Source organism: Scyliorhinus canicula, chromosome 16, assembly GCF_902713615.1.
Source record: "Scyliorhinus canicula chromosome 16, sScyCan1.1, whole genome shotgun sequence".
Taxonomy (NCBI): domain Eukaryota; kingdom Metazoa; phylum Chordata; class Chondrichthyes; order Carcharhiniformes; family Scyliorhinidae; genus Scyliorhinus; species Scyliorhinus canicula.
The window spans coordinates 34463401-34607579 of record NC_052161.1 but is presented as its reverse complement, the minus strand read 5'-3'; the positions used below and the strand labels follow the sequence as shown (position 1 = coordinate 34607579).

General features: G+C 44.5%; 3 protein-coding genes across 4 annotated transcripts; all 3 read right to left on the bottom strand.

The window, feature by feature from the left end:
- Window positions 1–62240: 62240 nt before the first annotated feature.
- On the bottom strand, window positions 62241–110834 carry bub3 (BUB3 mitotic checkpoint protein). The gene is made up of 7 exons (XM_038773958.1): window positions 110679–110834; window positions 104280–104474; window positions 100904–100973; window positions 99151–99302; window positions 81616–81774; window positions 71570–71747; window positions 62241–63177 (listed from the first exon to the last, which is right to left on the bottom strand). Exons 2-7 carry the CDS (start codon window positions 104472–104474, stop codon window positions 62957–62959), a joined length of 975 nt encoding a protein of 324 aa, XP_038629886.1. The 5' UTR covers window positions 110679–110834; the 3' UTR covers window positions 62241–62956.
- A 3074-nt stretch (window positions 110835–113908) lies between these two features.
- LOC119950891 (homeobox protein HMX2-like) lies at window positions 113909–122499 on the bottom strand. 2 transcript variants are annotated; one of them, XM_038773796.1, is made up of 3 exons: window positions 122313–122499; window positions 115689–115954; window positions 113909–114617 (listed from the first exon to the last, which is right to left on the bottom strand). In XM_038773796.1, the coding sequence occupies exons 2-3, from the start codon at window positions 115951–115953 to the stop codon at window positions 114076–114078; spliced, it is 807 nt and encodes a 268-aa protein (XP_038629724.1). In that variant the 5' UTR covers window position 115954; window positions 122313–122499; the 3' UTR covers window positions 113909–114075. The 2 variants fall into 2 exon arrangements, with proteins under 2 accessions (XP_038629724.1, XP_038629723.1); XM_038773795.1 differs by having other exon boundaries at window positions 115689–116142; window positions 122313–122473.
- A 3025-nt stretch (window positions 122500–125524) lies between these two features.
- Window positions 125525–127646, bottom strand: LOC119950834 (homeobox protein HMX3-A-like). The gene is made up of 2 exons (XM_038773672.1): window positions 127036–127646; window positions 125525–126931 (listed from the first exon to the last, which is right to left on the bottom strand). The coding sequence occupies exons 1-2, from the start codon at window positions 127328–127330 to the stop codon at window positions 126330–126332; spliced, it is 897 nt and encodes a 298-aa protein (XP_038629600.1). The 5' UTR covers window positions 127331–127646; the 3' UTR covers window positions 125525–126329.
- Window positions 127647–144179: the final 16533 nt, after the last annotated feature.

Here is a 144179-nt window from a genome sequence, read left to right as displayed (position 1 = left end):
TGAATTGTCATGTCACCTTACAAATTTTATGGATAAAGTATATTTTTGAAAAGATTATTCCCAACTACTCTGCCTGTCCTCCAAACAAAAGAGCATGCTCAGGCTTCTTTTCATATTGTTTTATATTGCAACTCAAAACGAATGGTTAAAACAAAACTGCAGATCAGAAAAATGCACATTCTGAAATTTAGAAGTCAGTTACAATAGATCGGGGGCCGGTTCAGCTCACTTGGCAAGTACGGGTTCAATTCCTGTACTGCAGGAGGTTATTCATGAAGGCCCCGCCTCCTCATCCTTGCCTCTCGCCTGAAGTGTGGTGATCCTCAGGTTAAATCACCACCAGCCAGCTCTACCCTTCAAAGGGGAAAGCAGCCTGTAGTCATCTGGGACTATGGTGACTTTACCTTACCTTACAATAGATCTACTGCAGTTTCATTGAACATATGAAATTCTCAGTGACAAAGTGAGCCATCCAGGTCAGGAAGGTTTCACCATTCCATCTCTGCTCTGTGCTGAATTAACCCATCTCAATCAGGGTGGTTGTGGAGGAAAGAATTTGGGTGTTATCAGGCTATGGAAGGGACAAATGTAAAAAGTACATGCCTGGTGACCCCTCTGGAGGTACACATGTATGATATCAGACAAGAATAAAACTCAGCTGTAATGTTCCTGTGATCCAGCAAGGGTTTGCCTTTTTCTCCCCACCTGTCAGTGACACCACCTTGCAGTATTAAGTCAGTTCTCCAAAGAGCTGTGTCAACCAGAGGTACATTTTGTAGCATAAATAGGATAACAAATAGCATTAATGCTCATTAACAGTACTTACAGTAGCCAGAAGAATGCACTATTGTGATAGTAGGTTCTTTTTGTAGCTTTCCTATATGAAATTTCACATTTTATTATAAGCTCTGATATGGCAACATGTGTTGGTCTCTGAATCATATTGCAACAAGTGCCCATTTTTGGAAGCATGATCAAATGGCCTGACTTTGGAGCAGCTCATCTTGCTGTACACTGTATTGAAGAGGCAATGTACTGGCAAATGAGAATAAAATGATCTCACTACTAGCATAAGGGAAGAGCGGAAGGAGGAATTGAGCACTTGCCGTCTTGTTTCTTTGACCACCACTGTTGTGTTATGCCAGGATACATTCGCTGGACTGAGGTAAATCATTAAATTAAGCAGTCTCCTGGCACCATGTTATGTTATGTACTCTGGGATAACACAGGCTGCAACTGGATGCAGCTTTAACCAAAAGATACTCCAGACCTTGAAGTTAGTTCAATCTGATTTATTGAACCAGTAGCACAGTTAGCACAGTTCTCTTTGAGTTCGACTCTCTGCTAACCTAAGTGTAGTTACTCTGTCTGACAGAACCAGACTAGCTCTTTGCCATGTGCTGGAGGTGTGATACTCTACATACAACCTGACTTACTCTGTAGATGTTCATCAGTGGAAAGAGGCGGAGTGTGAATGCTTTGTGCCTTTTGTGAGATACCACCTCTGAGTGTCCTGCCTGCTCATTGGTCATGTCCTATTCTCTGTGTTCATTAGCTGCCTGCCTGTGCCTGTCTGTGTATCATTATCTGCATGTCTGCATATCATGACAACCGCTTTTGTCTTCCTTTTGGTAATCTCTCCACTGTGAAGGTAGTTTTATCAGATGAACAAAACAACCGAAACATACACATTTTGAAAGTAGCTTTGTGCTTTAACATCATGCACTCGGATATATGGTTTATAAACTGACAGTGGACCAGGGTGAGAAAGGGGTCAGCTGGTAAGGAGATAACATTTTACAGAACAATATATATTCATTTTATCGAGGTACAATAATCTATAAATATTATAAATTTTCCAGTGTGACAAATTAATGAAATGCCTTTTATATTTAATGAAAAATTAACAACATTATTTTTCATAAATAAATCGACAAAATGCATGCAACTAAAATATACTGAAAGCACCACCTAGCTAAGTATATAATTAAAATAATATACTGTGCATCATCCATAATGATTTAGCCTACATTTCTGCTTTAAAGTAACTGAATGAACTATAATTATTTGCTACAACTGGTAAAAAATCTTTTCTTCCCTGCATAACAGTCTTTGTAATCCCACAAGACATCACTGCTCTGATAAAGGTTCATCCTCCTCTAAAATGAGCTAGTGGGTTGTACTAATACTCCACTGAAATAAACCTCATTTTAAAATTTATGGACAGTCAAAATGGCAGGAAATAATGTAATTTGCCATATTCTACACAACAAACCCTGCTTTCCTATGAAAGGTAATTATCCCTAAAAAGAACGACATCTTATATTATGCTAAAGTCCCATCAAGAAGAGAAAGAGTGCCTCATTACATGTAATTACCAGGGAATTAGAAACATCATTTAACTTAATGAGCGAATAATGCTCAGGATATTGAAGAAACTTGCCTGCACTTCTCCAGAACACTCTAAGACCCATTACAAAAATTGCACCTCTTTAATGGAATAATTTCAGGCTTGTCTGCCTCACTAGAAAATAAAGGGTTTCCAAGATGGAAAAAGGGACACAAAATACTGTAAACAACTGTTGAAAAGAGCGAGAAAGATAGAGCAGTCTGCACTGAATACAAAAAGCAGGAATGACTCATAATGTAACATAATGATAACAATACAGCTAGTGGGTTGTTAAAAAAGTGCAGCAGCTTTTCCAGGCTTCACCAGATGTACTTACTGAGTCTTTACTATTGACTGATTATATTGAGTGCAAGGATCAGCAATTGTATGTGCATTATAGCTTCATGCAGTAAGAAAGCAAAGTTTTCTCTTGTGAAGTAGTGATTTTATGTTATTATACAGAGAGGAAGACGTGCTTTTCTCTATCATTTTAATTTCTCAGACTACTCGGGCGCAATTTAGCAGCGGGCGCAAATCCCATAATGGCCGCAAAATATTGTGAGAGGCCAGTAACAGGATGTGCACTGGCGAGATTTCGGAAGGTGATGTTCCCGGGCTCTCTCCGATGACGCGATCAGGCTCACGCATGCGCAGGAAGGACGAAGACCCGATTTGAATAAATTTAAATCCATTTTCATAAAAACCAGTGAGTTTAAAGTAGAGTGTTCACACCTCATTGAATTACTGCTGTTTTTTTAAAAACAGGAACCAGGGACTATGACATCCGAGAGAGAAGAAGGAAGTGAGCCCCCCTCTCCACCTTGTACTAGGTATACAAGAGGACTGTTACCGCTGGTCAGCTCCGGCGGGGAGTGGGGATGGGGTGTGCGGAGGGAGGGGTGGTTTAAGGTGTTTGCAGGTGCGGAGGGGGGGGGGAGCGGAGGTTGGAGCCTCCTCTGGGATGGGGGTCAGTTTATAGAATCATAGAATTTGCAGTGCAGAAGGAGGCTATTCGGCCCATCGGGTCTGCATCCGCCCTTTTGGAAAGAGCACCCTACTTAAGCCCCACACCTCCACCCTATCCCCTTTATCCCGTAGCCCAGTAACCCCACCAACCTTTTTGAACACTAAGGGCAATTTAGAATGGCCAATCCACCTAACCTGAACACCTTTGGACCGTGTTGGAAACCGGAGCACCCGGAGAAAACCCACGCACACACGGGGAGAACATACAGACTCCGCACAGACAGTGACCCAAGCGAGGAATCGAACCTGGGACCCTTTATCTGTGAAGCAACTGTGCTAACCACGATGCTACCGTGCTGCCCTTGTCATGGTGTTAGTTGTCCTGAAATCTGTAGGCTGTGTATTTTACAATATTCGCAGTGCTGCGTCAGTTTGCATGCTGTGTTGTTAGGAAATGAAAATGAGCACTGAGTCACTCAGTTCTTAGTGGCATGGGGGATGGGGTGACTATGGGTGCAGGACTCCTGAGGTACAGGGAAGGGTGTGATGAGACAGAGGCAATCCAGCCTAAGGAGCCGGTTGGATGAGACCCAGAAACAGGTGCGGGTGGGCAAGCACAAGCATTTAGAATTTATGGAGTGGCTGTCCAGGAGTCTTAAGTGTAAAGGCCTCACAGCAATGAGATCTCAGGATGATCCAGTCTGAGTAAGAATGGTGCCCAGATTCAGAGGGTAATTGTGCCCTCTAACATTCCAGAGAATCATGCTCGTCAAATTATTGGCCATCATGAGTTAACCCTTAATAATGTCAGCTATTATTAAGCTTCCTCACGGCGCCAAGAACACAGGATCGATCCCGGCTCCGGGTTACTGTCCACGTGGAGTTTGCACATTCTCTCCGTATATGCGTGGGTCTCACCCCCACAATCCAAAGATGTGCAAGGTAGGTGGATTGGCCACAATAAATTGCCCCTTAATTGGAAAAAATAATTTGGTACTCTAAATTTATTAAAAAGAAAACAATGTCAGTTGTCCACATTCTCAACCCTAGGATATGGGTGAAAACTCATGTTTCAAGGATAAAAGGTTAATTATAGGGGATCTAGAGGGAAGCATTTCTAGCTTCTCTAGCCAGACCCCAGCGCCTGCCATGTAGGATACATTAGCCCTCAAGTTATACATAAACGTCCAGTTGACCCTTCCCATAAGGGATGGTGACCTTGAAACAGCCTGGCAGAACCCCAGTGATGCGTCTATTAAGGGAGGGGACACCCAGACGGGAGGCCACATACGATTCCGAAGAAGCGAGGGCATAGTCCGGGGCTGGCCAAACGATGAAATGGGAAGGGCACCTGACATGTGAGTGAGCACTAGCCGCCAGATAAAGATGTAGGTATGGCTGCTTCCTGACTCAGGAGAACAAAGGGTGAGGGGAGGGTCTGACGTAAACCAGCTGGGCCACCTCTCTCTCTCTCCCCCTCTCTTTGACTCTCATCCCTCGCAGCTTCCCAAGAGATCTCGGAATGGAGCCAGAGTAGCGAGAAATTCTGCTCCATTGGAGAAGCACAGACTCCAGCAGGAACCAATGGCTGTACCCAGGGAGAACCAAATACCAGAAGGCTGGTTGGCCACAGAGCAGAGTCAAAGGTCAAAGACGCAGCACCAGCAGACCAGGGGTCTCGCAGGCGAAGAAGACAAAGAATGTACAGGGCCCAGGTGTCCTTTCTTGAGCTGTTAGTCAACATGTGCCGCAGGATACTCCGCCTCAACAGGAAGACAGTGCAGCACCTGTGTGACATTATATCTAACTTGGCACCACATGGAAGATGAGGCACCCACTCCCTTCGTCCATGAAGGTGATAACAGCTGTTATGGGCCAGGGTTTAGAGAACCCCAACGTGTATCATGAAGTTCACCTGACCCACAACTTTTAATAGATTGTGGTATGGGGAGCACACTGCACATTCTACAGGTGTGGTAGAACAGAACTGGAAAATTATTTTTTAAAGCAAAACAATGTTTATTCTGTGAACTCAAGTTAACCTTTTTAAAACAGACAGTGAACATCTTAGCAACCATCAATTCAAATACAACCCCCAAAGAATAGAACACTAAGTAATCCTTGAACTTTTCTTTTAACATCCATAAGACTTAAAACAAAACCTTTAACAGAAGCACCTCAGGTTTACTTCACTACTGAGAACAGTTACCACGTTGAAATCAGCAAATGAACATTCATAAGCTTGCAGAGATTCACACACATCCTGCTGTGATTGCAGCTTCTCTAAAACTAAAATGAAACCAAACCCACCCTGCAGCAAAAAGCCTAAAGCAAAAGTAAAAATCTGACAGACAGTCCAGCTCCACCAACTCTCTGACATCACTGCAGTAGTAAACACCCATTTCTTAAAGGTGCTCTCACTACACATATTTATATACATACCCATTTATAAACACCCATTTCTTAAAGGTACTCTCACATGACACAGCCCTAAACATCTATGCCACAGGATCATTCCAGGGCACAACGGGTGAATTGTGTGTCATCTCGCAGTCATCCGCCCAGAAATGCATTTGTGAGATTACGGGTGCAATCTATGCTGGGACATCGGACTATATAAATTTTGACCTGGACCAGGCCCATCAAGACCAAGGCCTGCGAGATTCGGGACCATATCTGGAAAGCCACAGATGCAGGTGGCCGTCGATGATACTCATGTGGCTGTACATGCCTAGTAGCATCAGGGAGTTCCCTTTATTAACAGGAAGGAGTGCCACTCCCTTAATGTCCAGATGTCCTATGACCACCAGAGGATAATGCACGTGTCTGCACATTTTCCAGGGAGAGTGCATGATAACTTCATCCATAGATACTCTAAAATTCCCAGGATATTCGCGGTTCAACCCAGGTTGCAGGAATGACTCGTTGAGGAGAATGCATACCCTCTGAGGTCTTGGCTAATGATGCCAGTGCGGAGGCCTGAGACCGATGCAGAGGCCCTCTCATGGTGGTACCCGGCCTGTGATTGAGTTGTTCAATGGGCTGCTGAAGATGCGCTTCCGTTGACTTGACAGGTTCAGTAAGGCCCTGCAGTATAGTCCCAAGAGGGTCTCCTGCATCGTCCTGTTCAGCTGTACCCTACATAACTTAGGACAGCAGCAGGGAAAGCTCCTTGATAATGATCAGGAGGAGCAGAACATCTCCTCTGATGAGGAGGGTGTCCTCTGAAGGACTAGGATCTGAAGGACCTTGGCCAACTTTTCGGTGACATTGATGTTTGCACTTCTCCCCATGTCTGTGTGAATCTCACAACCCAAAGATGTGCAGGGTAGGTGGATTAGCCATGCTAAATTGCCCCTTAATTGGAAGAAAAAGGAATTGGGTACTTGAAAAAAAAATGTTTTTTTAAGAAATAGCCTGGACCAGTCAGTCAAGAGAGCTTCTAAAAGGTAATGGTCCATAATATTGAATGTAAACAATGCAGTTCAGAGCTTTTAGGCTTCTCAGTAAGCTCAGGGGCTTGAAAAAGTTCAAGGGGAATGAAATTGAATGTGAAAAAAGCACTTCAAAGGTTTCCAACGCATCAAAGCAAAGACGTTTACCTTCACCTGACAGATCATCGAAATTGACATGCTGAAAGAGAGTTTAAAAGTTTTCACAGCTGCAGAGGGAAGACTTGCCACATGACCCCCCACTCCGGGAAAAACTCCCAACCTGAGCCCCTCCAGCCTAGCCCAAGTTTCCCCCCCCTCCCCCCCCCCCGTCCCCTGAAGGACACCCTTCCACCCTTCAGCACCCTGGAGGTAAGTGTAGAGACAGTACTCAGCGCTTTGCTCCCCTTCGGTTACCGTGGCCCCACGATCAGGGATCGGTAGTGATTCGCACCCAGGTGACTTCCTGCTGGGCGGAGGGGGGTGAATACCGGGAGGCTGCTGAATTTACACCTGGCTCAGTACAGACAGAGAGCATCCCCCCATATCTTAAATACTATGTGCAGGTTTGGTCACCTTATTTAAGGATGGATGTAAATGCGTAGTGGCGGTAAAGTGAGGTTTACTAGATGTACTAGATAGAATGATCGAGTTGTCTTATGAGGAAAGATTGGACAGGCTGAGTTTGTTTTCACTGGAGTTTAGAAGAGTGATGGGTGACTTAATTGATGAATCCCAGGCCCTGAATGATTTTTAACAATGTGGATGTGGAAAAGATATTTCCTCTTGTGGGGGAGGGTCCAGAACTAGGGTGTATTGTTGTAAAATTAGAGGCCACTTTTTTAAGACAGAGATGAGGAGAATTATTTTCTCTCAGATGTTTGTGCGGCTTGTGCAAGTCTCTGGCTGGAATCTTCCATTCTCACCGATGTGAACGGAGATTTCAACGACTCTCCGGCCCTGACCCACCACGGAGAGGTGCAAAGTTCCAGTCTCTATCTCAAAAGGTAGTGAAAGTAGGATCACTCAGTATTTTTAAGACAGAGGTAGATTGAGCCTTGATAGGCTAGGGAATCAAAGGTTCTCGGGGGTAGATGGAAATGTGGAACTCAAAAGGCAAACAGATCAGCTGTGATCTTATTGAATGGCAGAGGAGGTCTACTTCTGCTCCTATTTCATATGTTTGTCAAATACAAATCAATAAAAAGTTAATTTACCCCAAATAGCTCACTTTGGGACATCAAGCAACTATTTACTTCCACAGAAATGTTTTGTTTTGTTGCAGCCTGCTATTGTGTGGTGCTACAGCAAAAATATGTATTAATTAATATAATACTTGATCATAGCTACACTAACCTTCAGGTTAACTAGAAATGTTTGAAATTTGTTTTCTTATTCATAACCCGTTAAAAGCATTGAAGTCTGATATCCAAGTATTCTAAACCTCAAAATAAAAATCGAACCCCGGGGGGTGCCCCCACGGAGGCCTGGCCTGCGATCGGGCCCCCCCCCCCTCAGAGTCCGGGCCAGTGCCCTGGCTGCACTAGTTTCTTCCGCGTCCGCCACGGCCTCCACCATGGCAGACGCGGAAGAGAACCCCACATCGCGCATGCGCCGGCAGTGACGTCAGCGGCCAGCTGGCCGCTGACGTCACTGCCGGCGCATGCGCGGACCGGCGAAAGCCTTTCTGCCAGCCCCGCTGCCGGGGGCGCCGGTTTTTTGCGCCAGTCTTCTGGTGGTAACCGCTCCAGCGCGGGGCTGGCCCCCAAAGGTGGGGAGAATTCCCCACCTTTGGGGAGGCGCGACCCCTGAGTGGTTGGCACCACTCCCCTACTCCGGGACCCTCCGTCACGCCGGGTAGGGGAGAATGCCGCCCCAGTTTTCTACCTGGTGTGAAAATAACGTCTGTTAAAAATGTACCTGCTATATTTCTTTGTTGCCGCAAAGAGAAAAGGTATTTTTTCAATCATGCTGAGAGGTTTTCTAAGAGGTGTTGCTCATACAATCTAAGATGAAGCACTCTGCAAAGCCCGCGCCAGCACTCTGCTGACATCACGTGACACTTTACCAGCAGGAATGTATTCTCTGGGCAGCACGGTGGCACAGTGGGTTAGCCCTGCAGCCTCACGGCGCCGAGGTCTCAGGTTCAATCCCAGCTCTGGGTCACTGTCTGTGTGGAGTTTGCACATTCTCCCCGTGTTTACATGGGTTTCAGCCCCACAACCCAAAAGATGTGCAAGGTAGGTGGATTGGGCACGCTAAAATTGCCCCTTAATTGGAAAAAATGAATTGGGTACTCTAAATCTTTTTAAAAAGGAATGTATTCTCTGATACATAACATGGGCAGCACGGTAGCACAAGTGGCTTCACAGCTCCAGGGTCCCAGGTTCAATTCCCTGCTGGGTCACTGTCTGTGCAGAGTCTGCACGTTCTCCCTGTGTCTGCGTGGGTTTCCTCCGGGTGCTCCAGTTTCCTACCACAGTCTAAAGACGTGTAGGTTAGGTGGATTGGCCATGCTAAATTGCCCTCCGTGACCAAAAAGGTTAGGAGGGGTTATTGGGCTACGGGGATAGGGTGGCGGAGAGGGCTTAAGTGGGTCGGTGCAGACTCGATGGGCCGAATGGCCTCCTGCACTGTATGTTCTGTGTTCTATAACAGTGCCCTAAAACTATCATAATAGGTGAATATTAATTTCCCATTGTATAGTGCCAGAAAACATGAATTTGTGACCAGTGACAAGCAGCAGGGGAAATCTTGACAATAGTGGTAAATTCACAGATAAATTGCTATCTTTGTAATGTTATTCTTTGATCAAATACCTTCACAAACATTATCATACCCTGTCCTGACTGCTCTATTTTAACTCCAAGCAATTTTATTCTGAAACAATGTACAAAGGCTTTTCATTCTGGCAAAATAACAGGCTATGCCCAGTCTATTATGGGATTTCATAATGATACCAAGTAAAATGATATCCCCTCCCATTAAAATAAATAAAACAGTCTTTCGGATGAGCCTTCCTGTACTGCACATGGTGACTTGGCATGAACAAAGCATCTCATGTCTGACCACAAATAAATTAACTCCTTCAGCAGATAATTGTCAGGCTGACCCACTTCCGGCATCATTTCCGATATTCTGACCATTTCACAAATGTCTGTTTGATTTTTATCAGGAGTTCTGGTCAAAAGGGCAAGTACAATAGACTTCAAATAAAAGGTTCAAAAGAAATGCACTCAGATTATCCACCTTCAGACAGTCTGACTAGACAACTGGTTTGGTAAAATAAGTGATAATGAACAGTACTGAGAAGCTCTACATTTTAAGGATGATCAAAGCAGCCCCTTGCTGGATATACTATAGATCAAATTCACTTTTGATTCAAAGTGTATTAATGTACACAATACTTTCTTCTATTTTTAAATGATTTTGCTTCCTCATTTTTAGGACTTTGGTTGGTAGGATGATCAAGAATGCTTTCCAAAAAAGCCAAACATATGTTCCATTTTTTATGTCCTCTCCATATGCAAGCACTTCTTCTTTTGTTTCGGCTTTAGCTATGTTAGTATCACAAGTTAATATTCGCACATCGCCAACACTAGCTAAAGCAGGTATAGCACATTGAAATGGTGTGCTGATAATGAAAACCTTTAGATGGAAATAATCTAAAGATGCGTCTTTAAGATTTCAAGTAATGGGGCTGTAAATAATTATTTTGCTAGCTTGTTCCATTGTTGATAAACTGTATTAGAACCAAATGGTTTTTGTAGTTTGTGAGAATGGCTATCTTCAGTTTTGTCATTGCCAGAGGACACAATATACTTATTTCTGGCAATTTCCATCAGTCCATTCCATACTTTATACAACATGGGTTGGTACAATGGGTTAACAGAATAGTTATGATAATGAATGATGCAGTCCTTGATGTAACAGTGACATCAGCAGTCACGTAGTAGACTCTCAGGAGGGAGGATGGAATAGCCCAGAGTTTTTCACGGGTGGGTCATGGGCAGGTGTCAGGAGGGTCGTGGAGCGATCAGCTTTTAGGTTGAGAATGCTGGCCAACCCCCGCCCCCCCAGGCAGTGCGCAGCCCTGGAGCCCAGCGAGGCAGACTACCTCCTCCTGACGTCTGCACACTGTCCCAGTGCTGTTTTCGTCTGACATCAGCGTGCTGTCCGAGGACCAAATTAAATTTTTTAAATGGCAGAGTCTTCCCGCGCCTGAAGCGGCAGCATAGAGCAGGTCATGCACCCGGCAGATACACAGGCATCACATGGTCCATGCTTTCGGCACAAAATCAGGGAGGAGAGCAACAGGACTCTGCGAAGAACTGAAGATGGATCATTTTTTAATGACGAAGAGAGGGCCAGAGATACAAACAGGCCAGGATCTCACAACTGAATCTGCTGGAGCGAGCTTCTCAGCAGAGCCCATGGCAGGACAAAGCAGTGCTGGTGTGAGCTCCAGGGCCTCAGATGAACAACCCATTAAGAAGCTGAAATCGGGAACAAACGAGTATAAAGGTGATTTATTGAGGAATGGCTTAATTAATTGTGACAATGCAAATCGGGATGCAAAGCCCATGTGCAGGGAAGTACTGAGAAATGAAAGTTTAAAATCCTCAAAACGTCAAAGGCATTTGAAGATGAAGCATGGCGAGTTCAAGGACAAACCTCTTGATGTTTTTCAAAGGATGCAGCGAGAACTTAAATCATCAGCTGAAGTCCTCAGCATAAATGTAACATTGAACGAGAAAGCAGGTGAGATCGCACGGACCAAGCAGGCTCACCTGTCGTATTAAAGGTGAGCAAAAATGGTGTGTCGTGAAGTTCAGGTGACGTGGGTTGCGAAGTTCGGCCGGAGTGGGTCCCGAAGGTCGGCCGGTTGGTAAAAGTGGATCCCAGGGAAAGAACTTTGAAAAATACTGGAAACGTCTGTACGCATGAGTGACATACCTACTCTGTAACCATAGTGTTACAACACAAGAATAAGATTACAGTCTCTCTAAATCAGATAGGCCATACATGTCAGAAGCCAGCAACCATGCTGTCAATATATGAAACACGTGTCAGTCTTTTTTGCCTCCGCCTTTGCTCTTTGTGGTTAATACCAGTCCCTGGTGGCATTGTTGGGATTGTAGGAAAAGCATTTGGGGAATCACAGTAGCATTGACATATTGACTCACCATCACATTTATTATTGATGCTACAGGGCAATCTAACAAAGAATACGGGCAGGAGGAAACAATACATTAATGATGTAAAATGGTGATGCACTATTAATTACGCAAAGACGAGAGTAGGATGTAATCAAGGCATTATTACACTAAGATGTGTGGCCTCCTACAACAGCTGACGAAATAGCTGCTGTATCGGGAGCACACATATTTATACTGATAAATGACCATACTGGGCGGAGCCAGCAGGCAGGGATCTACCCCCGTACCTATAGTACAGGGGCCTTACCGTAAAGCACCTATATATACAATATATACATCAGTGGTGACTACCACAAATGGTAAATTCTAGGGGAGAAAATTAACATATTGTTGTTCATTTGAAAATTAAGTACAGTTGCAAGAGGAGACTCACCCTTTGGATCAGAAACCATAATGCGTAAAATACAATGATATGAGTTAGAAGGCTCCCATGTTCATACTTTGGGCACGGTTCAGCAGCCTCGTCGCGTCTGACGTGGTGTCAGGACGAGGCCATTGAATCGAGAGAGAGAGGCCTTCATCGGGAATCACAACACTCAAAATGTCTCACGCGATTCAACGGAATCTTGCACGGTGCCACAATTTGGATTTTGCTCTCACTGGGTGAGATCCAGGCACGCATATTTAATGAATAATTTTAATATACACCTGCCCAATTCACACTGGGCGCAGGATTCACCGGCCACGCCAGCAAACCCTCAACCGGGCGCCATTTGGTACTGGTTCACAAAATCGGGAACCAGTCGTGGTGGTACTTTGGGTGGGTCTCACTGGGGATTTAAAGCCCCCTGATATTTGGGGCAGGGCAGGCTGGTGCCATAAGAAATGGGGTGAGGGAGGGCTTAGAGGACCAGAGAAGAGGTGCGTTGGGTGAAGTGGTGGGTGGGGTTCCCGAAACCACGGTGGGGGGGGGGGGGGGGGGGTCGGAGGATCGGGGCTGCCTTTAAAACGGCACCCAGTCCACGAGTAGCCTTCCTAATTACTTAAAACGTGGCGTCGATGGGAGATCCTCGCCAAGGCCAAAAAAAACAGAAAAGTGCCTCTGAATACCGGGTCTTTCCCGGCGCTGCAAGTGCAGAGAAACACCCGATAAACACACCATTCAGTAGACTTTAACTTGAGTCTGCTGAATCGCGCCCTTGATCTCCAGCTAGGGTGCCAGAGGGGGAAGTACAATTAGACTCAGATTTCTTCATTTTGTGGGGTGGGCAAGAAGAGTATCAGCAAAAACGATTTCACCGGATCAAGATCTAGTAGCTCCTGATGAGAAGTGAGTATGTGTAAGTATTTGCTGAAAACAAGATGAGGCTTGCCTACAATGCCTCCATTGTTAAATATTCAGACAAGAAGTATGTCTAGGCACATGAAGTAGTAGCTGTGGTACCGAGGCAACAATATTCTCATAGAAGTGGGGAACAAAATGATCAAAATATTGTAAAACAAAATGTTACATTCTAATTTTCGATATTTGCTTCAGTGTTTATCACATAATCGCATTATTACAGAATGGTAGCACCATGGTTAGCACTGTTACTTCACAGCTCCAGGGTCCGAGGTTCAAATCCCAGCTTGGGTCACTGTCTGTGTGGAGTCTGCACATTCTCCCCATGTCTGCATAGGTTTTCTCCGGGCGCTTCGGTTTCCTCCCATATGTCCCAAAAGATGTGCTGTTAGGTGAATTGAATATTCTGAATTCCCTCTCTGCGTATCCGAACAGGTGCCGGAATGTGGCAACGAGGGGCTTTTCACAGTAACTTCATTGCCGTGTTAATGTAAACCTACTTGTGACAATAAAGATTATTATTATTATTACAGACAGTGAAGTCTGCATAAAGAGTGTTGACGCATTTTCTACAACTACCTTATTTAAATGTTTAAATACAAATGTGTTTTTTAAAATAAATTTAGAGTACCCAATTCATTTTTTCCAATTAATGGGTAATTTAGTGTGCCAATCCATCTAGCCTGCACATCTTTGGGTTGTGGGGGCAAAACCCACGCAAGCACAGGGAGAATGTGCAAACTCCACATGGACAGTGATCCAGAGCCAGGATTGAATCTGGGACCTCGGCACTGTGAGGCAGCAATGTTAACCACTGCACCATCATGTTGCCCTCTAAATACAAATGTTAATAATAGGCACAAAAAAATGCATGGCTTATGGTTGTTGGGGGGGTGGGGGGGGGGGGGGGGGGGGGGGGAGGTTCCCTACAATTATTTTGCTTTCCATTTAAGTGTCAGTCTTGGCTCAGGAATAATACTCTCACATCCAAGGCAGGAAATCAGCCCCGCCTTGCGGAGTCTCCCCCTGGTGGATGTGGCAGGCCACTTAAATGTCTGTTCAGCTCAGCGGGACCGTAATATCCCACCAGGCAAATCCTGGTTGGTTCAGAGTCCTACCAAAGCTTAAAAACATAGCCCATGGTGATACTTTGAATGAGATATTGAACTTGATAGATGTAAAAGATCCCGTACATAATTCGAAGAGAGAGTCTTTCAATATTTATCCTTCAATAAATGACCAGATATCATTTTATTTGGCAGTGTTAAAATTGTCTGAAGACGTAAAAGACAGTATATAAAACCATATTTTATTGGAAAATATTTAGAAAGAACATACATCACAAATAAAGTTATTTTCGTAGAAAGTTCAAATGCTGGTGTCAGTCTGTTGAACATCTAGCTCAGGTAGTAGCTGTCATGATTCAGATAGTAGCTGTCATACTCTTCCTACCATGGAATTATTTTCTTTGTTAATGGTGGGCCTGAGGAAATAGCATGTGCAAAGATTCTTGTTAACCTGTATCTACATATAGCTCGAGTGTCAGTGTAAAGTTATTTTGATTCACATCAATTCAAGGAAGATTATGTATAAGTTCAGTGCAAGGGTCTAACTTGACTCCAGGATAATGACACTCCATCTTCTGGGAAGTCTCTCAATTCCGAGGTAATTAATATGAGCAGCCAGTGCCAGTTTATTGATTAATTTTATTGTGTGTGTAATGTTTTTTTGAAAGCTCAACACAGAGAAAGACATGCATTTATATTGCACTCCCAAAGTGCGTATGGCCATTGAAGTGGTTTCTGAAGTGTAGTCAGTGTTGTAATGTAGAAAACGCAACAGCCAATTTGCACACAGCAAAGTCTCACAAACAACAATGTGATGACCTGATAATCTGCTTCTGGACTTGAAATGTAATTGTTTCTTTCTCCACAGATGCCGCCAGGCCTGCTAAGTTTTTGCAGCACTTTCTGTTTCTATTTTATATTTGATACTGGGAGCACCCTACTACAGCCATCATTTTACTGGCAGCAGGGTGGCACAATGGTTAGCACTGCTGCCTCACAGGGACCCGGGTTCAATTCCGGTCTTTGGTGACTGTCTGTATGGAGTTTGCACTTTCTCTCTGTGTCTGTGTGGGTTTCCTCCGGGTTCTCCGGTTCCTCCCACAACCCAAAGATGTGCGGGTTAGGTGGATTGGTCATGCTAAATTGTTCCTTAGTGTCAAAAAGATTAGGTGGGGTCACTGGGTTGTAGGGATGAGGTGGAGGCGTGGGTATGGTGTTCTTTCCAAGGGCCGGTGCACACTCGATGGGTCTCATGGCCTCCTTCGGCACTGTAGATTCTATGATTCTATGATTCGAGGGATACAAACTTGAATGTACCTGGTATACTTATAGCTATTATTATGATCCCAGAGCAGACCCCACCAGTGGCTAGGATACTGGACCGAAACACCAATATTTTAGTTTATTTGAAAGGCTGTGCGGAAAGAATGTGCATGAAGAAATAGGGGATGATTATTTTTAAACCAGAATTTTATTATAACTACAATATTAAAATGTATAACTTCACACCCAAAAAGAACAGCTTACAATTTACACCTTAAACACTACTACTCAATTACCCATTAAACAACAAAAAAAAATACTGCTCTCAATCTATCTTACCGTTGGAGAATTATGGACTCGGCATCAGGCAGATCAGAATTCAACTCCTCTCTCCAAGGTTTCTCCACCAACTGCCTCTCTAATGCTTTCAAAATGTCTCTCTGCCTTTTTTGGCTCCACCTAGCAAGGACCTCATCTTCCCATGCTGAAAAATAAGTTTTCCCTACAGGCTGCAAAGCACTTTAACTCCCCAAGGACCTTCCCAGTCAAAGCACAGTCTATTAGCCTAGACTGAAAAACACATTCCTTTGTCAATGTCACCTTATGGCTGCTAAAAACACCCAGACCCTTCAAAAGAGAAACACACTCTAATCCCAGGCTTTTAACCCTTAAATTATCCGGTACTTAGAACCCAATATTCCTAACATCTTCCAGTCGTCACACCATCCACTGCTAAATCTGGCTGGTCCATATCCAACTCTACTGGACTGCGCTTTCCTCCATAACTCGAGAGGGAAAAGATAACCAAAGTGTGTTTCTACCACACTTTTCTCAAGCCCTCTCCATCCCCTTCTTTAACAGGTGAGAGGAGCTCATGGATTTATTTTTCAGCAAAACTGAATAGTCATTCTGTTGCTTTTGTTACTTCTCCCCTTCCTTCTCCTCAGCACCCTGTCCTCTTCGAGCCCATTTTGTTCATAAGAGCCTTGCTTTTATTTCCACTGGAATCCTGACTCCCAATCTTCTCTTCTTGGTTCCAATATAAGTGGTTCTCTTGCTCTGCAAACGTTTCCTTCTCTTTTAAACCCATTATCGCTCCTCAAAATAACATTCTCGACCCAATTGTGCGTGGACTTAACCACCCTATTCACTCCAGCCTCCATTCCTTTGCCAGGTCCTTGCCTGTGTTATTGCCTCCTGAATGTCTCTCATCAGGTTTCAGCCCTTCCCACAGCACCAAAGCATTATCAAAATGAAAAATTACATTCTATATACCACTGACCAGGGTGCATTAATTCTCCTCGGCCTCTGACAGTCAACCCACCATCCTCTTCAAATACTTCTTCTCCATTGCCACACTTTTCTGGAACAACAGAGTCCAACAACATTCTATTAAATCCTGCACTGAGCCCATCCAGGCCTTGTAGGAGGACAACAACCGGCTCCAGAGTTTCAATTCATGCTGCTCATTAGCTAGTCCCTCTGAGATGAACAAGTGCAACAAATGCAAGTTAAATTTCCCACAACACAGGTGGAACTTGAGTTTGGAATTTCACTGTCTGGGAGATCACAGTCACAAACGTGCTTCCTACAGCTTCATAATGAAGTAACTTCACAAACCAATATGCTTCTTTACTGGGACATCAGAATATAAACATTTAATAGACAACTGCAATAAGTGGCATGTTGATATGTATTTACAGCATTGAGATCGGGGTCTATTTCAGAGTCTCCTACCATACAATACAACCACAAAACTATATTCAATTGCAAATTGTAAATTGTTTGAATATATACAAATAAAACTCAAACAGAATCTGTGATTTCCTAAGCAACAAAACAAGCTGCTGCTGTCATGGGTACTGCCCTTCATGCTGATTTGGAACAAACGTTTACATTGAGATATGTTATTGCAGCCTGGATGTAGAATCGTACATAACAGGTTTAAGATACACATTTGGATAATGATGATGTTTACAGAATTGGCAGCAAGTGCCACCAAATCCCCCTTTGCTCAACTTTTAATGCTGCATTTCTGGAGATAACTAAGCAGCAGACTATGAACAAGAATGGACATTCACTTCAAATGAAGGCAACAGCAGAAACAGTTAAAAGCGAATTATCCATCAGTCGGAGGGGCTGGTTTAGCACAGGGCTAAATCACTGGCTTTGAAAGCAGACCAAGGCAGGCCAGCAGCACGGTTCGATTCCCGTAACAGCCTCCCCGAACAGGCACCGGAATGTGGCAACTAGGGACTTTTAACAGTAACTTCATTTGAAGCTGACTTGTGACAATAAGCGATTTTCAGTAGGTTCCTCTTCACTCTTTTTCAGACAGATAATGTGGAATCCAAAATGAAACAGACTGCAGACTGAAATCAGCACTGGGTCACTTCACTGCAACAGGGCATTATAAATTTCTTTTGTTTAGTCAAACAGGGATCTACAGCAAAAAAAGGGGTTCTTGTTACTTATATTTAGCACTTCACCAGATCCAGTAAAAAAACCAAAGCATTTTTTTCAATATGTTGCTCCCTGATTTGGCATTCTTGACAAGAGTGTTTTTAGGGCAATTACTATCCTGTCAGAACCAGGTTTAAATTTATGGATTCGCTCATAATCATCGGCCATAATTGCTGCCTGCCGAGCAGTCTTCTCCTCTGGTCTTCAACATGGGTTTTTATTATAGAAGGTAGGGAATTCTTCAATTCCTCTAAGAGAATAATCTCTCTCAGAGCCTCATGGGTAGTTTCAGCTCCCAGCTCTCGTACCCACCCATTAAAATGGTTCTGCTTAACTCTTTCGAATTCTGCATATGTCTATCCTGGCTGTCTCCTCAAATTCTAAAACTTTGGCCTTTCTGCTTCAGGAACCAATTCATATGCATCCAAAATAGTCTGTTTTACTGTCTCATAATCCTTAGACTTCTGCTCTGACAGGGAAGAATAAATTTCCTGTGCCAGCCCTGTCAATTTACTCTGCAGGGGTAGTGTCCATTTTGCTCTTGGCCACCCCATTTGAGGTCTTATATAATAACCTTAATAATAATCTTTATTATTGTCACAGGTAGGCATACATTAACACTGCAATGAAGTTACTGTGAAAAGCCCCGAGTCACCACATTCTGGTACCTGGTCGGATACGCAGAGGGAGAATTCCCTCTGAATGGCCAAATTACCTAACTTTTCTCAAAAGCCCCCAAACATGTTTCTACTTCCTTCTCTTCGAATTTTCGGAGGGCCTGTATAAATTTAAACATATCACCATCATGTTCCGTTCGAGGTTTAAGCACCCCTCTACTTCTGGCAGCTCCCTACTCATTTCAGTGCCTTAAGCTGGAAGCCCTTTCTCTGATTCCAACTTCCTCATTTCCATCTCCATTTCTTTTTCCTCTCTCCGTTTCTAACCTCCTCATTTCCATCTTAACTCCTTTTTGCTTCTGCTGCATTTCCATTTGTTTCATTTACAGCTGGAGTTTAGCTAATTCTATTGATTGTTGTCCTAAACCAGGCTGTGTTTCTAGCAATTCTTTTGAATTTAAATATTGAGCAATCACTTCAATTATTTCTGCCTTCCTAGCTCTAGCTGGTAGCTCTGTTTCTAATTCACCTGCCAGTTTGACTAGCATGTCTTTGCTAAGCTCTTTTAAATAAATCGTTGACCGTAAGAAAATGCTGCTCAGCTTCCAGAGCCATCCTGTTATATCATGATGAACCTGGGGCTGGATTCTCCGCCGTCGGGATGTTCCATTTTGCCAGCAGACCAGGGGTTTCACAACGGCGTGGGGCTGCCCCACAATGGGAAACCCCATTGACAAGGTGGCGAAACGGAGCATCCCGCCGGCGTGCTGAACCAGAAATATGGCACAGCAGGAAGGAGAATCCAGCCCCTGGTGTCTCTTTATAATTTACGCTTAACCCAAACTTCACCATCTACTGTTCACAGATCCTGGATGAGCCTCCAATGTATGTTACAACACCCTTGGCTAGTGCACGGTCAATTCCAGCCTCACAGGCCCCGGAGTACCAATACAAGTGAATTAACTAATAATTTGTATAACAATTTATGAAATCTTTGGCCCAGGCTACTCAATAGTTTAGTCACCAGTTTTGTAAGTTGAAACACAATTACTGTTTACGTGTAACATAAATAATAATGAAATATGCTGTCATTTCAGCTGGATACCAAGCTAACCTACTGCCCCCTTTAACTAGCCCACCCTCTACCCACACACAAGACAGACAAACACAGGGGTGGAAAGGGATAAAATATTAAGGAGTAAGGTGAAAAGGATAAGAGACATTGCTTTCAATAATGAGTTCTTTGCAGTAGGCTTTCCTGCCAGCATGCTGATTTACAGTTGGTGATGATCTCCACTTGCAGTGTCAATTCATTCAGTACTCACAAGCAGTAGGCTTTCTTCTGGAGAGACACTTTAGCTTTTTTTAAACAGGGCCTTTAACTCGAAGGTTTACCTTCAGGCCTGTTTGTTTCTTGAAACCATTTGTCTTATATCAAACCCAGCTTCCAGTCCATGGGTTGACTTCAATCCTTTGCAGTCTCAGGAATCATGCCCAGACTTGCTAAAGAGAGAAGAGCTCGTACCCTGGATTTCGAGAGTGAATTCATCAGATCTTTGAGAGAGAGAGAGAGTTAGAGCTCCTCCATCCAGCTTCAGAATCCAAAGTGAAATGAAAACCGGCTTCAGCACGGAAAAGCACCTCAGAGGAAAAATATCTAATCACCTCCTGTTGCCAGACAGAACACAGCCTTTTCAGATTATTCGTTGGCCACCAGCCAAGTCAATCAAATTGAGTCAGCACTGATGTCAGCCAACCTGTAATCACCATCCTAAAACAGCACAGCCTTCTGGAGTCTTCTTGTTTGAATTAAAGGCTGCATTGCCTTGAAGTCACAGGTCCATTCCATGGGTCAAAATTGTAATTGCAAAAACAAAAGAAAGGGAAAAATAAGAGAATAGACAGGATCAAACAGGAGGGCCCTTACAAAAAAGTTTCCTGATCTCAAACTTAAATTTACCTTTATTAGTCTGAACATTTTCACAATTTAATTCCAGATACACCAGGGTCGATTCACCGATATGGCGGGCAAGTGTTCGCTCCGTCGTGAACGCCGTCGCATTTCTCAATGGCGTGAACAGGGCCCGAGCACGACCTATTCTGGGGCCAGCATGGCAATGGAGCGGGTCATGCAGATCCAGCCTCCGTACTCGCCGCCAAATGGGTGCCACTCCAACCCGCGCATACACAGTTGGGCCAGCTCAATCCTGCGCATGCGCAGTTGGGACGTGCCATCCTGCGCATGCGCGGGGAACTTCTTATGCGTGCCGGCCCCGACCCAACATGGGGTTGATGTTCAGGGGCCGGCCGCGGTGCAAAGTAGTCCCAGGGGGGGAGAGGCCAGCCCGCCGATCGGTGGGCCCCGATCGAGGGTCAGACCCCTTTGGAGGCCCCCCCCTGCTGAAGGAGCACCCTCTCTCCCCCCCCCCCACAGGCCACCCCCTGAGCATTCCCGCAGAGTTCCCGCTGGCAGCGACCAGGGGTGAACAGCGCCGGCGGGACTCTGTCATGTCGGAGCGGCCGCTTGGCCCGACCGGGCCGGAGAATCGGCGCCCCTGCCGATTCCAGCGGCCCGCGGCCAGTGCTGCGCCAAACACGCCGGCGCAAATGGCGCCGATTCTCCGCAGCTCGGAGAATCGCGCACCGGCGTTGGGGCGTCGTGGCGCGGTTGCTCTGATTCTCCGGCCCAGCGCGGACTCGGAGAATCGCCCCCACCATTTCCATGCCCTTAATAATTTATTTATTTATTTATTTTTAAATAAATTTAGAGTGCCCAATTCATTTTTTCCAATTAAGGGGCAATTTAGAATGACCAATCCACCTAGCCTGCACATCTTTGGGTTGTGGGGGCGAAACCCACGCAAACACGGGGAGAACGTGCAAACTCCACACGGACAGTGACCCAGAGCTGGGATCGAACCTGGGACCTCGGCGCCGTGAGGCAGCAGGGCTAACCCACTGCGCCACCGTGCTGCCCTCTTAATTATTTTATATACCTCCAGAGGAATATTTCAGACATCCATTTTTCAGGCTAAAAAACTCCTTGTTTCTCTCATCTTTCGCCATAATTTAAACCTTTTACACACACAATTGGGATCATGCCTTTTCTCTGTACTGCCTCCAACACTTTAATTTCTCCCTTATTTATCAATGTTCCAATTAGAGTCTGACCAGTCCTGCTTAATTATGACCCACTCTGCCTTAGGTTTTGCTGTTGCAACTGGGTTAAAGAAGGAAAGTTCACATGGTTTGTTAAGGGCAAATCATGTTAGCTAACTAGCTGGAGATTTTTGATGACGAGGGTAACAATGTTGATGTGCTGTACATAGACTTCAAGAAGGCATTTGATAAAGTGCCTACAATAGGTTTGTGAGTTAAACTCAAACAATAAACGGGGCAGTAGCAACATGGATCCTAAATTGGCTGAATGACAGGAAACAGAGAGTAGTGATTAATTAATATTTTTCAAATCTTTTAAGAAGGCTTGCAGTGGAGTTCCCTGGGGATCGGTGCTAGGAAACTCGCCTTTCCTAATATAATTTATGGCCTCGACCTTGGTTTACAGGGCACAATTTCAAACTCTGTGAATAATATGACGCTTCAAAGCAGGGTGAACCATGAAGAACATAGTGCAGAACCTCAAAAGGACATAGACAGGTCAGTGGCAGACGGGGCAGATGAAATTTAATGCAGAGAAATGTTAAGTGATTCATTTGGTAGGAAGATCATGGACAGACAATATAAAACAAAGGGCATCATTCTGAAGAGGGTATAGGAGCAAAGGAACCTGGGTGTATGTGCATAAGGCATTGAAGGTGACAGGACAAGTTTAGCGAGCTGCTAATAAAGTATACAGCGTCTTAGGCTTCAGTAATAGGGACAGAGAGTACAAGTGCAAGGAGGCTACATTAAACTTGCATAAAAACTTGTATTTGTCCTAACTGGAATAGTATGTCCAGTTCTGGACACCACATATTCAGAAAGTTGTGTCGTGCTGAAAAGATTCATGAGAATGGTCCCAGGGATGGAGACTTCAGTTGCAGATAGATTGGGGAACAGAAGGTTGAAAGAAGATTTGACAGACGGATTCAAAACCATGAGGGATCTGGAGAGAGGAGATAAATTAAAACTATTCCCACTGGCACAAGGATCAACAACAAAAGGGCACGGATTAAAGGTAATCGGCAAAAGAAGCAATGGAGGCATGAGGAAAAACTTTTTCATGCAGCAACAGGTTTGGATTCGGAACGCAGTGGCTGAGAATCTTTGGTATTACAACAAAAATATCAGAGTTATCGCTTACAAACATTTGTTCAATCCTGGAGTGCACAAGTTGTGTGTGGGATACTATATAACAAGGGATATGAATAGGTTTGAAGCTGCAGGCTTCTACATGAATCAGGATAAGAAATACACCAGTGTCACATCCTTGATCGAAGATTTGGAATCTGAATCACTACAGCGAAGGAGAGAAAGAAATAAACTGACCATGTTCTGTAAAATATGGAGTGAACTGGTGGGAATGGGCAGAAGCAAGTATCTAGTGCCCTCCAGCAAAGCCCTCCACCCAATTTTGCACCCTGCGCACAATAAATGACATCTACTTTCTCTTGCCTAGCTAGATATTCTTCCAACTCATTCTGCAATTTCTGAACTGCTCGATTGTTATAATTGGTGCTATAATTGGGTATAATTGGTGGCCATGCCTTCAGTTGCTTCGACCCCAAACATCGAAATTCCTTTCCTACACCTCTGCTTCATTTTTCTCCTTTAGGACTAATTCTTTGACCAAGCTGTTGTCCATCTAACCTAATATCCCCTTATGTGGCTCAATGTCATTCTTAGTTTTATAATGCTCCTGTGAAGTGCCTTGGGGTGTTTTATTATGTTGAGTAAGATTGTGTGAGCTCAAAATGTGATTATTTTGAATTACATTTCTGAATTAAGTGATTTATTATAAAATAGGAACGGTTGTGGTTCCTACACTGAGTCCTGGGGCACCCCAATCAATACTGTCTGTCCGAACATAACTCCTCCCGCAATTTGTATTCTATACTTCAGACATGAGTAAACTTGATGCCATGTTTCTATATTGAAGTGCAAGAACACTTGATTAACTGAGAAACAATTTGGGCCACCCAGAGGTTGGAAAGGGTGGAATATAAATGTAAATTCTTTCACATGTGGTAGATGAAACTCTGCATCAGTGCCATCAAACATTAGGAAAGCTGACCACAATGTTTAGTTTGTATTTATGGAGCAACATTAGCAAAGTTCCATTCAAAATGCTTACTTCCAGGTTGCCTTCCGGTAGCTTTTTTATATTACTCGGGCAACAGAGAATTAAAAGATATTTTTTCCTTTATGGTATTCATGTTTAATGTGATGGTTTAGGCAAGATTCATACCTGTTTATTTTTTTTTAACGTTGCTGTAAAATGAAAGAGTAATGAGATGGACAAGTCCTACATTAAATAAATTAGATAAATCCAATCCTAGCCATGCTACAAATTCACTGTCCAAGAGGCCTCAGTAGAAATGAACCTAGTACAAACCCAACCAATTATTGCTCCTTCAGTCCCCACCCTCTCATCAGCAAAATGATGGAAATTATTGTTAACAGTGCCATCAAGTGGCACTTATTCACCAATAACTGCTTGCTGATTCTCAGTTTGGGTTCTGCCAGGACCACTTGGCAACGTACCTCATTACATCCTTGGTCCAAGCCCGAACGAAAGAGCCGAACTGCAGTTGTCAGGTGAGAATGATTGCCCTTGATATTGAGGCATCATTTGATAGAATGTGATATCAGGAAGCCCTAGAAATGGAAATCAGAAATTGACCACTGGTAGTCTTGCCTATCACAATGGAAGATGGTTGTGGTTGTTGAAGGCCAACAATTACAGCATCGGGCTATCACTACAGCATAATGTCCTGGGCACCACCATCTTTCACTACTTCACCAACATAAGGTCAGAAGTAAGGATGTCTGATGATATCACACTGTTCAGTTCCATTAGCAATTCTACAGATAATAAAGCAATCTGTACCCAGGTGCAGCAAGATCTGAATAACTTTCAGGTTTACTGAGAAGTAACATTTGCACCACATAAGTGCCCGGTAATGACCATCTCCAGCAACAGATTCTAACCTTCTTTTGACAGTCAATGGCATTACCGTCACTAAATCTCTCACCATCAACAGCTGGAGTCACCATTGACCAGAAACTTAAATTCAAGAGCAGATCAAAGGTTGGGTATTCAGAAAGCGGATAGAAAAGTTTTAAACAATGCACGGCTTAAATCTTTACATGGAGGCTGCATTTGATAGGCAGTAGATTTTTTGTGTTCCTCTTTAAAACTAGCTGCTTATGATCTATAAATGGAGAAGTACTCTGGTAGATAAGGGACTAGATGTCTGCTCTGACAGCTACTGGGTTGTCACTTTTTTTTTGTCACATAGAGCTATTTTTCCTGTTCTGATCTTACAATATAAATCATTTATTTTCTGTTACAAAGTCTTGAGGTGAATGCTTGCCCCAAAGTTATGTCCAAAGTAATTCCTTATTAATTTATACTTGAGTGGATATTACTGCAAGAAATTCAGTTTCATTGGTTTCATTGCCAATTCCAAAGATGGTGGTGGCTTCGAGCCTAAAATCCTCGCCTAAATGATCGCTACAAAATGCTGCCCAAGCTTCACGAGATTCGTATGGATATACTGAAACTGTCGAGTAAGGATATAATAATTGTGAGACTACAGGATATCAAGTTTCATAAGTCTGTACAGATAGCATTTGCATGGAGACAACATAAGCTGAGAGGAAGAATCCATTTGTATTGTCGGTGTTTTTATGTCTCTCGAGATCCAGCTATTTCAAGGCAGTTAATCTAACGCCAACTGGTCTGTGGTATGATACAGAGCCTGAAAGTATTACAAACATAAATTATTATAAATCATGCACTCATCATTCACAGCGATATTAAATTTACTTGCAGCAGAGATACATACGTCAACATGCATTAAGTAGCAACTGATGCCCAGGATCAAACAATATCCATAAAAAGCAAATCTCATCAACTTGATCCTTAAAAATGTCTCATCTGAGGACAATCAAAATAATCACATTATATGATCGTCGCAGAAAGAAGCAGATGTTAACTTCAGGTGTTTTTATATACAAAATAAATTGCTATACTGCAACCATGATTTGAATCGGCAAAAAAGAAATCCAAACTGAAATAAACTGAGTTAACAATAACAGCATGGACAATTTCCTGTTTCAGTATTCTGTAAAGTGCTATCTGAATTTCAAAGACCTGCAATCTCCGAGTGTAGGAATAGCCGCATGTATTGTTGCTGATATTGAGAAAATAATTTTCGAGAGGCTGTTTATCCTCCCCTTACAAGGAGAAGCAAAAAGGATTTCATGGAAGATTTCCTTTTAGATATATGCATCATGGTTTAGCTTTTTTATTTATGTTTACTGTCTCCATCAGAAAATATACACAAGTAGGGTAACATAAATATCTTTGGGCATATTTGTCTAGAATTATGTTGGGAAGAAACAAAAACCAAAGTGTCAAAAAAAGACAAAAAAGCAGAGAAATTATTTCTCTCAGAGTGTCGTCTTTGGAATTCCCGTCCTCAAAAGGTGATGGTAGAGAGCCTTTGAATATGTTTAAGGCTGGGGTGGATAGGCTCTTGATAAGCAAGGGGTTGGGGGAAAGATTATCCAGGGTAGGCGGGAATGTAGAGTTGAGGTTACAGCCAAATCGGCCATGACCTTACTCAACGGCATTGCAAGCCCAAGAGGCCTCCACCTTCTCAGACATCGCACGTTTGTGGAAAGCTGAATGGGGGCATTTGTCAATGCTGGTCTTAGGAGTTGTGCAGGTTGGCTCAAAAGAACAATGGTTACAACATATCCTTAGAAGTACCTAACATTGAAACAAGTTGAGATTTCATAGCGGTAAGATCACATTCATAAACATTTGCAAAACCACAGCGGAGATGTGATCCTGTTTAGTACCTTGAGTGCTCGTTGGGGAACATAAATCCTCCCTAATGAAAATCACTTATTGTCACAGGTAGGCTTCAATTAAGTTACTGTGAAAAGCCCCTAGTCGCCACATTCCGGTGCCTGTGCTTCTCTGGCTCCAAAGGTTCTGGCCTTCCATAGAATGTATCGATCTGTGTTTAACTTGTTTCCATTGTATCTGGGGATCGCCCGGTATCGCCTCATTAGTATGTTAACTGGTTTCTTATCACAGTGCTGTCTGGTTTCTGCAACAGTCAAAACGGGTTTCTGCAGTCGTCCCAATATACAATTGTTTTGCAAGCTGTTTGCTTTACAACATGTCCATTTTCCCTGCATTCCTTGCAATCTTCCATTTTGTGTTGGGCAGTGGCCACCCCAGGCTGGTACGGGAATTGAACCGTGCTGCTGGCCTGCCTTGGTCTGCTTTCAAAGTCAGCAATTTAGCCCTGTGCTAAACTGCCCCTGATATCCTATGCATCAAGATGGTGGGCGGAATAACCTGAGGACAGGTGTCAGAGAGAATTCTTCTGTTGCTCGTTCTGGGTGAGTGTGCTTAACACTCAATTTGGCTCTGTTTCTTGTTCTAAGCTCTGGAGTCGCCAGGTGCCGTTAAGACACCGCCACAAGCTTCAAGGTGAAGTTCAAAGCAATAAAACCGTACACCAATTAGTAAGTCCAAACAACTAGAGTTTATTATAATACAATTATAATAACTACCCATGCACATGCTAAAAGGATTAAACTTACTCCTACCGCTAAATAACTAATACTTATCTCGAAGGAACTGCTGGGTCAGGGAACAAGGCCTCTTGCTCTGCTCTGGTCTGCAGACTTCAGGTTGGTATCAATTAAAAAGGGAGTCAGGAGTGCCTATCTCTGGTAGCGGTCGTTGGGAGGCACTTACTTGTTGGTAGCTGCCGTCCGAAGGCTGGAGTAGGAGACAGGAGACTGAACCATGTGTGGGACCTTTCTTTTATAGGTCCCAGGGGGTCCGCGCCCCTTTGGGCAAACTCCCTTACCTGCTTGGAATCGATTGGGTCTCTTCCCAATCGATTATGTTTGAACCCCCCAATCATGGGGCAGTTCCTCGGTCGCTGGGGCGGTTCTTGGGACTTATTGTTTTGGGCTTCTCTGGCTCCAAAGAGTCTGGCCTTCCATAGAATGTATCGATCTGTGTTTAACTTGTTTCCATTGTATCTGGGGATCGCCCGGTATCGCCTCATTAGTATGTTAACTGGTTTCTTTTCACAGTGCTGTCTGGTTTCTGCAACAGTCAAAACGGGTTTCTGCAGTCATCCCAATATACAATTGTTTTGCAAGCTGTTTGCTTTACAACATGTCCATTTTCCCTGCATTCCTTGCAATCTTCCATTTTGTGTTGGGCAGTGGCCACCCCAGGCTGGTACGGGAATTGAATCGTGCTGCTGGCCTGCCTTGGTCTGCTTTCAAAGTCAGCAATTTAGCCCTGTGCTAAACTGCCCCTGATACCCTATGCATCAAGATGGTGGGCGGAATAACCTGAGGACAGGTGTCAGAGAGAATTCTTCTGTTGCTCGTTCTGGGTGAGTGTGCTTAACACTCAATTTGGCTCTGTTTCTTGTTCTAAGCTCTGGAGTCGCCAGGTGCCGTTAAGACACCGCCACAAGCTTCAAGGTGAAGTTCAAAGCAATAAAACCGTACACCAATTAGTAAGTCCAAACAACTAGAATTTATTATAATACAATTATAATAACTACCCATGCACACGCTAAAAGGATTAAACTTACCTCTACCGCTAAATAACTAATACTTATCTCGAAGGAACTGCTGGGTCAGGGAACAAGGCCTCTTGCTCTGCTCTGGTCTGCAGACTTCAGGTTGGTATCAATTAAAAAGGGAGTCAGGAGTGCCTATCTCTGGTAGCGGTCGTTGGGAGGCACTTACTTGTTGGTGGCTGCCGTCCGAAGGCTGGAGTAGGAGACAGGAGCCAGGAGACAGGAGACTGAACCATGTGTGGGACCTTTCTTTTATAGGTCCCAGGGGGTCCGCGCCCCTTTGGGCAAACTCCCTTACCTGCTTGGAATCGATTGGGTCTCTTCCCAATCGATTATGTTTGAACCCCCCAATCATGGGGGAGTTCCTCGGTCGCTGGGGCGGTTCTTGGGACTTATTGTTTTGGGCTTCTCTGGCTCCAAAGGGTCTGGCCTTCCATAGAATGTATCGATCTGTGTTTAACTTGTTTCCATTGTATCTGGGGATCGCCCGGTATCGCCTCATTAGTATGTTAACTGGTTTCTTTTCACAGTGCTGTCTGGTTTCTGCAACAGTCAAAACTGGTTTCTGCAGTCGTCCCAATATACAATTGTTTTGCAAGCTGTTTGCTTTACAACATGTCCATTTTCTCTGCATTCCTTGCAATCTTCCATTTTGTGTTGGGCAGTGGCCACCCCAGGCTGGTACGGGAATTGAACCGTGCTGCTGGCCTGCCTTGGTCTGCTTTCAAAGTCAGCAATTTAGCCCTGTGCTAAACTGCCCCTGATATCCTATGCATCAAGATGGTGGGCGGAATAACCTGAGGACAGGTGTCAGAGAGAATTCTTCTGTTGCTCGTTCTGGGTGAGTGTGCTTAACACTCAATTTGGCTCTGTTTCTTGTTCTAAGCTCTGGAGTCGCCAGGTGCCGTTAAGACACCGCCACAAGCTTCAAGGTGAAGTTCAAAGCAATAAAACCGTACACCAATTAGTAAGTCCAAACAACTAGAGTTTATTATAATACAATTATAATAACTACCCATGCACATGCTAAAAGGATTAAACTTACTCCTACCGCTAAATAACTAATACTTATCTCGAAGGAACTGCTGGGTCAGGGAACAAGGCCTCTTGCTCTGCTCTGGTCTGCAGACTTCAGGTTGGTATCAATTAAAAAGGGAGTCAGGAGTGCCTATCTCTGGTAGCGGTCGTTGGGAGGCACTTACTTGTTGGTGGCTGCCGTCCGAAGGCTGGAGTAGGAGACAGGAGCCAGGAGACAGGAGACTGAACCATGTGTGGGACCTTTCTTTTATAGGTCCCAGGGGGTCCGCGCCCCTTTGGGCAACTCCCTTACCTGCTTGGAATCGATTGGGTCTCTTCCCAATCGATTATGTTTGAACCCCCCAATCATGGGGCAGTTCCTCGGTCGCTGGGGCGGTTCTTGGGACTTATTGTTTTGGGCTTCTCTGGCTCCAAAGAGTCTGGCCTTCCATAGAATGTATCGATCTGTGTTTAACTTGTTTCCATTGTATCTGGGGATCGCCCGGTATCGCCTCATTAGTATGTTAACTGGTTTCTTTTCACAGTGCTGTCTGGTTTCTGCAACAGTCAAAACGGGTTTCTGCAGTCATCCCAATATACAATTGTTTTGCAAGCTGTTTGCTTTACAACATGTCCATTTTCCCTGCATTCCTTGCAATCTTCCATTTTGTGTTGGGCAGTGGCCACCCCAGGCTGGTACGGGAATTGAATCGTGCTGCTGGCCTGCCTTGGTCTGCTTTCAAAGTCAGCAATTTAGCCCTGTGCTAAACTGCCCCTGATACCCTATGCATCAAGATGGTGGGCGGAATAACCTGAGGACAGGTGTCAGAGAGAATTCTTCTGTTGCTCGTTCTGGGTGAGTGTGCTTAACACTCAATTTGGCTCTGTTTCTTGTTCTAAGCTCTGGAGTCGCCAGGTGCCGTTAAGACACCGCCACAAGCTTCAAGGTGAAGTTCAAAGCAATAAAACCGTACACCAATTAGTAAGTCCAAACAACTAGAATTTATTATAATACAATTATAATAACTACCCATGCACACGCTAAAAGGATTAAACTTACCTCTACCGCTAAATAACTAATACTTATCTCGAAGGAACTGCTGGGTCAGGGAACAAGGCCTCTTGCTCTGCTCTGGTCTGCAGACTTCAGGTTGGTATCAATTAAAAAGGGAGTCAGGAGTGCCTATCTCTGGTAGCGGTCGTTGGGAGGCACTTACTTGTTGGTGGCTGCCGTCCGAAGGCTGGAGTAGGAGACAGGAGCCAGGAGACAGGAGACTGAACCATGTGTGGGACCTTTCTTTTATAGGTCCCAGGGGGTCCGCGCCCCTTTGGGCAAACTCCCTTACCTGCTTGGAATCGATTGGGTCTCTTCCCAATCGATTATGTTTGAACCCCCCAATCATGGGGGAGTTCCTCGGTCGCTGGGGCGGTTCTTGGGACTTATTGTTTTGGGCTTCTCTGGCTCCAAAGGGTCTGGCCTTCCATAGAATGTATCGATCTGTGTTTAACTTGTTTCCATTGTATCTGGGGATCGCCCGGTATCGCCTCATTAGTATGTTAACTGGTTTCTTTTCACAGTGCTGTCTGGTTTCTGCAACAGTCAAAACTGGTTTCTGCAGTCGTCCCAATATACAATTGTTTTGCAAGCTGTTTGCTTTACAACATGTCCATTTTCTCTGCATTCCTTGCAATCTTCCATTTTGTGTTGGGCAGTGGCCACCCCAGGTGGCTACATTCCCTCCTTGTGATCCTCATGAGAAATCATGAAGGATCACCCAAGTTCGGTGTCTTTGTGTTCCCTGACCTCAGCGAGTTCCATGGCTTCTATTCTTTCCTCAACTATGGCAAAAAAATTTTAACTAACATTTTCTGATTGGCCCTATGTCAAAGGGGACATGCATTACCAATTCGAATCGGGAACCTCTAACTATCGCAATAAACTATTCTCATCTCACATTTAAAATATCCCATAACATTCTAAACCCTTACTCATTCATACAACAGCATCTTTACATTTCATTTTCTGACTCGGCAGTTGAGCGCAGAACATTATAATACATCCGCAATAATCTTTATTTACAGATCGTATTAAATTTAATCTTTTATTATACATCAAGGGGTTGGGGGGATTGGTGGAATCCGAAAATAGGGGATTGTACTCTGTAAATGGTTGAGGCGCAAGAGCGGGAGGCTCTCCTTCTCCATTTCCTCATCCTGAGGGTCTGCACTATGATGCAGAGAACTGCAATCACCAAAAGTGATTCAATGACATACGAAAGTGAGTACCAGTTCATGAATTTTGTGCACCAGGTCTGGTCCTTGCTGTTCATTACTGGGCTTTGAGAAGTTGGTGTGTGGGAAACATTAACGGCGGGGGTCATAGGGGAAAAATGGTTTGCCTCCGCGTGCAAAAATACAAAAACAGTAACTAAAAGCATGTGGTTTTTCATTGTGGTCTTCTTCCTTCTCTTCCTTCTGTATTGCTGATCTTGCTCTGATCCTTCCTTCGACCGTTCGAAAGCTATGGGATCAAGCACAGTATCTGTCAATAATTTGTTTAATACCTGTAATGTTAGTGTATCTGTCCTCTCATTCCAATTGTCCCTTAAATGAACGGCCAAGTCACACCCTGTGACTCCCCTCATTTTTTTTTCAAAAGCGAATTTAGGACCAGACATACACCTAACAACTTTGCCACTGCGAGCCGTCTCGCAGGTTTTGCGATTTACCATCCAAATGTTCCTGGATGTAAATAGCATATGGGATGGCTGCCGAAGGGCTACTTTAAACAAAAATGAAACCAAAGTTTAGAAATGAGATATCCGAATGGGTTGCGTGTGGGCCGCTACGGGTAAGATTTGTATGGGATCCCCGGGTAGGGCGTGCTGTGCTGTACCCGAGCTTAGCTGACCAAAGGGGGATCCTCAGACAGGGTGGGTCCTCAATGCCGTTTCTCCACTGCCTGAGCAACCTGAAATGAACAGGCAAGAATGTAGTCGTAGTGGAATTGCAGCCTTTATTCCCAGAATTGAGGGGCACCTAAAAAAAGGAGGAGCCAAGATGCTCCAGCATCTGTAAACAGAAGACAAGTCGTGAACATTGTTGGTTCACCAGAGGACATTTCAACTGAGTGAAGTTCTCAGAAATATCTGCGGATAAACTAACGTGCATGTGAGGTGGTCTCAAGCTTTTCAGCTGAAAAGTAAGTGGCCAATCTCCAATCAAACATTTAACATACAAACAAACAAACATCCATGCAGGTTCCATCAGAAAGGACATCGCTTCTCTCAAGCGGTTCCTCTTTTACATCATCTGGACACCTCACTTCTCCTCATTCTCTGCGAACAGGGTCGCAAAGGGGTTGCCGTGTCGGGAGTCAGACATCAAGTCCTCCTCTTCTCCCGGATCCCATACCCTTGTATGGATCAGGCATGCAATCTTTGCATTGTGTGACCGGGGGTCACTCTCGTCATTGCGGACAAGTCGCCAAGAATTGTCCCTGTGCCAAATCGTGGGGTCTAAAAGTGAAGGAGCATTGTCGGGGTCGTCAGTGTTGGGCGGTGGGTGTAGGTGTGGGTCCGGATTTTTAATGTAGGTGATCTCCATGGGGTCACTGGAGCCGGGGTCGTAGTCGCTGAAGTGGGGGCTGTAGGGTGGAGTTCTGTGGCTGTCCTCAGTTTCACAGTCACTGTCACTGTCTCGGCTGTGGCAGCTTGTGGGCGTTCCGGGGAATGGTCTGGAGTCAGTGGGCGGAGTCGAGGTCGAGTCCGACGAGGAACTGGTCTGTGAGGGGGAGGGTGGAAATGTGTCTCTTGTGGGCGGGGCGAGGTGTTCTGCTGCATCGAGCAGGACATGGTGCGAGTGGTTTGACTGTGTTCCATAAGCCTAGAGTTGGTTAATATGAAACCACGCAGTCTTACCGTTGGGGTACTTTACCCTATAAACTGAGGGGCTGATTTTGTCCGAAATTGAGTACGGGCCGGAAAATTTAGGAGCCAAAACCGTGCTGGGGTTATAAACAGATAGCATAACCTGTTGCCCAACCTGAAATTCTGTGGGCTGTACATTCTTGTTAAAACAGGCCGTGCTCTGTTTTCGTCGTTTTCCCAATGTTACTGTGGATGCTAACTGTGCAGACCTCACAGTTTCAACTAATTCTTTGACTGCTTTCTCGTGGGTGAGGGCCGTCACTTCTGGGCTGGTCATGTCCAGTCCTAAAAGGAATTCTGATCCTTTCATAGGGCGTCCGGTCATCAGTGTGTGTGGGGTGAAACCTGTAGATGATGAAACTGTATTTCGGATGAACATTAGTGTGAATGGGAGCACTGAATCCCAAGTCGAATTGTTTTCCTGTACCATCTGCCTAAGGGTCGATTTTAGGGTCCGATTCATGCGTTCTACTACCCCGCTTGACTGGGGGTGATACGCAATGTGGAAATTCTGTTTTATGCCGAATATGGTCAGGACGTTCTTCATGACCCGTCCTGTAAAGTGAGATCCCTGATCTGACTCTATACTTCTGGGGAGGCCCCATCTCGTAAAGATGTGGTGGGTCAGGATCTTTGCAGCTGTCTTTGCTGTGTTGGTGCATGAAGGGAATGCCTCTACCCATTTGGTAAAGGTGTCTATGACCACCAGAACATATTTATAGCCATTCCTGCAAGGGGGCAATGGTCCTATAAAATCGATCTGGAGGTTTGTCCAGGGGCCATTAACGGGGCGAGTGTGGCTGAGTTGTGCCTTCTTTGAATACCTCTCCGGGTTATTCTGTGCACAAATTAAACAATTCTCAATATAGTGGGTTACATCTTGTCGTAAGTTGGGCCACCAACAGAGTTGTCTAAGGTGTCTTGTGGTCGGGTCGATCCCTTGGTGTCCATGACTGTCATGGAATAAGGCAATCATTTGATTCCTGTCTTGTTCAGGAACCACATACAATTTATCTTTAATGATCACACCCTCATGTGTGGTCAAAGCGTGTTTGAATCTATCGTACTGGGCCACAAAGTTTCCTTTAAAAATCTCCCGGAGATTTTCGTCCTGCTTCTGTGCCTGTACTAAATCTTTGATTTCTGTCTGTGAGACCTGAACTGCACTCACAGGGGCGCTAGCTGGTGCGCTATCTGGGGGCGTCCAAAAGTGACCTCGCCTGGAACCTGCTTTTGCCAGTGCGTCGGCTTTTACATTTCCAGGGGGGGATGACCTATGGTGACTTCTGACTTTAACTATGCCAAACGTCCTATCCTTTGCCTTCTCTAGGATATGGCGGAGTAATGGGGCTGATGGAAGGGGCTTCCCGTCTGCGGAGACAAAACCTCTTGTCCTCCACAGGGGTAGAAAATCGGTCAGGATGTTACAGACATATAAGCTGTCCGAATATATGTCAGCTGGGCTGGGGAACGAATCTGGGTGGTCCACTATATATGCGATGGCCGCGAGCTCTGCTGCCTGCGCGCCTAAGTGACCTGGTACCTTTAATGCAATCTCTTCTAGTGCGCGACCCTGCGTACCCTCAACATAGATCCCGCATCCAGTGATGCGTTCTCCATCTAAAACTGTGGATGAACCGTCCACATATATCTTCAATGGGGCACACGTGTCGGTGTGCTGGGGGCTCTGGCTTGAATACCCTATCTTTCTGGGGGGCGTCTTTGCAATGAAGGGTCCTGTGTTGTGTAGGGGGGCTACAATCTCACAATCATGGGGTTGTCCTGGATACTGGAGGTTGTCCGCTAAAAATGTGTGTGTTTTGGTCCGTTTAACTGTTATGTCCCGTCCTTGTAACAGTAGTGTCCACCTAGCTGCTCTTATCTGGCTCACTGAACCGTCCTTCAGTCGACCGTCTAAAAGTAACTGTGTGGCGGTGTGCTCGGTCAAAATGGTGATGGGATTAAGTCCGGTAATGTACGAGAAGTACTGAACGGCCCAAAAAACTGCTAGTAGGTGCCTCTCGCAGGCTGAAAATCCTTGTTCTACGGGGTCTAAAAGTCATGAGGCATAAGCCACGGGTCGTAGCTGCTCGTGCCGTTCCTGAAGGAGCACGGCCGAGAGGGTCAGATCGGTGCTCGCTACCTCTATTGCATAGGGGGAGAGTTGGTCTGGAACTTGTAGCGCGGGTGCTGCGCTAAGGGCCTTTTTTAACTCTTCCACAGCCTCTGTATGCTGCAGAAACCATTCCCAAGGGGCTCCTTTCTTAAGGAGGTCTAAGAGTGGGGCTGCCTTTGTCGCAAAACCATCGATATGGTTCTGACAGTACCCAACCAGTCTTAAAAACGACCGGAGGGCTGAAACATTCTGGGGAAGGTGCAATTTGACAATCGATTCAATTCTTTTGAACTCGATTTCGCGTTTGCCGTGCGTGATGACTGTACCCAAATACATCACTTGATTCTCTAATATTTGGGCCTTTCTGGGGTTAGCTTTACATCCAATCTCCTGTAAAATTTCCAGGAGCTCAGCCAGAAGCGTGATGTGCTCTGCCTTGGTGTCTGTCTGCAGTAATAGGTCGTCCACATACTGTACCAGACATTCGGGTCTGGAAAACTTGGCTAATCCATTTGCCAGCTGTCGGTGGAAAATGGAGGGGGAATTGTGGAATCCTTGTGGGAGGCATGTCCACGTATATTGCAGTCCTTTAAATGTGAAGGCAAATTTGTACTGGCACGCCTTTGCCAATGGGATTGACCAGAAGCCATTGCTAATGTCCAATACCGTGAAATATTTGGAGTGGAGTCCCTGCTTGAGCATGGTCTCGGGACTTGTTGCTACCGTGGGGGCTACTGCTGGGGTTACTTTGTTGAGTTCCCGATAATCAATGGTCAGACGCCATGATCCGTCGGGCTTCCTCACTGGCCAAATAGGGGCATTATTAGTCGAGGCTACCGTCCTAAGTATACCCTGCTCTAATAAGCTCTCTATAACCTTTCCAATTTCTCCCTCTGCTTCTAGGGGAAATCGGTACTGTCTCTGTGGTCTCGGGTCAGGTCCAGTAACTTGAACTTGTCCAGTCATTCTGCCGCAGTCGTGCTGGTGACTGGAAAATGCTGTCCTGTGTCGGTTCAAAACTGCCCTAACCTGTTTGTCCGTGCTAAGCGTGGTTGGGTCGAAACAATAGTCGCCTACTGCGCTAATCCTATTTGCATACTCTCCTACTGTGAGATTTGCGGGTGCTCTGTCCGATTTTGCCATTCTCCAGACACACTGATTTACTGGATCGAACGACAGGCTGTGGGCATTCATGAAATCAATACCCAGTATGTGTTCTGCTGTGAGGGGCAGACTAACTAAAACAATGGGGTGTCTGGTGGAGATGTTCCCTAGCTGAATTGATACAGGGGCTGTAATGTGTCCCTGTTGCGAGTGATCTGTAAATCCGCTGAGTGTAATTGTGGATGTGGTCGGCCACGTGTCTGCCTGTGCTGTAATGGTGGAATTAATTGTTGTGCGGGACCCTCCTGTGTCCCAAAGTAATTCTATGGGCTTCCCTCTAATCTTTGCTGTGACCACCGGCCTTCCGGATTGGTCCCAGAGGGTGTCACAGACCCAAGTGGGGGAGCCCGAACACCGTCAGTCCGTTCCATCCACATTGGTCTGTCCTGACTGCGTCTCTATACTGTGGATAGGCTTAGCTTTGTTCCTGGTCAGAGTGCCTGTCCGCTGGCCTCTCTGAGATCTCTGTGGGGCGTTGCATTCCCTTGCGAAGTGCCCTAACTGTCCGCAGTTGTAGCATTGCTGCGACTTCTGTGGGGGGCTGTTCTTTCCTTCGTTTACCCATGCGGGGTTTTGGTGCGCTCTTACTGCCTGTACATCTGCTGCAGCCTGAGCTTCTTCTGGGGTCTTCACTTTAACTTTGCCTTGGACAGATTGCTCCCAAGCGCGGGACAATCTTTTCAAAACCCATTTTTCATTATGGGCCTCTTCTGAGGGGTCATAACTATTGCAGACATTCTGTCCTGCATCTGTGGCGTGGGAGATTATGGTGCGGGTCCATTTAACCATATTATCGCGGGTTAAATGCGCTCGGTCTAAATCACCAAAAACGGCAGTGAAATGAATCCACAGCCTTCCTGCGAATGCTGTGGGATGCTCTGTCCTTTTCTGCCTACACTTATTTAGGCCTTCGACTGGGTCTCCTCTATTGTACCCTATCGCGTCTAAAATAGATGTATGCATCTCCTCGAGGGTGCCTCCTCCAACGTTCTGTGGGTCGGGGAGGGCTGCAACTACTGATGAGTCCAAACTCAAAACTGTGAGCTTCACTTGCTCTCTCTCATCCAGGCCGTACATGGTAGCCTTCTGTTTTACTTTCACGAAAAATTGGTGGGGTCTGCAGTGGGGAGGAACGGGGTGATTTTCTCACACGCGTCCCTGAGTTGAGTTACAGTTAAGGGGGTGGTGTAGGTGATGTCGGGTGCGCCTTCTGTGGTTGCCTCTCTTTGGGTGGTGACTGGGTTCATAGGTGCAGGTGCTATCTGATTTGTGGGGGGTTGGGGCGCTTTCCTTTTCTGTTGCGCTGCTGGCGCACATGTTCCCTGAACATAGCGCTGCGCTGTCTCGCTCAATTCTTGCCAATCTGGGGCATTTTCCTTATCTAACTGTGTTCCAAAGGTGCTTTGGAACCCATTCTGTACGGAAAGCAGAGATTGCAGCTCCGCAATCGCTTCCTACACTTCGCGGATCCACTGTGCTTTGCCTTTGCTCAGTAGTGGCAGCATGGAGTGCTCTTAAAGCTGCCTTTAGGTCAGAGCATTGCCTTTGCAGTGCCTCTACCTGGTTTTCTGACTCTTCTCTTATCAGGACTGCGCGCTGCACATCTTGATAGGCTTTTTCATATTGGGTTTGGGAACTGCTCAGATGGGCTAGACAGGACTGATGTGCCCTCTTGGCATCATCCACCTCTCTATCCTTCTCTGCCAGCTTCCTTCTTAACTCTAGGTTTTCCTTTTCGATGTCCCTGACATCCACTTTACTCATCCTATTCCTTTCCTCTAATTCTGCTCGGAGCATCCGAACGACCAAGCAGGACACAATTGCCATCGGCTTGCGTGCTTTACTTAAATTCTTCCTGTGAATTTGAGAAAGGTTCTCCCACCAAGTATGTCCTATACTCCCGGGACCTGCCTCCTCATTCAAACAAAACTCACTCCAAAGGGGCCATCCTTTCCCTTTGAGACATTTCCTGAGTTCCAGCTCCCATACGGGACACTGACCTGCTCTGCTACTGCTGGTCGCTGCGACCACGAACTGCTCTGGGTTCATGAGGCGTTCCATTGCCTGCATGGCCATTTCCTCTTTCTCTCTTTAATTTGGAACAGGGGATGATCAGGTAATGCTTTTAAACATGGGTACGGCTTTCGCTTGTTCCGATTATAAAACTCCCGACAGTTTGACGCAACAAACATATCTCGGATTAACCTTACAACCCTGTTAGTTATGCATGCAAAAACACACTTCCGAATTATCGTTATTGATTTGAACTCCTTGAACACTTGTGGTTTTTCCTTTTCCCAAATGGATTTCCAATTCAAATTTCTGGGTTCTCTCGGAGTGGGGGGGGGCCACTTCTAATCGAGTCCCACCAGAGTCGCCACTAAATGTTGCTCGTTCTGGGTGAGTGTGCTTAACACTCAATTTGGCTCTGTTTCTTGTTCTAAGCTCTGGAGTCGCCAGGTGCCGTTAAGACACCGCCAGAAGCTTCAAGGTGAAGTTCAAAGCAATAAAACCGTACACCAATTAGTAAGTCCAAACAACTAGAGTTTATTATAATACAATTATAATAACTACCCATGCACACGCTAAAAGGATTAAACTTACTCCTACCGCTAAATAACTAATACTTATCTCGAAGGAACTGCTGGGTTAGGGAACAAGGCCTCTTGCTCTGCTCTGGTCTGCAGACTTCAGGTTGGTATTAATTTAAAAGGGAGTCAGGAGTGCCTATCTCTGGTAGCGGTCGTTGGGAGGCACTTACTTGTTGGTGGCTGCCGTCCGAAGGCTGGAGTAGGAGACAGGAGCCAGGAGACAGGAGACTGAACCATGTGTGGGACCTTTCTTTTATAGGTCCCAGGGGGTCCGCGCCCCTTTGGGCAAACTCCCTTACCTGCTTGGAATCGATTGGGTCTCTTCCCAATCGATTATGTTTGAACCCCCCAATCATGGGGCAGTTCCTCGGTCGCTGGGGCGGTTCTTGGGACTTATTGTTTTGGGCTTCTCTGGCTCCAAAGAGTCTGGCCTTCCATAGAATGTATCGATCTGTGTTTAACTTGTTTCCATTGTATCTGGGGATCGCCCGGTATCGCCTCATTAGTATGTTAACTGGTTTCTTTTCACAGTGCTGTCTGGTTTCTGCAACAGTCAAAACGGGTTTCTGCAGTCATCCCAATATACAATTGTTTTGCAAGCTGTTTGCTTTACAACATGTCCATTTTCCCTGCATTCCTTGCAATCTTACATTTTGTGTTGGGCAGTGGCCACCCCAGGTGGCTACACTTCCTCTTGCTCATTGGCAACAGAGCCTGCTCGATGTCTTCCAAGGCAAGACTCTAGATCATAGACTGGATAAAGACTGCTGAGATATTCTAATTGTCTGATGTTTTCTGGATACATGCACAATGTTACATTGCGATTGCTTCAGTGTTCCCACAATGGACTCTTCAACAAACAATTACAACACCAACCAGTGAATCTCTCTCTGACTAGAATGTTATTCAGATTTGGACTGCTGGCTTGATGCACAAGAATTGGCTAATGTCCAAAAACATGCAACATTTAAGTTTTTTTATTGTTATCTGGAAAATTAGAAGTAAGTTTGAAATCTTCAGTTATACTTTGAATTAAAAATACTAGCATAAATTTGTTTGCAAATGCAATTATAGCACTTGACAGAAGGCTACTTTTCATAAGTCAATATTTTAAAAAAGAGCTGAGTCTGGTTCTCAGATAACCTTCTTAAATACATGGATTTTGTCACCCAGGACATAATGCATCAAAAAGGACTTACCATTAATCATTGAGCAATTACATCCAATTCTTGGGTTTAGGGTATTTAAGTTAGTTGCTGGAAACTCTCCTAACCTATAAAATTCATTTTTAGTTTGTTCATTAGATTCAGTTAAGTAAAAATTGTCCGAGTCGACATTTGCTCTAATGCAATGCAATTACCATTAAAAAAATTATAAATAAGTGGTTTAACTCTGCTTTTGGCTGAGTATTACGCAGTTGCCTTCTTTCCACTGGGACCAATTGTTTGCCAATAGCCAATTGCTTCCAGTCACGAAATGATGCCACAATTACTATTAATGGCTTTATTTTTGTTACCTAATCAAATTAACATCTCAGCAATTCCCAGGAGACGAACCTTAACCATACTGCACTGGAACAACCCAGGAAATTGCCAGCCATCTGCTACATAGGAAAGTAGAAGGCCACTTGCAAAATATCACTGTGTATCTGCAGACTAACCTTCTCAAGATGGTGTTTTGCTTTCAGTAGCCAATAACCTACAGCAAATTTATGATCGTCTTTTACAGATAATTCCAAATCATCACTGCGTACTCTACTAGAAGACTCCAGCTAGGAAATAAAGACAGTGTGTTGAATCTGCTGAAAGTGACTCACATTCAATTTGGAAAGTAAGGCATCTCAGCCGAATTGAGATCAAAAACTATGGATGGCAACTGAATGAATGTTAGATATTAAAATGGAGATTTCGTTCACAACAAAAACAAGGTGCGGGATTCTCTCTTTGGGAACAATGGGCAGGATTCTCCACCCCGCCGCGCCACATTTCTGCATTGACCCGCCGGATTCTCCGTCACGTGGCCAGTCAATGGGGTTTCCCATTGTGAGGCACCAGCAAAACGGAGAATCCCACCGGCGGAGAATGCCACCGGAGCTGAAGTGCACCTGTTTTATGATCTCCTTCCGGTTGGTCGTAAAGCGGGATGCAATTCAGTGTTCCACGCCATGCAAATTTATGCATGGCTTCGAATACAAGGGATTCCCAGGGTTGCCACCTTGAGTGTTGTAGAAGTCCACTGATTCAGTCCCGGTGTCAACAGTTTCTGAAACGGAGAATCCCGCCCTTTCTGAGGCAGAGGGGATAATTCAGTCCAGGTCTGGAGTGGAGTGGGAGAAAAGAGGTAAAAATTGTGGGCTGGATTCTCCGATTTTGCGGCTATGTCCAGAGGAAGCATCTGGTCTTACGACAAAAATGTCAGCGCCGACCCTGCACCAATGCTTTGCCCGGTGGGGAGGTAGCAGCTGCGCAACGTAAAGCCGGGCCCTGGCTTTACCTGCAGATACGGACGCAGAATAGCCGGGCCCATGGCTGCACGTGTGCACGGTGGCCACCTGCGGCAGCCGTGCCATACAACACGGTGCCGGACGCACTCAGACCCGGCCTGCCAGATAGTGTCCCCCTGTAACCCCCATTGCCACCCCTGAACCACCCCCCACCAATTTCAGCGTAAAAATGGATTCTCTGGCGAATCACTGAATGCGATTTCGGCGTCAGCAATCGGAAAATCCCGTCCGGTGTATTTATTCATCATAATCATAGCCAAATTGGATTTAACATAGCCAGACTATTTCACCTATTTCACCGTGGGAGAGACAATAGGGTACTGGTAATGCCAGTGAATCAGTAACCCATAGAAACAGGCTAAAGTGCTCTAAGGTCGCATTTTCCAACTTTTTTTCTTGGGCCCACTTTTGTCAACCAGCCGACCTTCGGAACGCATGCTGGTCGACCTTCATGATCCTCGCCACATTCGCTTATTTTTAATGCGAAAGCAGAGCCTGCTTGGTTCTCATAATCTCACTTGAATCAGGTTCAAAGGAGGGCAATGCGCATGTTAGATGCAGACCTCAGCCAGCTCCTTTGTTCCAACTTCATCTTAATGAAAACAGAAAATCCAACCTCGCACATGTAGGTCATCGTGAAGAGCAATAGCAACAAAATGCGTGTTTTACTCAGCACTGGGCACTCCTGGGAGATGCTACACCAGAATGCTGACAGCCTCATGGGCTTTTGGCGTGTTATTAATGTGGAATTACAGGCCAGCTACAGCAGTCTTTTAATTTGGAGTCAGCTCAAAGTTAATAACTGACTCTGGGGTCTCAACCTCAGAAGGAATATTTCACCAACCATGTCTCTTTCAAAATCTGCAACTTTTATTCTCACTTGCCAGTACTTCCCTGTGTATAACACACATGGGCTTTGCACTCTTTATACTGCTTTGTTCCCAAGTTAAATTTCTATTTTGTAGGCCTGAGGTTTGGAGCTCTAGTCCTGCCCTGGACTCTCCTAAGCAGCTCTCTCCAGCAGATTATGTATTGTGATCCTGTCCAATAGTTAAACTGCCTATTTAAGTATATTGCCGCCTCTTACTTTTAAGAAAACTGTTCATCTTCACAGTTCACTTGGCTTGCTTGCCAGAAGCTGGAAAATGGAAGCAACATTGCTTCATGATTTGGCATCAAAAGCATGTACTTGATGTTCAGTGTGTGTGCAGGGCGTGTGAATTGCTCTCTGCTGCCGCATCTGGCCGGATGACTCCACACAGCCTAATTTATTTCCATTTGAAAGGCGGCAGCGGACGCCATTCTCGCCGTAAAAGCCGGTAAAGGCCATTCAGCCCATTGAATCTGCACCGACCCTCTGAAAGAGCACACTACCAAAGCTCACTCCCCTGTCCTAGACCTATATCCCTAACTTTTTGGACATCAAGGATAATTTTCGCATGGCCAGTCCACCTAACCTGCACATCCTTGGACTGTGGGAGGAAACCTGAGCACCCGATGGAAACCCACGCAGACATGGGGAGAACATACAAACTCTACACAGATACCCAAGGTCGGAATCAAAACCGGGTCCCAAGCACTGTAAGGCAGCACTGCTAACCACTGTGCCACCCTTTTTTCTGTTTCACCTAATCCAGCATTCAAATATTTATTGAAATTTAGCAACAAACTTCAACCCAACTTCTAAAAAGGGCATTGTAACTAAATATTTACTTCTCAAACCCTGAATAAATGCTGTACATTAAATGTTCGCCAGGATAAGTCTAATTGTCTCTCAGGTAAGAAAGGATACGTCATCTTATTTTCATACTGATTAGCACAAAAATAACTTGCCACAATCAAAAAATGCTAGTAAGGTATCCTCATTTGGTTTTATGTTATTGCCTTCCATCTCTTTTGACAACCTCCAAGTAGTTTCTACTTCTTTATGTCAGAGCTCCACGTCCAATACTTTGAATCTAGTTTGCAGAATGACATATGAATCAAGCACCTCGCTCAGATGCTGCTTTTGGACGCACAGTAGCAGGTACTTCAGGAGTTCATACTCAATAGCACCAGTTTCCATTGTCACAGAAACTAATAGTGTTATAGCCACATCAACGTCAGCACGAGCAGAGAGTTTTTCCATCATGCTGAATTCAAAGCGAGTTTAATTGTACCATTCTGCTTTCAATTTCTTTCATTCGTCGATACTTAAAGGTTTTATTGGAACTGACGTTTTTGCACCTTTAGCTGCTATTGAAACATCAGCCAATGTGCCGCCCGTTTGGCTTTTTGCAAACACTGCTCTTTTTCAGGCTGCCTTGCAGTAAGTAAAGAAAATGAAGAGTGGGCGACACCCTGCTATGAGCAGTTTTTTCGTGTTTAGCGTTTGATGTTTTCCTCTTGCTTCCATCATTGTTTGTGCTCAGTTGACATTATTTTGATGAGGTGCACAACTGTGGGGTAGCACAACAGGATAAAAGCCTTACTGTACCTTGGTGCGGTGCGAGCAGGGACCCAATGACACGCTGCAAACGGGGGACAATGCCGCGGTGGGTCTGTGCCAACATGATGAGTAGTGATGGAAGGGGCTGCTCTCTTTAAACTCAGAGTCCGACTAAATATCAGCTCCGCACCATAACTTAACCGAGAGCGAGAGGGTGCTATTCAACAACATAATTCTCAAGTTACTAGCCCTTTGGGTCTTTACTGCAGTTCACATTTACCATACTGCCAGAGGCCTTGGAAGTTGCAGGTTGGGTGCTTCTCCCACAATCGGCACCACCACGGGAACAGCTCTGCGATCCCGCCCCCAACATCCGTCGGCAACCCGGCACCCGCACTTTGAAAAATCCTGAACATGGGTTCAAATTCCACATCAGCTGGTTCCTCTTCACCCACAGCACGGGTTCCTTCCTCAAAGAACAGATGGTATTTTCCAGCCCATCCCACCATCAGAATCTTCATCTCACTGTCAGGGACGCCATGTGGCAGGTTCCACAGGGATCTGTGCTGGGGCCTCTGTTGTTTGTAGTATACATAAACAATTTGGAGGGATATGTAGCCGGTCTGATTAGTAAGTTCGCGGATGACACCAAGGTTGATGGAGTGGCAGATAGCGTTGAGGAATGTCAGAGGATACAGCAGGACATAAATAGGTTGGAGACTTGGGCAGAGAAATGACAAATGGAGTTTAATCCGAAAAAAATGCGAAGTAATCCATTTTGGTAGGTCTAACATAGAGGGGAAATATACAGTAAATGGCAAAACCCTTAGGAATGTAGCAAGTCAGAGAGATCTGGGCGTGCGAGTCCACAGATCTTTGAAGGTGGCAACACAAGTGGACAAGGTAGTCAAGAAAGCACACAGAATGTTTGCCTTCATTGGACGGGGCATCAAGTATAAAAACTGACAAGTCATGCTACAGTTGTATAGAACCTTGGAAAGGCCGCACTTGGGATATTGGGCACAATTCTGGTCGCCACACTACCAGAAGGATGTGGAGACGTTGGAGAGGGTGCAGAGGAGGTTTACCAGGATGTTGCCTGGTCTATGTTAGCTATGTGGAGAGGCTGAATAGACTCGGACTGTTTTCATTAGAAAGACAGAGGGGCTCGTTGGTCTAGGGGTATAATTCCGGGCAGCACGGTAGCATTGTGGTTAGCACAATTGCTTCACAGCTCCAGGGTCCCAGATTCCCGGCTTGGGTCACTGTCTGTGCGGAGTCTGCACATTCTCCCCTTGTGTGCGTAGGTTTCCTCCGAGTGCTCCGGTTTCCTCCCAAAGTCCAAAGATGTGCAGGTTAGGTGGATTGGCCAAGCTAAATTGCCCTTAGTGTCCAAAATTGCCCTTAGTGTTGGGTGGGGTTACTGGGTTATGGGGATAGGGTGGAGGTTGGACCTTGGGTAGGGTGCTCTTTCAAAAGAGCTGGTGCAGACTCGATGGGCCGAATGGCCTCCTTCTGCACTGTAAATTCTATGATTCAATGATGATAGAGGTCTACAAAATTATGAGGGGCATGGATAGAGTGGATGAACAAGCACTCTTTCCAAGGGTGGAGGGGTCAGTCACTGGGGGCGTATGTTTAAGGTCCGTGGGGCAAAGTTTAGAGGAGATGTGCGAGGCAGTTTTTTTACGCACAGGGTGGTGAGTGCCTGGATCACGTTGCCAGGGGAGGTTGTGGAAGCAGATACATTAACAGCGTTCAAAAGGCAGCTTGACAAATACATTGAGGGATACAGCACTAGGAAGTGCTCAGGGTTTTGACAAAGGTTGGTGTCATGACCAGTACAGGCTTGGAGGGCCGATGGGCCTGTTACTGTGCTGTATTGTTCTTTCTTGTTCTTTGTTCTCTGGCAGCGCAGTTCACTTGTGCTTTTAAAAATCGTGAAAGCGAAGTTGCGACTGATGAAGAGAGAGGAGGTTGGGCGCAGAGAGGAGCGACTGTGGGCTGCCAGGATGGACATTGCTGGTGATGGCTGGGGAACAGGCCGAGCAGCCGGGGTGACACCCCCACACCCCTCTCGGGACTGGGGCGGTGTCCAGCTATGGGCCGCATATACCGTGACCTGCTTGCTGCGCACCCCACTGACCGCACACCTTGTCCTCTGGTCCTGCAGAGCAACACCAGTTGTATGGATGCCTTCACCCCCATCCCCGTACCGGCCATCACCCTACGTGGGCAACGGTGCATACCCCTGGCGAGGGCAGTGCCAGCCGACAATACCCCTGGCATCAGGGACAGGCACCAGAGCCAGAGGCCCCCATGGGGCCAGGGGTGCGGCCACCATGTAGCCCGGTGGACCTGTTGGGCACAGGGATATGCACCATCTAACATGTCGGCCTTTCACCCCCTGCAGACGATGGCTATCAGAATTCACCCAGCAATGGTGGCCTTCCTGCTAGCCGCCACAGCCATGGAGGATACACTGCGGCTGTACGAGCTGGTCCTGCTCGAGGAGGAGGAAGCTGCAGCACTGCAGTGTGCCGCAGCCGAACAGAGGATGGAGAGCCAGCCACCTAACAGACCAAGGAGGTGCCAAGGAGGCGTCGCATGAAACCTTGTGTCATTCGAGGAGCTGCCGGACTGGCCATGCCGGCGAATAACTCCGGCTGAGTAGAAAGACAGTGTGACAGATGATGGCACACCTGGGACCAAAAGGGTATGGGGGGGATGGGGAACACCTGTCTCCCGGTGGCTGTCAAGGTGACAGTTGCCCAAAACACCCGATACCCCAGCAGTGTGCACGGCACCTTCATCCTGGCCAACTCGAGACGCAGCTCACCTCCCCCCCCCCACCCCCGCATCCCCACCCTCAGGGATGCGGAGGAGGACAAGGATAGGCCAGACATAGGGCCCAGGCAGGCAAGGGAGGCTGCACGATGTGTGTGCCAGGGCCAATGCGCATGGGACGCTCTGATCGCCTCCAGGTTCACCAAGTAGGGGGAGGGAGGGGGAAACGTAGTGAAGAGGTGGGGGCCCTGGGTCAGCTGTAACTGCTGGTCTGGTCCATGGGATTGAGGATGATGACAACCCACTTTGCGATGAGCTCTGATGCTCCACATCATATACCAATGTCTGACTCCTGCCACGGTAGCACTTTCCACCGTCCATCTGGATGATCCCTGCATGCGAGCTGGCCATTCCATCACACGGTCCCATCAAACCCCTGGTGTTGGGGAGGGTGGGGAATCCAGTCCACCCACAATGTCCGTCCAATCCTTACTCTCCCCCCTCGCCCCCCCCCCACCCCCCGCACCCTACCCCCGCTGTAACATTGAAATAGGTGTTTAATGTGAACAAATATTTACAGATTTGTGCCCTAGCCCCTCTAACTAAACTGTGTCCTGCACCCCTGCCAACTTAACTAGTGTCTAACTTCCTGGCCTTACGGGCCCTAATGCTATGCAGGTGGTTCCCCAGACGATACAGCAGGAGTGGAGGCGGACTGCTGTAATTCCTGCCCTGCAACCTGAGTCCTCGTTGGCCTGTGTCTTCTGGGGCGACCAGGCCCGGCTGCAGCTCAGGTGTCCCGGGTGGTTTGGTGCCGTCCCATTCTGCCAGCTGCCCACCAGATGCACCAGGGAGAGGAGGGAGTGGGGGTGGGGAGTCAGAGGTGCTGAGGTCTTCTGGCACCTCCCCTGCAGGAGTCACCGGCATGGGCGCCATCACGTCCTCCTCCTTCGAGGTGCCATATGGCCCCGGGCTACTCCCAGGGGCGGGGTGCGAGGGGAGCTACTCGCTGAGGCTCCCCCACCACCTAGCACTGCCAGTCCTTGACGCCTGCTCTGATCTCGACCAGGTCTGCACACTCGCGACCATGGAGCACAGAGAGTCTACCATCTCCGTGTGGGACTCTGCCACATCACACATTGACTGCGTCACCAAAACGCAGGTGATCGCTTTGCTGAGCATCTTCGGTCTGTGCGCATTCAGGATCCTGACCTTCCTGTTGCTTGCCATTTTAACAAAAGACCCTGCTCCCATGCCCATATGTCTGTTCTTGGCCTGCTGCAATGTTCCAGTGAAGCGCAACGCAAACTGGAGGAACAACATCTCATCTTCCGATTAGGCACGCTACAGCCTTCTGGCCTGAACATCGAATTCAACAACTTCAGATGATCAGCCCCACCTCGACCCATTTGTTTTCATTTTATTCTAACTGTCTTTTACCATTTCTTTCTTTCCTGCACCTTTCTCCTCTTTGCTTCCCCCTTCCCCTTCCCCCACACCTACAGTTCATCCTCTGATGTTAGTTTCCCTGCTGTTTGACCTTTCACATCTTTTGTCCTCTCTGGGGACTGCCATTCGCACTCTTTCCCCTTGGTTTCTGTGGCCATTAGCACCCGGTTTCCCTGGGTTTCTGTGGCTATGACTCATCTTTCATTCTCACTCCACAGTAAAAATATTTCCCACTCTCTCTGTCTGTTAGCTTAGACAAAGAGTCATCGGACTCGAAACGTTAGCTCTTTTCTCTCCCTACAGATGCTGCCAGACTTGCTGAGATTTTCCGGCATTTTCCCTTTCGTTGACTGCGTCACCTCTGGGTTTGTGTCACAACAGTTAGTGCCATCTCCCTCTGGGACTGGGCCATCTCCCTTGGTATCTGCACGATGTTAACCTGCGCCTGGGCAATGCCGCCGACGTTCCCAGCCATGACCTGCTGTGACTAGGCCACTCTCAGGAGCACCGCTGCGATGTCCAGGTGGCTCTGGCGCATGGTTGCCTGTGAGACGGCAACCCTGCCCTGGGCCTAGGCCAGCGCCTGCACAGAATGCCTCCGGCGTTGGACATGCTGAGCCATAGCCGAACCCGTCACCCTGTCTCCCCAATGCCTCCACCCCGGCCGCCTACCGTGTGGTGTTGGCCTGCTGGCACGCATAGTTGGCGCAACCTCCTGCTGCTGCACGCGGTTAGACTCCTCTAACTGCACCAGCAGGTGCCACATAGTTGCTGAAAACCCCTCAATGTAGACCCTGGCTCTGCGACTACACCTCCAAGATTGATGGGAGTGTCCGTTCTCAAAGCCCAAAACCCGTCTGAACGGCAGCTAGTCCCTGGCATCTGCCTGCCCTCCGACTGTCCGCCTCTTGGGTGTTCCTACCTCCACCTGCTGTACCGGAACCGCTGTGTGGTGTGCACCAGATTGTGTCCCAGGAGGCTCTTCACTAACGTTGCCAACCGTGGCGAGTATCTCTGGGATGGTGGAGGGTGTTGGAGACAGCTGTGGCGGAAAATAACTTATCTCCGGGGTCTCCAGAGTCTCAGATGGAGGGCTGGTGTCCGAGCTACTCTGATTGTTGCTCGACTAAACTGGGTGGGTGGGGGGGGGGCTCCCTCTGGCTGAGGGTGGGGAATGCCAGATGGATGCTTCATCTCCAGCAGGTCCTGTAAGACACAAGACACATGATTAGACTGCGGGCCAGGGGGAGAATGGGGGTGGTGTAGGGTGAGGGTGATGTGGAGGTGAGAGGCGTGTGGGGATGGTGTCATGTCATAGGGAACTGCAACTCAGCGGGGGGGGGTCTCGCTTCCTTGCCTGAACTCCACTTCGGTGACCTCCCTTTCCTCCGGTATGCAAACCTTCCGGGCCCTCTGCTCTGCCATGGTGAGGGGCCACAGGTCCGACGGTCCCCCTCCTGTTTTCTCCCGCTCCCGGCGGTTATGCACGGTCTTCTCACGGTGGGGGAGTGACTGGGGGTATGTGGGTGAGAAACAGAAGATGGCAGTGTTAGACAGTCTGGCTCATGCAGCCCAGGTGGTGGGTAGGTGGTGGTCAGGGCACCCGGCCATGGTGGCCGGTATGGGTACCGGCAGGTGGTGCAGGGTGGGGTTCGCCGCCCTCCTGGTGGTCAGGTTACGGGTGTGTGGGATGGGGGGGTTAGTGCCAGGGCAACAGTGCTGCCTACACCCTGGCCGTCCTGAGGAGGTCATGCAGTTTCTTTCTCCACTGATGGCCGGGCCGGACTACGTTACCCACGGCTCTGACCGTCTCTGCTACCTACGCCCAAGCATGACAAACGGTGGTGGCTGGCAGCCTCCTTCCCGGGACGGGGTACAGGGTCATCCTCCTCTCCTCCACGGTGCCCAGGAGGAGCTCTGCGTCAACAAAATGTCTTACTTCCATCTTGTTGTCTGGGATGGTGTGAGTGGGGAGTGAAGTGTGTATATACGGCTGCAGCTTGTCAGCGAAACCGGCGAATCCGGCTCGTTTTCTCATCAGAATCGATTGTGTTCCACGTGGTGCCTATGCTAGCCCCTTAACAGTAGCAGAGGACAGCACGGTAGCGCAGTGGTTAATGCTGCTGCCTACAACGCTGAGGACCTGTTTCGATCCCGGCCCTGGGTCACTGTCCGTGTGGAAGTTACACAATTCACCTCTTCCCCCGCCCCCTCCCCCACCGTGTCTGCGTGGATTTCACCCCCACAACCCAAAGATGTGCATGGCAGGTGAATTGGCCATGCTAAAATTGCCCCTTAGTTGGAAAAAAATAATTGGGTACTCTAAATTAAAAAAACAGCAGAATCAGTCCAGGTGTGGCGCCAGTTTTGCTGTCGTGAAAGTCCACGGATTCTGCGTTGGCGTCAGCATTTAGTCTCAGAAATGGAGAATCCTGCCGACTACTCTTTTACCTTTCCAACTGATCATGGATGGCGCGTCAGTCCCTTGGACTTTGTTTCTCACTGGAATCCATCTGTTCTATGCATTCTGAGATTTCCCCTTAAATGTTTGCCACTGACCTATACCCTAGCCTAACTTGCCATTTCACTTTTGCCAGCGCAGCTTTCATAATAATATTTATTGTGTCACAAGTAGTCTTACATTAACACTGCAATAAAGTTACTGTGAAAATCCCCTCGTCACCACACTCTGGCGCCTGTTCAGGTACACAGAGGGAGAATTCAGAATGTCCAATTCAGTGAACAAGCACATCTTTCGGGACTTGTGGGGGGAAACCAGAGTGCCCGGAGGAAGCCCACGCAGTCACAGAGAGAAAATGCAGACTCCACACAGTGACCCAAGGCGGCAATCGAACCCGGATTCCTGGTGTTGTGAAGCAACTGTGTTAGCCACCGTGCCACCCATGTTCTCTTAATTGCCCTTATTTACGTTTAAAAACTGTCTCAGACCTATTTGATTCTCCCTCAAACCAAATGTAAACTTCAATCATATTATGGTCACTGTTACCAAGGGGAATCTTCACTATGAGATTAATTACTCCTGTCTCATTGCACAATACCAGAGCTAATATAGCCCGTTGTCTGCTTGGCTACAGAATATGCTATTCTCAGAAATTATTCAGAGAACATTCAATTAACTCTTCATCTAAGCTAACTTTGCCCATATGACTTTTACAGTCTATATGTAAATTACAATAATCTCCCATGATTATCATGTTGCCTTCCTGACAAGCTCAAATTATTTCTTCATGCTCCACCCTACCATGTGGTTACTGTTAGGGGCCTGTACATGATTCCTACAATTAACTTCTTACCTTTATAATTTCTACCCAAACAGTTTCAATATCCTGAACATAGGTCACCCTTAATTGTGTTAATACCATCATACGTCTTGCCCAACCTCAGGAGAAAAGCCATCACTCAACAACTTATATTTATACTCAACAATATTTAATTTCCAGAACTAGCTGCTACATACCTGCAGGCTACAAAACTCTTTAGTGAGAATACTGCAACTAAACTGTCACCCTCTATCCCAAAGTTCTTTGAGGAGTTCATTGCAATTTCATAAGACAGCTCCCTCAGAGCCAGGTTCAGTGATATGTCAATGGGGAGATTGTGGTGTGAACACTTGGATGAATACAGTATTACTTTTTCCGCAGCACAAAAGTGATGGTCTCATTGAGTACAACCGAATGTGAAGCTGGATTTTCAACAATAACAATGAGATTAAAGTACTAAACCAAGATGGATATTAACCAGGATACACATGTGCTACAGAATAGTTGCTTAGCCGAGCAACAAATGTCACATTAAATGTCATGGGAGTGCCTTTAAGAAATGTTTTGTCTTATCACATGGCTTCAGTGATGTCATTGTGTGGGTGGAGCTGGGCTGTGGCCCTGTGAGCTTTTATTTTTGTTCTGGGTTGGGAGCTGGCTGTGGCTCTGGGTTTTACTTTCACTTTGAGTTTGAATTGGTTTGTAATGCACAGGTTGAAAAGAAGTGTTTCTCGATCTTCATTTTAAAAGCAGACTGCTTGATAACTTAAAGAGATAATTGCTTTCTGGAAGGAATTCAAACCTGCTGTTGGAAAGGAAAGAAGAGTATTAGTACCAAGTTTTATATCAATAAGCGGGCCGTGTGCTGGGCCACATCTTTGAAAAGGGGGTTCTGGTTTTTACTTTTCTTGTTATTAAATTGGAACAGTAAAGGGGGGATTCATTAAGGGTTATACATAGATTACTGTAGCTGTGTGGGATATTTTTGTTTGTAGTTGATCAAAATGTTAACTAAATTCGTAGAATGCTTGTTTTTTTTAAAAATTAAAAGCACATAAGACCTCTGTTGAATAACACTTGAAAAAGCAGGCTCTTGTACTCATCATTACCAAAATCAATTAACAATTGTAGGTCAGGTGAACTCCATGATATACTTTGGAGGTTTCTAAACCATTGCCCATAACAAATTGGGGGCTTGTCCGGGATAAAAATCTATCTTTCTTAATTGGGTTGGCTTAGTGAACTTAAAGACAGCGAGGGGTGAGCATATTTGTGTTTGCTTTTCAGGTGTTGTATTCAAGTTTAAATAGGGAGTGTATTGTAGACAATGGCTCTTTCAGAGGCTCGGGTGTTTTTGGGGGTGGAGAAGGTCACACCCAGTACGTTACAGAGATGAAAAAAAGGCTTTTAGATTTGGTAAACACATTGCAGTTAACATTGCCTGACAAAATATGAAAAGAGGTAATTGCGGCGGTAGCTGAGCATTTAAAATTGCCTGAGTCACAGTAAGAATCATTGGAAATTGCAAGAATTCAAATACAGATCAAGCACCTTGAATATGAAAAAGAATTAAAGCAGCTTCAATATGAAATGAGGGAAAAAGAATAGCCCGAGCAGAACAAAAAGAAAAGGAGGAAAGGGAAAAAGAATGAATCGCCTTAGCAGAACAAAAAGAGAGAGAAAGGGAGGTACACATCAACGAAAAAGAAAAAGGGCGAGAGGAAAAAAAAGAGCGACTTTTAACTTCAGAAACTGGTCCCGAAACATGAAAGTCAGAAAGATTGGTGGAGGTAAAGAGAAATGTACAGTCTGAGGATAGTGAGCAAGAGCATCATAGTCAAAGGCTGGGTGGGGATCTATTTAAATATGTCCAAGCATTGCCATGATTTGATGAGAAGGATGTAGAAGCCGTTTTCATTTCATTTGAGAAGGTAGCTAAACAAATGAAATGGCCACAGGACATGTGGGTATTACTGCTTCAAACAAGGATGGTAGGTAGAGCTAGTGAAATGTTTTCATCACCATCAGCGGTATCTGGGACATATGAGGTGAAAAAATCTATCTTAGGTGCATATGAACTAGTGCCTGAAGCCTACATACAGAAAAGGGTTTATAAATTTAAGGAAAGAACCTGGTCAAACACACAAAGAGTTTGAAAGGATCAAAGAGCAATTTTGATAGGTGGATAAGGGCTTTGAAAATAGACCCAATGAATGAAGCTCTGAGAGAAATTATAATTTTGGAGGGATTTAAAAAATCAATTCCTGATGTAGTGAGAACTCATGTGGAAGAGCAGAGGGTGAAAACTGCGAGATTAGCAGCAGAAATGGCAGATGATTATGAATTAGTTCATAAATCAAAGTTTGGTTTTTGACATCAGTTTCAACCTGTGAGGGATAGAAACTGAGGAAAGGAGGAATACTCAGCTGGTAAAGGTAAAGGGGATCTGATGGGAGATAGTAAGGATAGTGTCCCTCAGATTAAAAAAGAAATCCAGGAGGGTGGAAGAGAAATTAAAATTTTCAGACTTTTTTACTGTAATAAATAGGCCATGTAAAGTCACAGTGTTGGGGTTTGAAGAATAGCACTGGGAAGGCTGATGTGGTAAAACAGGATATGACAGGATAAGGGTTTGTTAAAGTGGTAAAGAAAAGCCCAAGTGAAGTGAAGGAGGTGCAAAAGAATGTACAGCCTGATCAAGAGGTGGTTGACAAGGTGCCAGATCTCCTTAAAGAATGTACCTTTCTGGGTAAAGTTTACTGATGTGTACCAGGAGGAGCAGGTAAAAAAGTCAGAATTTTGATACGGGAGTTTGTCAATCTTTGATGGTAAGAGATGATGAATGATGCAGTTTGGGAGGAATAGTGCCAGAAAAGGTGGTAATATGTGGAATTCAGGGTGAGAAGATTTGTGTTCCATTAAATAAGGTAAGGTTGGAAAGTCCAGTGAAGAATGGTGAAGTGGTAGTAGGAATAATAGAGAAACTATCTTGTCCAAGAATAGTTTATTTTGGGTAATGATATAGCTGGATCACAGGTGGGAGTGATGCTGACTGTGGTCGATAAGCCAATGGAAAATCAAACAACCGAATTGTTGAAGGACGAATATCCTGGGATTTTTCCGGATTGTGTAGTAACAAGGTTGCAAAGTCACAGGTTAAGACAAGAGGAGAAATCAAAGAGTGAAGATAAAATTGAAGTTCAATTATCAGAAACGATTTTTGATCAGATGGTTGGAAAAGAAGAAGAATAGGTGGAGGATGAGGTGGATATTTTCAGTTCAGGTGGAGTTACAACAGAAAGATATGAAAATAAAACAGATGTATCAGAAAGCATACACGGAAGAGGAATCGGAGTGTATACCAGAATGTTATTAGCTTACAAATGATGTCTTAATGAGAAAATGGAGACCTTTACATATGCAGGTGGATGAAAAGTGGGCGGGGGGGGGGGTGAAAAAGGAGAAAAATCTGTACAAATTGTATAGTTGATTGTTGGGAAGAATGTTTCCTGGGGTGTTTATTTGCTGTAACTACTTTGATACAAGTTTGAATAAAATGCGTTTTTTTTTTTAAAAAGTCCATCAAGTGGTATTGCGGTAGGGTATAGAAGGGAGGTCTTGAGTAGCACATGAGGTACTGGTAGGAGGTCATTTGGGAGTAAGAAAAACCTCAAGCTAAAATACAAAAACATTTTTATTGGCCTGGACTACGTAAAAATGTAGTTACGTTTTGTCGATCATGTCACACATGTCAAGTGATAGGGGAACCTCAAGCAGTGATAAAACCAGAGGCCTTAATACCAATTCCAGCATTTGAGGGACATTTTACAAGGGTCTTAATCAATTGCGTAGGACCACTTCCCAAAACAAAAAGTGGGAATCAATACCTTTTGGCTATAATGGATGCGTCACTAGGTTTCCAGAGGCCATTCCAGTACGCAATATTACAGCTGAAAAGATTGTGGAGTTACTTAAATTCTTTACTAGATATGGACTACCCACAGAAATACAATCTGATCAAGGATCAAATTTTATTATCATAGAATTTACAGTGCAGAAGGAGGCCATTCGGCCCATCAAGTCTGCACCGGCTCTTGGATAGAGCACCCTACCCAAGGTCAACAACTCCACCCTATCCCCATAACCCAGTAACCCCACCCAACACTAAGGGCAATTTTGGACACTAAGGGCAATTTATCATGGCCAATCCACCTAACCTGCACATCTTTGGACTGTGGGAGGAAACCGGAGCACCCGGAGGAAACCCACGCACACACGGGGAGGATGTGCAGACTCCGCAGACAGTGACCCAAGCCGGAATCGAACCTGGGGCCCTGGAGCTGTGAAGCAATTGTGCTATCCACAATGCTACCGTGCTGAGGTTATTCAAGGAAGTTATGGATAGCTTTGGAGTAAAACAATTTAAATCAACTGCATACCAACCAGAATCACAGTGAGCGTTAGAACGGTGGCATCAGACGTTAAAGACAATGTTCAGGGCTTATTGTCAAGGCTATCCAGAGGATTAGGATAAAGGAATTCCATTCATACTGTTTGCAATAAGGGATGCACAATAAACACCTGGTTTAGTTCAGTGGGCTAGAATTTGTAATGCAGAACAAGGCCAGCAGCGCGGGTTCAATTCCCATACCGGCTCATTTCCCGAACAGGCGCTGGAATGTGGCGTCTAGAGGCTTTTCACAGTAACTTCATTGCAGTGTTAATGTAAGCCTACTTGTGACAATTAAAGATTATTATGAGTCAACCAACTTCAGACCTTTTGAACTAATTTTCAGTCATGAGGTAAGAGGACCGCTTAAATTAATTAAGGAGAAATTGGTAAGTGAGCAATCTGAAATTACATTATTGGATTACGTGTCAAATTTTAGGGAACGATTAAATAGAGCAGGTGAATTGGCGAGACAACATTTAAAAGTTGCACAGCATATGATGAAACAGGTAGCAGACAAGAAAGCAAAAGTTCGTAGTTTTGCCAGTGGAGATAAAGTTTGATTATTGTTACCAATGGTCGGTGAACCTTTAAAAGCAAGGTTTTGTGGACCATATCAGATTGAAAGGAAATTAAATGAGATGAATTATGTGGTAAGAATGCCAGGTGGAAGGAAAACTCACCGAGCGTGTCATGCAAATATACTTAAAAGGTATTATGAAAGGGCGCACAGTAAGAAGTCTTACAACACCAGGTTAAAGTCCAACAGGTTTGATTCAAACACAAGCTTTCGGAGCGCAGCTCCTTCCTCAGCTGCGCTCCGAAAGCTCGTGTTTGAATCAAACCTGTTGGACTTTAACCTGGTGTTGTAAGACTTCTTACTGTGCTCACCCCAGTCCAACGCCGGCATCTCCACATTACGAAAGGGTAGGAGAGCAAAAGGAGGAGGTTTTAATGATTCTTACTCGAAGTGAAGAACCAAATCCAGATGACTGAATTTCTAACATTCCTCAAATTAAATTAGATAATGAGGGTGTTCTTAAAAATTGGGATAAATTATTCCAGAGAAAAAAACGACCTGACCTGAAAGTTATTAATATCACATGGGCAGTTTATGGAAATAAGTTGGGAAGTACTAAAATAGCTATACATGATGTAGACATGGGAAATGCTGTTCCATTTGAACAATATCCATTGACTTAACCCTTTAACCTGGCACAGGTTAACAAAGAAATTGAGAGTATGCTTAAAAATGTCATAATTGAAGTGGGTTGCAGCCAATGGAGCTCACCCATACTGATGGTACCGAAAACCGGATGGTACCCAACAATTGTATGGAGACTACAGAACGGTTAATGCAGTTACAAGAACAGACTCTTATCCAATCCCAAGTTTGAAGGACTGCAGTGAAGGTGGGACAATCAGTTTTTATCTCCAATCTGGATTTACTAGGGGCTTTTCACGGTAACTTCATTGAAGCCTACTTGTGACAATAAAGCAATTATTATTATTACTTAAAAGTTACTAGCAGGTACCTTTATCCAAAAGGGCGAAGGAGATTTCAGCTTGTGACTCCAAGTGGTATATACCAATTCAAGTTATGCGATTTGGCATGATAAATACCACATTTCAACAGTTAACTAACAAAGTCACTTCAGGATTACTCCATTGTGCGGTATACATAGACGATCTGGTGATTTTTAGTTAGACATGAAAAGAACATATGAAGCATCTGCTGGAGTTATTCGATCAACTTCAGGAGGCGGGTTTGGTGGTAAACCTAGCCAAAAGTGAGTTTGTAAAAGCCCAAGTTACATTCCTTGGCCATAAAATTGGACATGGACAAATGGTCCCACAGGATGAGAAGACATGTTTTTTTTTTGTGATAACAGAAGTTATTGGGGAGTTTCCAATACCTTTGACACGAAGGGAAATAATGTGATTTCTTGGCATGTGAATTTTACTGAAAATTTGGGCCGTTTTTTAGCAGCGTGGTTGCTCCACTGAAGAAGCGTAGCAAATTTCAGTGGGCAGCGGAATATCAACAGGTATTTGAAGGCCTGAAGGCTATGTTAACCAATACTCTTGCGTGGCCACCCCAAATTACACAAACCATTCAAGGCTTCTGTCGATGCGAGTGATGTGGGCATAGGTGCTGTGCTCTTGCAAGAAGTCAAAGAAATAGAGCGGCCTATTGGATATTTTTCCAAGAAATTGAATGATCACCAGAGAAGGTATTCAACAATTTAAAAGGAGACTTTGAGCTTGGTGCTGGCTTTGCAACACTTTAGCATTTATGTTACCAGCAATTCGTCTGAAATAGTTATATATACTGATCATAATCCATTGACGTTTGCTATTCAGGAATAAAATTGCCAGTTTCAATGGAGTTTATTGTTACAGCCATTTCATTTGAGATATATACATGTAGTAGGATGTGAAAATGTGATAGCCAATTCTTTGTCACAATTGTGATGAAGAGAAGCAGGCTCGCTGGTGGAAGAAAAAGAACTAAAATGGACTATTATCAATGTTTGCCTGTTTTGTTTTTGTTTAAAAATATATATATTTATTGTCAATTGTTCTTACTGGACGAGTGAAAAGGTGAAAAATGAAACCATCTTTGAAGTTGATAGTTTATTTTTTTTCTTGGGGGAGGTGTCATGGGAGTGTATCTTTAAGAAATGTTTTTGTCTTATCACCTGGCTTCAGCAATGTCATTGTGTGGGTGGAGCTGGGCTGTGGCTCTGTTGAATAACACCTGACAGGCAGGCTCTTGTGCTCATCGTACCAAAATCAATAAACAATTGTCTGTCAGGTGAACTCCATGATATACTTTGGAGTTTTCTAAACCCTAGCCCATAATAATAAATATATGTTTAATTGTATAACTAATCATGCAGAACACACGAGAAAGGAACCTCAGAAATCAAAACAGGCCAGGAGTAATCTCAGGATTACTCCCTGTGCCACGTGCCAGTAGGGTTAGAATTAGGATAGTGCAGCTAAACACGTGGTGTAGGAGGGAGGATTTCAGATTTCTGGACCATTGGGATCTCTTCCGGGGCAGGTGGGACCTGTACAAGAAGGACCGGTTGCATCTAAACTGGAGGGGCACCAATATCCTGGCTGGGAGGTTTGCTAGTGTCATTTGGGAGGATTTAAACTAGTATGGCAGGGGGCTGGGAACCAGAGCATTAGCTTAGGTGTAATAACTGAAGGGGAAATAGAGAACAAAAATAAGAGAACAACATCACCCTTTGGCACAGCAAAAGAGGTGACAAGTGTGAGAAGGGAGGTGGTCAATGCAGGATTAAGGACATTGTGCCTAAATGCGCGCAGCATACGGAACAAGGCTGTTCAACGTGAGCTTGTTGCTTGTTGCCCACATTGAAATTAGCCGGTACGATGTTGTATCACAGAGAGGTGGCTGCAAAGGGATCAGGACTGGGATCTAATTATACAAGGATATGTGCCCTATCGAAAGGACAGGCAGATGGGCAAAGGGTTGCATTGTCAGTAAGGAATGAAGTTAAATCGATAGCAAGGGGTAGAGTTGAGGAATTGCAACTCTAAAAAGACCCTGATGGGATTTATGTACAGGCCCCCTAGCAGTAGACAGGATGTGGGGCACAAAATATCTCAGGAGACAGAAAAGACATGCAAAAAAGGCAACATCACAATTATCATGGGGGGTTGTCAATATGCAGGTGGACTGGGAAAATCAAGTTGGTAGTGGATCCCAAGGAACTTGTGGAATGTCTAAGATTTTTTTTTTGGAGCAGCTTGTGACAAGAGCTTACTGGGGAACTGGCAATTCTGGATTTGGTGATGTGTAATGAGGCAGACTTGATTAGGGAACAGTGACCACAATATGATAGAATTTACCCTGCAGTTTGAGGGAGAGAAGCTGGAATCAGATGTAAAGGTATTACAATTAAATACGGGTACCGACAAAGACACGAGGGAGGAGCTGGCCAGAGTTGATTGGAAAGGAGCCTAGCAGGGAAGACAGTGGAACAGCAATGGCAGGGGTTTTTTGGCGTTATTCGGGAGGCACAACAGAAATTCATCCCAAGGAGGAGGAAACATGCCAAGGGGAGGACAAGACATTCATGGTGACGAGGGAAGTCAAAGACAACGTAAAAGCTAAAGAAAAAGCATACAAAGTGTGAGGATTAGTGGGAAACCAGAGGATTGGGAAGCCTTTAAAAGTGAGCAGAGGACAACTAAAAAAGGCAATAATGGGGGGAGAAGATGAAATATGAGTGCAAGCTAGCTAGTAATATAAAAGAAGATAGGAAGAGTTTTTTTCACTATGTAAAAGGTAAGAGAAAAGCAGAAATATACATTGGACCACTGGAAAATTTGGCTGGAGAAGAAATAATAGGAAACAAAGAAATGGCAGATTAACTGAATAGTTACTTTGCCTCAGTCTTCACAGTGGAAGACACCAGTGGGATGCCCGAGCTCCAGGAGAATCAGGGGGCAGAGGTGAGTGCAGTGGCCATCACCAAGGAGAAGGATTCTGGGGAAACTGAAAGACCAGAAGGTGGATAATTCACCTGGAATGGATGGATTACACCCCAGGTTTCTGAAAGAGATAGCTGAGGAGATTGTGGAGGCATTGTGGTGATCTTTCAGGAATCACTAGAGGCAGGAAGTTCCCAGAGGACTGGAAAGTGGCTCATGTCACACTGCTGGTTAAGAAGGGAGGGAGGCAGAAGACGGGAAATTATAGGCTGGTTCGCCTGCCTTCGGTCATTGGTAAGATTTTGGTAAGATTTGAGAGTCCATTATTAAAGATGAGATTGCAGGGTACTTGGCAGTGCATGATAAAATAGGACTGAGTCAAACAAAGGAGAACCAGTGGACATGATTTATTTAGATTTCCAGAAGGCCTTTGTCAAGGTGCCACATAGGAGACTGTTAAATAAGTTAAGAGCCCATGGTATTGAGGGTAAGATCCTGGCATGGATAGAGGATTGGCTGATATGGCAGAGAGTAGGGATAAAGGGGTCTTTTTCACGGTGGCAGCCTGTGATTAGTGGTGTGCCTCAGGGGACTGTGCTGGGACCACAGCTTTTCACAAAATACATTAATGATCTGGAAGACGGTCCTGCTTTTTAGCTTACTACCTCACCCTCGAACACCTTCGGTAGGACCTCATCACTCTTCCTACCCATGTCATTCGTACCTATGTGTACAACGACCTCTGGCTGCTCATCCTCCGCCTTAAGGATGTCCTGTGTTCGTTCAGAGAGATCCTTTACCCTGCACCAGGGAGGCAACAGATGAGGAATTTCTTCAGCCAGAGGGTGGTAAATCTGTGGAACTCTTTGCCGCAAAAGGCTGTGGAGGCCAAATCACTGAGTGTCTTTAAGACAGAGATAGATAGATTCTTGATCAACAATGGGATCAGGGGTTTATGGGGAGGAGAAGCAGTATGATAAAAGTATCAGCCATGATTGAATGGCGGACCAGACGCAATGAGCCGAGTGGCCTAACGCTGCTCCTATGTCTTATGGTCTAATATCAAGGTGGATTGGGACATTGAAAGCTGTTCGACTTTTGATTACAGTGCTCAGGCCAGCCATGACAATTGCTGAAAATTTCTATTTTGAGGCAGTATGAGACACTTGTATTGGGTTGCAGAAACACATGCAGTTGCTTCTGAAGCTCTAAATCTCCAAATAGTGGATCTATTATTCAGTGGGGTACAGGAGACAGGGCCCTCCTTTGTTTGCCTATCCTCTGCTCTCAAAGGTACACTTAATAGAGGAGTTCCATGGATGTCACCACTGGATGCACTGGTCCAACAGCCATCCTTCACAAGAACCCAGACATCAAGTGTCAGAAGGGACCATATACTTGTGCACTTTCCAGCAACATACAGCAGTCAAGCAAGATTCCTGCCCAATTTCCAGCTGCCTAAACAGTTTGCACCAGCTGAAAGCAGCATAAACTGGAAATTGAACATATATCACAGCTCGCAGGTACTTGATATTAACAATTTAAAAAATCAAGATCACAATTTTTATTAATACCTTTATTGAATTTACAAACAAAATGTGTAATGAAGTTTCAGAACATTCAAATGTATTTGACAATGATTACAACTGAACTTCAACAGAAAACAAATTGTAAGTTTACGTATCAAATAACTAGAAACTGGTTATGTACAAATTGTGGTTAAAAAATCATTTGCTGATGGCAGATAGCCATGTGCTCTCTTTTTAATCTTCTGCCAACACCAATTCAGATAGGAAAGTAACTGAACTGTTCAATTACATTAAGAATCCGTATCACTAAGCCAATTAAATATTTCACACAACAGCTACCATATTAATGGCAATTTATAACTTAAGTTTATGGTTTTTCGCAGTTTGCACAGGCCATCTCAAAATGTATTTACATCTTTGCATAATCAAATATTGTTACATAGAATTTTTAAAAATTGGGGGAAATATTCAATATAAGGACCAATCACTGATCCAAGCTCCATTGTATAGAAAAAAGAATGACACTATTTGACATGTTGCCTCAGAAAACAAGTAGGCACATTTTTATCAATGTGACGTCTATCATCCAACGGATATTGAAAGCTTGGGAGAACAAGATAAAATCAATACTGGTTCTACTGGGAGCTGTGTTATCTACACAACATCAATAATTTCTTTCATGAAATTAGGAAAATTAATAAATGTTTGGATAAATGATAGAAAGGATAAAACCCAGCTGCTGAGAAACTCACTTGGGCTTTGTTTCCGCATCTGTCACTTGTCGAATATAGATACTGTCTTCAGGGTGTTCAATTTCACCTTTCTCATACATGTATGATGATGCTATAGCAATTGCAGAGCCATCATTGCTGAAGGCAAGCGATGCAATACTGGTTGGGTATCGGTGGAACTGACACAATCTTTTCTTGTTGAAGGGGTCCCAGATATTCACAAATCCATCAGAGCCACCTACAATTAAGTACCAAAATGGAGTTCACTGAAATTTGAGTCTTAAAGAAAATAATTCCTGCAATAATATTTTTGCTAAATAAGATCTATTGGTTTCATGTGAAATTCACCAAAACATTTTAATAAATGTATCAAAAAGTCAACAGGTTATACAAACTCAAATTACCCTGCATTGGACATCTATACGAATCTTCACTTACGTGAAAGCACTTCAGACCAATGATGTTTTAAAATGGTAACACAGATAGATCAGCATGCAAGTGAAGAAGGACTACATTTGCATAGATCTAAAATTTCAAATCAACCCTTCAGTTTGGTTCATTTCAGAGTAAACCAAATACTTACTGCTTTCACCAATGTTGCTTCCTTCCATTTCTGACTAACTAATACATTAGGGAAGCTATGAAAATCTATGTGCAACAAGCAAGCAACGCCATCACTTATAAACCAAGAAAGCAGCCTTATAAACCAAGAAAGCAACCTAACAACACTTTTAATGTATCTATTTAATGTATAATAGATCATTTCAATGGCATCCACATCCTGAGAATGTAAACAAACAAAAGAGTGGCTATATTATCTGCTTTGAAGCCATTTGGGAAGTTCTTTACCCTTTCCCTATCCACAATAGTTTCCAAATCTAAACATCTTACAGATCTTGAGCGTCAGGAGTTGCTGAACTTGAAATTTAACACAAAAGACTGCTTTCCAAGTCAAGGGTCTTTTGTGTACATTTCAAATGATTAATCCTGGTGATAGTTGAAACATTTTTGTCTACTATTCAGGCAGGCAGGTTTTCAGCTCAAGAAATGAAACAGGGGTTGAGTTTCTACTGAGCCCCAATCGGCAATACACACACAAATTGTGCTGGTTTTCAGTTTTCCCCTCAAGTTTCACCTCAAAACTCTTTGTATTATTGCGGATGAAAAATTCGTTAAGTACCAACGATTTTGGAATATAATTTTTTTAAATTTTGCTTTCAAAAATGTTCCTTGATAAATATGCAAATTGTAACTTCGTGCAGTTTTATTGACACAGCTGAGAATGGGTTCAAAGAAACAGCATTTTTAATCAGAATGCCTAATCCATTTGTGGGAAATTAGATTTTAAATAACTTTTAAAACAATAGTTTCTTAATGAATTAAAATTACATTCAAAAGCTTCTCAACTGTCCATTATGTCTGTGTGCCCAAAAGAATCAGCTTAAACTTCTCAGACGCATTCAAATGGGCACAATTGGCGGAAAATTGCAAAATTAGTTTTGTGGGCATGGCCAGTTTATAGTACAATGTTTATCAGATCGGCCATGATTTTATCAAATGGCAGAGCAAGCGTGAGGGGCTGAATGGCTTACACCTGCTGCTAATTCGTATGATTGCATAGCATCTAGTATTGGAAACGTAATTTGCACTGCAAGCAATTTGGAGCTGAAATTCTGCAAATCTGTGCTTCTTGGGCTGGTTTCAGTAGCATTGCACTAAAATAAACAGTGGAACCTGGCAGAAACTACAGGCCGAAAGTCGGTTGTTACTAGTAATCTCATTATCAACTTATCTGGAAATAAGCACAACATAATTTAAAAACTGAATCCTGCTCCTTCTTTCCTCAATTCTCATCCTTTCAATTCTGCCCTTTTTAAAATGAAATCGGTAGCGTTACTATTCAGTTTATCTTTTCTCTAAATTTTCCTAAAAATCCTTTCACTGAACAACTTTCAACGTCCCAATCCACCTTGACGTTTTTGACCAGTTTTGATTTTGGACGTTGCCTTCTCGTGTAACCCAAGCATTTTCTGTATATCGATTATATAATTATTATTTTATTATATTTAATGTGAAATTTGTTGCTGTGCTAAGCAACCATTCTTTCAAATTTGCCGTTTGTCTGTATATTCTGAAGATGCAACTTTCAAAATATTCACTTTTCCTTGATTCAAAATCAGCTCTAAATGATTAATGGAATTTTAATGTGCCAGAAAACTAATGTAGAAGATTTGCACAATAGATTCCTCCCACAAAAAAATGTATCAAACATGCCCAAGATCATAGATTCCTCCCACAAGAAAATGTATCAAACATGCCCAAGATCATGGACATTGCTACCAGGCCTAACAAATTCATTATACAAAATATAACTTTTCATGAAAACCAATTACAGCATTTTTTATTAAAAGGTGCTGTGACAACAATTTAGTTTTTAGTAGATTCGTATAGCAGCTCATGAGTCAAATAACCCAGTAGTGTTTATTACTCTGCTCCAAAGCAGTCTAGTTGAACACAGTGTGACTAACTTATACAGGACTAAAATTCTACTTTCATATTCAATTCCTTGCAAAAATAGGAGCGATCTTAAAATACTCCCAGAACCAACTCCAAACTGCTCTGCTTCCAAGTCCCACATTCAAGGTTCCACTCTTTCCAGTCTTCCCCTTCTTCCTAGCATCAATCTACTATTCTGTTTCTCACCTGCTGTGTCCTGGCAGTCTCAATCTACTTGATTCCATCCCCCATTTATAATTTGATAAGGGGCGGGATTCTCCGATCCCCCGCCGGGTCGGAGAATCCCGTCCCCGCCGTGTCCCGAATTCTCCGGCACTGGAGATTCGGCGGGGGAGGGAATCACTCCGCACCGGTCGGCGTGCCCCCCACCCCCCCCCCCGGCGATTCCCGCCGCTGTCAAGCCTCTCCTGCCGGCATGGATCAAACCACCTACCTTACCGGCAGGAGCAGGCGGTGCGGGCGGGCTCCGGGGTCTTTTGGGGGGGGGGGGGGGGGCAATCTGGCCCCGGGGGGTGCACCCACGGTGGCCTGGCCCGCGATCGGGGCCCACCAATCGGCGGGCGGGCCTGTGCCGTGGGGGCACTCTTTTCCTTCCGCCTTCGCCACAGTCTTCACCGTGGCGGAGGCGGAAGTGACCCCCTCCCCTGCGCAAGCGCGGGGATGACAACAGCAGCCACTGACGCTCCGCCAGCCGGCGAAGTCCCTTCGGCCCCGGCTGGCGTAGCGCCAAAGGCCGTTCACGCCAGCCGGCGGAGCGCCAACCATCCGGCGCGGGCCTAGACCCTCAGTGTTAGGGCTTTGCCCCTAAAGGTGCAGAGACATCCGCACCTTTGGGGCGGCCTGACACCGGAGTGGTTCAGGCCACTCCATCACGCCGGGACCCCCCCGCCCTGCCGGGTCGGGGAGAATCCCGGCCAAGATATATTAGTTGCTATCTTTTTACATTCAGAAACAAGTCTAAGCTTAGTTTCTTCACTGAATGTCTGCTCCTACTGCAGAGCCACCAGCTTCATCTCCAAGGCACCAAATGTCCTATTGTGAGGAATTCAATGCGCCAAAAATGAAAACCGCGCTGCCTTTGCTACCCTCATCCAGCCCCTTTGACACCCAATCCTACCTCCATTTTAAAAACTGCACTTAATCTCTAGTCCTAAACAACCCAACTACTTCAGCCCATGTCGTTCGCCTCAGGCTAGTCTTCAGCACCTCCAAAATCAATGATACAAACCACCCAAACCCCTATCGTTCTGAAGGAAAAGTAAATTTTCATGAATATGCAAAATATATTAAAATATCACTAAAGTATTTGTTTAGTTTGACTGCCATTTCCTTATTTAGCATCATCAATTCTCCTGACTCTGCTTATAGCGAGCCCACATTTGTCTTTGCTAATCTTTCCCTTTTTACGTATCAATGGAAGCTTTACAGTCCATTTTTTAGGTTTCTCAACTTGTATTCCATTTTCTCTTAATCAATTTCATGGTTCTTGTTTGCTGAATTCAGAAGTATTCCCAATATTCAGCCTCTTGTTATCTCTCACAATCTTTACCTTCTCTTTAGCCTTAGTTGGATCACCTTTCCTGCTGAGTCTCTGCCTCAGAGGAACATAAATTCATTGTAAAGCATGTAATAATTCTTTAAAAGCTATTGCCCCTCTCTCACACCTTTTAATGTAGTTTCCCAATTTACCACAACCGATTTACTCCCTTATACTTGTATAGTTTCATTTGTTTAGATTTACAACCCTATATCACTTTCAAACTTAAATATAAAATTCTACCCCATTATGGTCACCCGTCCCTAGAGGCTCCTTTACAATGTGATCATTAATTAGCCCTTTCTCATTACTCATTGAGCTTGACCCAAGTTGTATTTCTTTTCCCATAGCTGTTGTTCGTAAGACCACTTTCTTAGCTTGCTACAGACAAAATGTTACTGTGCTTTTACATGGGAAGCGTAAGCCTATAAACATTATTCAAGCTTCGTCTGTGTTAAAAACCAGCTGTTAAAGTGATCAAATGTCACAATGCACTCTGGCTTGTATATTCTTGCACACAATAGAGAAAATTAGGCAATTTTTCTTGTAGAGCATATAAAAAAGAATCAGAGAGCATAGTTTCATGGGACGCACTAATCAATCACAATCAGGAGGTGCATTTTACCTAAAATGCTCTTTCCACTATAAATTTCTCGTTTAAATTTGAATCTTCCAAGTTTCAGAAAAAATGCCATTCCAGTGCTCCAATGACAATCCACTAACCAAAACCTTGCATCAGTTTTAACATCCACGTATAATCAATTCATTAATTTGCACTATCAATTTTAAATCCACCCCATCAATTTTAAAGCTCATAACTTTTTACATGGCCGTTGGTTTGTTATCTGTGTCTGCAGAAACAGACTTTAATTCTTTCATGCGATGCGAGCATCGGGGGCAAAGCCTTCTTAGACTGCTGCAGTCCATCTGGTGCAGGTACCCACAAGTAATATAATAATAATCTCTATTGTCACGAGTAGGCTTACATTAACACTGCAATGAAGGTACTGTGAAAAGAAGGGAGTTCCAGGATCTTGAAACTGCAACAGTGAAGGAATGGCAACGCAATTGCAAGTTAGGATGTTGTGCAGCTTGGAAGGGAACTTGTAGGTGCTGGCATTCCTATTCATCTGTTGCCCTTGTCCTTCCAGATCAGGATTTTTCAAACTGCGGGCTGCAAACTCGTGGGCTAGTGTCGGGAGGATCACTGAGCGATTGGTCGCGGTGTTCCAATCGCGGGAGAAGCGCCCAATGGCCGCAACAGGCTTTTAAGAATCGCAACTGTCTTTAAGTTAAGAATGCTGACCGTGTTGGGCCTTCAAATGCAAACGGTGTAGTCTTCCCGCCAGAAGCAGTAGCAAAGAGGTCATATACCATATACACACGTGCTTTTGCCATGAAATCACAGAGGAGAAATTCCACCATTTCCTAGTTGCCAGCAAGCAAGGAAACAGGACTGTGAAGAACTGAAGATGCATCGTTTTAAGGAAGAGAGGGCCAGACACAGACCGACCAGGATCTCACAACCGAATCTGCTGGGTGCTGCTCATGAGAGTCCACGGCATGACAAAGCAGTGCTCGTGTGAGCTGTATATAGATCTCTAGAGTCTCTGGCGAACAGCCTAAGAAACTGAAATCGGGAACAAAGCAGTATAAAGGTGATTTCTTGAGGTACGGCTTCGTTAATTGTGCCAATGCAAACCAGGATGCAATGCCCATGCTTGTTATATGCAGGAAGTACTGGCAAATGAGAGTTGGATGCTAACCAGGCATGTCTTGCCTTACAGACATCTATTCAATTCTAAACGAACTGAACCTCAAATTGCTGGGGAAGGATGATGATTCTTTTTGGCACTGAAGAAATAGAATGCTTCCAAAAGTCATCGAAAGTTTGGCACGTGCGAGTACAAAGCCATGTTCCCTACAATGCTATGGCACCTTGAAGAAAACAGTGTTAGTAAGGGAACGGTCAATAGAATGGCAAGCCTTATTCAGTCGCACCTGGCTGTGCTGAACAACAGCTTTTGCTACTCCTCTCCGGAGAAGTTTCAGATTTTGAAAAAGAGGTAGGTGAAAAATTTTGAGTTGGAGACCCCAGAGTCAATTATTAACTGACAGCTGATTACAAATGAATAATCTGAACTCTGAGCCTCGCCATGTACAGCACAAAGGAACTAGCCCTCTACACCTGATATGTGCATTGCTCTCTCATCTGTGAACCTGATTGGAGTTACATCATGAGGACCAAGCATGCTCATCTGTCGCATTAAAGGTAAACAAAAATGATGGGTCGCGAATGTCAGTCAGCGTAGGTCGCAACGGTCGGCAGGTGCTGTCGAAGGAGCCTCGGTGAGCTGCTGCAGCGCACCTTATATATAAAGTAAAGTTGCCACAGTCCCAGATGACATAGGCATGTTTTCCCCCTTTGAGGTGATTTAACCGGAGGATCACATCTCAGGTGAGGGGCAAGGCTGGGCCTTAACAAATAACCTCAGCCGGTACGGGAATTGAACCCACGCTGCTGGCCTCACCCTGTATCACGAACCAGCTGTCTAACCAACTGAGCTAAACTGGCATATATAGTACACATTGCTGTCACTGTGTAGTGGTGGAGGAAATAAAATATTTAAGTTGGTGAATGTGGTTCCGATTTAGCGGGCTACTTTTTACTGGATGGTGTTTAGTTTCTGGAGTATTGTTGAAACCACACAGTATTCCACTATACTCCGTACGTGTACCTTGTAGCTGGTGGACACTCTTTAAGGAGTCAGGCAGTGACTTACTGACCTCATAATTCCTAGCCTGTAACCTGCTCTTGTAACCACAGTATTTATATGGCAAATCTAGTTCAGTTTATGGTCAATGGTAGCCCCATAAGGATGTTGCTAATGGGGTGGATTCAGTGATGATGATGCCGTTGAAAGTTATGGGGAGATGGTTAGATTCTCTCCTGAAGGACCCGGTAGTTGCCCTGTACTATATGGCATGAATGTTACTTGCCATTTAGAAGCTCCGGCATGAAAATTACCCAGGTCTAGCTGTATTTTGTAGACTATTTCCGTATCCGAGTCGTCGCAGATGGTAGTGAACATTGTTCAATCATCAAATATTCTCACTTATGGTCTTACGATGGAAGGTTGGTCATTGTTGAAGCAGCTGCAGATAGTTGGGACTGCCCTGAATACCTTTCTTTTTTTATTCATTCACAGGTTGTGCTGTCACTGGCTGGACTGGCATTTATTGCTGACCCCCTAACTGCCCTCCATTTCAGAGGGCATTTTTAAGAGTCAACTATGAGTCACATATAGGCCACACCAGGTAAAGACAGCAGATTTCCTTCCCTAAAGGACATTAGTGAACCAGATAAGATTTTACAACAATCAACAATTTTCATGTTCACCATTAGACTTTTAATTCCAGATTTTTCTACCATGGTGGGATTTGAACCATGGTCCCCAGGTCTCTGGATTACTTGTCCAGTGACAATACTACTACGCCACCGCCTCCCCGTGCAGTGATGTACTTGGACCTCCAACAAAGATAACCGCCCTCTTCTGTGCTAAATATGACTCCAACCAGTGCAGCTTTCCGCAATACCCATCAACTTCAATTTTATCAGGATTGCCTGATGCCACGTTTGGTTAAATGCTGCCTCAAGAGCAGTCACTTTCAACTTCCTTCAAGTTTATCTCTTGTCCACATTTCATTTAATTTCACATTGGGGATTTTCACAGTAACTTAATTGCAGTGTTAATGTAAGCCTACTTGTGACAATAATAAAGATTATGTCAGGAGCTCAATGGCCTGGTAAAAGGCAAACAGAGCATCACTGAGCATGTTATTGTTGCCTCAGTGCCATTTGATAGCACTGTCAACGGCACTTTCATCACGTTGCCGATGGCTGAGAGGAGTCCGATGGGGTGGTAATTGTCTAGATTGGATTTGCCCTACTTTTTGTGGACAGGACACACCTGGGGAATTTCGCAGGTTGTCGGGTCGGTGTTAGTTTTGTTGCTGCACTGGAACAGTTTGGTTGGGGGCACTGCTACTTCTGGAACGTCTTCAGTAATGTAGCCAGGATGTTTTCATAGCCTTTGCAGTATCCAGTGCCTTCAGCCGTTTCTTGATATCATATAGAGTAAATCAAATTGGCCAAAGATTGGTTTATGTGATGCTTGGGACCACAGGATGTCATGATGGATCATCTATTTTGCAGTTCTGGTTGAAGATGCTTCAGCAACTCTAGCACAGTCACCAGTAGGCTCATTCATCCAACCATATACCTTTGATGACATAAGATGCAGACTCAATCATTTCATGGTTTAAACCACTGCCCTCATGGGGTCTCCCATTGCTCTGCTACTCCTGCAAACACAGTAGTCATCAAGGGCCTTGGCAACATTGTTAATAACTTCCATGATAGGTATGGTCTTATCGACACCAACACTGCCAAGAGACCAATTTTGCCACCTGTGACATTTATTTTTAAAAGTTCAAATAACTGAAAATATAACTAGACCAAAATAGCATTCTTTCAGGCAAGTTAATTAATTCTGATTTTTTTGTTATATCTTACCTGTAGCAAACGTATTATGAACACTGTGAAAGGAAATGGCATTGACTGGATAGATTTGTTCGAGGTTGTTTTCTTTTAATCGATGACATTTAAAAGCATATTTTTTCTTCTGCACTTCTGGGTTTGGGTCAAGGTACTCCACTGCAACACGTCCTTCAATTGAACTGAGAACATAACCCTAAAAAGCAGAAATTTCTGATCACATGAAAACATCTAGAAGTTACACAAACTAGTTTAAAGTCCTCTTTTCCATATATCAACAACTGTTAATCCTCACAATATCCTAATATTTCATTAGATGCAAGACAAGAGAATCAATTTATAATTTAGCTCTCAATTGCCACTGCTCACAACCTATTCTGAACATATGAGAAAGACACATCAGTAGCAGACTGACACCAGTAAATTGTGAGCTAGCAGAATTGACGAGGGGGCACAGAATAATTGATTAATAGTTTAAAGTGACATCGCCAGCTCAGTCTTTACATGACTGAGAGTTCTGCACATACTGTAGTCCTGATTCTCTCATAATAAAATATTTCAAACCATGTTAAAAAGATACCACTCCGACTTCCGGTTGCGGCTATGTGGAGCTAAGCCGCACGTTCGACAGCTCCCGCCAGGAACGGACTTTTGGGCTCTTTTAGGGCCCCCAGCGGTACTTATTCAACGATTCCCGACGTGGGAAGGAGTCAGCAGCAGTTCACCATCGGTATATGGCCTGGACCAGGAGTGGGGCAAGCAAGAGAGCGGTGGCAGCGCCAAAGAAAAAGCGAGGGAAGAAGCACAAGATGGCAGCCGGCGGAGACCTAGAGGAATGGAGGCAGTGGGCACAGGAGTAGCAGGAGACTCTCCAGCGCTGCTTTCGGGAGCTCAAAGTGGAGCTGCTAGAGCCATTGAAGCCTTCCATCGACAAACTGTTGGAGACTCAGACAGCCCAGGGGGTGGCAATCCGGGAGATCCGACAGCAGGCCTCTGAAAGAGAGGGTGAGGCCTCAGCCCTCGTGGTAACGGTGGAGATGCACGAGGCGCTCCACAAAAAGTGGCAGGAGCGGTTCGAGGAGATGGAGAACCGGTCGAGGCGGAAAGATTTGTGGATCCTGGGCCTCCCGGAGGGGTCGGACCCGGGGGCCTGCGTGGTCATAATGCTGAATTCGCTGATGGGAGCTGGGTCCTTCCAGGGACCCCTGGAGCTGGAGGGGGCCCACAGAATACTGGCAAGGAGGCCCAAGCCGAATGAGCCGCCACAGGCGGTGTTGGTGCAGTTCCACCGGTTCGTTGACCGGAAGTGTGTGCTCAGGTGGGCCAAGAAGGAGCGGAGTAGCAGGTGGGAGAACGCGCTGGTGCGGATCTACCAGGACTGGAGTGCGGAGGTGGCTAAGCAGAGGGCCGGGTACAACCGGACGAAGGCGGTGCTACACAGCAAAGGAGTGAAGTTTGGCATGTTGCAGCCGGCGCGTTTGTGGGTCACCTACAAGGACCGACACTTTTACTTAAGAGTCCCCGGAGGAGGTGTGGGCCTTTGTGCAGGCCGAGAAGTTGGACTCAAACTGAGGGTTGGGTGCGGGGGTCTGTATGTAACTGTGTTATTTTCTGAGAGGGGGCTTTCTGTTTAATGCTGGTTCTGTGTTGTTTTCAGGGCGGGCGGGGCACTGTCTTTTTGCGTGGGTTCGGTGGATGGGCTCGAGGTGGTGGGTAGATTTGCAGTATGGGGAGCTGATGGTGGGAAGGGAGCTGGGGCCCCGTGAGGGGCTTGGGCCGACAATGGGAGCTGCCTTAGAGGAGGCGAGGTCGGGCAGGTGGAAAGCGCGGGCCTTTTCCCATGCTGAGGGTTGATGGGGGCGGGGTTGGAGCTGAGAAGCGCCGGCTTTTTTTTTCCCGCTTGAGAGCGGGAGGGGGAGGAGGAGAGCCTGCTGGTGGGCACTGGGGAGGAGGGGTAGGCCCACGCTGGGAGGGGTCGGAGGAGTGGCCGCGGTCAGCAGGAGTCAGCTGGCTTACGGGAGTACTATGGAGGGAGTAACGCGGCTGGGAGGGGTCCTAGCTTTGGGGAGGGGGGGGGGGGGGGGGGGGGGGGGAAACCGGGTTGCTGCTGGAATGGCCAGGAAGGAGATGGAGTATGCAGGGGGGGTCGGGAAGGGGTTTGCCGGCGTGAGGAACTGGCCGAGCGGGGGCGCTGGCCAGTGGCGGGCAGGGGAAGGGTTATGGCTAGTCGGCGGGGAAGGGGGGCAGGGAGCCCCCTGATCCGGCTGATAACTTGGAATGTGAGGGGACTGAATGGGCCGGTCAAACGGGCCCGTGTGTTTACACACCTGAAGGCGGACGTTGCCATGCTTCAGGAGACGCACCTGAAGGTGGCGGACCAGGTTAGACTGAGGAAGGGATGGGGAGGCCAAGTGTTTCATTCGGGGCTGGATGCAAAAAATCGGGGGGTGGCGACCCTGGTGGGAAAGAGGGTGTCGTTTGAGGCGTCAAAAGTGGTGGCGGACAGCGGCGGGAGGTATGTGATGGTGAGCGGCAAGCTGCAGGGGGAGCGGGTGGTGCTGGTTAACCTAAACGCCCCGAACTGGGACGATGCGGGTTTTATGTGGCGCATGTTGGGCCGCATTCCAGATCTGGAGACGGGGGGCCTGATAATGGGGGGGGGGGGGGGGGGGGGGGGGGGGAACGGGACGACTTCAATACAGTGCTGGATCCCCCATTGGATCAATCCAGGTCCAGGACGGGTAGGAGGCCAGCGGCGGCTAAGGTGTTGAGGGGGTTTATGGACCAGATGGGAGGGGTTGATCCTGGAGGTTTGCAAGGCCCAGGGAGTTTTCATTCTTCTCCCATGTGCAAAAGGCCTATTCCCAGATCGATTTTTTTATTATGAGCAGGGGGCTGGTTTAGAGGGTGGAGGATGCCGAATATTCGGCGATAGTCATTTCGGATCATGCCCCGCACTGGGTGGACCTCAAGCTAGGGGAGGAGAGAAACCAGCGCCCGCTCTGGCGCTTGGAGGTGGGGCTGCTGGCCGATGAGGTGGTGGGCGGGCGGGTTCGAAGATGTATCAAGAGGTACCTGGAGGCCAATGATAATGGAGAGGTTCGAGTGGGGACGGTCTGGGAGGCATTGAAGGCAGTGATTAGAGGGGAGTTGATCTCCATCCGAGCCCATAGGGAGGGGAGAGAGCAGAGAGAGAGGGAGAGGCTGGTGGGGGAGTTGGTGAGGGTGGATAGGAGATACGGGTGGAGGCTCCGGAGGAGGGATAGCTGGGGGAGCGGCGTAGTCTTCAGGCCAAGTTCGACTTACTGACCACCAGAAAGGTTCAGTGGAGGAAGGCACAGGGAGCGGTTTATGAATATGTGGAGTAGGCGAGTAGAATGCTGGCACATCAGCTCAGTAAGCGGGATGCGGCCAGGGAGATTGGTGGAGTTAAGGATAGGGGAGGGAATGTGGTGCGAAGGGGGGCAGACATCAATGGGGTTTTCAGGGACTTTTACGGGGAATTGTATCGGTCTGGACCCCCAGCGGAGAGGGGGGGGGGTGTGAATGGGGCGCTTCTTGGACCGGCTGAGATTCCCGAAGGTGGAGGAGGGGTAGGTGGAGGGACTGGGGGCGCCGATTGAGCTGGAGGAGCTGGTCAAAGGGATAGGGAGCATGCAGTCGGGGAAGGCGCCGGGGCCGGATGGGTTCCCGGTCAAATTCTATAAAATGTATGCAGACCTGCTGGGTCCCCTGTTGGTTAGGACCTTTAACGAGGCAAGGGAGGGGGGGGCTTTGCCCCCGACTATGTCCCGGGCGCTGATTTCCTTGATCCTTAAGCAGGACAAGGACCCCCTGCAGTGTAGATCATACAGGCCGGTCTCGCTGTTAAATGTAGACGCCAAGCTGTTGGCGAAGATCTTGGCTACAAGGATAGAGGACTGTGTGCCGTGGGTCATCCATGAGGACCAGAAGGTTCGTGAAGGGAAGGCAGCTGAACACCAACATACGGAGGCTCTTGAATGTTATTATGATGCCGGCGGTAGCGGAGGTAGTGGTGGCGCTAGACGCGGAGAAGGCCTTTGATAGGGTTGAGTGGGGGTACTTGTGGGAGGTGCTGGAAAGGTTTGGGTTTGGGGAGGGGTTTGTCAGATGGGTGAGGTTTGTTATATGCTGCCCCGATGGCGAGCGTGGCCACGAATAGGAGGAGATCGGAGTACTTTCGGTTATACTGAGGGACGAGACAGGGGTGTCCCTTGTCCCCCTTGCTCTTTGCGTTGGCGATCGAACCCCTTGCCATGGCGTTGAGGGAGTCGAGGAACTGGAGGGGACTGGTGCGGGGTAGGGAGGAGCACCGAGTGTCGCTTTATGCGGATGACTTATTGCTATATGTGGCGGACCCAGTGGGGGGGGAATGCCAGAGGTGATGAAGATTCTCAGGGAATTTGGGGACTTCTCAGGGTATAAGTTCAACCCGGGTAAGAGCGAGCTGTTCGTCGTGCACCCGGGGGACCAGGAGGGGGGGGATTGGTAGGCTCCCACTAAAAAGCGCGGAGAGGAGCTTTAGGTACCTGGGAGTCCAGGTGGCCAGGAGCTGGGGGGCCCTACACAAACTTAACCGTACAAGGCTGGTGGAGCAAATGGAGGAGGAGTTTAAAAGATGGGACATGTTGCCACTGTCGCTGGCGGGCAGGGTGCAGTCAGTCAAGATGACGGTGCTCCCGAGGTTTTTGTTCCTGTTCTAGTGCCTCCCCATCCTTATCCCGAAGGCCTGTTTAGGAGGGTCAACAGGAGTATTACGGGATTTGTATGGGCGCACGGGACCCCGAGAGTGAGAGGGTGTTTTTGGAGCGGGGCAGGGATGGGGGGGGCTGGCGCTGCCCAACCTCTGTGGGTACTATTGGGCTGCCAACGCAGCGATGGTGCGTAAGTGGGTAATGGACGGGGGAGGGACAGCATGGAAGAGGATGGAGATGGCGTCCTGTGTGGAGACGAGCCTGGAGGAGCTTGTAACGGCGCCGTTGCCGCTCCCTCCAACGAGGTGTACCACAAGCCTGGTGGTGGCGGCTACCCACAAATTTTGTGGGCAATGGAGACGGCACGGGGGGAGGTGGGGGTCTCAATGGGGTCCCCGATACGGGGGAACCACCGGTTTGTTCCAGGGAGAATCGGTGGCGGGTTCCTGAGTTGGCACAGGGCAGGTGTTCGGAGGTTGAGGGACCCGTTTGTAGATGGGAAGCCTGGGTGAGTTAGAGGAGAATTTCGGGCTCCCCCCAGGGAATATTTTTAGGTATATGCAGGTAAGGGCGTTTGCCAGGCGGCGGAGTTCCCTCTGTTGCCTCCACGTGGGGTCCAGGACAGGGTGCTCTCGGGGGTGTGGGCTGGAGGGGGGAAGATTTCGGACATGTACCAAGTGATGCAGGAGGTAGACGAGGCCTCGGTGGAGGAGCTGAAGGGTAAATGGGAAGAGGAGCTGGGCGAGGAGATTTAGGAGGGGACGTGGGCGGATGCTCTGGAAAGAGTGAACTCCTCCTCTTCATGTGCGAGGCTTAGCCTCATACAGTTCAAGGTGCTACATAGGGCTCATATGACCGGGACGAGGATGAGTAGGTTCTTTGGGGGCGAAGACAGGTGTACTAGGTGCTCGGGGAGCCCAGCGAACCATGCCCATATGTTCTGGGCATGCCCAGCGCTGGGGGAATTTTGGAAGGGGGTAGCAAGCACAGTGCCGAGGGTGGTAGGATCCAGGGTCAAGCCAGGCTGGGGACTCGTAATATTTGGGGTTGCAGTGGAGCCGGGAGTGCAGGAGGCGAAAGAGGTCGGTGTTCTGGCCTTTGCGTCCCTAGTAGCCCGGTGGAGGATTCTTCTTCAGTGGAAGGATGCGAGGCCCCCAAGCGTGGAGGCCTGGATCAATGATATGGCGGGGTTCATCAAATTGGAGGGTGAAATTTGCCCTGAGGGGATCAGTACAGGGGTTTTTCAGGCTGTGGCAGCCTTTCCTAGATTTCCTGGCAGAACGGTAGGGAAAAAAGGCCAGCAGCAGCCCGGGGGGGGGGTGGGGGAGTCGTTTCGGTGGGTTGGGTTGAAGGGGCGTGTACATGTGTTCTTTGGTTATGACGGGTGTTAATCTATTTCTTCTTTTTGTATTTAACGGGGGGGGGGGGGGGGGGGGGGGGGGGGTTTGTTCTTTCTTGTTTTTCTTAGTTGTTAATATTTTTTTTTGTTAATATTTTTGTTATTGATATTTGTGAAAAATCTGAATAAAATTATTTATTTAAAAAAAAGATACCACTCCAATGAAACACCTGGACACTTCGACAGAGTAGAGCCAAAGGAAGTAGGTGAGATCCATAATGAGTACTTTGCACTGGTATTCACAAGGGAGAGGGACACATTGATTGGTGGGTGTCTCAGAGAGATATATAAACACTTACACGAGGGAGGAAGTGTTAGATTTGTTAAAAAGCATTAAGGTAGACAAATCCCCAGGGCCAGATGGCATCTATCCCAGATTACTGAGAGAGACAGGAGCTGAAATTGCTGGGCCTCGAACAGAAATCTTTGTTTCCTCGTTGGCCACGGGTGAGGTCCCATAGGATTAGAGGATAGCTAACAATGTCCCATTATTTAAGAAGGGTTGTAAGGCTAAGCTGGGTAATTATAGGCCAATGAGCTTGACGTCAGCGATAGTGAAATTGTTAGAAAAGATTCTCAGAGATAGGATCTATACACATTTGGAAGTGCATGGTCTTATTAGCGACAGACAGCATAGGAGGTCATGTCTCACTAATTTAGTTGAGTTTTTTGTGGAAGTGACAAAAATGTTTGACAAGGGAAGGGCTGTGGACTTTAGTAAAGCATTTGACAAGGTCCCTCATGGCAGGCTGGTACAAAAGATTAAAATCACACGGGGTCAGGGGTGAACTAGCTAGATGGATTCAGAACTGGCTTGGCCATAGAAGACAGAGGGTAGCAGTGGAAGGGTGTTTTTCCCGAATGGAGGTCTGCAACTAGTGGTGTTCTACAGGAATCAGTACTGGGACCTCTGCTGTTTGTAATATATACATTTATATAAATGACTTGGAAGAAAATATAGTTTGCGGATGATACTAAGATTGCTGAAGTTGCAGATCGTGATGAAGATTGTCAGAATACAGCAGGATATAGATAGGCTGCAAAATTGGGTGGAGAAATGGCAGATGGAATTTAACCCGGACAAATGTAAGGTGATGCATTTTGGTAGATCCAATTCAGGGGGCAGCTATAAAATAAATAGCAGAACCATTAGGAGCATAGACACACAGATGGAAATGGTGGTAAAGAAAGCATATGCTTGCCTTCATCAGACAGGGCATAGAGTATAAAAGTTCGCAAAATATGTTACAGTTCTATAGAATGTTGGGTAGGCCACATTTGGAATACTGTGTCCAATTCTGGTCATCACACTACCAGAAGGACGTGGAGGTTTTGGAGAGAGTACAGAAAGGTTTACCAGGATGTTGCCTGGTGTGGGGTATTAGCTATGAGGAGACTGAATAAACTGTCATTGTTCTCCCTAGAATGACAGAGGCTGAAGGGCAACACGATAGAAGTTTATAAAATTATGCAGGGGTATAGATAAGGTGAACAAATGGAGGCTTATTCCCACGACAGAAATGTCAATTACAAGGGGGCACAAGTTCAAGGTGAGAGGGGATAGGTTCAGTGGAGATGTGGGGGAGGTTTCTTTTTCCTTTATAAATTTAGAGAACCCAATTCATTTTTTCCAATTAAGAGGCAATTTAGCATGGCCAATCCACCTACCCTGCACATCTTTGGGTTGTGGGGGCGAAACCCACGCAAACACAGGGAGAACGTGCAAACCCCACACGGACAGTGACCAGAGCCGGGATCGAACCTGGGACCTCGGCACTGTGAGACAGCAGTGCCACTCACTGCACCACCGTGGTTGGTTTTTTTATTTACACAGGGTTGTGGTTGCCTGGAATGCACTGCCAAGTGAGGTGGTTGAGGCAGATATGTTGGCGACCTTCAAGACTTATCTAGATAGACACATGAACAGATGGGGTATAGAAGGGTACAGGTTTGGTCTAGATAGGACACATGATCGGTGCAGGCTTGGAGGGCCGAAGGTCCTGTTCCTTTGCTATACTGTTCTTTGTTCTTGTTACCGAGCTGGAACTCTTAATACACTGATATAAAGTTGAAGTCATGATTCAATATCTACTCGAGATTATATTTCTTTGCCTAGTTTCAGTGCATTCAGGGGTTAAACTGGCACTTAACTGTGTTGCAGTGGGCATCCAAAGCTGCTTTGCAGCTATTTGAAAGTACAATTTAACAACAGTGTTCAACTAAGCCCATCAATTGTAGCTTTTCTAACAACTAATTTAGCTATCCTACTAGTGTACTATGAACTGTGGAAGCAGCTGCAAAGACAACATGACCAAGAATGGTTATCATCAGATTGGCTACCATGTACACAACTGAAAACATTTCTTCACATGACCCAATAGCATGAAGAAATATATTTTTTTAAGTTTCTGAGCCATAAGATATGTTGGTTAATTAATTATTTCAGAAACAAACCAAAGCATATTGCACCCTTTTTCTACCAGTAAAGAAAGAAGGCGTTTGATAAGGTGCCGCATAAAAGATCCAAAAGGTGAGGTCTCAGGGGATTGGGGGTAGAGTACTATATTGGATTGAGGGTTAGCTAACTGACAGAAAATAGAGGCTCAGGATAAATGGGCCCTTCTCTGCCTGGCAAACTATGACTAGCGGGGTGCAGCAGGATTCAGTTCATGAACCTCAACTGTTTACATTTTATACAAATGATCTGCAAGCAAGGACAGAGTGTAATATCGCAAAATTTGCAGATGATACTAAAATGGGTGGGAAAGCAGGCAGTGAAGAGGTTATAAAGATTTGGACGGATATAGATTAGGGGAGCCTGTGACGTAGAGCCATAGGACCCATTTAAATATACGTTTGCCAGATTCACCCGGGACTCAACAGGGGCCTCCCAGACAACTGGAGATTCCCCCGGTGGTCAGGGGCAGGCCAGAGTGGCACACTTGCACCGCTGGGGTGCCAGTGCCAGGGATTGTGTGTGGGGGGGGCGACAGAAGGAGAGATCAGGGAAGTCTTCCAAAATGGCACCCAATCTGCAAGGAGGAGGAAATACCTCTAAGTATTGCCTCAGCAGAGAGAATCACAGAGGTTCAAAGAGACAGCAAAGTGTCATCGAATAGCAAGATGTTTCTCGGCAACGAAAACTCCCACTAAACGTGCCATTCAGCAGACTAACTCAAGTCTGCTGACTCGCACCCTCGGTTTAGGCAGAATGCTTTTTCTAAAATAAAGGTATTAAAGTTGGTTAGATAGGTCATAAATGTATTTGAATACTGAAACCAAAGGAAGGATGTGAAATAGATAGATAGTGCAAGTAGATGCCAAGATGTATTTATTTTAGAACCACAGCTGTTTGGAGCCAATTTCCATAATTCATGAAGTACCGAGGTTACTATAATCATTCAAAGGTGAACGTGACAAGTTGCTGAGAGAATATAACATTGTCAGTTTGACGGCAAGTAATTAGCTCATACGGCAATGAGTGATGGAAAACAAGTCTCTTGAAGCTTCTTTGATTTCTTTCATAAAATTTATTTTGGGCCAGTCTTAATGCTTATCAGAAAAAGCATTATTAGGGAAGTTAGAATCGTGTGAAATGAACAAAATGAAATGAAAATCGCTTGTCACAAGTAGGCTTCAAATGAAGTTACTATGAAAAGCCCCTAGCCGTCACATTCTGGCGCCTGTTCGGGGAGACTCGGACGGGAATTGAACCCGCGCTGCTGGCCTGCATTGGTCTGCTTTAAAAGCCAGCTATTTAGCCGTGCTAAACCAGCCCCAGATGTGTATAACTGGATACAATCTCAATGGATCAAATTACATTCTGACCCCTTTTCCAAGACACTGAAAAATACTAGAATTTAACGAATAACTGAAATATATAATTGAACCAATTATAAACAAATTGAATTCAGTGCAGAAATAAAAATAAATATTAATATATTAAATACCTGTTTATTTGGAAATGCTCTAATGCAGCGGGTCTGATACTTCAGACTAGACTCTCTCCTTTGCTGTACATATCCCATGTTCCTCAGGTCCCACACCAATACACGACGGCTAGCAGTTCCCACAATTAGACGATCCCCGGACACAGAAAGAGTATACACCTTATAAAAGAAAAAAATGCAAACATTTTCTTTTAAAATTTTATACATGTAAAAGCCTTGCTGCAGCCAGAAAATAGTCACCACGGACGCCAGGAAGAAGAGCCAGGAACAGTGACCACAGCAGCCACATGTTGGGGTTACTCGGCAACTTGGTAATGTAGGTAACAAGGGGACTGCTGTGTGTACACCAATTTGGAGGAGCTGTCGTGGAATAGACCAATTTGGGGTTATTATTTGTGTTTAAACAAACACCTGTCTTCTCCTTTCAATAAAGTTACCTTCCTTTTTACTTTTTATATCCATATCAATTATAATTGTCTTAGTATAATTCAATATTCATTAAAACTGTTGTTTTAACATAATACTTGTTGTAGTCTCATTCCAGTTGCATCCAGAGTTCATCTTCGAACCAAAGTGAGACTATGAAAGGGACTCTCACGACATCTTGGATAGATGGGTGGCATGGTAGCACAGTGGTAAGCATTGTTGCTTCACAGTGCCAGGGTCCCAGGTTCAATTCCCGGCTTGGGTCACTGTCTGTGTGGAGTCTGCACGTTCTCCCAGTGTCTGCGTGGGTTTCCCCCCGGGTGCTCCGGTTTCCTCCCACAATTATGGGCAGCAGGGTAGCATGGTGGTTAGCATAAATGCTTCACAGCTCCAGGGTCCCAGGTTCGATTCCCGGCTGGGTCACTGTCTGTGTGGAGTCTGCACGTCCTCCCCCTGTGTGCGTGGGTTCCTCCGGGTGCTCCGGTTTCCTCCCACAGTCCAAAGATGTGCGGGTTAGGTGGATTGGCCATGCTAAATTGCCCGTAGTGTCCTAATAAAAGTAAGGTTAAGGGGGGGGGTTGTTGGGTTACGGGTATAGGGTGGATACGTGGGTTTGAGTAGGGTGATCATGGCTCGGCACAACATTGAGGGCCGAAGGGCCTGTTCTGTGCTGTACTGTTCTATGAATTCCTGAAAGATGTGCTCTTAGGCTAATTGGATATTCTGAATTCTCAGTCAGTGTACCCGAACAGGCGCCGGAGTATGGCGACTCAGGGATTTTCACAGGAACTTCATTGCAGTATTAATGTAAGCCTACTTGTGACACTAATAAAGATTATTTGAACTTGTACATCTTTCATGGCCAACAGTTCTTTACACTTTACAGCAAGTGCTTTACAGGCAAGTACTTCTGAAGTCCAGTCACTGTTGTAATTCTAAGAACAACAATGTGGAAGTGTGCTGTGCACAAATTAATCCAACAGTACTGATAATTGCTAGATAATCGGTTTTCGTGACATTGATTGATTGGTAAATATTGGCCAGGACACACCAGGGTTAACTCCTGGCATGGAACCTTTTGCATCCACCTGGGAAAACAGAGTGGTTTAACATTTCATTCAAGACAGATTTGATGTGGAAGGGAAGATAATAGAGGTAATGTTCTTTACACATTCAAATCTCTTTATGTGCCACTATCAGCACCCTTCTTAGCCTTGATCACTTCCATTTACATTCCGTTTGTTTTTCTTTCCACGACATCCATGTCAATCTCCACCCATCATTACCTTTGATAAAGGATCATCTGGACTTGAAATGTTAGCTCTTTTCTCTCCCTACAGATGCTGCCAGATTTGCTGAGATTTTCCAGCATTTTCTCTTTTAGTTTCAGATTCCAGAATCCGCAGTAATTTGCTTTTATCCACTATCACTGGCCCCCTATCCAGCCCCAATGCTCCACGCCCCGCACAACAGTATAAATCTGACCCTATTTCCAGTTTTCTCCAACTTTGACAAAGAGTTATCCAGACGAAACATTAGCTCCCTTGTCTCTCCATAGATGGTGCTGAGACTGTCCAGTATTTTCATATAATCATAGAATTTACAATACAGAATGAGGCCATGAGGCCCATCAAGTCTGCACTGGCCCTTGGAGAGAGCCATACCTCCAGCCTATCCCCATAAACCCAGTAACCTGACCTAACCTTTTGGACAGTATGGGGCAATTTAGCGTGGCCAATCCACCTAACCTGCACATCTTTGGACTGAAATGAAACCACTTGTCACAAATAGGCTTCAAATGAAATTACTGTGAAAATCCCCTAGTCGCCACATTCTGGCACCTGTTCAGGGAGGCTGGTACAGGAATTGAACCCCGCTGCTGGCCTGCTTTAAGTGGGAAGAAACCAGAACACCCGGAGGAAACTCACGCAGACACGGGGAGAAAGTGCAAACTCCACACAGACAATCACCCAAGGCCAGAATTGAACCCAGGTAGCTGGAGCTGTGATGCAGCAGTGCTAACCACTGTGCCACTTTGTATATTCATAGGATGGACATTTCAAAGAATTGTAAAATTAAATGAAACTTCCATCTAGACACTAATGAAAGTCAACCTGGAGTTCACTACCCCAGAAGCCTGTGGATGCTCGGGCATCAAGTATGTTGAAGGCGGGATGGTGCAGGAAGATGCAGTTAAGACAGATCAGCCACAATCATACAGAATGCTGGAGCAGGCACAAAAAGATCTGGGCCGGGATTCTCCCCTAGCCGGCGGTGCGGGGGGTCCCAGCATGTTGGAGTGGCTTGAACCACTCCGGCGTCGGGCCGCCCCAAAGGTGAGGACGTCTCTGCACCTTTAGGGGCCAAGCCCTCACATTGACAGGCTAGGCCCGCGCCGGAGTGGTTCCCACTCCGCCAGCTGGCGTGAACGGCCTTTGGCGCCACGCTAGCCGGGGCCGAAAGGATTTCGCCGGCTAGCGCAAGTCTACGCATTCGCCGGAGCGTCAGCGGCTGCTGACGTCATACCGACGCATGTACAGGGGAGGGGGTCTCTTCCGCCTCCGCCATGGTGAAGACCACAGGCCCGCCCGCCGATCGGTGGGCCCATATAGCTGGCCAGGCCACTGTGGGGCACCCCCAGGGGGCAGATCCCCCCCCCAGGACCCCGGCGCCCGCCCGCGCCGCCAATCCAAGAGGTGGTTTAATCCACGCCGGCAGGAGAGGCTAGTCAGCGGCGGGACTTCGGCCCATCGCAGGCCGGAGAATCGCCACGGGGGGCCCGCCGACCGGCGCACCGCGATTCCCGCCGAATCTGGGGGGGCAGAGAATTTGGGACACAGCGGGGGCAGGATTGACGCCAGCCCCGGGTGATTCTCCGACCCGGCGGTGGGGGGGGGGGGGGGGGGGGGGGGGGTCGGAGAATCCTGCCCCTGTTCTTTTTTTTGTTTTCATTGTATTTTGAAATAACCTGCCTAAACAGGCAGTAAGAGACAATCTCCCAACAAAAAGACCAAAATAGCTTCAACGTTCCCATTTAAACTAGTGTTAAAACAATTTCAAAATGAAATGTTAAGAGTTAACCTGAAATGTGAATATCTCCGCGAAGGAACTGACTTTGTAACAAATATTTTAGTGCACAACCCAATTGGCCGAATCACGATATCTACTATTGAAGATAGTAGATTGCTCCAACAGTCATAACTTTCAATTAATTTAATCTGAAATTTATTATGGCCAATTGTAGAGGAGGTTCCCTCCGAATCGTCTTTCATCCAAGCTTAGTCATATCTTGGCATCCAAGAAAACAGTACTCTGAAACTACTGACTGAGCACATGTATAACCAAAGTGATTCTCATTTTCAACAAGCATATAAACTGGAGGGCCCCAGTCCCTTTATCCCTTCAGTTCTCCCTCTCCCCAGTAATTTAACATCAAGTGCCAAGAGAATATTGATCCCCATTAATTATCAAGATTATGGGGCACTGCGTCAGAGACCCGGGTTCAATTCTTACCTCGGGTGACTGCCAGTGTGGAGTTTGCACATTCTCCCCGTGCCTACGTGGGTTACCTCCCGTTTCCTTCCACAGTCCAAAGAAGTGCAGGTTAGGAGGATTGGACATGCTAAATTGCCCCTTAGTGTCCAACTGTTAGGTGGGGTTACGGTAATAGGGCAGAGAAGTGGGCATAGGCAGGCTGCTCTTTCAGGTGGGCCAAATTTCCTCCTTCTGCAAAGGCGGGATTCTATATGATGGGCAATCTGTAGTCATTCAGCCGTGGTAATGCAGTGTTGATATCCAATCAACTACTTTCAACCTGCCCTCAATACTCCTTCATTGCTGGCTTCTGCTTGAATTGTGCAGCCAGGAATTTGGAAAGGATCAGCTTTTGTGAAATTACAGCAGTGGATAAATCCTAATTAGTTAATACACTACCAGCAACTTGTTCCTATTAATTTTCATCTGCCACAAGGTAAACTTTACGTAGCTGCAGATAGAAATCCCGAATTGTTTAAAATTTGGCCAATTTATGAAGCAAAAACATTATAAAACTGCCCCTTCCAATTTTCACACGCACAAAATCTGGACATGCTAGGAAATAATAAAAACCATGCAAATAGGACTTAACAGTTCAGGCTTTAAGAGTCAATGACATAACCCAATAGTTATAGGTGGTCCACAAGACTGCACATAATACACTAACTACCTCAAGAATGTTTTACACTACCCCCAGCTAAATGCATTAAGACGATTCATAAAACAAACCCATCAATATTTTGTGAAAAATGACCATGTAATTGAAAAACATATAATTCTCAAAGTCATGGAGAGTAAAACATTGCATATGAGGAAAGGTCACTGACGTGCACATTTAAATCAAGCTCTTTATAAAGAACTAACATATAATTAGTCTTTACCATGGAGAGTCAAGCACATGAAAATGAATCATAGAATTTACAGTGCAGAAGGCAGTCATTCAGCCCATCGAGCCTGCACCGGAAAGAGCATCCTATTTAAGCATATGCCTCCATCCTACCCCCATAACTCCACCTAACCTTTTGTTCACTAAGGGGCAATTTAGCATGGCCAACCCACCTAAACTACATTTCTTTGGACTGAGGGAGGAAACCGAAGCACCCGGAAGAAACCCAAACAGACACGGAGAGAAAATGCAAATTCCACGCAGTCACACGAGGCCGAAATTGAATCCGGGGCCTAGAGATATGAGGCAGCAGTGCTAATCACTGTGCCACCCTTACAAAAGAAATTAGAAAAAATATGAAGTTCCCCCCAGAAGCAAGGTTCAACATTCCAACGGAAATCTAAGCTGGCTTTTGTATTATCTGCAGCATTAACTGTATTAAGTGATAAAAGTAATCCGATTCATAAAGAGGGAGAACGTTCAAAGAAAACTAGATATAACAGCGCTGAAATATAATTTTTTTTTAAAAACATGGCTTCACCCAATTGCACACAATGAAACAAAACAAAGCACAGATAAATCATTTTAAGTTGGGAATCCCACCATCTGCAGGTTCCCCTCCAAGCAACACACCATTCTGACTTGGAATTGCCATTTTTTCCACTTGTCGTTGTATCAAAATCCACAGAACCCCCTTCCTAAGGCCACTCTGTGTACCCACACCATATGGGACATCATTCAAGGAGTCAGCTCACCACCACCTCAAGGGAAAGTAGGGATGGCCCAGCCAGCAATGAATGTTCACATCCCATGAACAAATAGTATTGAATGTCTTTTGGAATTTGCATATTTTTTTAACTGCCAATGATATGATTTTTGGTACCATTATACCGAAAAATGTCAAAATAGATATTTAACAAACTGAGATATCGAATGGAAGCATTGAAAACTATGGCCCAGATTTTGTAGTCAGAAACAAGCAACAGCACTCCCTGCTGACCTCAAAGAAAGCCTCACTGACAGACTTTGCAGATTACATTATTGTTTAATGGGTAATGTCTAATGTTGGGCTGTAGTGATGTTATCAAGCTATGCAAGCAGCAAATCACATTGAAGAATTCTCAGACAGCCAACCAGGGAATGAAAGCACTAACCAGCAAATAATGTTTAAAAATAACAAAATAAAGATTGAAACAGGCGCATGGGGCTAAAGGTAGAAATTGAAACATTCGTAAACTTAAATTTTTATTATTTGAAAAATTAATAAATCCTAATGGAAACATGTAACAGCATCCCACAAATATAAAATTATTTCTCCAGGGTCAAATTACTGTTCTTTAGAAATACTGGCTGTCAGGTACTTTCTGCACTGCAAGTTGTGATCTTCCCAACTCTTAAACACTCATAAATCAAACGGCAGAGCTGATGGGTCATGCAGATTCTGCCAGTCTACTATTGTGCACACATTCATCAGGAGAAGTATTACTCACTCAGATAAAAAACCTGATGCCATAATGAACCCCAGTGAACCAATAAACAGCTCCATCGACAATGCCCGTCTGTTCCACTCCATTCTGTCACAGATTCATCACTAGCTCTTGGAAGCTAACATGCTATAAATCATACTCTCATTCACCACAACCTATTTTCTTTAAACTAAGACCTTAGTAAAAATTAGGCTAAGAGTAATGGGGTGGCTTCACAGCCACTTAGTAGATAATCCAGTAGATAATACAGTAATAATACGGTGCTTAAAAGGTGAGAATTTAACTACCCAAGATATACCTATATTATCATACAAGCCTTATATCGACACCGTTTGAACCTCACCTATAAACTACAACTTGGCAAATTTAAATTTGATTTCCAAAGACCATGAAAATGCAACTCTATGTTGGCAATACTTTTTGTTCCAGTGAAAATACTTTTCTATTTCTCACAATATCAGACCTCATTTAAAATTTTCCTACCCAGACATGAATTTAGCAACACATCTGCATACTCAGCTGCCTGGAAATACATAGCTGCCTGGAAATATACAATCTACTTAAAAATAACAGTGGGCTTAAGTTGAGTTTCTCCCCACAAAGCAACAATATGGAGATTTTCCTCAACTCATTGAAATGGCTATAGAATGCGAAAAGGCAAAGAAAAATTACTTTAGTGTTTTAGGTATCCCTTCTTGGATATTGCACCAATAGCATTAACTTAAGATGTTGACTAACTTGCTATGCATTTCCAGTATTTTCTGTTTTTATTTCAAATTGCCAGGATTTTTCCCTCATTCACAAAGTTATCTAGCCCAAGGAGACAGGGCTTTCTTTTCTGAAAGAGAATTAGGTAACTCTGGAAAAAGCTCACTTGTCTAAACTTATATGCAGGTACATGGAATTATACTCCAGTGTTCTTTATTTGATAAAGGCTTATAGATAAGTTCCAACAGCAAAATAGAACATCAACAGCACTTTACAATTCTGCCTCCCTAGTCAGTTTCACCAATTAGATTACGATTTGCTTTGTAAAGGAGACAAAGGTTATACCAAATTACTGCGGATGCTTTGACAAAGGGTAATCTGGATTTGAAACGTTAGATCTTTTCACTCCTTACAGATGCTGCCAGACCTGCTGAGATTTCCAGCATTTTCTCTTTTGGACAAAGATTATATGTTGTACACAGGAAATTAGTGTTGAGGCCACAATCAAATCAGTCATGATCTTATCAAATGGCACAGCAGGTTCAGGAGGTTAAATGTGCCAATTTTTATTGTTTGTGGTAAGGAAATTATTGGAAAAATTTCAGAAGGACAGAATTAATCTCCACTTGGAGAGGCAAGCATTAATCAAGGATAGGCAGCATGACTTTCTCAGGGGAAAATAACATCACAAATTTGATTGCATTTTTCAAAGAGGTGACTAGGTGTGTAGACGAGGGCAGTGCATTCGATGTAGTCTACTTGGACTTCAGTAAGGCATTTGGCAGGGTCTTGCATGGGGGACTGGTCATGGTGGTGAGAGCCCATGGCATCCAGGGTAATTTGGATTCAAAATTTGCTTAGACGCAGAGGATGATGGTTGAAGGTTGATTTAGTGACTGGAAGCATGTGTCCAGTGGTGTTCTGCTGGGATCAGTGCCTGGTCCCTTGCAGTTTGCAGTGTACATTAATGACCTAGACGTGAAAGTAGGTAGAATAATCATTCAGTTCGCAGATGACTCAAAAATTAATGGTGTGGTAAATAGCGAGGAGGAAAGCCTGAGATTACAGGACAATATAGATGAGTTAGTCAGATGGGCAGAACAGTGACAATTGGAAATGAACCCTAAAAAGTGAGATGATGCAATCTGAGGAGACTAACAAGGCATGGGAATACACAATGAACAGTAAGATGCTAGGAAGTAGAAGACCAGAGGGACCTTGGATCCCTAAAGGTAATAGAACAGGTACAGAAGGTGGTCAAGGTGCTATATAGGATATATTCTATGCATCAGCCAATAGAGAGTGGGGGGATTGTGATGGAGCAGTATAAAATGCTTGTTAGGGCACAGCTAGAGTGTGCAGTTCTGGTCACCACACGAGGGGAAGGATGTGATTGCACGAGAGAGGGTGCAGAGCAGATTCACCAGGATGCTGCCTGGGCTGGAGCATTTCAGCTATGCAAGTGTTAAGAACACAGCAGATGTTAAATGTTAGGGTATTACAAATCTCAGAAGGGAGGTTTGGAACGCCAGCTCTCAACTGTACATTGCAATTCACAATCTTGTGTATAAATCCCTCCATATTTGCAAGATCATCCAGCTTTCTTCAGTCACATTGTGTTCTTGGCCCTGCTGCCCTTCGGCATAAGGAATACCCCAACCCTCACTGACAGAACCTTCAGATTTCATATTTTTGCATTCTATAAGTATTTCTAATTTCTTCAATGTATATTTTATTCATAAAATTTCTAACGGTACAGTACAAGACAGTTCAAATTTGACAAAGTAGAGTACAAATCAATTTATTTCAATATAATTCTTGAGGAACTTCACTATATTTGCCATTGTACGTTATATTTACAAAGTACATTGGATGTAAAAACATTTTCTGGTGCATACAGCCCGAAAGGTTTTACAGGGTTTCCAGTCAGTTGGTTTAGTATGTGGGAGTGGCCTTTCGGCATTAAAGAACCGTTGGTTGTCCCAAGCTTCAGTGTTCCTCAGCATGTGATCCTGGAACATGCCAGTCTGCAAGACTAGATCACTGACAGCTCTTTATACTGCACAGCAAGTTTCGGACTGGGCAAAGAGCTTCTATCATCAAGTTGATCATTCTCCAGCAGCAGTTTATGTTTATCTCAGTGTGCACGCAAGAACAGCCCTCCCAGCTGCTCGGGTGAACTTTAACAAAAAACAATGCATCACTTCACAGCCTTTCTTGCAAAGGCACATTTGAGAAAGAATATCTCTTCCCCACTGAAGCTAGCTTGAGGACAACTAAAAGAAGTGGTGAGCCCCAAGGTGCCCTGGGGGAATCTGACACAGGGGGTCCTCCCCACCACCAACCAAGCTATGCCTTTGTGCTCATTTGAAAGTTCTGGTGATGAAGTATTTTGCCAATTATTTTGACAGTCTACCAAGGGAAACATCTTGGCAGGTTCCACCATCTCCTATTCACGCAGAGCCTTGAGGATGTTAACATGTAATCGACATGTGGACAAACACATTTTTCTGTACAAACTTTCCATGAGAGGCAGGTGATATAGTCCAGTGCAATTGAATGGGATGTTCTGCAGCAATATCCCAGACCCTTTGCAACAATCCCCCTAACTAGCTGCATCTCTCTTTAACAAACTTGCTTTTTTTCATTCCTTTAGTCACTCCCACAATTTATTCCTCTTGCCATATCCCTCGGAATGTCTGACCCCATCTCATGAATACCATGGGGACCTCATTTCATTTGCATTGCTGCACAAATAAAAAAGTAAGTGGTCCCCAAAGTAAATCAAGTTGAGCTTTGCTCCAGTCCTGCACAGAGGATGCATATCATTAAAGGAATAAAAAAGGGTGGAAGATTATGTAACTTGCCTTCAGTTGAATGGGTTTTGGGTGCAGTTCTTGCTCAGTTGGACTTTGCTCAACGTATTGTGTTGGGACAGTGGGTGCTGAATCTTAGACTTAGGTGTAGGCCATTGAGCCTGCTCCGCAATTCAATAAGATCATAGCTAATTTGGTTCTGGTCCCAACTCCATGATGCCATTCGCTTTCCCTCTCCCCAATAACCCGAGACTCCTTTGCCTATTAAAAATTTGCGTAACTCCACCCCGCCACACATAAATGCAATGACCCAGTCTCCACTGCTTTTTGAGAAAAAAATTCTTCTCGTCTCGGTCTTAAATGGTTAATTTTGGTTAAATGGTTAAACTGTGTCCTCTGGTCCTAGTCTCTCCCACAAATCAAAACATTCTTTACCTTCTCAAATCATCTCAGGATCTTATATACGTCAATAAGATCACTCGCACTCTTCTGAACTCCAACTGCTCTAGGCCCGACCCTTTTTCATAATCAAGCCGCTCATCCCAGGAAATAGTTGAGTTATCTTCTCTGAACTATTTCTTGTTTTTCTAATATGGAGACCAAAACCATACACAGTACTCCAGATGTGGTTTCAGGAATACCCTGTACAGCTGCAGTAAACCTTCCCTATCTTTACATTACATTCCCCCTTGTAATAAGTGCCAACATTCCACTGGCTAGGCTGGGGTTATTTTCCTTGGAGCAGAGAAGGCTGAGTGGGGACATAATTGAGGTGTACACAATTATGAGGGACATACAGTAGATAGGGAAAAACTTTTCCCCTTAGAAGAGGGGTGAATAACAAGAGGGCATAGATTTCTGGTAAGAGTCAGGGGAATTAGAAGGGATTTGAGAAAAAACATTTTCACCCAGGAGGGAGGTGGGAATCTGGAGTGCACTGTCTGAACGGGTGGCAAACAGGGGAGCCTGTTCTGCCATTCAACATGATCATGGCTGATCCTCTCTCTCAATGCCATTGAGGCGGGAATGCTCACAACATTTAAAAAGCATTTAGATGCGCTCTTAAAATGCCATAGTATACAAACCTACAGACCAATTGTTGGAAAATGGGTTTAGAAAAGATTGGTGCTTGATGGCCGGCGCAGACACAATGGGCCAAAGGGCCTCGTTATGTGCTGCAAAACCCTATTACTCAATATAACAGCATCTACCTGCCTTGCTTCCATAACTCTCATATCCTTGCCTTATAAATATGTATCAAGACTTCCGGTTGCGGCTATGACCAGCTAAGTCGCACATTTGGCAGCTCCTGCGACAAAGGTGTTTAAGGGCCGATTGGAGGGCCCCGACGGTACTGTAAAGACGAATCCCGGTGGGGGAAGGCTCCCTGAGGAGAGTGAGACCAACTTTATGATCGGTACTCGGAGAGGGGCGACAAAAAAAGCGGCAGCAGCTCCCCAAAAAAAGCGGGGGAAGAGGACCAAAATGGCGGCCGGTGGTGCACTAGAAGATTGGAGAAAATGGGCGGAGGAGCAGCAGGCCGCTCTCCTCCGGTGTTTTACGGAGCTGAAAGTGGAACTCTTAGAGTCCATGAACGCGACGACCACAAGGCTGATGGGGGCCCAGGCGACCCAAGAGGCGTCGATAAGAGAGCTGCAGCAGGAGATGGCGGTGAGGGAGGAGGAAGCCACGGTCCTCGTGGGAAAGGTGGAGGTGCACGAGGCACTCCACCTGAAATGGCAGAGCCGCTTTGAGGAGCTGGACACGTGAATGAGGCGGAAGAACTTGAGGATCCTGGACCTAGCAGAAGGCCTGGAGGGGCCTGATCTCCCGAAATATGTAGCGGAGATGTTGAGCTCCCTGATGGGAGAGGGGGCCGGTCCATCGCCCCTGGAGCTGGAAGAAGCATATCGGGTCATGGCTAGGCGGCCTAGGGCAAGCGAGCCCCCGAGGGCGGTGCTGGTGCGGTTCCAGCGTCTCTGCGATCGGGAGAAAGTGCTGAGGTGGGCCAAGAGGGAGAAAAGCAGCAAATGGGAGAATTCGACGGTGCGGATATATCAGGACTGGAGTGCGGAGGTGGCAAAGCGGCGGGCCCGGTTTAACCGAACGAAGGCGGTGCTGCACGCAAAAAGGATCAAGTTTGGAATGCTGCAGCCAGCGCGCTTGTGGGTCACCTACAAGGACCAGCACCATTACTTTGAGACCCCAGAGGAGGCATGGACTTTTGTTCGGGAGGAAAAGCTGGACCTGAACTAGAACTTGGGAACGCCGGCGGTCGAGGCCGCCCGAGTACCCTTGACTGATCAAGTGGCCCATGTCTTTCTTAGGCCAGGTCGGAACTTGGTTAAAGTTGATGGATCGTTTGGTTTCTTTGAAACTTGTGTTATGGGGGGTTTCTTTGTTCCTTTTTGTGTGTCTCTTCCCGTTGCCAACTTCCCTTAATTATTGTTGTTGTAGGGGGGGCTTTTTTACTGTTTTTTGATCTGTTCTTTAAGGGTTATGGTTACTGTTGGTTAAGTACGTTATTATTGGGTAGTTATTTAGTTATGCAGGCATAGTTATGTATTTATGTATTTATTTGCGATTTGTTATTTATATTGTTATATTGTTAAGTTGGGGAGGCGGGACGGGGGGGGGGAGCAAGTGGGTTATGCGTGTTTTCTTTTTCTCTTTTTTCTTCCTCTCGTTTTAAGGGGGCTTTGTTATCGGTGTGGATGGGGACGGGGGTGGAATTGAAGATGGCGGGGTAGGGTGTGGCCGGGCGAAAGCGCGGGCTCTCCCCTGTTTCCCGCGCGCGGGACGGAGGAAGGGGGAGGAGAGAAGAGTGGGGTGTGGCCAGCAATGGCGGCTTTTCCCGCGCTGAAGCGGAGTCAGAGAGGGATGGCAAGGGGGGGGGGGGAGGCCCCCCCCCCCCCCCCCCCACATCGGGAGGAGTCGGAGTGTGGCAGGGGCAGCCGGGTCAGCGAAAACCAGCTGACTCTCGGGAGTACGATGGTGGATACACTGCGGCTAGGAGGGGTCCTAGCCGGGGGGGGGGGGGAAGGGAAGGGGGGTTAGGGGGGGGATACCGGGTTGCTGCTGGAAAGGCTGAGGACGGGAAGGGAAGAACGGGAGGAGAGGGGGGGGGGGGGCCATCGCCATGGGGAACGGGTCAGAAGGGGAGGGTCGACCCGGGGCGAACAGGGGACAGAACATGGCTAATAGACAGGGGAAAGGGACGGGTCGCTCCGCGACCCGGTTGATTACTTGGAATGTGAGGGGGCTGAACGGACCGGTCAAGAGATCAAGGGTTTTTTCACACCTAAAGGGACTGCAGGCGGATGTGGCAATGTTGCAGGAGACTCACTTGAGAGTAGTAGACCAGGTGCGCCTGAGAAGGGGGTGGGTGGGACAGGTGTTCCACTCAGGCTTGGACGCAAAGAACCGGGGGGTGGCGATTTTGGTGGGAAAGAGGGTGTCGTTCGTGGCGGCGCAGGTGGTAGCAGATAAGGAGGGTAGGTACGTGATGGTGAAGGGTAGGCTGCAGGGAGAGAATGTGGTGCTGGTAAATGTATATGCCCCGAATTGGGATGACGCGGGTTTTATGAGGCGCCTGTTGGGCCTCATTCCGGGTCTGGAGGCAGGAGGCCTGATCATGGGGGGGGACTTCAACACAGTGCTCGACCCTGGGCTGGACAGATCGAGTTCCAGGACGAATAGGAGGCCGGCAGCGGCGGAGGTGCTAAGGGGGTTCATGGAGCAGATGGGGGGGGGTAGACCCTTGGAGATTTGGCAGGCCAAGGGCGAGGGAGTATTCTTTTTTCTCCCACGTCCACAGGGTGTACTCCAGAATAGACTTTTTTGTACTGAGCAGGGGGCTGATTTCGAGAGTGCAGGACACGGAGTACTCGGCCATTGCGATTTCGGACCATGCACCACACTGGGTAGAGGTAGAACTGGGGGAAGCACGGGACCAGCGCCCGCTGTGGCGCCTGGATGTGGGGCTGCTGGCGGACGATGAGGTGTGCGGAAGGGTCCGGAAGGGCATTGAGAGATATCTGGGCACGAACGACACGGGCGAGGTGAAGGTGGGGGTAGTATGGGAGGCCCTGAAAGCAGTGATCAGAGGAGAGCTGATCTCCATAAGGGCACACAGAGAAAGGAAGGAGAGACAGGAGAGGGAGAGACTGGTGGGGGAACTTATAGAAGTGGACAGGAGATATGCGGAGACACCAGAGGAGGGGCTGTTGAGGGAGCGGCGCAGTTTACAGGCCCAGTTTGACCTACTGACCACTAGGAAGGCGGAGACGCAATGGAGAAGGGCACAGGGTGCGGTCTATGAGTACAGGGAAAAGGCGAGCAGGATGCTAGCACACCAGCTGCGCAAGCGAGATGCAGCCAGAGAGATTGGGGGAGTGAGAGAGAAGGGAGGGAACGTAGTGCAGAAGGGGCAAGAGGTGAACGGGGTCTTCAGGGATTTCTACAGGGAATTGTACCGGTCTGAGCCGCCCAGGAGGAGGGGGGGGAATGGAGAACTTCCTCGATAGATTGAGGTTCCCAAAGGTCCAGGAGGAACGGGTGGAGGGGCTGGGGGCGCCGATAGAGCTGCAGGAACTAGTTAAAGGGATAGGCCAGATGCAGGCGGGGAAGGCGCCGGGGCCGGATGGGTTCCCGGTGGAATTTTATAAGAAGTATGTGGACTTGGTGGGTCCAGTGCTGGTGCGAGCCTTCAATGAGGCGCGAGAGGGGGGGGCTCTGCCCCCGACAATGTCACAGGCCCTGATCTCCTTGATCCTGAAGCGGGACAAAGACCCTGTACAGTGCGGGTCCTATAGGCCTATCTCCCTCTTGAATGTAGATGCCAAACTGTTGGCAAAGGTCCTGGCAACCAGAATAGAGGATTGTGTGCCAGGGGTAATCCATGAGGACCAGACGGGTTTCGTAAAGGGACGACAACTTAATACAAATGTCCGGAGGCTGTTGAATGTAATTATGATGCCAGCAGTGGAGGGGGAGGCTGAGATAGTGGTAGCACTGGATGCGGAGAAGGCATTCGATAGGGTGGAGTGGGAATACCTGTGGGAGACGCTGGAACGGTTTGGGTTTGGGGAGGGATTTATCAAGTGGGTGAAGCTGCTGTATTCGGCCCCGATGGCGAGTGTGGTTACAAACGGGAGGAGGTCGGAGTATTTTGGGCTCCATCGAGGTACCAGGCAGGGATGCCCCCTATCCCCCTTACTATTTGCATTAGCGATCGAACCGTTGGCGATGGCACTGAGGGGTTCAGGGGGTTGGAGAGGACTGACAAGGGGAGGGGAGGAGCATCGGGTATCACTCTATGCGGATGATTTGTTGTTGTATGTGGCGGATCCGGAAGGGGGAATGCCGGAGGTAATGGAAATACTAGCGGAGTTTGGGGACTTTTCGGGATATAAATTAAATGTGGGTAAAAGTGAGGTCTTTGTGATACACCCGGGAGATCAGGGGGAGGGAATTGGGCGGCTCCCCTTTAGGAGAGCAGTAAAGAGCTTCAGGTACTTGGGGGTGCAGGTGGCAAGGAACTGGGGGACCCTCCACAAGCTGAACTTTTCAAGGCTGGTGGAGCAGATGGAGGAGGAGTTCAAGAGGTGGGACATGGTACCGCTGTCGCTAGCAGGGAGGGTGCAGTCAGTCAAAATGACGGTCCTCCCGAGGTTCTTGTTTCTGTTCCAGTGCTTGCCCATCTTCCTCCCCAGGGCCTTCTTCAAGAAGGTAACTAGCAGCATTATGGGCTATGTGTGGGCGCATGGCACCCCTAGAGTGAGAAGGATTTTCTTGGAACGGAGTAGGGACAGTGGAGGATTAGCGCTACCCAATCTTTCCGGATACTACTGGGCGGCGAACGCATCGATGGTGCGCAAGTGGGTGATGGAGGGGGAGGGGGCAGCTTGGAAACGTATGGAGAGGGCGTCCTGCGGCAATACAAGCCTGGGGGCGCTAGTAACGGCACCATGGCCGCTCCCCCCCACAAGGTATACCACGAGTCCGGTAGTGGCGGCCACCCTTAAAATCTGGGGGCAGTGGAGGCGACACAGGGGGGAAGTGGGGGGTCTGATGGCGGCGCCACTGAGAGGGAACCACAGATTTGTCCCGGGGAACACTGGCGGGGGATTCCAGAGCTGGCACAGGGCGGGCATCAGGCAACTGAGGGACATGTTCATAGAGGGGAGGTTTGCGAGCCTGGGAGAGCTGGAGGAGAAATTTGAGCTCCCCCCGGGGAACACGTTTAGATACCTGCAGGTGAAGGCATTTGCCAGACGACAGGTGGAAGGATTCCCCTTGCTTCCCGATGGAGGGGCGAGTGATAGGGTGCTGTCAGGGGCCTGGGTCGGAGAAGGGAAGGTCTCGGACATCTACAAAATAATGCAGGAGGTGGAGGAGGTACCGATAGAGGAGCTGAAAGACAAGTGGGAAGCGGAGCTGGGAGAGCAGATAGAAGATGGGACATGGGCGGATGCCCTAGAGAGGGTCAATTCGTCGTCGTCGTGCGCAAGGTTGGGCCTCATCCAATTTAAGGTGCTGCACAGAGCCCATATGACGGGGACTAGGATGAGTCGGTTCTTCGGGGGGGAGGACAGGTGTGTTAGGTGTTCGGGAAGCCCTGCGAACCATGTACATATGTTCTGGATGTGTCCGGCACTGGAAGAGTTCTGGGAGGGGGTGGCGGGGACGGTATCGAGAGTGGTGGGAACCAGGGTCAAACCAGGGTGGGGGCTAGCGATTTTTGGGGTTGGGGTGGAGCCAGGAGTACAGGAGGCAAGGGAGGCCGGAATATTGGCCTTTGCGTCCTTGGTAGCTCGGAGAAGGATCTTGATTCAGTGGAGGGACACAAGGCCACCAAGCGTTAACACCTGGTTAAACGACATGGCAAGCTTCATCCAATTGGAAAGAATCAAATTCGCCCTGAGAGGGTCGGTACAGGGGTTCTTCCGGCGGTGGCAGCCCTTCCTTGACTTTCTGGATCAGAGATAGGAACCGGAGGCCGAAACAGCAGCAACCCGGGGAGAAAGGGGGGGGGGGGGGAAGGGGGGGGGGATAGCAACGAAGGGAGCACGTCAGCGGGGGGGTCGCGGGCAAGGACTGCCCGAGGCCATCGGCAGAAAGGGAAAAACGGTTTGGTTGCTAGACTGATAGCGCGGAGGGGGGGGGGGAGGGAGGGTGGGGGGGGGTGCGCGCGGGGGGAGGGCGTGGGGAGGTTTTTCCAGGGGGGACTTGTGGTGTTATAATTTAAAATGTAATAGGGGTAAATGTTTGTATCGAAAAATTTCAATAAAAATTATTTTAAAAAAAAATAAATATGTATCAATCTCAGTTTTGAAAGCCTCAACAATTTTCTGGGAGAGAGTTCCATGCTTTCCACCACCTTTGCGTGGCGTACTGATTTCTGGCATCATTTAATCGACTTAAAACAATTAATCTTAATCAATCAAATCATCCTTTTATCTTCCATATTCAGGGAATTACAAGTCCAGTGATCACAACATAGTGATATATAATAGTTAATAATTACCCAATCCTACCTTGCACTTTGAAAGATAGACCTTTTGGATAATAGCTAACATTGCGAATAACGCTAATAGCGTTTACAGAAATATATTGTAATTGTACATTTGTTTCGTCAATTTTTGAGCATTTGTTTATAAACAATATTAATGCATACCCTTTCTGGCTGTGCAAAGGTTCCAGCATTGCAAGGCGTTCTCGGATCCCATAGCTTGACTGTTTGATCCCAACTTCCTGTGACCATTACATTCACTTCCGGACAGTATTCAACACAACGAATTGATGCATCGTGCGAACCCACAATAGATTCTATAAAAAAGATCAAATTAACTGAATCATGCCTTACATCATGGAAAAACAGGCTGCTTGAAATGAAAATTGCTTATTGTCACAAGTAGGCTTCAAATGAAGTTACTGTGAAAAGCCGCTAGTTGCCACATTCCGGCGCCTGTTCGGGGAGGCTGGTACGGGAATTGAACCATGCTGTTGGCCTGCCTTGGTCTGTTTTCAAAGCCAGCAATTTATCCCTATGCTAAACCAGCCTTATGCCTTATAGGAGTAATGTGTGGCGTATTTACCATAGTATAACTACCAGCAGGAAGGCTCTTCAGATATACCCTTCAAAAAGTGGATGTGTCCAGTTCATAGCCTACATAGATGTATATCATGGAGTCTTGAATCCCAGAAAAGGTCTAAACTGGCACAAATTTTCACTTTTCAAAGTTGATGAATACTGAAACTTAAACGCTCATTCATATTTATGCACCCCCTCAACTTTATAAAAACTCTGCCCATGACTCAAAGCTCACATCAAATAGAACAAGGCAGCAAGCAGGAATTGTAATGTAATCTTGCGCCATTTGGCAACTTCAAAGCTCATTAGCTGAAAATGGAACACCTCTGGTCTAAATACTTCTTCCTCAAAGTAATCCTCCATTTTCATTTAAATTATAATCTGATGAGATTTTTAACTACCAAACCTATTTAAAAACAATGAATTTTGTTGCCGTAAGCTACTTCAGTGTCAATAATGGAGAGTGCCTACAGTGTAAACCAGGGGCAGGAGTTGGAAAGAGGTTCAAACCAATGCAAGAGTCAATCTAGGACTATCCTCCTCCAAAGCACAACCCTCAGACCAGAAAGAAGTCATGATACACTCCACCACACCCAAGAGATTGCAATGCAACCCATCTTCAGGGTTTTGCCTCAAAAATCAGATGTGTTGGTTCACCCTTCAACTTACTTCTCCTTCAGCATAACCTGAATATTTCCCCACTTTTAACACTCCTCAGTAGTTCTTCAATCAACACAGAAGACATTCAGGAAACATTCCCATTAGATTAAGAAAATCAAATTCTAAATCAAAGACAAGAGGGAATAGCAGAGGGGTTTAAAATAATGAAAGGATCGGAATGAGGTTAAGAAGTTTACAATAATGGGACATAGATGAGTAATTACAAGCTATTGAGGATAAAGAGAACATTTTATGTAGAGTTTGAGACTGTGCAACACACAATCAGAGTTAGTTATTAATACAGAGACAATGTCAACATTGGTTAAAAGAAGAAATAAAGGGATAAAGGAACAGAATGGGCATGAAAGATTAGGACTATTGCTCACACACAAGATAAACATCTGCACAGACTGTTTGAGGAAAATAGATATTAGAGCATCATATCAGGCTATGTTAAAAACAAACAACAGGAGGCAGGCTTTTAAATTTGCTAGTTTAATATTCTCTGCTGCCAGACTTGGTAGATCACTGAAACAGTCTCAAGCAATAGGTGCAATGAAATAATTCCTTTGAACTAAAGCTATCTTCACAAACTTAGAAATATATAAACTAAATTATGCTTCCAAGAACATCATTCATCTACTTACACAGCATGTTTAATACAAGCAATTCTCACCCTGATCTGTGTTTAAATCACGCATTTTCAGTGAAAGGTCCAATCCGCCACTCCATGAATGAGTCGGGTCCTATTGGGAGCAAATGGAGAATCAAACACTGTTAGTACATAGCTTACTATGGACCAATATATATCAATATTTACAATGAAGCAGTGATACTGGCACTTTTAAAAGTATGCCTCAAAATAAACAATCCTTGACTATCAAAACAATACATGATGGAATAGCTATAAGCTACCACATTCTGTAAAGAATTAATTGAAAATTTGCACTTCATCCTTGAAATTGTAATTTGGATCGCTCATTCCCAAGTCATGAATTTAAGAATTCAAAAAAGTGATTAATATAATTACTGTTCCAAGTGCTACAAAATAATTGGCCAAGAAACACAAAGGATTCTCAGCTTAAAATCATGTGTCAAGTACAGCGGTGCTTCACCCTCTGCTCCACATATTACTAAAAGCTGTATGATCTGCGACAAGGTCCATCTTAGGGTCACACTGGTCATCTGGCAGTTTACTAGAGCAGCCCAGAGATTAATTTAATCCCTTATGAGAATAAATGTTCTAAAATAGACTTTGCAGCACAGCAAACAGAGACCTAACACTCAATGAGGAGAGGGAAAAAGAAAAAAAATAAGAACAAACCTGTGACATCCAAGTGCATACAGGAGTTTGAACCATAAGCAGCTTAAATTAGTTTATTTTACACCCAAGATAAATGCTGAGATCCAGGACACGAGGTCACAGTCTCAAGATAAGGGATGAGGAGTAATGTTTTTACTCAGAGCTTTGAAATTCTCTACTTCAGAGTGTGGTGGAAGCTCAATTGTTAAGTATATTCAGGACAGAGGTTGATACATTTTTGGGTGGGAAGAAAATTAAAGTAGAGTTGGGATAGAAGATTGGCCAAGATTTTATTGAAATGATAAGCAGACTCTTTTTCATATTGCCCATTTTTGTATTCTACCTTATAAAAACTATATGCATAATCCTCAAGACCACCAAAACCAACGTATGTTGTCAATTTAATGACTGCCCCATTTTTGTCACTAGAGACAGACAGTACAGCAAAAGAATTGCAGAAGGATTTAGGTTAGCTTTTCAATTGTGAAATAAACAGCAAATCACGTCCAATATTGATACATGTAACTATTTTGCACGGCAGTTAAGTTATACACCATAAATATGCACTGAATGAAAACGGATTAGCAGGATGGCTGTACGGTGAACAGGATAATAGCTGACATTATTTACAATGATTAGATATACATCGTGTCCTAATAAAAGTAAGGTTAGGGGGGGGGGGGGGGTTGTTGGGTTATGGGTATAGGGTGGATACGTGGGTTTGAGTAGGGTGATCATGGCTCGGCACAACATTGAGGGCCGAAGGGCCTGTTCTGTGCTGTACTGTTCTATGTGTTCTAATAATCCAAGTGTTTAAATATAGCAGAATGCAAAAACCGTACAAATCCCAAATTTATATAAAGACTTTCTGGTGCGTTAGTCAGAACCCATAAATATATTGTACATGAAGTATGATGACTTCGTAAACACATACATGCGTTAGAGATTGTGCACATTCCTGTTAGGGGAGCAAACGCATGTTTTGTAGCTGCAATTAAGCATCATGAATGGTATACGGCCTTTCAGGTTCAAGGGTTAAAGAAAAAAGAATGGCGTGCAAAAGATTTGAGATGGCAACAGAAGACATTTTGATTCATATTGGGACACATTCCACAAAAGAAATAGAACTGAGGCCCTGGAGAGGAAGCATATGTAACTACAAAATGAAAAATTGCACTTGTATGTTTTCCACATTCTTAAAACCCCAAAGCATTTTTCAGCCAATAAAGTAACTTTTTGTTTTAAAGTGTCACCAGGATGGCCAGATACTATGCTTTTGGTGCTGATTGAGGGATAAATAGTGATATGAACATCACGTTGTGGGACATTTTATGCCCACCTGAAAGAGCAGAGAGCCTCCAATTAAAGTCTCATCCAAAAAAGGCAGCATATTTCCCTTTGTACAGTACAGGAATATTAGCAGATTCTTTTGTACTCAATTCTTTGATGAGATACATTATCCTATGGGTAATAAATGATGATAACTCCTGACATACATTATTATCTATACAGGAATAATAAGATGAACAATTCACATTTTTGGCCAGAGAAATTTGGGAAAGGAGGATTTAGGTTCCTACAATATTGGCATCGTGATGGCCTGGACTGGAGCAACACAAAGCTGAGGTGAATGTGCTCATATTGGAAGAGCATTGGGGAGAAATTAAATTAACATGGCAGAAGAGAAAACACACAAAGCCGGATAAAGGAAAACAGGAGGGAAGAAAAAATGAATAAATTAGAAGCAGCAAAATTAAAATAGGATTATCAAACAGATAAGAGCAGATTTTAGTTTTGTGAACATAAATGGACAAAGTATTGCAAATCTATAGGCATACGTTTCTATTTGGGACATGATATACAAATAGTTGCTTTAGGCTAGTGCTGATTTTGGGTGATGTTTGAGCATGAAGATGAAGATGCTTCCTCTTGTAGGGCATTCTAGAATGAGGTTATAGTCTTAGGATAAGAGGTAGCAAACTTAAAACAGGGTTGAGGTGATACTCCTTCTCCCAAAGGGTTATGATTTTGTGTAATTCACTACCCCAGAGGGTGGTGGATGCTGGGACAGTGAGTAAATTTAAGGAGGAGTTAGACAGATTTTTAATTGTTAATGGGTTGAAGGATCATGAAGAATGGGCAAGACTGTGGAGTTAAGGCCAGGATGAGATCAGCCATGATCGAATGGCGGAACAGACTGTGGTGATCGTAGATTTACTAGATACAAAACAACTGAGCAAACACCAGAGGGAGAGCTATAAATACACCGGGACAGGATGTACAATTTTCTTTAACGATGTACAGAAAATATGTAAAGAGAAAAAGGGGGATGTGGTGATCACAAGTTAACTAGATGCAATACAACTGAGCAAACACTAGAGGGGGCACGGGAGAGCCATATAAATAGACGGGGACAGGAAGTGAGGACACACTTCACAGAGGGCAGAACTTGGGGCAGGACACATACACCCACACCAGCTAGGAACACTGAAGGTAACCTTAGGAAACAGCTCTGAAGAGAGAACGAACTCACAATAAAGCATCTTCTCCACATTTGAGACTACGAGCTTTATTAAGACACGAGTAACAACACACAGACTATGTATCAAACAGCCTAATTCTGCTCCTATATCTTATGAAGTCCAAGTGGCAATATTATTCAGCTACTCAAAACAAATATTCAAATCGCTACTGTATAAAACATTTTTCAACTCTGGTAACTGTAACCGCAAAATAAATAGCTTCTTACATGAAAAGCGCAGTCCAGGACAGCTGCTGAATGCTGGTACTTGAGTCGCATGTTATTTGACGTGATGTCATATAAACGGACCGTACAGTCCCAGGATGACACCAACAGAAACTGAGAGGTGTTTGGACTGAACTTAATGGCAGAGATCCCATCTTCAGGGCACTGATTTAGTTTGAATTCATTTGAGCCAGTCATCTGAAAATAAGTAAAATAATATTTCAGTAAGATCTGTAGTAATAATTGACTGATAAACTTAAAACAGAGATCAGAGAACTAGGAGAGTGGATTGATTTTTTATAACCACCAATAACAATTCCTGAATGACTACTGTACCTTTCTCTTAAACATGAGTATAGAGTCCTCTTTTTTTCCAATAATAAAATTCAGTAATGATCAACTGAAATGGCTCCCTTACACAAAACCAATCAACTGTCAGAGCGGTGAAAATAAAAGCTGAATCATGCTTAATAAATGCCAATTCCATCTCTCCAAATGGAGAAAATCAAATTTGCCATCCGAGGGTCAGACGACGGCTTCCACAGAACGTGGGAGCCATTCACCCAATTGTTCCGGGACCTGTTTGCCAACGAACAAGCAGAAGAATAGCCAGGAAGCCAAGAATCAGGGAAAAGTAGCCAAGGCATGAGGGAGGGATAGACCGGGAGGGGGGTTGGGGGGACCGGGGGGGGGGGGGGGGGGGGGGGGGGGGAGAGGAGGAGGAGAGAGACAGCTAAACCTAAGAGGAAAGAACCAGAGGAGGAGGAGAGAGAGAGTAAAGAGACAGGGAACAATAGAGGAGAACCAGAGAGGTGGGGGGGATGCCGGGGAATGATAGTGGGAAGGAGGGCACGGGAAACGATAATGAACTTGGCATCTACCGGAACAGAGCAAGGAAAAGCCAGGTGAAAGACAGGACGAATGGCTGAAGCGGAGGTGAACGCGAGACGACAACAGCAGTGAAATCCTTCTGGGAGAAGCAAGTGACAACATCAACACCAGACACATTCGCGTATTGCCCTCTATAATTGTTTCTCTGGCACCCAAATGTATATCTACCTCCCCAGTTTCCCCCCCCAAACAGATGCCTACTTGTGTTATAAATAATAATAATGCCAATTGTACAGAGTTGCTGCTATTGAGCTGGTAATATCGTATCAGTTATTTTATTTTTTATTTATCTTTTTTTGTATGTTTGTGTGTGCCCTTCTCTTCTCTCTCTCAATATATATCTTGTGTACATAACAGTAAATATACTTTGTTCAAAAACCCAATAAAAAACATTTATATTTTAAAAAATGCCAATTCCTATGAAAAATTAAATTACCAATATGCTGTGAAAATGCAAAACTATTGGGGCAACCACCCATGCCTGTTCAATGTAGTTACATTACTAGTATAGTCTTAATCAAATATCTCTAACCTTACAGCTCAGGGTCATAAAGGATACAGCAATATCAATTGGTTTGTATGAAGCATCAACACCAAAATGGACCTGTAGGACTATTTCAGTGCTGTAAATATTTAATTAATTCTGCCTGTAACACCTCATTCAGACAAATTCTTAAAATGTAGAAGCGAATAATTGCAATTCATTTTGTTCTCCAAGCTACACAAACTTAAATTTAAAAACCTCATCCAAAAGGATGCTTTCTTGTCACTGTAGTGTACAACACATATCTTATGCTTTGTCACACATCCACAAAATTTAACCTAGTAATGATAGGAGAATCATAATCAAACATATAAGTACCAAATAGCAGCAACTGTGTCTAGCTCTGGAAACATTGCGGTATTTTCCTGACTAAATGTAAAAATTGGAGAATTATATACTTCTTTTAAAAAACGCACAGGCAAATGGATGGGTTGTTACATCAACAATCATTACCGAGCTTCCATTTGTTTGTCATTTAATTTTCCATCTCATTCAGTCCTCCATTCTCCTGAGCTGTTCCAATGAAGTTCGAAACAAACTTGAGGAATATCACCTCATCTTCCTATGTACTTTACCATAGAACATAGAACAGTACAGAACAGGCCCTTCGGCCCTCAATGTTGTGCCGAGCCATGATCACCCTACTCAAACCCACGTATCCACCCTATACCCGTAACCCAACAACCCCCCCTTAACCTTACTTTTTTTTATTAGGACACTACGGGCAATTTAGCATGGCCAATCCACCTAACCCGCACATCTTTGGACTGTGGGAGGAAACCGGAGCACCCGGAGGAAACCCACGCACACAGGGGGAGGACGTGCAGACTCCACACAGACAGTGACCCAGCCGGGAATCGAACCTGGGACCCTGGAGCTGTGAAGCATTTATGCTAACCACCATGCTACCCTGCTGCCCCATGTTCAAGCTTTAATATTAGCTTTTTAGATTGCAACAGATGCTGAAAGTAAAATAATGCCTTTTGGAAGTTCAGATACACCGCATCTTTGAAGATACACCAAAGCTCTTTGAATGGGTAAGTGCGTTGGGTGGGGGGCCTATTTGCACATTGCAGTGTTATTGCGTGCACTTGAGGTCTTCCTGTCTTTTCCCAGCAATTTTATCATATTAGCAGATTTTCCATATTCCTCTGCCCCTTTATTGTGATCATTTACACAGATTCTGGGTTCATCTTTTCTTTCTACATTTGTTCTATTATTACCCTTTCGTCATTTAATTTCTTCTGCCCTCAATCCTATCACTTATCTTTCCTTGGACGACAAATTCCAGTCTGGATTCAAATAAATTTCTTTTAAAGTTGTTCACTGGAAGGCAGTCGCTCCCATTTTTCGGGTGTAAATGGCACCAAAACACTCCCACGACGGAAGATCCCCGACCCATAGCTACATCCTTGACCTTGTGATTGCCCATAGCCTCTCTATACTAATATTCAAGTGAGACCTGGAAAAGTTTTGGTCCATGTAATAACACATCCTATACAATGGGCCAAGCATCTAAACCTCATAATCTGTCATAAAGAACACCCACTGTAATATCACCAACCTCTATCTCTGCATCAAATCATCTGCTTTTGATGCACTCATTCATGTTGTCAAAGCATTCCCTTCACCCCCCCACCCCCCCCCCCCCCCCCCCCACCCGGCCTTCTCTCACCCGCCGTATACCACAGCCAATCCAAAAATTGCTGTTGTATCAAATCCCATACCGCACCCCACTTGCCCACCATCTTCACCCTTACTAACTTATGTGATCAGCAAGTCCCAAAAGCCCAATTTAAAATCCTCATCCCTCTATTCAGACCCATCCATGGCCTCAATCCATCGGTATCTTTAACATTTTCCAGCCCTACCCCTCTCCATAGTCTCCATTTCAGCCATTGCAGCATCTTGCATATTCATCCTGCTCCAAATCCTTGCATTCTCAATCCTGTAACAACTTTATAAAATCATTTTTTTAAATGATTATGAAAATACTATGAAATATCCTACAGCAGACATCAGGGTTCATAAACATAGGACAATGTAAGCCTGTTAAATCCAGAAAGAATATGATTCTGGAACTCTAAGATGCAGTGTATCTGAACTTCCAAAAGGCATATAATAAGGTGCCACACAAAAGGTTAATACACAAGTTAAGATCCCACGGGATTGGGGGAGGGGGGGCAGAATATATTAGATTGGATAGGGGATTGGTTAACCAACAGAAAGCATAAGAGTAGGGATAAATGGGTCTTTTTCTGGTTGGCAAGCTGTAACTAGTGATGTGCCACATAGTTCAGTCCTCAAACTAAGCCCCAACTATTTACAATCGATAAAGGTAAAGTTGCCTTAGTCCCAGTTGACCATAGGCCACTTTCCCCTCTGAGGGGATAGAGCTGACTAGGGTGATTTAACCTAAGGATCACCACACCTCAGGCGAGGGACAAGTGGAGAAGACGGGCCTTCATGAATAACCTCTCTACCAATAACTAATCTGTATTAATGACTTGGATGCAGGAATAGAATGTACTATAGCCAAATTTGCAAATAGCACTAAAATTGGGATGAAAGCAAGTTACAATGAGGAATTGAGAAATTTTGAAATAGATATGGATGATAGGTTAGGTGAGTGGACCAAAATTTAGCAGATGGAATTTAACATGCGTAAGGGAGAGGTTATCTATTTTGGTTGGATGAATTTACTCGCTGGAGTTTAGAAGAATAAGATCTTCAATTGGAGGTATAGGAGTTGCTAAAGGGGATTGAAAGGGTAGACACAGAGTGGGCATTTCCCTTTGTTGGACATTCTAGAATGAGAAGCCATAGTTTTATGCTTGGGGTGGTAGATTTAAAACAGAAATTAGGAGGAATTACTACACTAAAAGCACCATGAATTGTGGAATTATCTACAGATTGCAGTAGATGCCAGAGCACTAAACAAATTTGAGGAGATAAATTAGTAGAGAGATGAAGGGATATGGGGAGTGGGCAGGAAGGTGGTTGAGGCTGAGATGAGATCAACCATGATCATATTGAATGGTGGAGCAGGCTCAAGGGGCTGAATTGCCTACTGCTGCTTCTAGTTTTTATGTAAACCTGATATGGGACCAATACGCAAACCAATGAGCAAAGTTCAAACAGTGTCCTAGCAAGTGATGTGATGCCGCATGATGATTTTGGTCAGAGGAGGTGCTCTTCCTGAGTTTATACATCATTCAATGATTGGATAAATAGGATCCAACAAATGATTGGCATGGGATTTCCAACAGCCTCTAGAAAGAAGATATATTTTTTAAAGTACTCTGAAGTGAAGTCTTCTTTGGATAGGAGAGCTGCAGAACACTTTGGTTTGCTCAGAAAACAGCAGAAGGGATGCCACCACCAGTTGCGGAGGTCAACATCTCCTTGCTTCCACCATTCATTCATCTGCTCAGAGACTAGCAAAACATTCTCACTTGTTACAGGCCATAGGTTCTTTCTACCTATCTATCTTATGTATCATATTTAAACTGTTGTTTAATAAAGTGCTTCAAATTCACCCGTGGCTTTGACCCCCTATTTGGATAATGCGCCTTCAGGACTTTCTCAGTTGGCAGCCACGTCTTCAGGTACTCAACTCATCCTAGCACCTCTCCAACTCTTTCTCCACCGTTAAAACTCACTTATTTTACCAATTTTTGTTCACCTCTTCTACTCGATGTCTATGCTTGGCACTGCATCTTTGTGAACCAGTTTAGGATAGTTTACATATTCTCAAATCTATTTTGCTTTGTTATCTGGGCCCACCTAGCTTGAGGTCAAATAGGACAGAAGCTAGTGTACCAGTGATCCAGTCTGTCTGCAAAACAAGCAGCGATGCTATATACCCATAAAATTGTGTCAGTAGAAAAAGAGAACTATTAATAGACTAATTAGCACTGCTGCGTCACAGCACCGGGGTCCCAGGTTCGATTGCCGGCTTGGGTCACTGTCTGTGCATAATCTGCATGTTCCCGCTGTGTCTGCGTGGGTTTCCTCCCACAAGTCTTTTTTTTTAAAATTTAGAGTACCCAATTCATTTTTTCCAATTAAGGGGCAATTTAGCGTGGTCAATCCACCTAGCCTGCACATCTTTGGGTTGTGGGGACGAAACCCACACAAACACGGGGAGAATGTGCAAACTCCACACGGACAGTGACCCAGAGCCGGGACCGAACCTGGGACCTCGGCGCCGTGAGGCAGCAAGGCTAACCCACTGCGCCACCGTGCTGCCCTCCTCCCACAAGTCTAGAAAAAGGTGCTGTTAGCTAATTTGGACATTCAGAATTCTCCCTGTGTACACGAAGAGACACCAGAATTTGGCAACTAGGGGCTTTTCACAGTAACTTCACTGCAGTGTTAATGTAAGCCTAGTTGTGACAATAAAGAGTATTATAATGTTTATATATGTTGCACGCTTCTCTTTTATTCATTTATAGAAGTGTTGGTGACCGCATTAACCATAAGGTCGCCAGTAACAGCTGCTGATTGATACAGCAACTTTAAATACAGCATAAAGGGATACTGAAGGGATTGCTCCATGAAAAGTATCGCTCTTTAGAAACTGGATTTGAACAGCGCCTGGCAATGAAAATGGCCGCCGTGTCAAACCGATTTGAATGCTGGCGCTGAATTTCGAACCAAATCCCAAACCCCGGACCCATTTGTTTCGTCGGAAGCGTTAACGTGGGAGTCGCATCGCAGTAAAGCAGCGCATTTGTCGCTCCCTCAAATTTGAGGGGCGGGGGCAGAGCTTGGGCGGGCTCGCGTTGAAACAGAGCCGCATGCGCTAGTTCAGGCCTGCGGCCTACTCGCAACCTCCATGAAGGGGGGAATGCACAGGCCGGACTTTCTCACGACATCGCCCCGGCCTCCAGCGCACGATCATCGGCCGGTGCAGAGGCGCGAGGAGGCCGCACTAAGTGAGCCCTACCCCGTCCATTGCCTACCTCTTCCACCGGTGCTCCTCGCTCTCTATTTTGAACCAATAACTGAATTGAAACGCAGGCTGATTGTTCCAGAAGGCGCTGCTGCCCAGCTCGCGCCGCCGCTGTCGCCGTTAACAATCCTAACTCCTGATTGGTCAGTTTGAATCTGGGGCTGCTTGTGCGCGTGTTTGGGTTGATGTCACCTCCGCTCCTCGCCTCTCTGCCCCCCCCCCCCCCGGGGCCCGGACAGGCGCGCGTCACGTGACTCGCCCCTATACCCAGGTCTATTCCTTTCCAAGCTTCCGGAAAACTTCAACTTGAACGAGCTTTAAAACGGGGAAACTGCAAATCAGGAGAATTGTTGCAAAACAATGCACGTTATATTTTTTTTCGACACAAAAGCAAAGTGCTGCAAATTGAAGGTGTTGTTTTGCCTGTGGGGCAAGAATGCAACTTTGTCATGTTTCGCAGCTCTGGAGAGCAGCACAGTTCAACTAAATGTGTGGATATACAATATTAACATAAACGTTAGAATATTGTGAACTTCTATGGTTTAGATTTTTTATAACAGAGAAAGTAATTCTCATAGTTTTAATAACGGTGCGATAACAGAAACGTGTGTGCTTTACTCGTTAAAGTAATTAAAATATAACATATACATAATGGATGATTGTTACTTTACAAGGTTGTTATCTGGTGCTTTCCGGATATTCAATACCATGAGTTACTGTGCATTTACTATCCATGCATATTATTCAAACTGTTACTATTAATATTATTGACGCTATTCATAAATAGATATATACGTTTGCACTGTTGCTAACATTTGATTTAGTCTACATCTTTTTTTCTGTGATTCGTTTTCTTATTTTACATTGAAAAAATCTGTAGTCTTCTGTTATTTATATTGGTAAAAATGCCTTTTTCTCTAAAATGTTCAAATGTATTAATGTTGAAGAAGATTTTGGAATTATTCTCAGTTCGAAATAACGTTTTTCTTTCTCCAAAGCACCCGTCCCATTATTTCAAAGCATTCTTTGCAAACGTCACCTCTCCGGTTAATGTCAGTTCTGTTTGAACGTAACTGGTTAAATGCTAAAAAGTTAAATAAAGTTGTCTTCATAAATTGTAAGAGCTCCAAACAAACCTGTTGGACTTTAACCTGGTTTTGTAAGACTTCTTATTGTGCCCATCCCAGTCCAACGCTGGCATCTCCACTTCATAAATTGTGTTTAAGTAGAATTGATTCAAGTGCTGTATAGCAATTCGCATAAATGCAAGTAGAAAGTACGCTATATTTGACGAATGTTATAAAACAGAAAATGAAAATATAAACTACCTTCTGTCGCGCATCGTAATTCAGTAGATGTTACTATCTTTAAACATCATTTATTTAATAAAAGTAATAGCTTTCATGTATTACCGTTTTTTTCTGACCGAACTGATGCATGCATTATTACCCAATATTTTGGAAGACCGTATATAAAGTTCGCAAATACTCTCTAAAATTTGACCAAGAAGTTCAAATGTAAATCAAAGTTGTCTCGGATAACACGTGGGAGGAAGGCCACACCGCATGCTTATAACAGTAACATTAAAAGTCCATATGCACATTTCAAGTCCAAGATCCATTTCTGTTGTTACATTGGTTAATGTCCAATGGCGTAGAAATAGAACGTAAATACATTATTTCGTATAGAGGTAAGAATTTGGAAAGAAAATATCTTACTCTCCCCAAGTTTTGATAAAAGGTTATCGAGATACAAGCGTTCATATCAGAACAAACTCCTGAGCTTCAGTTAGTTCTTCTGAACAGTTGGTTAAACTGTGTTACATTTCATTTCGTCAATAATTATTATCGTAGTCTGGTTTATGCTGATAGATAACACATATTTCTATGTTCAACTGAAGGGCGTGCGGAAAATGTGGAGTTGCAGGCTGGAGATGAGGGCTAAGATTAAAGAATTGTGTATGTTGATCGTCAGTTAATTTCAACGGTAGTTGAAGGGATTGATCGTTTAGGTAACGTAAAATATCTGTGCTAACTCGGGAGAAATGACAATGTACGCTTTGTAAAGTGGTGCACGGCCGGAATAAAAATATACATAAACCATATCTATGCTGCTCTTCCAGCGTTTCCTATTCTTGGGTATTTATTTGCATGGAAATTTATTAATGTGCCTGAACTGTGATAACGTAAACCCTTGAAGTTTAATTTTAAGTGACGTCCTCCTCTGTTTCGTCTCTGGCAAATGTAAGTTTCGACCGCTGGTTTCAGTCTACGTGGTTAGTTCAAAAATGCAGAATTTGCCCTTTTCTATTATTTAAGATCGTCATTCTGTTGGAGTGAATAATGACATACCTTTTAACATTTTTGCAACGGGGTTCAATAGCGCGAATAGGTGCCTTTACAGATTATTTAAATTAAAAAATACCATCTCCTAAGCTTTTAATTAAATACTTTGAATGAATCTTACCTTTGCCCAAATGCATTACCCTGAAAATGCCAACCTAAATGTGTTCCTCATGTCAAAGGCACTAAATTTAAGAAAAAGCAAAATATTTGAAGTATCCATTATTGTACCTTGTAATTGCGTTATTACTTTTTCTAGTAAGCTTTGTGTATTAATTCTTTGTAACAACTTGAAAGATTCGGAAGTACAGTACTACCTGTGAGAATTGCACAGGAAATGTCAGGTTTAGCAAATGGCAACATATTCAACTTGCTTTGAAAGTACAACGTTCGGGCACTATTACACATAGCGTGCTACTGATATTGTTTTTCTGTTTCAAATTTTCTATTAATTTATCAATCGGACAAAAGTATCCTAAATTATGTTTCACATATAATACACATCCGTCTGAATTTCCTGTTGTGAAATGCCATTGTGTCAGTGTTGCTTTCGATGGCGTGAGTGAAGTACCTCTCAATGTAAAAAAAAGTATCATATGCAAAGTGAGCATGTGTACTGTTCCTTCGGCGTCATTGATGACTATTCATTTCCCTCGTCAAAAAATTGCGTTTATGTCAAAAATGAATTCGTGTAACCAAAGTTGAGCAACATCCTTGTGGTTTCTTGTTAGTCATTAAGAAATGCTCTTAAAATTAGTACAGTACTTAATGTCGTTCATGTGTGTTTTTCATATCCTGAAAAATCTATTTTGATGTGATATATGTGTAGTATAATGCACCCACCCTCAATTGTAAGAATTAAATAAGCATTTTTATCAAATAAGAAACTGCAAAATAATCCATATATACACTGCATATTTAATACAATTTATAGAGAAGCACATTGTCTTTATAATTATGCAAGTAGCTGCATATAAGAAAGATATATTTTAAACAGATACGGATATTATATAAATATACAATTTAATTGTTAAACAATTATAAAGAGACGTGGAGCAGAAAATGTCAGTATTCAATTTTGTTGTAGAGATTGTAGAAGGGGAGAGCTGTAAGGTTGTTGCCTGGGTAGTACAAAGGAGCTGGGAAAGCAATAGATCTGGGGACTGGAACCCTCAAAAGGGAATTGTCTCTGAAAACTAGAGGCATTCCTACTAGAGTCTGCGCTGATGCGTGGGCCATGTTGGCCGCCTCGAGTTCTGCTGACAGCTGCCGCTTCCACTTGTTCCTGCGGTTCTGGAACCAGGTTTTGACCTGGGTCTCTGTGAGCTGGAGGCTGGTGGCGAGGCAAGCTCTTTCCGAGCTGCTCAGGTAACGTTTCATGTCGAAGGTGGATTCTAGTTGGTAAACCTGGCTGCGAGAGAAAACCGTGCGAGTCTTCTTCTTGGTCGGATTCCCTTGTCTGTCTCCCTCCCTCTGTCTGTCTGTTGACGTCTGCATGCAGTTCTTTTCTTTCTCCTCCTTGTAAACCTGATCATCTTGCGACAGGTACTGCTGCTGCCTTCTCTCCGCACTTTCCTGACCAGCGGTGCCAACTCCTTTAGTATTACCTAAAAAGCAGAAAAATAAGATATTTTCTCAGATGGAGTTTAGCTAATCTGTCATTCTGATCCTTTCACTATCCACCCCGCTTGATGTATGAAAAAACACACGCTCTCTACGATACAAGAATAACGGACCGACATATATAATTCACATTTATTTTGATGTTTTTAATCCAATCTGGAATGCACAGCAATGCATCATTGCATGAAATCATGAAATAAGAAACTGCCTTTAAATGCAACTAAAACTGTATTATAAAAGGTGGCAGCGGGCGGAATGGAGATGTTTAAGGTTGGCTGACAAGGAAAGTATTTTCCACCTCTGGACCTATCTATACGTTGAATTAGCAAACAATCTCACCTGTACTTACTGTCCGAATTTTGCTAAATGCCGCTGCTTGCCTATATTGTTCAGGCTTTGTAGACGCCGTGTTAAAGATGGACAGGGAGCACGTTGCCTGATTTGTATCATAATTTGCGTTTTTAAATTTGATTAAAATAAGGAGTCATGTAAATAGATTCGAATCCCAGAACAATCTGATGGCGGAGACAGGACGCCTGTCGCAGTCTCTCCTTGGTGTTCCGGTAATAACGCAACTGTGCAACTTGATTCCTCGAATTCTAGTTACGGAATGGCTGTGTTATTGTCTGAAATGCCAAGTTGCTGGCCTCAAAAGAAAAATCGTGCGAGTGTCTTCTGCCCTCAGTCAAATGAAATGCCGGCTAAATCCGTCCAACGTATTAGAGCCCAACGTATTAGAGCCCACATCGTGTTATCTGATCTGCCGAGAGAGTTTCCAGCAGTTTCGGACTCTGACAGAGCCATTGTTGACTTAAAATGGGTCTACAATGTTGATATTTGCTTGGGCGTTAGCGAAAATCGAGTGAGAGACATTAATACCCGATTGTACGGAACAATACATAGAGAGATGTCAGTAAAAACGGGTTAAATGTAATTGAACGTTACTAAGGGCAAGCGCATTGCTTACTCAAATAAAATTATTGCTCCAAACTGTACACTGAAAGGAGTTGAGGATAATTGTGCTCGATAAATAGAAAAGATTTCGCTTTACTTACTCACACAAGTGTAGCTGATAGCCTGGTGTCTGCGGCAGGGCTCTGTGGGGCCCGAGTCAGAACAGAAGCAGGCGAGGTCTTTGTACCCTTCCTCGGTTAACTCTTCGTCCGAGGAGTCGGATAAGCAGCGTTTCCTGACATTTACTTTTGCGCCGTCTTTACAACCTACGCGTTCTTCCTCCGACGAGGTCCCAAGTATGGACTGTATCGTGAAGCTGGAGATCGGAGCTGGAGAAAACTTTATGATGTCCTCTTTGTTACTCATTCTGTGCTCATAAGAAAAGAAAAGAAGCTTACTTACAATCGTTTGCAGAAGTGACAGGCGGCGTATATTGTTGTGGCTTTGTTCTGCAGTCGTTTTCCCTGAGCATGCACGGGCTGAATGCATTCTCTGCGCCCCGTAAACCTGTATTGATCTGCTGGCGTTGGCTGATTTGCATGTAGGTTTGAGTTGCTGCAGCCAATCAAAAACAGCAGTCAGTCCCGGAAATTTTGAACTTTACACAAGCTGAGGGATGATTAGGTTAACCCAAGAATTTGATTGATTGTTGATGTTTTGTGATGTTAAAAACATATTCTCGCTTTTGGAGGAAGATGATGCAATGCTGTGTGACAATAGACGCGGCCCCCAGTGCGCGCACGTGGTGACTCGGATTTGTTTGGTGCTTTTAAGTTTTAATGAACGATTCGCTGAGGCACAGGTCACTTGACAGTGTGCCCGCCTGACTCGACACTGGGCTCAGAGGAGGCTGGTTATTGCTCTTCGAAAATCAGGAATAGGGCAGCTCCCAGTTACCATGCTTATAAAAATAGATTAAATAGGTAACTGTGGTGATATTGCTTTTTATTGTCAAAATATGAGCATTTTGGGGGGTAGCCATGAAGCGGAATGTTCACCAAATAAAAATCGCTTATTGTCACAAGTAGGCTTTAAATGAAAAGCCCTTAGTCGCCACAATCCGGCGCCTGTCGGGGAGGCTGGTACGGGAATTGAACCGTGCTGCTGGCCTGCCTTGGTGTGCTTTAAACGCCAGCTATTTAGCCCTGTGCTAAACCACTTCAAAATGTTATGAGAGAATTTGAAAATGAAAAACACTAATCGAACTGGAAATGAAATGGCAACATTCATTTTGCCTTATTGGGGAATAATTCTTCACTCCATTATGACTAATTTGACCCGATTTGGTGCAAGCTTTTCTATGTCTTTTTTATAACGTAGTTTTGAAGATTGGTGGCATGAGCAGTTACTTGGTTGTGATTGGAGCAGTTAGCCATACACTGATACCAGCAAAATGTTAGGTTCTGTTTCAGTAGTGGAATTAATTCATGAAACATTTTTTTTGTTGCAAAATGCAAATACGACTGCTTCTGAGTTTTATTGTTGTGTTTAGTTTGGGGGGCAATCATGATCTCACCCGGAGCCTTGTAACCCTGTCAGAAGCTGGTAAGGGAAAGGTATAAGGTAAAGTTGTCATAGTCGCAGATGACCATAGGCTGCTTTCCCTTTTGAGGGGGAGAGCTGACTGGCGGTGGTTTTACCTGAGGGTCACCACACCTCAGGTGAGGGGCAAGGTTGAGAAGCCTTCATGGATAACCTCAGCCGGAATTGAACCTGCATCACAAGCCAGCTGTCTAACCCACTGAGCTAAACCACTGAAAACTGGTAACAAATTTAGCGGATAACAAAAGGCATTGAAAATTTGGACTGAGTTTGGTTTGCTGTCTGAGCAGTGACTGCATATTGAGATCGTCACCGATTGGCATTTTGGATCAAGTCTGGTTACTAGTCTGTGGAAGGTTAAACAGTTATGTTTGGGCTGCGAACAGGCTTAACCTAACAACAAACCTTGATGTGAATTTGGATAATGATGGTTTATGATTGCTGAACGGTCAGTGGCGGCTAACGGCACCTATAAACACTAACAACTAGCGTTGGTTTTCTTAACCGATGGCTGAATACGTTTGGTTACTGAACTATGATCAGGTTTAGTATATCAGTTTTTAAAAAGGGGGGGGTGATATTGATTGGAAACTGATCACAGTGGTTGAGTCTGGTTTCGGTTGGGTTATTTAAGTTTCACCGTTTCACCAAAATGTGACTGTTCACCAATCTGTACCATGATTGGAGCTGGTCACAAGACACAACTGACATTGGAGGCTGAGTTTGAGCAACTGAACGGTTGATCCTCCCTTTTATGGTGGGTTTGGCACAACACTTCTGTTAGGCACACGACTGAATTTAAGAGCAGTCGATTTTGTAGTTAACTAAAAACGAAGGTTAAGTGCGGTTAGAGGGCCACGTACCAGGTACAGCAATTACATTGGGTGCACATTTCTTGGCGTCAGGCATCATGGCGACGCTGGAGAAGATGCAATATGAGATCGCAGCAGACATTCAACAAATTATTGATATGACCGAAGGGAAATAAGATAAACAACTTAGAAATCGGAATTGATGTCAGTATTTTAAAACTCGTTATTAGTATTCAATTGGACTGTGATTACCAATAGCCAGATACAGTTACTCGGCTTTCCTATTGGAATGGACTATATTGAATAATTGATGCTAAATGAACCCTCTTCTATGCTTGGATCGATCATTAATTCGCTACGGACTTTGTAGTGTTTTGACCACTCCATTGTTCTATTCTTGAGATCAGGGATAGAAACAAACTGATTGGAATTAAGTTTCCGGAACTTGGGTTCCCCAAGATATGTCCAGCTGAACAAATAACATTCTGGACGTGGAACCAAATGATTGCAGGGGTGCAAGCTCTATATTTTTGTCGGTGCATCCAGTATGTGTATATTTAACAAGGGATACGGAATAGAACCAAGTCTTCAAACCAACATGTCTCGAACATAGAAAATGAAATGTTGCTAATCCACATACAATAACAGTCTGAAACCCAATTTATGTTCATTCTTGCCGCGCTCGAAATGTTACTGATGCAATTGTAATGGATCTGATAGAACAGACAAGTGGCGCAGCGTGGGCAGTTGTCAGGACATTGAAAAGCTCTACAATGTATTTAATAGCAGCAACAGATATGCAAGTGTGAGGAACACACGGTGTACTCGGTGCTCATTGGACAGTCGGTTGATTAGTGAATAAATTAATCAGTTCCTTGATCGATGATAAAATTTCCAACACCGCAGCTAGATTAGTTGAGGGAGATGTACCATTAAGAAATGGATGAATTTATGACTGTCTAATTGAATCCTAGGTTTAATTAAGGAACTAGATGGTTAGCCGGTTCATCGAATAAGATGCGCCTATCCGATAATCTGAGTTTTTCCTGATGCACAGATATGTGAACCATTAAAATAACGCATTAGCCGTGTTGACCAGGCAGAGTTTGTAGGATGACATGATTTTGATAAATGGTGGTGATGGGCGGTTAATAAACACAAAGCTGGAAATTTGCTGATTAGATTTAAATCGCTTTCTAGGTACATTAACTCCTCAAAGTATCGCATTACTGATTTGACTGACAGTTCTACCTTTCCCATAAAGTTGGTAGATTGTCGAAAGATTAGCATGATCTCTTCTATTGATTATCTCATTATATAGTGGAGCCTTGTAAGCATAAGATTAATTGGAGCTAACTTTTGAGAGGGTCGTAATGATCAAATACTTAAAATTTCACTGATTTAATTTCATGATGAGCAGGATTTTGCCACTAATGCTTTCTACCCTATTTACATTCACTCCCCTCGTAAATGACTGACCTCTACGAATCTCTTAGTTGACAGTCCTGTGTCTTAACAGTTGCAAAAAAAAGCATCTCGATTAATAAATACAGTTCGATTGACATTTTATGCATATAGAGAGAGAAAGAGGGAACCTTGGTCCAAAAGCGAGTGTTTTTTTTACATTATATTAAGTCTAGTGCATTCACATTTGGAGGCCATCTCTAATAAAGTCGCTTCTTCGTATCCCGCGTGTTATCCAATTAAACATCGACACTTTGTTTCTGAAATTGAAGCTCTCTGTAGCAAACCCGAATCGATCTTATTGGAGTTCGACTTTGTTTACTTGATTATTGTGCTGGCTGCTGCAAGCTGACTGCGGAAAGGGATTGGTTAATTGATTGATTGACAGGGGCTACGCTCTTGTCCTGCTCTGGCGGCAGGTGTGAGGGCCCTGCACCGTTCTACCACATTAACCTTTTCATGCTTTCACGGGGTCGCGACACATTACAAATGGTCAGCTTTAATCATTGTGTCAGCTCGTTAGCGTGGCGCGCCCTTGCAAACGGCGCTGGATGATCAGTCTTCATTCGGCTCTCAGTCAGGCTCTGGGGCTGCAGCCAGTATTTAAACAACAAACAGAAATTGGAGCAGCTTCAGAAAGTTACAAACCGAGCGTACTTATCCACCGGGTGCTTAATGTAGACACTAAACACGATGTCATGCAACTCGTTGGGACATCACACACGCTGCTGCAATTGATCTGAATCCATGTGGAATTTTCCAACAATGTGATTTGGAATACAAAACACACTTTGCCAAAAAAAAAACGTTTCCATATTTTCCAGCGGCTTCATTTGCTGCAAATGTTATATTGGAAGCGAAGTTCCCATTACTCATACTTGAGTTGCCATAGTATTGTATGAAATTATATTTTTAAAATGTGCTTACACCGTGTATAACCCCTGATAATTAAGTTTCTATTTAAGTTACTCAGTTAAAAGCCAAATTCGGTAGCCATATGTGCACACGAGCAAACATTTTACCATTTGATGTATTGCCTACAGCCAAGCAGGGAGCCGTGTTTGAACGGAGTTTGGAGGTAATAAAGATAAGGCGTGAAATCTGCATTGACATATTAAATGGGCACATTTTGAGAACCCTTTACTATTTAAAAGCCTGTTAAACGTGGACATCTGCTTAAAGAGAGCAGCTAAAATCACGGAAAAAAGGGTTAATCCTAAAACGCCTCTGCCGTCCTTCGCCATGTAGATTGTAGATTGTGTCTGTAGCTTTGTGAGGTGTTTTTGCCACCCCCCCCCCCCCCCCCCCGGGATTTTCTTTTGTATGCGGGTGAGAGGAGACCTACCTAGAATAAATCTGCCCTGTAATCACTGCCACTGTATCACGCCTGTTAAGCTTTAAGCACAGATTGCAAGAGCACAGAAAATGAAATCCTCCCTCCTCCCTCCCTAAAAAAGTATAGAGGATGTCAGGCGCGCATTGTCACTAATGAAAATTGATCTTTTGTAGGTTTATGCTGCTAGAAATAGCCTCCTGACCGCCTATAATATTGCAAAGGTTCCACCTGCCGTGACAGATGAAGTCATAAACAAGTTTGATCTGCGAATCAAGCTTCGATAAATATTAAACACAGTCCTTTACACGTGTGTATTATGATGTATGGCGCGTCGAACTTTAAAATAAGGAAATTACCGAAGAAAATGATATCAATAAATTTTCTAAGTATAAACGTTGATTATGTTTCGATTTTCATTCAAAAAGCTTGGTGTTGCTGGTACAAATGACATCTCACAACGGGCTGCAAAAAGGCTCCCTATTCCACGGGAGCCTGGAGGTGTACAATTTATGTAATCGGGGCTGGAAAATGAATTGTGTAATTTATTGGAAAACAGAAGTCATCGAGATTAGATCAGCATAGCCTATCAAAGGGCTACAATCCATCAAGTTCCAATTAACAACCTAAGACGCGTAAACCATAGAGCGTTAATGGGTTTCCAATCTACTGGACTGATAGACTCATCAATTCCTCGGGGATGAATTAAGAAAATCGACCGCCCCGTAGCGTGTAGTGTCATTCTTTTCAGCAACTATATGTCAAATTAAAAACACAATTAAAATTTAAACTGTTTCAATCAGAGGTGCCCTGCAACCTATGTTTCACTTAATAGAACTTTGATGAAAATCTGATGGTTACACTCCATCACTGAGGCGAATGGGACTCAGAGGTGTAAAGGATTCTTTAAACTGCGGATCTAAAAAATAATAATAATAGACCCGGGTGATGCTCAGCCGGGCTCACGCTCAACACCGGGGAGAGCCAGGTACTACTTCCCAACTGGGCAGCACATACTTCAAACCTGCTGCTTATTTTGTACATCTGATTATGTTAGTCTGCAGAATAATAAGTTGCGCACGGTTAGTTACTAAGTAAATCTATTTGAGAGATGCCTTTACAAGAGACAAGGGTTCGAAGTGCACACTGCGAATGGAGACATTTTAGCAGCAGGAGCAGTTTACCTGCATTTTTTTTTCCAAACCACATATGACGAATATCACAATATATTTGGAGTTTGGAGATGAAGTTTGAAGGCACCCTCGGTACCGAGTGCTCGTTTTGACTCCCCTTTTCCCCTCTGTACCAACAAACCAAGGTCACAACATTCCGAGAGCGTACGGTGAACAATGCAGCTCATTGAAACAATATTTTACAGACATTTTGCGATCAATACTAGCTAAAGCATAAAGCTATGCCAATCTATTAATGCTCTTTAATGGCCCCTCGCAGAGTTTGCATCTCCCAGGTCGATACAGGAACGTGATTATCTCGACGATGCTTTGTATCTCGTCCCTCCTAACAACATAAATACATTTTATGCACAAATAAAGTTTGTAAACAAACATACTGACCTATCAAATGCCACCGTTTCCCCCGGAAAGTCGTTAAGTGTTTCTGAGAGATAGGCACAGATTAATGCCGGAGTTGAACAGATATTTTGGAGAGTTCGACGCAAATTAGTGCAGTTGTTAAACTCCAAAATACCCCCAGGCCGCCGAAGCTGAACTAAGCTCACTACAAATGATCTGCATGGTGGTTCTGGAGACTGTTCCGGAGTGATGGAAAGGTTATATCTGTTTAGAATGATTGGAGTGTTTGCTATACAAAATGTCCCTGTGTTTTGCACCAAATAAAAGAAATACATATCTGTGTAAAGTGCAAACATGACAGGGGGGTATGTGCAGCCATATTTACAGAAATGACGATGTATCAAACAAAAGCAGAGATTTGGAAACCGGAACGTTTAAGTGCTGAGCAGAAGCTGATCACATTTATGATGAGCCTTTGTACATTTAGTGCCTCTTATTTCTAAGGCACCACTCTGCAATCCTTTTCGAGACGCGGGCCAATGCTTTACAAGTGGGGCCTTCGCATGTAAATTATATTAGTCTTTAAAAAGAACTGTATATGATTTGTGTACCACTGTAATGTCGATCATGTCAATACAGATAAACATAGGAACAGGAGGAGGCCATTCAGTCCGTCGAGCCTGCTCCGTCTTTCAATTAGATCATGGCTGATAAAGGAAATATTCACATGCTTAATGGAATTGAAACAAATCAACTTGCATCCTTAAGTTTTATATTTCAAAACAGGTTTTGCCGAATGACGGATAAACTGTGCATATGAAAGGGCTTCCTGGCCCGGGATAGTGGTAAAGATGTAAAGGCTGCTTTGCTGCATGTCCTGAGCAGGGATCATTTAATTTATACAGCTTTGTGTAGGTGACTTTCATAGCCATTTTCCAATGCAATTTCCCTCAACAGTGCTTGTCTGGCCATTAATTCAGGTATCGAGCGAGAACATTATTTCTGTGGGGGAAATGGGTGGCAAACACAATTGGTAGCGAAGATGTTGAGGAGGAAAAATAACACGAACTCCAAAGGATGGATGATATAGAAGTCGAGAGCAAGAAATTAGCCTCCATTTCTCTCAAATATTTAAATTGGGCCAATAACCATTCCTATACCATTGGCATAAAGACATGGGATGGAAACACGTTGTTTTTACCTGGTGAGTAGAAAGTTTGAAGAGACACGCGTGTTGTCGTGAATGAAACCTCGAAAGAACTCAGTAACATTGAAGCCTGCATAATTACTGAAAAAAACTTTTAAAGAGGGAGGAGTACTTCAATCGTAATACTTTTGAAGAAGAGCAATTCTTCAAAATGGAATCGTACTTGAACGGGTTAGATATATTTGGAATGGCTCACATGTTCAGACGTGTGACTATTTCATTTTATCGCCATATCATCTGAATTAGAATCTAATTTTAGTTCCAAATCTTATAATTTTAGTGGAAATACATTTGATTTGAAGCTGTAGAATCTAACGAAAGTGGGGTGTGGGGCCGGGTCGCACAAAACCGAAAGATCAAAAAGTGACAGAAAGCAGGACTTTGCTTTAGTTTTGATGTAAAACTGAATTGATTATTGAGGAAGGTAAATTTCTACAGGTTGGTGATGAATCAGATCCAACACAATTATTGTATCAGTAAAGCTGTGTGAGCAACAGGGCACCAGGCCCACCTCCTGTAGAGTGTCTTATAGTTAAGAAACGTTTTACAACTTGATCAATTTTAAAATGCAATCAAAGTGCAAAACAATAGGTAGAACCACGTTGCTATCGGTCAGCGCTTGATGGAATGTAGATTAGGCCAGACAAGGTACTTTTAGGACGCTCAATACAAAATAAAAGTACTTTTGTGTATTTGTCGTCGTTGTTTTCTGTTGGTTAAACTGATGAGTGTTTACTCTATAAACGCCTTAAAAGTTTATGCTGACACTGTTGTCATAAAGTCAGTATCGCCAACAACACAAGGCACAATTTTGTTGTTATTTCACACAAGGGGCAACATATTTTTTGGCCTCTTTGTTGTGTTTATTTTCAGCAATGACGCATAACAAATTAAAACACAATCAGAGCCGCCTAGTTAGTCAGTGTCTTGTCACTTGTGCATCATCTGAGAACATTGTTGACAGCTTCCAGGAGATAAACTAACAGCAATGCTATCTGAAAATCAGAACACGACGCTGCTGGTTTCTTGGATGTCAACCATAAAAAATACACATGGAATAACCTAGAGTTGTTCATCTGTAAAGGACTATAACCGTGACCTTCTGCAAAAATAGGAATGATTAAAATATATTTTCAGTATACAAGCACCGGCACATATCTGTGCGATCAAGGACTTACTAAACTCGGTTAGTCAGTACTTGATTCAGCAAGGGCATCCGACTGGTTGGGGCTACAACACACTGCTCTCGGAATAGAAACTTTTATTCGCAGGAGCTCCATTTTAAAATAAAAATAACTGTCACTTAACTGAAAGGCAATTGTTCAATTCATAATTAAATATATGTCTATCGTGTGTGTGTGTGTACAGCCACTTGCAAGGTGAAGTGCACTGTGCCATTGCGAAATAGGTCTTCAGGTTGTACCTTTAACTGGAAAGTTTCAGTTCCCTCAGCCAACCCCTCCCAATATTCTGCGCTGTAAATTGAGAGGACTTTTAAAAATAAAAAAAGTGGGGTTTTTTCAGGTCAACCACCGGCCACACAGCAATTTCCTAACTTGTATTGCAGTTAGTTTATTAAACCGCCGTCTGAGATTTAGAAACTAATGCCGTGGAGGAAGACATCAGATGTGATGGTATTGCAAAACGTGACTCACAAAATAAACACCAACCTCGCCACACTGCACAGGAAATATAATTACGGAATGTAACAGGTTGACTCAGAATGCTTCGGAATAATTGTGGAAAAAACTGAGGGGGTGTTTCCTTTGCTATGTAGAATAATGTATTCCTCAGATTAATACGCATTGTGTAAAAAATAAACAATCCAGCTGTTTTCTCGCGAAATGGTTAGGTTCTCAAGCATGGACGCCATGAATGTTGAGGCCTCTCAACCGATGGTGTTTCGGTGTCAGCAAATATCGTGTAGATTTCTTTGGCCACAAATGACACAAATGGTTACTTTATTGGGCAGACAGCTGCTCCCCCTTTATCTTGAGCTGGTGTTTGGATGAAACTACGCATTTGGGTAACAAGGGATGCTTACATTTTATTTTAGTTTACAACAAGTCTTCAACAAAATTCGGCATTACAATATCAAAAACGCCAATATTTTATTTCATTTTTTTTCTCTAAAACATACAGAACACCCATTATTCTCGCAGCAAATAACTGTTACATCTGGAGAAATCATCAGAAATAATAAACACAACAGTATTATTGTCTGGGGGGCGGGGGTTAGAAATCGAAAAACTTTATCTTTTTTGCCCTCTGTCAATAAATTTACAATCCAGGCAAATAAAAATACGTTGTCACCACGTCAACAGTACATTTATTAAATAAATAAACAGAACCTTAAATATTTTCTTCTGATTGTCCTTCAGTTAAAGCGCCTCGACATGAGGAATTTGATAGTGTTCAGAATCGCCACGCGCTAATCGTCACACGTTATTCCAGTTGAGGCCAATGTAAGTTGGATTTTGACCTGCACTGATTTCCTCGAAACTCCGAAACAGTGCTTTAAAACTTCTTTAGTACAATATTGCACATATACGTGAAACCATAATAAAGAACAACATTATCACCACTCCTTTTAGAACTTACAAAAAAGACATTTACAGCAGGTCCTCTCAAAACTACATGGCTTGACCTTACCAAAACAAAATAAAACATGGTTAAATAGAATGAGAATGAATTGATAAACCAGACCGGCCTTAAAGGGGTACAGGTGAGGCTAGAGGGTGTGAGCAATGTAGACATTTACAGCTGGTCTTCTTGTGGCGTTGCTTCAAAACTACAAGGTCTAATCTTACCCCCAAAAATAAGAGCAATGCAAGTTAAATATTAAAATCAGATCAGACTGGCCTCAGGAGGGGCACGGATGTGACTACAGGATGTGAGTAGTAGGCTGGATGTGGGAATGTTAGTAAAGGCTGGGTGACTGGTGCGTTACCCGGGCTCCCAGACTCCGAAGCCGAGTTCTCGTGGTATAAGATAGGCACCCGGACTATCCTCTGAGCCGCGTGGCTCATGTTGGCCGCTTCCAGTTCGGCAGCCAGCTGCCTTTTCCATTTATTGCGGCGGTTCTGGAACCAGATCTTCACCTGGGTCTCAGTGAGGTGGAGCGAGGCGGCGAGTCCCGCTCTCTCCGAGCTGCTCAGGTAACGTTTCATGTCGAAGGTGGACTCGAGCTGAAAAACCTGACTCCTGGAGAAGACCGTGCGAGTTTTCTTCTTCCTGCACGGCTTTCTTTCGGGGCTGTCCGCTCTTTTTTTCCAGTCCTCGCTATTATTGTCTTCCTTCTTTTGTTCCTCCGAGTCGCTCGATTCCTCCAGCACGATCTCTTCCAGGCTTTTGGAGTCGTCCTTCTCTTTGCGATCCGGCTCGGCTTTGAGCGGCTCGGGGGAGTCCCTGTCTGGAGACGAGTCCCTGGCACATCCGCTGCTCTTTTCTGCGGCTGAGACAAGAGAGAGAGAAAGGCTTGTTGTTAGTTACGCTGCAGGCCATCAGAGACAGTGCATTAGAAAGGAGAATGTGCTCCAAAAAAAAAAGATGCCTTACCTTCTGTCCTGGGCAGGTGAACCCCCGATGCCAGTGTGCAGGGGTACCACCAGGCGGGGGACCTCTCCAGATAGTGCGCAGGGAGCGCAAACCTCTGCGCCGGGATTTCAAACCTTGGGAAGCCGGGCTCCCTGCAGTGAGGTAAGGAAAATGTGGCGCCTTCAACCACCCCTTTCACCGCCGAAAGCAAAGTCTTGGGCTTCGAGGGCTTTCGATCACAGTTCAGCAGGTTTTTAATGGAGAACGATGACTCTTTGGGCAATATGGGACTCTCCTGTGCTGCTGTCTCGGGCATGGTGGCCTGAGTCCGCTCAGAAACTGGAGGAGCCGTGCAGACTCGGACAGCAAAGCAGACCTGCCCTCGATCACAATCCCGGGGAGTTCAGGAAAACGCACCAAACTTTTGCATGTGGGGAGATTGGAAATCCACAGCAATTTGGAAGAGAGTAGGAGGCATTCAGCGTCAACCTGGCGCCAGATGATAATGATGAAATAAAAATGTCATACAAGTTAAATGCAGAAAGTATACGGCGATTGGGCACGCACAATGGCAAATGGGATTACCGAAGGAAAAAAAAGAATGGCATGTAATGAGTCCACCTCCCTATACTTTGCGCTTCGCTTAAGGCTATAAGAGCTCGCCTGTTATTGGCTTTATATAGTCCAATTAGGCAGCAAATGAGGACGAGACTAATACCACAAAAGAAACTCGTCCTGTAAACCACCACTAGACGAGCAGTAGGCAAATGACTTACTCCTGTCCATTGGCACAAAACACTGCTTCATTTCCATCTGTAAGGGAAATTTGTTTAAAGTGCCCAGGTTTTTACTCCACTTGTCAGTTTGAGCGCCTCAACACCCTGGTTACCCATTGAGGGAGCACATTTTCCAATGAAAAAACAAAAACAACCTTGTTTCTGTAAATTGATTATTTTCCATCCTTTGTCCTTTGTTTTTAAAAGTCCAGTTTCCAGCTTGGCTGGTTGGCACTATGCAGAAAACGCAGCTTCTCCGCGTTTGAAGCAGCCACATTCAAAAAGAGACGTCTACAGTGTTCCACGAGCTTTTAAAGTGAGACATAGAATTTGAGGTTTTCGTGGTGAAGTATTATATGCCAGGGATATATGGCACATTAAAACGCGATTTTATGAAGTGTGGCACTGCAAGAAATAGCAATAATTTTATTATGGAAGCAAGCCCAATTTGTATATGAAGATTTATAAGTAGAACGGATGTGCTATGACCTCAGATTGAAGCAGGATCTCGCATATGTCATTTTAATGTTGTGCTGTATTTCTCATCAGTTTATTTAATGGAGACGAACCATTTTCACTGTTTGCCTGACGAATTTAACCCCCCTCCCCCCCACCCACCGCTCTCTCTCTCTCTCTCTCTCTCACACACACACAAAAGTCGTGGATAGCTTACACACTTCTACTTTGTAAAAGACAGGCACAGGCGTGCATAATATTTTCGAATATTATTTTAGGCAAAGCCTATTGTAACACAAGCGCTTGCAAAACGTGATAGCACTAATTTAGTACGATAAGAATTGAGGAAGAGGAGATACTGTGTCTATAAACGGGAACAATTTTATGGTCAGCTGTCTCTTAGGTACAGCACTTGGTTTTGGTAAAAGTCAACTGAGGACTGCATTTTGATTATTCTTCCAATTCATGCTGCAGCAAATCTCACGACAGGCCTTTCAGTCCACACACCCCGCCATCTCGCTTCGCTGAACGACATAACGGCGTGTTGCAGGGGAATTTGATTGAATTTGTTTTGAAAGCTTTCATTACAGCTTCCATTTAGTTTATTTTTATTTTCATATTCCTAATGTGTTTCCTTTACGTGGCAACTGAACACAGCGCATTGTTTGTAATAGTCAGATATTTACATAATGTACCAGAAATGGAAACAGATAGAAGGTGTCAATTTGCTGTTTGGACCGACAGCACACACTAGACAAACATTGCAACAGTCCAGGTCTTATCTAAAATGCAGATAATTCATAGCACCGAGGAAGATGCCAACACATCTGGATGTGTGTGCGTGCAAAATTGAAATACACGTTATCATTCCCTGTGCAGTTTTTGTAACCCATGGCATTTGTTATTTACCCAATGTTATATTTGGTTTCATTCAGTTGAGTGACAACACTCACAACTTAGTGCCATTCCATAGGATATCAGACTCTATTTTACTGTAAACGGCCGGGCTAATCTACCTTTTGCTCTTATGTTTGATTACTGGTGTTTACATCTCGACAACACACCATGTATCATCTTTCAGCACATATTACAATGACATTATTGTCTGTTCTAATGGACGCAAATTAAGCAGTACTACCCACCGTGACACCCAGGAAAACATTTACTCAAATCTATGGGGACAATGAGTCATGGGTGCATAACTTTATGTAGAAAAATACTTTTTAACGATTACACAGGGCAGTAAAGGTAGCTGTTACAATGATAATTACAACTACAATGCATTTCCCTACAGACTGCAGATTAATTCATGATTTGCATCTGCAATTAATTTGTCTTTCAAAAGGAGAATCACCTGCACCCACGAGAAGGACTGTCGTGTTTATAGTCATTAAAAAGGGGACTGGACTTACTGCTAAAGTTCGAACCTCATTACGCCGACGCTTATAAAGCTCTTTTGTTCTACAGTTTCGCGCGTTATTTCCTTGCCGAACTGAAATATTTGTCAAGGAGACTGAGCGCGATTGTTTACGAGATTATATGCGAGGGAGAGAAAAAATACACCAGGCTTCAGTCAGTTATTCAAAGGCACCTGCTGAATGGCTGTTTAAAATGTGTAATGTCCATAGGCAATCAGGTGGGAAAGGGAGACATTTCTCCTCAACAATTTCCAACAAATCTAAACTGTGCACCTTTTAAAGGGAGACGCCATGAACCAAGTGACAAAAGAGTGATCCAAATAATTTGAGATGTGGCGATGTGACTACTTTTGAATGAAGTGCGGATATGTAAGGAGTTTGGGTTCCTTTGATTGATGCCTCTGTAGATTGAGAGCCAGTGAGAACTATTGAACCCTGCGAGATCCTCATTCAAAAGCGACCAGTGACACCATTACCGGAAACGGTTGGTATCAAATCATGAATCTCAGTTTCTGTGGGCACATGTGAACAGTGTGAGGAGGGATCCATTAGAATCCACTATTTAACCGATTTAGCTTTTATTATCCTTTGGGAACTTTTCCATGGTTTATTTATATTCTGATTAAATTAGTTTGCCATGATGATGGAAAGTAACAACAAGTTATTTTAACATCAATATTTATACGCTGGATGGAACTGAAGCGGTCACTTGCTACAATGACGTGGAATAACCAGCGACGATAAAAAGGAAACGAGAGTGTCCTTAGGTGCAAGGAAGATTACAATTTAAGATGATTTTCTTTGAAACAAAACAGCTTTTGCAAACCAACATGCAAGTCTAATCTAAAACATTAATTTAAGTAAGTCTGGCAACTTTATTGTATGGGGTACTAAAGATTATTTTAAAATCTTTATCATGATGTACATACTAAAACTCCAGTCTTGGAGTTTGCATGCCACCGTTGTTCGAAAATTCTTTAATACTTTAAACATTTTATTACAGTACTATCTTACTAGTTACGTTTGACTAGTACGACGGTACTATATAGCACAGATACGGTATATCATAGTTGTTTTATACTTACAAAGACAGTAACTTTAACACAACACTTGACTTTATTGGTGTGGCACAGATAAACAGAAGTTAGCACAGATGTATTTCTGTGTATCTTCATAGAATTATAGAATCTACCGCGCAGAAGGAGGCCATTCGGCCCATCGAGTCTGCACCGGCCCCTGGAAAGAGCACCCAACCCAGGCCCACGCCTCCATCCTATCCCCATAACCCAGTAATCCCACTTTAGTAGATTGACGTTTGAGGTAAAATGCTGCTCTAAAAGTACAGGCAAATGTTTATTTATGATATCTTGAATCACCCCTGCTCCTGGATTAGTTTTCACAGTTCACTTTATTCAGTACCTGAGCTATTCTTCCATTTTATGCTGTTTAAAGGAATTTGTCGCCTTCTTGATTTGGTAAAGCAGTATTTTTATATAAAGAGAAATGCAAAGTTCCCAAATCCCTCCAAACTCAAAGCTTTGAAAATAGGGCTTTCTAAATGCTACCAGTGAAACCACATGTGAAGTCATGTGAAGATCAGAATTCTACAGTGGCCGATGTACTTACTGCAAAAAATAGTCAAACATAATTTACTGTGAATTCTCTGAGTGCTTGGCAAAACCTTCAATCTGGTGCTCGGTATAAAATCACGAGCTAACCAAACCGAATTGACTGGAAATTCATTTTTAAATGTTATACGAATGCACTCACACAACAAGTTACACAAATGTACTTAAAAGCATCATTAACAGACTTTGATTCGGTTCCTTCTTTGAACGCGGCGAATAGCCGTTAGGAACAAACTGTTACACATCTAAATTAGACAATGTTTTTTTAAAAGCTGCCACCTTCTTATTAATTACATGACTTTCACTAAAGGAATGCATTGTTCTCTCTGGTGTTGCTGGGAGATCACGTTCGTCCCTCCACTGTGTTGCAAACTGACTTTTTTTTCTTTGCTAATTATTTCCCTCCAGGTAATGGGAAGACAGATCAGAGAGGTACAGCTTTCGAGGCCTTAAAACAACCCCTGAGGAGAAGACATCAGAAACCGCGAACATGTCCATCAGAGCAGTCAATCTCGCTGACAGCAGATACTTATCATCAGGGAGCTCCTTTGTAATATGAAGTCTTGAAACAAGAGATAAACGAGCTGCTTGATACTTTAGGTGTTGTCCCTGAATGTTGAAGACTCATATCGTTTTAGGGAATGATTCTTTTCCCCTCTTTTTTTCCCCAGTTACTTTTTAAAGAGATGACAATCGTGTCACTAGACATAAACAGATGTAAGCCAAGGGCAATTAACCTTTTGTCTGCTGCAGTGAAAGTTTGAAACCACACCCCGGAATCCTATTTGTGTGTGGTGTTCTGTGAGCAGGGAGCTATCTGGAAGAAGGTATATTCCTCTTGTATAATCGTGCTATTGTGATTCTGGATAACTTACTTAGAAAGAATCGGGGTTGGGGGCGGGGGGATACGTCATTAGTTCTCAGAATGGATGTTATAAAGGGGAAACTCTAAACCTCTCTCAACAGGTCGGTGAAGCCATTCATAAAGGTTGTGTTCAGGATCAAGTTGTTCTATCACTTCCAGCGAAGAAACACTGCAGATGGGAGTGACATGGATGATTCATAATTAGGGTTGTGTGGCGAACGCTTCCTGTACAGCACCCCCTGTCGATATGCATTTCTTTATCACAATTTCTTCCAGTAATTTATAGGTCAACGTCATGCATTCTTATATTCTAAATGAAAGAGCAAAACCTAGTGTCAATTAATTTGTTGTTGTTGGGAACATAAAGCAGAATAACATGTTCAGTATGAACTGAGAGGGAACTTGCCGAATCACACATCGTATCTGAGCACACAAAAAAATAGTTTGCACCATTCTGCGGTGTCTGTTTTTATGAGATTGGACTATCTCGGATTTGTCACTTTCTCGGGATCTCTGATTGCATTGGACTTGTTCCTTTTTATAAATCTTTTTCTTTATGTTATCTTTGGCTTAGTTCCAAGACTCCATAGCGAGCCTGCAATCACTCTGTATTCAGGCCTGATTTAAACCCAGAACATGATTCTAATACATTTTTGACGCCATGTGTGCGAGTTGAGGATGGCAATTAAAAACGCTTGGGAAAGATCACGACGGAAATTGGAAATCCGCTTTCAACTCAATATTATAAATGAACGAAAATGAGTCCTGTATAATTAAACTTGTAGATCATTATAACGCCCAGAATTAAAAAGAGCGGAGGTGGGGGGGGGGGGGGGGGGGGAGGAATCAGCATCCATTCTTATAATTCCTCAGATGAACTCTTCCCTACTTCTAGATTGTTTTCAGCAGGTGTCAGAAAATTATTTCGAGAGAAAAAAATAAGTACTTCAGATTTTAACCCCAGGAACTAATAGTTTATTTTCAACATAATTAGGTGTGCGTGTAAACTAGAACAGACGTGCAAACGAAGCCGAAACAAACACAAAATAGCGAATGAATAAATTACAAGCTGCGTTCGAGATATTTATTTTCATGACACGCAATCTGGTTTGATTGGAGGGGGGGCGGGGGGGGGGGGGGGGGCGGACAAGATAAATCAAAACCTACTTTATTCAGAACATTTTTGGAAAGTCGCGGCCCTCTTTTTCTAAGTCAACATATCTGTAAAGCTGATGAATGACACCAAATTGTTTGTTTACACATGCCTGGCATTAAGAACCTCCTGGAGAGAGAAACAAAACTCCGTTTACTTGTGTCCTTTCTGACTGCTTTATGAAGCAATTGGAAATCAAACTACAGTTGATGTTAGAAATGAGGGATGAATACATTGCGGGTCTGAAATAAAAACAGGGATTGTTAGAAATACAGAGCGAGGCAGTGTGGAATGTGAACAATATTTACAGCAGTTTCTGATCCTGTTCCAGCAGATGTCATGCAGTTAACCGCTGAACGTGTCAGCAGTGGAGTTTACATTACATTCACGTGTGATTTACTGTCTTATGCATTTTATTTTTAATACAGAAGTTATTATGATTTTGGCTGCAGGTGTGAATATTGTCAAATGGTATTTGTCTTTGCAGACTAGCCTGACACCAGGAGCTCAATGATCTCTTTCCAAACGCGCCTTTATTTCCCGATGACTGTGATAGTGACTTTTTAGCACTTGGCCAAATTGATCCGGAACCATCCCTTTAACATTTTAAAGGCGAGGTGATTGTTCGATTATTACACCCTTCGTTCTGGCGTGAGTGTTCCGTTAAAGCAGCTGCAACGGTGTGTCCTGGATTCCCTGCTCATTTTAAACAGCCAGGAAGAACAGCACAATGTGGCCTGCCTGGGAGATAACGAGCCTTGAGGACAAGGCAGAATCGGTATGACACATACTGTCAATAATAAGGTGCCATAATTTCCACACTTAAATATGAATGATTCCAAGCTGTAATATTCATCATCATAATGCTGAGCAGACTAGAAATGCTGTCGATAGCAATGTCATATAATTCCTTTCTCCACAAAAAAGGCAATATCCGACCAAAACAATGTTCAGATGGTGTGAATTATTCAATATTATTGCATTATCATTGCTCAGTCATGATGAATGCCCCAAATGAAAGCTTTGAATCATTATCCGCTGGGCGAATGTGTTAATGGAGAAAATGCTAACCTCAATATCTTTCTAAATAATTTATCCAAGTCCAAACGTATCTGAGATGGTATCTGACATTTGACGGTAGATGGACTCGTTGTTCATTGTTACAGGATAGAAACTAAACAATCCTGACTTTGTCACAGTGATAGCAGTTAGATGTGGGCTCTCTGAAATGATGTTCATGTGGGATTTGCGCTGGCAGCCCAATAGATGCCACCCCCCCCCCCCCCTTCCCCCGCAATCGCGAAACACTGCCTAGCCTGTCACAATGATTGTCACATCTTTGCACCAACACAATTCTGGCCCAGTGTGGTGGAATCAGCCCAACATAGTCCCAATATTATGTATGGAGGCGGTAATCGCTTTTCTTCCCTCTTCAGTTACACTTGCACACGACAGCTTGACTCGTTTTACTCCCATTGTTGGTGAAATGCATGTTTCATCAGAATTGGAAAGGTATGTTTAGCAAGGAAGGAGTTTCTTCTCAAACACAGACCAGAGCACACTGGACCTCGGCATATGCATCTATCTCTCGGTCTGTCCAATCTACTGATCAAAAGTAAAGGAAACTGAGCAGCACGGGTAGCGCACTGCGGCCTCACTGCGCCCAGATCCCAGGTTCGATTCCAGCTCTGGGTCACTGTCCGTGTGGAGTTTGCACATTCTCCCCGTGTTTGCGTGGATTTCGCCCCCACAACCCAAAAATGTGCAGGGTAGGTGGATTGGCCACGCTAAATTGCCCCTTAATTGGAAAAAAATGAATTGGGTACTCTAAATTTAAAAAAAGCAAAGGAAACAGATACCCAGTCATTTACCAAACACTTAATATATGTCATTAATATCTTACTAGCGAGCTTTCTGTTAATGAGAAATCAAACCAGAGCAGGCCTCAATTCTGTAAATCGAAAGTTTAGTCCTGTACCCAATGCCCTGATACCAAGGGCACTTATTGATGAACCGCTAAAAGGATTTAGTATTTAAAAGATGACACTTTGAAAACAGTGAATTTCTGATTCTATTAAAACCCGAGGCGTAAAGACCGGGCCATTATCCTAACACGAGAGAGTAAATCCAGCTGTCCTAGGTGTAGTGTAAAGTAAGCGTTTGAGTCTGAACTCATTACTGTGATGGGGTGAAATGGAAAACCGTCCATTCCAACGCAGAATGTTAATAGAATTTCACTAATCGTTTAAATGCTGATTTCTATTCAACATCACAAAGGGGGAAAGCTAGTTACACCCGAGGAGACAGGGCAACACATTTTCAAAGTTGCTTAAGTCCAATTTGTGCCATTTCATATTAGGTTCGGTCGGGAAATTAGTCCAACCCAGTTGCATATAATTTATTGCGTAAAGCGCGTCATTTAAAAAAGTATAAAATATTTAGCTTAAGTTAAATGGAACATTTACTCAGTTTAATTATAGAACCCCGGCCTGTCTTCCGATAGCCACATTCGAATGCTCAGCACAGGCAGAGTCATTAATTCCGGAAATTTGCCTGTTTAATATCGATCTGTGCACACATGCAATTGTAAATATTGGTTCGTTTTCCGACATTAAGTGTTTAGGTACAGATCGCCTGTAACCGGCTTTGTGCCATACTCATTGCTGAGATATTTACTGTTGAATACTGCACCTGTTTTCTTTAGCAGTACAATGAGGCTGTCAAGCATCTCGCTTGCAGCCTCTGTCTGACCTTGTCGCCTTCTTAGGAAACTTCGCCCCAAGCTAAAAACCTATCATGAGTTATCAAAAATGGTAAGCATGCTTCTTATACCCGTATGGAATCTGGAACAACACCATTCTAACTGTTATGGGGACTGATACACTTGCAGTATACTCTGCCATGTCAGTTGCAAGAGACAGGAAAGGATACAGCACTAAAACAATAGATTAAAATGTTTCATTCAATTTGGTTTGCCTGCATTTTAATCAATGCTTTTCACCCCTATAAACGTCCACGATCAACTCTACATTTCATCAATGTCTGTGAGTATGAATTCCACAAATCATCAAATTGGCTAACAAGAAAGGACAGCGTGTGTTGTTGCTTGCTGCATTCACGGTGAAACTACCAGAAAAGCCCTGGTGTCCCTCAGGAAAACATAGAAACAGTGCACTGGCACCGGTTGATGGCGCTACAATTCTCTGCTTCAGCTTGCATCTGATTTGCATTACTTTATCCTCCCCGCACGGAAGAAAACCCCATAAACTACTCGGGGAGCTTCCTTCACAGGACTGCCATTCGCACTGGGTGTGTGGTATCTGGTCCCAATCTCCAAATTCTTCTTAAACTGTACACACACTGATTTCCATTTGAACTGGGACTTAAAACGTTCTGAAATGTCACCGTTATTGTCCCCTCAATCAAGCTGCCGCCCGGGACTGTTATTGTCTGTTCGCTTATTCCTGTCTTTGATGCTGCTTCGTTCTGCTGAATGTTGGTGGCGGGGAACTAGCTGACCGATGGTTCAAAGTCATAAAAATGTGAGGGTGAGAAGTGAATACGCACAGTGGAAGCTGAGGCCCTGGTGGGTTCATGATTATCCATTGACATTAAATCAATTCGTTCACGGCTGTCCACTCAGTAACTCCTTTCAGAGGTTTGCCAAGTAAATCCATCAGCGATCATTGTTTAACCAAATAATGGCGGGGAGAGGGGGGGGAGACACAGAAAAAAAAGGATACCCGTGTAGGTCTTGGACAGCCTTTAAAAAAAAGTAGTTATCAGTTTTTCAGTTCCTACTTCCCGATGGAAGGATTCTTGTGCCATGTATTTGTGCCATAGCCGGTGGCCATTCTTTCATACAGCAGTCTGGAAAGTGAATTGAAACAGTAAACATTGAAAATAATCAGCAGGTCAGGCAACATCTGTGGAGGGAGAAAGGAGACTCAACGTTTCTGTGTCAGAGTTGGGAAAAGTTAGATATGTAACAGGTTTGAGGAAAATGAAAGGGTTGGGGGGGGGGGGGGGCAAAGGGAAGGGCTGTGGTCGGATGAAAGACAGGAAAGATTACGTGACAAAATGCTTCATAGTGCAAAGGTCAAGTCTGGAACGTGAAGGCCTATTTTAAGTGTGGAGGCATCCCAGTGGAAATAGACCATTCGAGCATTGGGCAAAAACAAAACATCTCTCTGATGTCCTGTAGTATGTGTAAGGGCATCCAAAGAAGTGGCTAAAAAAGGACATCCTATATTCTTGTCAGGGCAGCACGGTAGCACAAGTGGATAGCACTGTGGCTTCACAGCACCAGGGTCCCAGGTTCGATTCACCGCTGGGTCACTGTCTGTGCGAAGTCTGAACGTTCTCCCCGTGTCTGCGTGGGTTTCCTCCCGGTGCTCCGGTTTCCTCCCACAGTCCAAAGACGGCAGGTTATGTGGATTGGCCATGATAAATTGCCCTTAGGTTAGGAGAGGTTATTAGGTTACGGGGATAGGGTGCAGGTGAGGGCTTAAGTGGGTTGGCACAGACTCGATGGGCCGAATGGCCTCCTTCTGCATTGTATGTTCTATGTTCTAGGTCGATTGGCCATGCTAAATTGCCCCTTAATTGGAAAAAATTAATTGGGTACTCTAACTGTATAAAAAAATCTTATATTCTTATCAATAGTGCAAAAATGTTCAAAACCTTTGTAAGAAATGTCACTACCTGTTATCTTTTGGTTTATTTTATTGTCAGTACAAATTTACATTTTTTGATTTTAGAAAGGGTACCAGTGAGGGGAGAGTGACTGCACTCGAATTCATGGCTGCATTTGACTGAGCGTGATATCGAGGAAGCCCCAGCAAAACTAGAGCCCTTGCTGGTTGGAGTCATACTGAGCACAACTAGGTATGGTTGTGGTTGTTGGAGGTCAGTCACTCCAGTTCCAGACCAACACTACAAGAGTTCCTCAAGGTGATGTCCTAGGGCTAACCATTTTCAGTTTCTTCATCAATGACCTTCCTTCCATCATAAAGTTTGAAGTGGGGATGTTTGCTGGTGATTGTACAATGTTCAACGCCATTCGCAACTCCTCAGATACTAAAGCAGTCCATATCCAAATTCAACAAGACCCTGGGCAATATCCAGGCTTGGGGTGACAAGTAACATTCGTGCCACACAAGTGCCGAGCAATGACCATCTCCAACAGGAGAGAATCTAACCATCACCCTTTGACATTCAACTGTATCACTGTACCCCCACTATCAACACCCTCAGCATTACCCTTGGCCAGAAATTGAACTGGACTAGCTATATAAATACTATGGCTACAGCATCAGGTCAGAGGCTAGGAATCCTGTGGCAAGTAACAATTTCTGACACTCCAAAGCCTGTTCACAATCTACAAGACATAGGTCAGGAGTGTGATGGAATGCTCTCCCCTTGGCTGGATGAGTGCAGCTCCGACAACACTCAAAAAACTTGACACTATCCAAGACAAAGCAATCTTATTATGATCCTGGCCCAGACTCTAACAGTGGCTAGGATACAGGACAGAAACCGCAATATTTGATTTTAATTTTATAAGACTGTGAGGAAAGGATACCTCACTCCAGGAGTGATTTCATGAAGAAATAGGGATATGGTATATTAAAACAAACTTTAATACTAACATAGTATTACAATATCTTTAACATTGCCCCAGAAAATAGCTTACAATTACCCCTTAAACAGTAATAATGAATACAGTGATTACAGTAACTCTTAACTGCTATCTTTATTCCCGCTCCAACAACAAAAACGAACATCTCAGCTCTCAATCTGCTGTTAAACACAGTTAGCACTCAGGAATACCTGCTTTGCAGAGATGGTCTTTGAGAAAGAGATATCTTTTGACACTGCTTTTAAAGAAAAGATCTGAATCCTGTCAGAATTATGCAGAAACTCTGACTGTATTTCTTCAGAAGCTGCTTCTGGTTTCAGCTCAACTTCTAAACACATTCTTCTGAACTGCTTGGAAATAAACTGCTAACCCATCTGCAGATGTATATTTTAACAGAACTGAGATGATTGACTTCTGCTCACATCTTCAATCAACACACAACTAAAACTGCTTTCCTGCAAAATGCTTGATATCTTAGCTCCTCCCAGTAATTGCATCTTCTTACCAAGCTGAAATGTAATTAACTCCACCCTGAATCCCCTTAATCCAAACAACATTCCGTTAGCCCAAGTTTTTTTACGATGTTTTAATTGCATTCCTGGCTACTAAAATCTTTCAACTCAGGATTCTTTATAAACACTATGAACCCAGGCGAACCCTTACTACACCAAATACCTATAATACAATATACCTGAAATTCATATATTCATCACAGTCTGCTTGATTGGCATCTCATCCATAAACATTCACTCCCTCCACCATCAACATACAGTAGAAACAGTGAGAACGAACTGCAAGATGCACTGCAGGAACTCACTACATTTTTTAGATAGCATCTTCCAAACTGATGACCACTACCATGCAGAAGGACAAGTGGTTAGCACTGCTGCTTCACAGCGTCAGGGACCCTGCTTTGATTCCTGCCTTGAATAACTGTGTGTGGAGTTTGTCCATTCTCCCCGTGTCTGCGTCAGTTTTCTCTGGGTGCTCCGGTTTCCTCCCACAATCCAAAGATGTGCAGGTTAGGTGGGTCAACCTTGCAAAATTTTCGTTTTGTGTCCAAAAGATGTGCAGGTTAGGTGGATTGGCCATGATCAAAACACAGAGTTACGGGAATAGGCTGGGGAGTGGGCCGAGGTAGCATGTTCTTTTGGGGGGTCGGTGCAGAGCCGATGGGCTAAAGGCCTCCTTCAGCACTATAAGGATTCTATGGATCCTAGCAGATACATGGGAACACCACCACATGGAAGCTCCCCTCCAAGCCACTCACCATTCTGACTTGGGAGTATATCACCATTCCTTCACTGTCACTGGGTCAAAATCCTGAAATTCTCTCCCTAACAGCACATGGACTGGAGCGGTTCAAGAAGGCAGCTCACCATCACCTTCTCAAGGGCTATTAGGAATGGGGAATAAATTAATGAATAAAAAAATACATTTTTTCTACAGCAAAGGTATATGTTTAATGGTCTTTGTTCTAAATGAATAGACTTTTATTGAGACAGGAATTACTTTAAAAATATACCAAGATATACTCTGTAGATGCACTAGCCTGAATTAATATTTAATTTTGAAATGAAATTCATTGCTGTGTTTTAAAGGAGACATTATTGTAATTGGGTAAGGATAGTAGAATACTCTTCTAATGAACTGTATTTTTTTTAAACCAAACTTTCATTATAACAATTGCCTAAGGCCTATTGAAACAGAGTCTGAGTTATATGTGTTAGAGTAGAACACATCTGTGGAGTAATTTAAAGAAATGTAAAACTATTTCTTTTAAAATGCTGGCAATTAGAATGTATTTGGAAAAGTGAATGAGTAAAAGGGAATTAGACAATAACGTCAGTGGAAGAACTGACTGGCCTGGCATTAATTCTTAACATGGAAATGCAGCCCCAGAACTGATTCCAGAAAAGTAGCCAGGGAAGGAGCTTTGGAACGTGCTAGGGAAAATTTAACACTAAACTAAAAATATTCTGCAAACTGTGCAATATGCAGAAAGTAGCATATTTAAGTTCATATTTGGAACTTCTGATGATTTTTTTGGGTGCTAATTTTGATTGAACAGCATCCAAGTTAAGCCAATGAGGAAGAATTTATTTTACAGATGTCGGAGTGATATTTCAGATACATAAAGTAAAGTTTGTCCTAAACAATAAAATGGTTGTTTCAATTTTGAGGAGCTAATTATATATGGCTGGAAACGTACTTGTATTCTGGGCTTCTGCCTGATAATTGATTGTATTAAGTGCAAGTATATTTTATATTATATATTTCTAAATGGTAACTTCAGTAGTGCTGAATTGGACCTAATATTAATATTAATTGGACCTAACTAATTGGATACTACAGCATTTTAAATACTCCTACTGCCTCTTACTGATGAGATTACCATATAATGATTAATTATGCTGGCGGAGCTAAGGATTCTGAAGACTCAAATGGCATTTAATGCATTGAGGATATTTTGCTAGGTTAAAGGTGCTATCTAAATGCAAATTGTTGTAAGACTATTTGCACCTTCTATTCAAAACATTGGATGAACTGAGTTTTGTAAATCCATTTTATTTCTAATTTATATTTTATTTCAAGAAACTGGAACAAGTTGTATTAGAAAATCTGGGAAGCAGTTAATTGGAATCAATGGGAAACAATGCAGTTGAGACACAGAACGTATTAGCATGTTGAAGAGTCTTGTTAGCCATGTGTCGTAACATTTCCTGTTGCCTCAGTATAAAGAGAATACTTTGAGTGAAGAGGACTTGGTGCAAGGTACGACACGGACAGCAGAATTTTGGAATTCCTCAAGTTTGTGGAGTGGAGCAAATGGGAGGCTGTCCAGGAGTGCTTTGGAAAAGTCAGGTAGGTGAATAACAAATGCAAGAAAGAAGGTTTTAGCTGCATTTGAGCTGAGGTGAAGTTGGGTGATGCTACACAAATGGAAATTGGCAGTCCTGTGATAGTGGTCAGAAGCTCGTCTAAAAATGAATGAAGGTTGCAAACAGTTTATTTGGCCTTGGCCAGGGAGAGGATGGAGTCAGTGGCTGTGAAATTAGGTTTGTGAGTGGGGACCAAAGACAATGGGCAAAAGGGCTTGGAGCCATGCAGACACCCACAGAAACACCTTTTATTTGAAGGAAGTGCATGGAGCTGAGGTTTTTCAACTTGTGAACAAGTTCAGTTAGAGTGGTGGATGGGGACTGGTTGGGCCTCTGTTCAAGGAAGAAGGGGAACACTCCCAGACTGTTCTGTCAGAGGTGGAAATGTAGAGGGATTGGACGTCCAGCTTCTTCTTCCCACTTTGCCCCATTTCCCAGACTCAAAATGTTTTACATTTCTTACTTTTCCCAGTTCTGACCAACGGTCATGGGCCTGAAACATTGGGCTGGATTCTCCACTTCGGCGGCATGCCATTCGCTGGTGGCGAGATTCTCTACTCCTGCCACTTGACAATGGGATTTCCCATTAAAGCCATCCCATGCTGCCAGCAAACCTGTGGGCGGGCATCTGCTGCCGGCGGGAACAGAGAATCCCAACATCCGGAATTCCAGTCAATTTTCTCTCCTCCGATGCTGCCTGATCTCCTGAGTGGTACCAGCATTTTCTACTTTTATTTCAGGTTTCCAGCATCTGCAGTATTTTGCTTGTTGTGTTCCTTTGATTCTGTGTTGGCACTTTGCCACATGGTAGCCTTGATCATAATTCGTATTGGTGAAATATGAGCAAAATAAAGCATGCTGGCCTCAGAAAGCTGCAGAATGATTGTATAGTATCCTGATTCATCAGTTATAAATAAAACCACACTATGGTGCATTGACATTAATAGTAACTGCATATGGATGAGAAATAGAATAAGTCACAATAACTAAAAGGCTCACTATGGAGTCCATTTCCAGTTCACTTCTCGCAGTCTATCACACGAGATTGAGGAATTTCCTGCATCTAGCTGTATGAAGAAATTCACTAAAAATAACTCAAAACAGCAGAACAATCATATCACTGCCAACAATGGAGAGGGAATCAAGATTTTCACTGTTTGCCTAAAGAGAGTCTGTGAAGCAGAGAAAATTCGATAGATGGGGTGATTTTTGCAAATTCTGTGCCCATGGAATTATGAAATTCTATGCAACTTAAATTCAACAGCCATACAACTGCAGGGGCCGAATGATTAGTTAGTAAGTCCTGCTCCGGACTGAATTTACACCAGGTTTGGGCAACGAAATTGAGCTCCTTAGCATCTGTTTTTTGATACCACCAGTGCTGTTTTGCCTCTATGATGGATTCTGCTGTGCATGTGCACACTCCTGGTGTGAGCTGTGCCAGACACGGTTTTGAAGCATTCGTGCCCGAGGTGTACACTGGAAGTATGCAGAGGAGGCAGACTGTGATGCCCATTTGACACCAGGACAACGCTCCAGCGAACTCCCTCGTTAACCTCGCACAGCTGAACACACGTTCAGCAGCAAAAAGGACCATCTCCACCAGCACTATGTCAAGGAATAATTCAATATCATTGGGACTGTTATTTCAGAATCTCTTCGAAAATACCCGCGTGTGTGAGACTCACTAGATTTGGTGATTTAGCTGATTCTTGTCACCACTGGAGGCAAGGTTCTGATTTAGCCCGCCTTCCTCTGGCACTTCCTCTCCTTGCCCCCAGGTCTTCCTCGTCTGGTAATGACTATTTCACCTCTTCCTCCCTCAAAATAAGGCCCTATCTGCAATGTCATGTTGTTCATTTCACACCTGCACGGTGGAATTGAGCAGGAGCATTAGTAGTCCGATTTTCAGGAGTTATCGGTTGCTTCCAAATAGCCATCCAGCCACACTGCTTCCAAGATTGAGTAAGAAGGGCGATGGTAGGGTATCTGAGAACGAAAGGATCTTGGAAGCTTGCTCAGCCGTGTTCCTGTGATCAGACCGCACAGACTGGTATCCCTATCCTATTACTAATGTTGCTGGCTTGTGTTCTGATGTCCCACCGGCTACATGCATATATTCAATCACGTCCTGCAAACTATGGAGGGCAGCAATTGTTGCAAAGCCTTGAGCCTCTCCTGTTGACTGCCAGTGGGGAAGGTGGTGTTCTGCTTGGTGGAGCAGCTGTGAACTGTGCGTCTGGCGCCCCCTTGGTGCTAACTAAAAGGAGCCAGCAGCATAAATATCCAGAGTTGTGGTGACTTTTGAGGGACACTGGTAAAGCTTGCGTCCTCCACCATCCCCAC

What these genes read in the sequence shown, in the direction of transcription:
- bub3 (XM_038773958.1), bottom strand. Translation starts at nt 104,474, where the DNA reads ATGACTGGCTCAAATGAATTCAAACTAAATCAGTGCCCTGAAGATGGG. An exon ending in TCCTGGACTGCGCTTTTCAT is followed by an intron (nt 100,974 to 104,279) that starts GTAAGAAGCTAT and finishes TGCTCCCAATAG; the next exon opens with GACCCGACTCATTCATGGAG. An exon ending in GAGCATTTCCAAATAAACAG is followed by an intron (nt 71,748 to 81,615) that starts GTATTTAATATA and finishes TCTGCTTTTTAG; the next exon opens with GGTTATGTTCTCAGTTCAAT.
- LOC119950834 (XM_038773672.1), bottom strand. Translation starts at nt 127,330, where the DNA reads ATGCCCGAGACAGCAGCACAGGAGAGTCCCATATTGCCCAAAGAGTCA. An exon ending in TCACCTGCCCAGGACAGAAG is followed by an intron (nt 126,932 to 127,035) that starts GTAAGGCATCTT and finishes CTCTTGTCTCAG; the next exon opens with CCGCAGAAAAGAGCAGCGGA.
- LOC119950891 (XM_038773795.1), bottom strand. Translation starts at nt 116,076, where the DNA reads ATGCATTCAGCCCGTGCATGCTCAGGGAAAACGACTGCAGAACAAAGC. An exon ending in TATCAGCTACACTTGTGTGA is followed by an intron (nt 114,618 to 115,688) that starts GTAAGTAAAGCG and finishes TCTGCTTTTTAG; the next exon opens with GTAATACTAAAGGAGTTGGC.